Source organism: Rhinoderma darwinii, chromosome 7 (assembly GCF_050947455.1).
Source record: "Rhinoderma darwinii isolate aRhiDar2 chromosome 7, aRhiDar2.hap1, whole genome shotgun sequence".
NCBI classification, from domain to species: Eukaryota; Metazoa; Chordata; class Amphibia; order Anura; family Rhinodermatidae; genus Rhinoderma; species Rhinoderma darwinii.
Window position 1 is genome coordinate 102,676,739 of NC_134693.1, and position 143,159 is coordinate 102,819,897.

The following is a 143,159-nucleotide window of genomic DNA, read 5'->3' on the forward strand; positions in this document are numbered from 1 at the left end:
CTGCATTTAGCGACACTTAAACTGGATAGCTGGATTGTTGAAATAAGCACGTGGAGAAATATCTCAAATTTTAAACCTAACGCTATTATTATAGTAATGTAGTATTAATATTATAGTAATATAGTGTTATAGTAGTTCAAATAACTAATTGATTAACAATAATTTTGCATTGTATCAAATTTTAAAGTAATGCGGCCCGTCAACTTCCCATTTTTTCTATATGCGGCCCACTTACCCGGCCGAGTTTGAGACCCCTGGTGTAGAGTATAATTTGTAGGGGTAGGTTTGTCATTTATAGCAGCGGTTACCAAAGATAAATAGGAGGTTATAGGTATTGAAGCAGACCATGATTTGGGACTTGGCGTCACATGTAATGTTGTGCATGTACCGTTCATAGCCTAAAAAGAAAAAAATGTCTTCAAATGTCTCAGTGCCACCGAGGGTGCTATTTCGGTGTCACTGGCGATCAAAGGATAAAGTTCGGCATGTACATTGATATTTGCTGCAAACAGTGGCGGATTGAGTAGATGATAGACCCTGGGCTGTTACCCAAACTTGGGCCCCCCTTCTCCACCATTGCGCCATAACTATTGTTAACTGTAATGACGGGGGGTAGGGAAACGGACAAGTGAGCCCTAGTCTACCCGCCACTCTGTCCCTGCCTACTTGCAACGACCCGCCCTAGGCGACGGGGTACAACTGGGCGGCGGTCCCTGCGCTCAGTAAGTGCACGACAAACACGACAAACATACAAGGGAATACAAGCAAGGGAAAGGGGCAGTTGCCCACGGCAACACCGTGAGCAACAGAGTGGTGAACGAGCCGAGTCAAGCCAGGAGTGTGCGAGGTACCAAACGAAGAGCAGAAGAGTAGTCAGTAAGCCAGGGTCTGTATGGAGCAGGATCAAAATAGAAGGAGCTGTAGCTGGGCCAGGAAACCACACGAAAAGAATCACAAGCACCGAGGGACAGGAAGGGCAGGCTTAAATAGACCGAGGGCGGGAGCTAGCTGAGTCTGGCCAGGTTGCGATAGGCTCTCCCACTCCTAAGCCTGCCAGTCTAAATGGTGGAAGCAGGAGTCAGTCTCAGGGATGTAGATTCAGGTGCTGACTGATTAATTATGGGAGTTAACCCCGAAGCTGTGCCTGGCAGATCCTTTACATTAACACTACCTTTTTGTGCAAGCATTAATAAATGGGTGTTAGAATTCCCCTTGTCAAAGGGCTGTGTCCCTACATACTGACTGTCGCCAACCAATTGCTGACAGTATCACACTGTGCAGGGACACATTCTCTTGACAAGGGGAATGGTAACACCCATTTGTCTATCAGTCCTGGATTGCACAAAGACTTTTTGTGAAATACAAGGATTTCCTACAATAAACATGTCAGGAGCGGTGACAGATTCTCTATAAATCCAGTGACTCACAGGTGACGACTTCTCAGATTCTAGTTTTTTTTCCTCTTTTCTTCTCCATCTGGTCCAGACTTCATGACGACTTCTCCCGGCCATGACCCATTTCTGCAGAATTTGTAACTCAGATTTCTTCAGCTCCTCACTTTTCCAACATTTCCACACCTATAAACTAAGATAAAATTATCATGGTGCCACACACTGTGCCCCTAAATATAATAGCACCATACACTGCGCCCCTGAATAAAATAGTACCAAACACGGTGACCCTGAATATAATTGTGTCAAACACTGTAAAGTAAAGCACCACATACCCACAGCCCCCTGTAGATAATGCCACACACAGCCCTGTAGATAGCATCACACACAACCCCCCTATAGATAGCACCCCACAAAGCCCCTGTAGATAGAGCCATGCACACCCCCCTGTAGATAGCATCACACACACACACACCCTATAGATAGCGCCACACACATCCCCCTGTAGATAGCATCACACACCCCCCGTATAGATAGCCCAACACACATCCCCCTCTATATAGCATCACACACAGCCCTACCTATAGATAGCGCCACACAGCCCCCCCTGTAGAGAGCGCCAACGCCCCCTGTGGATAGTGCCACCCCCTGTAGATAGCACCACAAACAGGCCCTGTAGATACCACCACATATAGCCCCCTATAGATAGCGTCATACAGCCCCCCTGTCGATAGCGCCACACAGACCCGCTGTAGATAGCCCCACAAAGACGCCCTGTAGATAGCGCCACACAGCCCTCCCTCTCTTGTAAATAGTGCCACACAGCCCCCTTGTATATAGTGCCACACAACCCCCCTTGTATAGTGCCACATAGCCCCCCCTGTATACAGTGCCACACAGCCCCCTTGTATATACTGCCACACAACCTCCCATTGTATATAGTGCCATACAGCCCCGCCTCTTGTAAATAGTGCCACACAACCCCCTTGTATATAGTGCCACACAGACCCCCCTTGTATATAGTGCCACACAGCCCCCCTTGTATATAGTGCCACACAGCCACCACTTGTATATGGTGCCACACAACCCTCCTCTTGTATATAGTGCCACACAGCCCCCTCCCTTGTATATAGTGCCACACAGCTCCCTCCCTTGTATATAGTGCCACACAAACCCCCCATGTATATAGCACTACACAGCAATCCCCCCGTGTATATTGGCACATAGCTCCCCACCAAAAAAAAAATATTGTACTTGCCTTGCCCCATTCCCGCAACGGACGGAGAGCTGTACATCCCCCGGGTGGGACGCTTGCGCAGACCAGGGTGATGTAGTGACATCATCGCGCCCGCCTGTGCAGGGAGTCTTCCCAGCGTCTTATAGTATACAAGCTAATACAAGCCAACTAATACATGCCTAACGTGGCCTGCGGCCTTTTATCCTGAGGACGAAAATACAAGTGAATGTGGCTGTCTCTAGCACCGGGGCTAGATAAATGTTATGGGCCAGGCAGCCATGGACTCCCTGGGAGCCTTGGGCCCAGGGCAGGTGGCCGCCCGAACCGCCCTTATGATGATCCGCCACTGGCTGCAAAGGTGTTTTGTTTTTATTTGCTGGAGGGCTGACAATTCCAGCTCTGTAGCAGAAATCTATGCCAGCTCCTCGTAACTTGCCCCCCAATCAGACTACTCCCCCTCCCCCATTTGGACATTTAAATTAAAAAAATATGCTCACCTCACCAGAGAGTGAAACATAACATTTATTTATTAAGAGGTAAATGCCAATTTGGCGGAATGCCTGCAGGCATGCGCCATCATTTACCCTTCCATTCCCATTGGACATACTGTCAAATAAAGAATAAGTATAATCACCGCTCCTCTTCTCCCCTCAGGCTACCTCAGCATGCTGCGGCTCATACAAGGTCTTGACACCTGGAAGCATCAGGACTTTGTGTGTGATAAAGGACTGATGATGTTGAGTGCTGTGTTGCATATAATACCCTGATGCTGCTCGGCGTCAGGACCTTGTATGAGCTGCGCGGCATGCTGAGGAAGCCTGAGGTGAGTATACTTGTGACCCAGAGGGGAGAAGAGGAGCTGTGAGGTGAGTATACTTTTTTTTTATTTGACAGTATGTCCGATGGGAAAGGGGAATGGATGGTGCATGGCTGCAGGCATTTCGCCAAATTAGCATTTGCCTAAATGTTATATTTCACTATCTGGTTTTAATTAGGAAAAAAAAATATATAGGTGATACATTCCCTTTAAAGATTCTTCACAAAATTTCTTAATCTTACAGGGGACCTGGATAAAAAGGCTGTTCAAAGTTGATAAATACAAAATTATACATTTTGGGCCAAAAAAAAAAAATGCAAACCAAGTATACCCTGAATGGATCAGGATCTGGTAATCTACAATGGAGAAGGATTAAAGAGAATCTTTTACCTCCCCATACATGTGCAGCTGAGTGCAGCATGTAATGGGGAGGGCTGCACAAACCCTGGGGCACTTTAAAAAAAAATTCTACCCTCCTCCGTTATTTAGATATGGGTGCTGTTATATTTGGCGCCCGATATTTAAATAACTCCCTGAACAGTCAACGGGGCATGTACTGTCAAGGGGGCATGTTACTATGGCTGTGACACTGTCCAATCAGATAAGGACAGTGTTACATCAAAAGCAAGGAGAGAGAGAGTGTGCGCGCCCGCACGCACACTTGCTTACTCTTCAGCTTTGAAGATCAGTCTTCTGCTGAACTGGCAAGGGGGAGTGTCTCTTCTACGGACAGTGTTAGCGCTCCCCAGCTCTTTTAACACTGTCCGTAGGAGTGACACGCCCACTTGCCAGTTCGGTAGACAAAGTACAAGACTGATCTATCACAAGGGCTGAAGAGATGAGAGCGCGCATGCGCGCTCTTCTCTCCACAACCTCTTTACACAGTCCATAGCAGTGACACGCCCTCTTGCCAGTTCGCCAGAAGACTGATCTTCAAAGCTGAAGAGTGAGGGAGCGTGCGCGCGGGTGGATGTGGACCAAAAGGGGGATAACAGACGACACCATTTATTAGTGCGACACTGGCCTGTGCAGAAAGGATTGCTTCACAGCGTACCACACATCTATGGTTTATTTTATTGTTTTTAAACATTATAAACGGAAACACCAGTAATACTCAAACAAATCTACTACCAAGCAAAATCGATGCTTCAAAAGCCAAATGGCGCTCCCTCCCTTGTGAGCCCTAAAGTGTGTCCAAACAGCCGTTCACTTCCACATATATGGCATCGCCATACCCGGGATAGCTCTTTTAACAATTTTTGGGGTGTGTGTCTCCAGTGACACAAGCTGGGCACGACATATTTGCCACTGAAATTGCATATCTAGGGAAACATTTTCATTTTTACTTTGCACCATCCGCAGCGCATTCCTTTATGGAAAAGACTTGTGGGGTGAAAATAATCACTGCACCCCTTAATAAATGCCTTGAGGGTTGTGGTTTACAAAATGGGGTCACTTCTCAGGGGATTCTTTTATTATTCCACATCAGAACCCTGCAATTGTGAACCAATACTTTGTAAATCGCCAAATTAGGCCTCAATTTCGCATGGTACTCTTTTGCTTCTGAGCCCGGTCGAATGTCCAGGCAAAAGATTAGGGCCAGATGTAGGGTATTTAAAACCGGGAAACACAGCATAATAAGAGAGCTGCCTTGTTATGGTGGCACAAGCTGGGCCCTACATATTGGAATATCTTTAGAAAAGTTACCATTTTCACTCTGCAACACCGAGTGCACATTAATTTCTGCAAAACACCTGCGATGTTAACATGCTCACTACACCCCTAGGTGAATACCTTGAGGGTGTAGTTTGCAAAATGGGGTCACTTCTGGGGGTTTCCACTGTTTTGGTTCCACAGGGGCTTTGCAAATGCAACATAGCGATCAGAAACAAATCCAGCCAAATCTGCAAATCAGCCAAATGGCGCTCCTTCCCTTCTGAGACCTACTGTGTCCCCAAACAGCAGTTTATGACCAGATATGGGGTATTGCCGTACTCGGGAGAAACTGCTTTACAAATATTGGGGTGCTTTTTCTCTTTTATTTGTTGCAAAAATGAAAAATTTTGAGCTAAAGCTACGTCTTGTTGGACAAAAATGTAATTTTTATTTTCATTGCGCAATTCAAATAAAATCTATGAGACACCTGTGGGGTTGAAATGCTTACTACACCCCTAGATTAATTCCTCATGGGGTGTAGTATTCCAAATGGAGTCACTTATGGGTAGTTTCCACTCTACTGGTACCTTAGGGGCTTTGCAAAAGCCAAATGGCGCTCCTTCTCTTCTGAACCCTACCGTGTGCCAAAACAGCAGTTTGTGACCACATATGGGGTATTTCTGTACTCCAGAGAAGTTGCTTTACAAATGTTGGGGTTCTTTTTTTTTCTTTATTTGTTGAGAAAAGGAATAATTCTGAGCTAAAGCTACGTCTTATTGAAGAAAAGGGATTTTTTTTTATTTTCACTGCCCAATTCTAATAAAATCTAAGAAGCACCTGTGGGGTCAAAATGCTTACTACACCACTAGATAAATTCCTCAAGGGGTGTAGTTTTGTAAATGGAGTCTCTTTTGATTAGTTTCCACTATACTGGTACCTTAGGGGCTTTGTAAAAGCAAAATGGTGTCAAGAAACCAATCCAGCAAAATCTGTGCTCCAAAAGCTAAATGGCGCTCCTTCTCTTCTGATCCTTGCCATGTGCCCAAACAGCAAATTATGACCACATATGGGGTATTTCCGTACTCCAGAGAAGTTGCTTTACAAATGTTAGGGGGATTTTTCTTCTTTATTCCTTGTGGACATTGGATGTTTGTTTTTTTTCGCTAAAACTACATCTTATTGGAAAAAAATCAAATTTTCCCTTTTCATGTCCAAATTCTAATAAAATCTATGAAACACCTGTTGGGTCAAAATACTCACTACACCCCTAGATGAATTCCTTGTGAAGTGTAGTTTCCAAAATGGGGTCTTTTTGGGGTGTTTCGTTTGTTTTGGCATCACAAGACCTCTTCAAACCTGACATGGTGCCTAAAATATATTCTAATAAAAAGAAGTCCCCAAAATTCCCTCGGTGCTCCTTTGCTTCTGAGGCCTGTGTTTCAGTCCATTAGCACACTAGGGCTACACGTGGGGTATTTCTAAAAACTGCAGAAACTGGGCAATACATATTGAGTTGTGTTTCTCTGGTAAAACCTTCTGTGTCACAGAAAAGTATTGATTAACTATGAATTTCTGCAAAAACAAATTAGTAAATTTCACCTCTACTTTGCTTTAATTCTTGTGAAACGCCTAAAGGGTTAAGATACTTTCTAAATGCTGTTTTGAATACTTTGAGTTGTGCAGTTTTTAAAATGCGTTGACTTATGGGTGTTTGTATTGTATAGGCCCCTCAAAGCCACTTCACAACTGAACTGGTCCCTGTAAAAATAGCCTTGACATTTTCTTGAAAATGTGAGAAATTGCTGCCAAAGTTCTAAGGCTTGTAACGTCCTAGAAAAATAAAAGGATGTTCAAAACACGATGCCAATCTAAAGTAGACATATGGGAAATGTTAATTCGCATTTTTAGGTGTGGTATTACTATCTGTCTTACAAGCAGATACATTAAAATTTAGAAAAAAGCAAGTTTTTGCAATTTTTTTATTTTTTTGGTGCTTTTCACAATTAAATACTGAATGTATCGACCAAATTTTAGCACTAACTTAATTTACAATGTGTCACTATAAACAATCTCAGAATCGCTTGGTTAGGTAAAAGCATTCCAAAGTTATTACCACATAAATGCCTTAGGCCTTATTCACACGAGCTTGTCAGTTTTGCGCGCTTAAAAAATTCAACGTTTTGCGTATGCATTGCAGTTCCATGTGACATCCGTGAACGGTGTCCGTCTGTGTTGTTTATGCGCGTATGTCATCCGTATGTCACGCGTTTTTTACATCAGCAAAAAAAATTGAAGGAGGTGTTTTTCTTTTTCTCATCATTTCTTAAGCAACTGTTGCGTGAGTACAGACAGCACATGCATGACGTCCGTGTGCTGTCCATGATTTTCACACACCCATGGACTTCAATGGGTGCGTGATGCGCAAAATCCGCACAAGTATAGGACATGCAGTGAGTTTCATGCAGCGGGCACACGCTGTGTGAAAAACACTGAATGGGTCCATTGAATTGCATAGGTCCGTGTGACGTCCGTTGTTTTAGCGCGCGTAACGCGCTCGTGTGAATAAAGCCAAAGTGACACATGTCAGATTTGAAAAATAAAGCTCTGTCCTGCCTTATTCACACGAACGTGTTATACGTCCGTGATACACGCGTGATTTCCAATGGGTGCGTGCGTGCACGGCACACGGAAGCACTACCGGGTGACGCGCGTGATTCGCGCTACAGCTGGTAAAGAGGAGAAGGGAAACCCCCTCCTTCTTTACTCACATAAAAGGGAGTGTCATAATGATGCCGGCTGTTGAAAATCACGCAGCCACGCACCATATACACATATCACACTGAACTTTTGCATTTTTTGCATACGCAAAATGGACACGTTCGTGTGAATAAGGCCTCAGGAAGGTCAAAAATGGCTGCAGCAGGAAGGGGTTAATCACTGGGCTTTGTTTTGTCCCCCATATGTATTTTTGGGTTTGCTTTATCTGATTTGTCATGTTACTGTTTTTGCACAAAAATTTTACAAATATAAATACAAAGTTATAGTTGGAAAAGCAAACTAACAAAATGTAACAAACATTTATTTCTCAACTTTATTATATAAATGTTATGCAAGAAGATGTACATTGTGTCTTCAATATTTTTTTTCTATAAATGTATAAGGTTCTTTATAGTTTTAGATTAATTTTAACCTCTTAACAACTAGGCCTCTTTGGGCCTTAATGACAAAACCATCTTTTTTATTTTTCCATCCTCACATTCTACGGGGGAGTTTACACAGAGTTTTTTGGCATGTTTTTTTATGTGAAAACGCGTCGAAAATGTGCCAAAAAATAGCTGAAAACACCTCACATTGATTTCAATGGGAGGCGGAAGAGTTTTTTTCCCGCAAACCGTAAAAACCGCTCGCGTGAAAAAGGGGCGACATGCCCCATCTTCGGGCGTTTACGTCTCTGACCTCCAATTGACATCAATGGGAGGCAGATAAAGCGTTTTTCATTGAGTTTTTTGCTTGTGGAGCTCAATTGCCGCGGCCAAAAAACGTCGCAAACGGCGAGCAGGCAGGTCACTGGTCACTGGTAGGCACTGCAGGCAGGCAGGTCACTGCTTTTGAATACTTAATATTTCAAAGCATTATTGCCTGTCAGTGGCATGGCCTTATAGGAAGTTACCAATGGTAGACCAGGGGGCCTTTTTAGGCCCTCAACTGACATTGTAACCCATCAGCACCCCGCAATTGTATTACAGGGCGCTGATGGGCTAAAAGAGTGAGCCCCCTCCCTCTATCAAACAACTTGAATGCAGCAGTCGCTATTGACCTCTCAAACCAAGGTCTAGATAATTTTTCAGATTTTGTTTTTGTATATTGTGGCATAAGTAACCAGCATCTAGTCCTCAATAAAATAGATGGATTAATTTAGAAGACGTCTACAGTGATCTCATATTTCCAAAGAATGAGAATGATGTTTACCAATAGGGAACAGTCCAGGGAATATGCTAGGCAGCTGCCATTGTTTATAGAGGGGATGTAAGCAAATTCTTTCTTAACTCCTTAATGACCGGGCATGTTTGTACCTTAATGACCAAGCCAGATATGTCAAATCTGGTATGTCTGACTTTATCAGAGAATAACTCTGTGAAAGTTTTGAATATCCAAGTAATTCTGACATTGTTTTTTCGTCACATGTTGTACTTTATTTTAGTGGTAAAAGTAGACTGATACGATTTGCGGAAATTAATTTAAAAATAGAGAAATTGAAGAAATTTTGTAAAAATTATCATTTTTCCCTATTTTTAACTGCAATATGTCACATATGTACACACATACTGCACAATTTTTTTAATTAAATATATATTTCCATCTCTTTACTCTATTTTGGCAGCAATTTTGAAAAAAAAATTTTTTTTTGAGCAATTTGGAAGACTTACAAATTTAGTAATCATTTTATACATTTTGAAGTACATTTTGTTTTCCTGCACCAAGCCAGGTTTTCAGAGGCTCATAGGTGTCAGAATGGTGGAAACCCCCACAAGTGACCCCATTTTGAAAACTACACCCCTTAAGGTATTTATTAAGGGGTGTTGTAAGTATTTTGACCCCACAGTTTTTTTGTAAGAATTCATGCAAAGCAGGCGTAAAAAAATATAATTTCACTTTTTTCATAAAAGTATCACTTTGAAGACCGATTTCTGTGTAAAGTGACCATGAGAATGAAGAAACACACCCCAAAATATATCACCCTGTTTCTCCTGTTTTCAAAAATGCCCCCATTGTGACCCTAATGCATTGCTTGGACACACGACAGGGCCCGAAAGGGAGGGAGCACCCGGAGGCTTGAAAATGTTTTATTCCCCACTGTACATTTGGAGAGGCTTGGAGCTGCCAGAACGATAGAAACTCCCCATAAACTACCCCATTTCGAAAACTAGACCCCATAACGTAATTATTTAGGTGTATAGTAATTATTTTTACCCCACAGTTCTTTGCTAAATTTAATGCATATCGGGTAAAAAAAAAAATGTCACTTTTTTCATAAAAGTATTTGTTTGAAGACCGATTTCTTTGTAATGCGAATATGAAAATTAAGAAACACACCCAAAAATCTATCACCCTCTTTCTCCTGTTTTCAAAAATACCCACATTGTGGCCCTAATGCGTTGTTTGGACACACGGCAGGGCCCCAAAGGAAGGGAGCACCCGGAGACTTTCAGGACTCATATTTTGCTTGAAAATGTTTTAGGCCCCACTGTACATTTGGAGAAGCTTTGAGCTGCCAGAACGATAGAAACTGCCCATAAACGACCCCATTTCGAAAACTAGACCCCTTAAGGTATTTATCTAGGGGTATAGTTAGCATTTTGACCACACAGGTTTTTCGCTAAATATATTGGAATTAGTCTGTAAAAATTAAAATGTACTTTTTTTCTGAAACAACATAGAAATTTTTATTATTTACAAGGAATAACGAAGAAAATGCACCCCAACATTTGTAAAGCAATGTCTCCCGATTACGACAATACCCCATATGTGGTAATAAACTGCTGTTTGGACCCACAGCAGGGCTCAGAAGGGAAGGAGCGCCATTTGGATTTATGATTTTGCTGGAATGGTTTTCGGTGCCATGTCGCATTTGCAATGCACTGGAGGGACCAAAACAGTGGAAACCCCCCAAAAGTGACCCCATTTTGGAAAAACCTTCAAGGAATTTTTCTAGGGGTATAGTGAGCATTTACACCCCACGGGTCTTTTGCAGAGTTTATTAGAATTAGGGCGCGAAAATTAATATCAAAATTTTTTCCACTAAAATGTTGAATTTTCTCATTTTCACAAGGCATAAAGAAGGAAAAAAACAACCATTTTTTATAAAGCAATTTCTCCCAAGTACGGAAATACCCCACATGGGGTCATACGATTTTTTCATTAGAAATGAATTAACCCTTTCAGGACTGATCCAGTTTTTGCTTTCTTATTTTAGATTTTCCCTCCCCGCTTTTTCCCTCCCCATTTTTTTTTTAGAGCGAAGGTGACAAAAAAAAAAAAACAGCGATTTTGGCGGTTTCAATTATTACATTTTTTTAAGGTGTGCACTGTGCAAATTAAATAATGGTATATTGTAATAGTTCGGACTTTTACGGACGTAGCGATACCAATTTTGTTCATTTTTTTACATTACTTTAGAAGAAAAATGCGAAAAGGTGTTTTGTTTTTTTAACTTTAAAAAAAAAAATTCTCACTACTAATAACTATAATTCTTCTACACATTCTATTAATCAATCCCCTTAGGGGACTTGATCCAGCGATCATTGGATCACTGGTACAATACACTGCAATACTAATGTATTGCAGTATATTGTTATTCTTACAGGCTTCTGTAACAGAGCGATCGCTGTTCCTGTCCGTTAGTACCGAGGGGGCCTGCTGTAATACACAGCCGACACCCGCAGCGTATGGAGCAGGTTCAGAACGTGAGCCGGCTCCATACATCAACCGCCGCACCATGACGGGCAATTAAGTCATAGTGCGCAAAGGGGTTAATGCACAGCGGATGGTTCAAAGTGAAAATTGCAATTTTCCACCGATATGCCATTTTAGTGCATAATATGTTGTGCCCAGTGTGTGCCACAGAAGACAAATACCTCATAAAACGTTAAGCGGGTTCTCTCGGGTATGGCGACACCGTATGTGTGGGCGCAAACTGCTGCTTGGGCACACTGCAGGGCTCAGAAGGGAGGGAGCGCCATTTTGCTTTTGGAGCGCAGATTTTGCTTGGTAGTTTTTCTGTTTTGGGTTTCGCTGGTATTTCAGTTTATAATGTGGGGGGCATATGTAATCTGTGCGGGGTACATCAAGGTATATGTAATCTGTGCGGGGTACATCAAGGTATAATAAGAGGGTATAATAATGGGGTAAATAAATAATAATTCATAGATATGTGACTGGCGTCACACTGATAAATGGCGCCCGATCTTATCAGCTTTTGGAACATTTTGCATCGCCATATTCTGAAAGCCAGAACTTTATTTTTTCACCACCGGAGTCATGTGAGGGCTTATTTGTTGCGGGAGAATCTGTAGTTTTCATTGGTACCATTTTGGGGTACATGCGATTTTTTTTTTTTATCACTTTTTGTTCAATTTTTTTGCAATCCTGAGCAAAAAACAGGAATTCTGACACAATTTTTTAGGTTTTCTTTTTGCGGCGCTCACCGTACGCTATAAATTACATTTTTACTTTATTCTGCGGGTCGGTACGATTACGGCGATACCATATGTATATAGGTTTGGTCCTTTTTTTTAGCGTTTGCACAATAAAATGACTTATTTATAAACCCAAAAAATTTCTGTGTCACCATATTCTGAGAGACATCATTTTTTTATTTTTTAGTCAAAAAAGCGGTGTAAGGGCTTGTTGTTTGCGGGACGGATAGAAGTTTTTATTGGTACTATTTTTGGGTACATGCGACTTTTTGATCACTTTATTCTTTATTTAGGGAGCGGTGGTGACCAAAAAAATTGTGATTCTGTCGTCGTTTTTTATTGATTTTTTTTGGGGTGTTCATCGTGCGGGAAAAATAACATTATAGTGTTATAGTTGGGGTCGTTACGAACGCGGTGATACAAAATATGTGTACTTTTTTAACGTGTTCATTTTTTTTCTATAATAAAAGTCTTATTATAGGGAAAAAAGCATTTTGTGTTTATATAACTGATAACTTTTATTTTTACACTTTTTTTGAAACATTTTTATTACTTTTTTTTACTTTTTTTACTTTTCCCACTAGGGGACACTTAGACTTGCAGCTCTGATCGCTGCTGGAACACATTACACTACACACGTAGTGTAATGTACTCTAACTGTCATTGTGACGTGACTGTCACACTGACAGGAAGCAGAGGAGGAACGGCCGGAGGCTGTTCCTCCGAGGCTTCCGTACATGGCAACCCGGAGGTCATTATCTGACCTCCGATTGCCGTGACAAGCATCGGTAGCCCCCACGATCACTTCGTGGGGGCTGCCGATGTGCTTCAAACCACTTAAATGCGGCGACGGCAATCCGTCGCCGCACTTAAGGGGTTAACTGCCGAAAGCAGCGGCGATGGTTCGCTGTCCGGCGAGACTGATGTCTCAGCTGTCTAGGACAGCTGTCAGCGCGGGTCTGTCACTCTGTGTTTACACAGAGTGACAGTTTGAAATGCGGACGAAAATGCACGTCCTGGTGCGGGAACTAGCAGCCGACCAGGACGTGCATTTTCGTCCTTGGTCGTGAAAGGGTTAAATCAGGCTTTTTTACATTCATAGAAATCATAATATGCACATTCAATGAACCAAAGGCTTTTTTAACACAGCAAAGTTCATGACTTTAAAATTAGCAAACGCTGAACAAACCTGGAGAGTTTCTTAGAAGAAAATGACATTGAAATCAATAGGGCTTTATCATGTAGAGCCCTCCAAGAGGTGTCAAAGGCCCTTTACAGATCCCTTCTAATGTCTTCTTCTGACATTTTTATATGACATATTAGCAGATGATTTCAGGCAGAATTTTCCTCTAAAACTGGACTTTATGCTCCACAGCTGTTTTTCCTACTGTAACTGGGGTCACGAGGTTGCAACCATACATAGTCAGCCTACCTAACTACATACAGTAAACTATACACAGACACTTCCCTATTCTCTTCTTCACCTCTCTACATGTTTGTAAAGGCCCTTTTATACTGATGTGGGCCAGTCTGTTCCCCTGATCATCGGTAAAAGGGCCCAGCGATCAGACAACAAACCCCTCCAGTAAAAATCATCGCGGTCGGCACCACATCTCTCCATTTCAACAGGAGACGTTCTGCCGACAATTATGCAAATCATATGGGGACGAACGATGTGAAAGAGTGCCAATTGATGTGCCATATTGTCATACTATATCGATAATTTTACCGGCATATATCTGTCGGTGTAAAAGGACCTTAACCCCTTGGCGACATGTTATGTAACTGTATTTCACAAGCGCCACAACCCTTAAAAGGAACCTGTCACCAGTATTTCAACTATTGAACTTTACTTATCCCTCACTGGTCGCTGCTATCAAAAGTTCATTGCCATTATCCCCTCTCCTAAACTCCTCCTCCGACTGTAAATAACAGTCTGCAAACATTTCGCGCCTTTTATCGTAATAATCTGGTGTCCCTTTGTACGCACACACCAAAAGAGGACATCAATGCACAAGAGCGGGATTTTGTGTGCTGGGGGAAGTCGAGGAGCTGTCAATCAAAAGTAAGGAGGCGGGGTAAACTCAGAAAGACTTGAGGAATGAAGACATGACTCTTTTCAAACGAAGATTTGACTCTTTTCAAATGAAGATCTGACTCTTTTATGCTCATTAGCATACGGTGTGAGAACACAAAAAAACTGAATACAAAAGCTACAGAGCCGACTAAGAAGACAATTATAGGTTATATAGAAATGATTTTTCACCCGCTACCACCTGGTATTGCTGGTTTAATAGGTGAAATGCTGGTGACAGTTTCCCTCTAAGTCCACTCCATACTCATCCAGTGGGCACCTCACTACAACGGCTGGGATCAATCCCAAACTCCAATCCCAGACGTTGAATCACTTAAATGCCACGGTTATTAGTGATTGCAGCATCTAAGCCGAGAGAAAGAGGGGGGTGTCCCCCTCCGTCAATCCATCGCCCTCCCCGTGGCATGATTGTGGGGTGCCAATAATTGTCACAGCATCATTGGGGCCTAATGAAGGCCCGCAGGTCGGACCCGATTAAAATACTTCAGTATTGAAGTGAATGGTACCAGTGATCAAATCATCACTTGATGGGGGGCTAAAATCCTCTTGGGGGGGGGCTAAAAGACAAAATAAAGAGTTAAATAAAGTTTTTTAATATACAAAAAAATGAAATGTTTTAAAAAAAACACTATTCCCATTTTTTCCTTATAGTAATGTAAAAAAAAAACAGCATAATTGCTATCGCCACGTATGTCTAAGTCCGAACTATTCTAATATTACAGTTTTCAACCCACATTGTGCACGCTGTAAGAAAATAAAACGCCAGAAGTGTTGTTTTCTGGTCACCTTAGCTCCCCAAAAAAAGAAATAAAAAATTATCAAAAAGTCGCATCTAACCCAAAATGGTACCAAAGAAACCTACGGCTCGCCCCACAAAAAAACAAGTACTCACAAAGCTTTATTGACGGTAAAAAAAGGAAAAGTCATGGCTGTCAGAGTATGGCGACACAAAACAATTATTTTTCTTTGTAAAAGTAGTAAAAGTTAAATGCAATTTTTAAAATAAAAATAAAAAATAAAAAAAATATTGTGACATATAGTGGCAATATAAAATTTGGTATCTCGCTTTCTTTTGTACATCGCATTTATAATATCTTAGTATGTAACTTATCCAGACACATATATTCCTAATGACATTGCTGAATTTGATCTGTCAATGTCGCCTGTCATCTTCCTTGACCTCTTAATGACCAGCCTATTTTAGACCTTAACCCCTTCCCATGATTGGGCGTGACTGTACATCCGGAATGAAAGTGATTTCATGCATTCGGGCGTACAGTTACGCCCAAGCTTCCAACTGTCACCATGTCAACAGACATGGTGACAGCGTCCCGATCGCAACTGTCATAGACAGTTGCCGAGAAGGACTCGCGGCACAGAACCAATCACATTGGTCCCGTTCCGGCATGGGCTGTGATTGGCCAGTCAGTACTGACAGGCCAATCACAGCGCAGGAGCAGTGGTTTGCCGGCATCTCCGTCTCTGACAAGCTCATTCCTGTCAGAGAGCTTGTCAGAGTTGGAAGCAAGTACAAATACAGTGAAGATTGTGAAAAAAGAGCCCAAAAACCCCGCGATCTACCCCTTTTCTGCCCACTAACCAGTGATCACCCCCTTTGGTGCCCACTGGTTAAGAAAAAATAACTAAAAATAAAAAAATATATATATACTTTATATATATTATATCATTTCAGTCCCCCACAGTGTCCTTCTGCCGTGCTGTGATCTGTCACCTGTCGCCGTACCCAGTCGCCATCACCCTGCTGTGTGCTTAGATTGCCCACTGCCCGAGTTCCCTGTTAGGTAGCAATGCCACGTCTCATTTCGTTTTTCCCCTGGTAGGTAGGGTACCCTTACTAATTAAATACAGCAGGGTCGCTGGTCTGTTCTCATTCCACAGTTGAGAGTAGCAGTTTATTTTTTGATAAAAAAAGTTTTTAAAAAAAATTCAAAAAAAAAAAAGCTTTTTTTAAAAAAAGTTACAAAAAAAATGTGTTCATTAGTTAGGTAGCAAGAGTTCGTTAGTATGCCCAAAAGAGTCTTCTCAGCCGAGGAAACATATGAAATGCTGTGTTCCGATACGGACAGCGCAAGTGAAGGTGAAGCACAGTTCGTGCTTCCATCTTCCTCTGCATCCAGTGACTCTGAGTCTGCACCCTCTAGTCGGCGCAGAAGAGACGTAAGTCCTGCTCTGCCTGAGCTGACCTGGGAAGCTGCGGACAATTATACCCCCCCAGGTGCCTGAATATACAGCTCCCTCAGGCATTCAAATTGAAAACATCTAAATTTTATTATTATACTGCCCAGTGTATGAAACACCTGTGGGGTCAAACTGCTCACTATACCACTTGAAAAATTCCTTGAGGGGTGTAGTTTCCCAAATGGAGTCACTTTTGGGGGGTTTACACTGCACTGGTACCTTTACAAATGCGACATGGTGCAGAGAAATCAATCCAGCACTCCAAAAGCTAAATGGCATGCCTTCCCTTCCGAGTCCTGCCGCTTGCCAAAACAGCAGTTTATGACCACATGTTTGGTATTTCCGTACTCTGGAGAAGTTGCTTTACAAATGTTGGGGTGCTTTTCCTCATTTATTTATTGAAAAAATTTAAAATCTTGAGGTAAAGCTACATCTTATTGGAAAATAATGTCATTTTTCATTTTCACTGCCCAATTCTAATGAAATCTATGAAACACCTGTGGGGTCAAAATGCTCACTACACCTCTAGATGTATTCCTCAAGGGGTGTAGTTTCCTAAATAGAGTCACTTTTGGTGGGTTTCCACTGTACTGGTACCTTAGGTGCTTTACAAATGCAACATGGTGCAGAGAAATGAATCCAGCAAAACAAGCGCTCCAAAAGCTACTTTTGTGGGGTTTCCTTTGTTTCGGCACCACAAGACCTCTTCTAACCTGACATGGTGCCTGAAATATAATTTAAGAAAAGGAATGCCCAAAAATCCTCTAGGTACTCCTTTGCTTCTGGGGCTTTTGTTTCAGTCCAGTAGCGCACTAGGGCCACATGTGGGATATTTCTAAAAACTTCAGAATCAGGGCAATAAATATTCAGTTGTGTTTCTCTGGTAAAAACCTTCAGTATAATGCTGGGTTCACAAGACCATGTTACGTCCGTAATGGACGGAACGTATTTCGGCCGCAAGTCCCGGACCGAACACACTGCAGGGAGCCGGGCTCCTAGTATCATACTTACGTACGATGCTAGGAGTCCCTGCCTCGCTGCCGGATAACTGTGCCCGTACTGTAATCATGTTTTCAGTACGGGACTGTAGTTCCATGGAGAGGCAGGGACTTCTAGCATTGTACATAAATATGATACTAGGAGCCCGGCTCCCTGCAGTGTGTTCGGTCCGGGACTTGCGACCGAAATACGTTCCGTCCATTACGGACGTAATGTGCTCGTGTGAATCCAGCCCTACAGAAAAAATGGATTAAAATGGAATTTCTGCAAAAAAAAAATGAAATTTGCAAATTTCCCTTCCACTTTGCTTTAAAGAGGCTCTGTCACCAGATTTTGCAACCCCTATCTCCTATTGCAGCAGATTGGCGCTGCAATGTAGATAAGAGTAACGTTTTTTTTTGTTTTTTTTTAAACGAGCATTTTTGGTCAAGTTATGACCATTTTTATATTTATGCAAATGAGGCTTTCTAAAGTACAACTGGGCGTGTTTAAAGTTATGTAAAAGTGGGCGTGTATTGTGTATGTACATCTGGGGGTTTTTACTTCTTTTACTAGCTGGGCGTTGTGACTAGAAGTGTATGATGCTGACGAATCAGCATCATCCACTTCTCTTCGTTAACACCCAGCTTCTGGCAGTGCACAGACACACAGCGTGTTCTCGAGAGATCACGCTGTGACATCACTCACTTCCTGCCCCAGGTCCTGCATCGTGTCGGACGAGCGAGGACACATCGGCACCAGAGGCTACAGTTGATTCTGCAGCAGCATCAGCGTTTGCAGGTAAGTAGCTACATCGACTTACCTGCAAACGCCGATGCTGCTGTAGCCTCTGGTGCCGATGTGTCCTCGCTCGTCCGACACGATGCAGGACCTGGGGAAGTGACGTCACAGCGTGATCTCTCGAGAACACGCTGTGTGTCTGTGCACTGCCAGAAGCTGGGTGGTAACGAAGAGAAGTGGATGATGCCGATTCGTCAGCATCATACACTTCTAGTCACAACGCCCAGCTAGTAAAAGAAGTAAAAACGCCCAGATGTACATACACAATACACGCCCACTTGTACATAACTTTAAACACGCCCAGTTGTACTTTAGAAAGCCTCATTTGCATAAATCTAAAAATGGTCATAACTTGGCCCAAAATGGTCGTTTAAAAAAAAACAAAAAAAACGGTACTCTTATCTACATTGCAGCGCTGATCTGCTGCAATAGGAGATAGGGGTTGCAAAATCTGGTGACAGAGCCTCTTTAATTCCTGTGAAACGCATAAAGGGTTAAGAAACTTTCCAAATGCTGTTTTGAATGCTTTAAGGGGTGCAGTTTTTAAAATGGGGTGATTTGTGGGGGTTCCTAATATATAAGGCCCGCAAAGCCACTTCAGAACTGAACTGGTCCCTAAAAAAACAGGCTTTTGAAATTTTCTTGCAAATATGAGAAATTGCTGCTAAACTTATGAGGGTATGTGCACACGTAGTGACCAAAAACGTCTGAAAATACGGAGCTGTTTTCAAGGGAAAACAGCCCCTGATTTTCAGACGTTTTTTGAGCAACTCGCGTTTTTCGCGGCGTTTTCACTGCGTTTTCGCTGCGTTTTTACGTCCGTTTTTGGAGCTGTTTTCATTGGAGTCTATGAGAAAACGGCTCCAAAAACGGCTAAAGAAGTGTCCTGCACTTCTTTTGACGAGGCTGTATTTTTAAGCGTCGTCGTTTGACAGCTGTCAAACGACGACGCGTAAATGACAGGTTGTCTGCACAGTACGTCGTCAAAACCCATTCAAATGAATGGAAAGATGTTTGCCGACGTATTGTAGCCCTATTTTCAGACGTAAAACGAGGCATAATACGCCTCGTTTACGTCTGAAAATAGGTTGTGTGAACCCAGCCTGAGCCTTGTAACGTCCTAAAAAATAAAAGGATGTTCAAAAAACGATATATGCCAATCTAAAGTAGACATATGGGAAATGTTAGCTAGTAACTATTTTGTGTGGTATAACTATCTGTCTTACAAGTAGATACATTTGAATTTAGAAAATGCTAATTTTTTGCACATTTTCTCTAAATTTTAGTGTTTTTCACACAAAAATATTGAATATATCGCCAAATTTTTTCACTAACTTAAAGTACAATATGTCACGAGAAAACAATCTCAGAATCGCTTGGATAGGCAAAAGCATTCCGGAGTTATTACCACATAAAGTAACACACGTCAGATTTAAAAAATGAGGCTGTGTCATATGGTCCAAAAGTGGCTGCGTCCTTAAGGGGTTAATGACCAAGCCATTTTTTTACGTTTTTGCATCGTCTCATTCAAAGAGCTAGAACTTTTTAGAATTTTTGCGTCGACATTGCTGTATAAGGTCTTGTTTTTTGCGGGACAAGATGTAATTTTTAATAGCACCATTTTGGGGTACATAGATTTTATTGATTAACTTTTATTAACTTTTTTTGGGGGGAATAGAAAAAAAAACTGCAATTTCACTACACTTTTTTGCGTCCTAAATTTACGCCGTTTACCGTGTGGTATAAATAACACAATAACTTTATTCAGCTGGTTGTTGCGATTGCAACGATACTAAACTTATATAGATTTTGTATTTTACTACTTTTACACAGTGAAAACACTTTTTTTTTAAATTATTTGTTTTTGCGTCTCCAAATTTGAAGAGCCATAACTTTTTTATTTTTTTGCCAATGCAGTTGTATGAGGACTTTTTTTTGTGGGACGACTTGTAGTTTTTATCGGTACCATTTTGGAGTAGATGCGACTTTTTGATCACTTTTTATCAAATTTTTTTTAGGCTGGATTCAAAGAAAACAGCAATTTTTGCATGTTTGTTTATTTTATTTTTTACGACGTTCACTGTGCGGGTTAACTTACTTATGCAATACCTTTATAGTCGGGGTCGTTACTGATGCGGCGATACCAAATATGTGTAACTTTTTAATAATAAAGCAGTTTGTAAGGGGAAAAAGTGTTTTTTTTTTCCACTTTTTATTAAACTTTTTTTTTTACATTTTTACTAGTCCCACTAGGGGACTTTATTATGCAATCTTACGATCGCATTTATAATACACTGCAATACTTCTGTATTGCAGTGTATTATGCCTATCCATGTAAAACGGACAGGCATCTGCTAGGTCATGTCACAAGCATGACATAGCAGGCATACACTACAGGCACACCTGGGGGCCTTTATTAGGCCCCCGGCTGCCATCGGAGACACATACACTCGGCGATCTTATCGCCAGGTGTCAGTGGGATGAGAGGGAGCTCCCTCCCTCTCTCCAAAACAACTCAGATGCGGCGCTCGCTATTGAGCACCGCATCTAAGGGGTTAAACAGGTGAGATCGACATTAGTATCGATCTCACCTGTTTAACCCCTTAGATGCGGTGCTCCATAGCGAGCAGGGTCGCCCCCACCCCTCAGCTACCTCTGGCAGCTGAGAGCAGGGAGATTTAACGGCTCCCTGCTCTGTTTATTTATTTTGATGCAGCGCCGTAAAAAGGCTATTGCATCGGAATAAAGCCCATTAGTGGCCGTCGTAAAAACAATATGGGGCGGTCACGAACGGGTTAAACTATTTTACTATATGCCTGGAATTCATATTTTCGGAACTTCTAAAACTTTGTTTCAAAATGATTTTCTGCACTAATTTTGGGACGCTCCTCTCGCAATAGCATATAAAATGTTGCATGTTGTAACTTTAATCTAAAAATGTTAACTATCACCAAAATTTGCAAAAACACGTTTAATCACACAAGAGACCATAATTGTAATCCCAATTATTTGGTAGAGAAATTTGCTGAAGCAACTGCATAGTAAGCATAAAAGGAGAAGACGTCTTGGATATTCTATATACCGTATATGGCGGCGTATAAGACGACTGGGCGTATAAGACGACCCCCAACTTTTACCCTTAAAATATAGAATTTAAGATATACTCACCATTTCGTGCAGGAGCGCTTCACTATGGCCATCGGCGGCAGGACCCAGGACTCTCTGTCTCTTTGAACTCGCGCATGCGCAGATAGGCTGCTTCATCGCGCGAGATCTGAGAGGCAGGGAATGAGAGGAAAGGGCGGGCCAGAGGATCTTACAGAGATGTTCCCTGGCGGCTAATACCGGCTTCCCTCAGATCCGTGGCGGATTCCGTGCATCCCGGGAGCCTGTGTACCGGACTGCAGGCTCACAAGGTAACACACAACCTGTGTGTAGACAATATGTAGACTAGGGATGTCACGATACCAGAATTTGGACTTCGATACCGATACTTCGTTTAGTATTGCGATTTCGATACCAATTTAGATACTTTTGCCAACAGTAATAAAAAAAAATTCTTCCGTTTTCTGATGTGAGGCGCGACGTGTGATGAATTTTGAACGCGCCTCACATTAATAGTAATTAATCCCATCATGTTTCTCAGTCATATTGGGTTAATGTGCGAGGTACATGATGGGGTTAATTACTATTAATGTGAGGAACATGGAGGGTAAATTCATCGCACCTCGCGCCTCACATTAATAAGTGAATGAAAGCCATGTTTATTTCATTTTTTTACAGCGTACACATCATAAATGATGCAAAAACATTGTTGTCCGCGCCATTACTGAATGTGTGTATTTTATGTATTGAGACTTATTTTAATGTTTATTGTAAAAAAGGTGAAGGTGTATTTTTTTTAAAATTTAACAATACTTTGTTTTTACTTTATTTTTAAACTTTAATGTACTGACATATATCAGATATGTGCCAGTACATTAACCTGTGGACGGATAATACACAGGCAGTTGTTAGGACATACTTGGGTATGTCCTAACAACATGAAATATGGTAAGACAGCCCTGGGGTCCGTCAATAGACCCTGGGCTGTCTGCCCATATATGGTATGGCCCTCGATCGCGTCACAGGAATTCCCTGTGACGCGATCCAGGGGCATCCCCCCTTCTCACTTTCCCCTAAATGCTGCAGTCAGCTGTGATCGCAGCATTCAGGGGAATAACGGCGGAGATGAGCGGTTTCTCTGATCTCCGCCGTTATAGAGCGGGGCTGCGGCTGTGTAATACAGCCATTGCCCCGCTCCTGACAGGAAGTGCGCGCGCGGTCAGCATGAGGTGATGCGGCCGGCGCTGCACTAATGAGCGGCAGTTCAGGCACTGAAGACAGAACATGGGGGTGTTTTGTAGCGCGCCCGCCATGTTCTGTCTCCAGTGCCGCCGCTCATTAGTGCAGCGCTGGCCGCATTGCTTCATCCTGACCCCGCGAACTTATCATGACTCAGGAGCGGGGCTGTGGCTGAATTACACAGCCGCAGCCGCGCTCCCATACATTCATGTGTTACTATACTGAGCTGTGCGGCTGCGCAGCTCAGTATCGAAATACAGGAAATAGCGGTATCGAACCGTTTAGGGATGCACAGTATCGAAACAGTATCGAAGTTTCGATGCACCGTGCATCCCTAATGTAGACAATATCCGGCATATAAGACGACCCCACACTTTTGACATTTTTTTAAGGGTGTAAAAAGTCGTCTTGTACGCCGATATATACGGTACTAGTCCTCCTCAATGAATTAGAATATCATCAAAAAGTTAATTAATTTCAGTAATTCAATTCAAAAAGTGAAAGTCATATATTATATAGATACATCACACACATAGTGATCTATTTCCAGCATTTTTTTAATTTTAATGTTGATGATTATGCCAGTTAATGAAGTTAATGAAAACCCAAAAGTTTGTCTCAGAAAATTTGAATATGAACCCCTTAATGACGCAGCATAGTTTGGGCCTCAAAGAGGCTCTGTCACCAGATTATAAGTGCCCTGTCTCCTACATAATCTGATTGGCGCTGTAATGTAGATAACAGCAGTGGTTTTTATTTTGAAAAACTATCATTTTAGAGCAAGTTATGAGCTAGTTTAGATTTATGCTAATTCGTTTCTTAATAGACAACTGGGCGTGTTTTTACTTTTTACCAACTGGGCGTTGTACAGAGGAGTGCATGCACCGCTCCCACACAGACCAAAACGAAGCTCGTTCGCAGAGCCAAATCCGGCGCCATTTTCTTGTGGACCGGAAGCCGCTGCCGGACAGTAAGATGACGACTTCCGGCCGCGGCTTCCGGTCATATGTTCAAGGAAGCGAAGGCGCAAGGAATAGGAGCGGAGGTGGCGGCGGCAGGAGAAGGTAATTTATGTTCGTGTATGTGATGTGTGTATTATGTTCGTGTTATACTGTCTGCTGAGCACTGTATCTAATCCTCCTACACTGTGCAGTCGCTCAGAAAATGGCGGCATACAGTGTAGGAGGTTTGAAGATTCAAACCCCTCCTTCTCCTGGCACTAGCCAGAATAAGGGAGGGGGGATTGTGTGAGGACACTATAGAGAGTGTGTCTACCCCAAATTTGCAGCATAAAGCAATGAGGCTGCTTTACCACATTGACCATGCTGCAAATTTGGGAACTGCTCCCTCTAGTGCCCAGCACATGGAAATGTTATAAATTAGAATCTAATTTATAATGTTTCCTGACTTGTGAAAAAATAAAAAAAATAAAAATAATGTGTAATCACTTAAATATTAATTGTTTAACTAGAAAAAAATAAAAAATTCTAGCGACACATTCCCTTTAAAAGTGACCCCATTTTGGAAACAACACCCCTTGAGGAATTCATTGTAGTTTTCATGGGGTGCATGCATTCTTTTTTTAGGAGGCATGGTGACAAAAAAACAGCAATTCTACTATTGTTAGGAATAAGTCTTTATTCCTTTTTTTTAAAGCGTTCACCATGCGCTATAAATGACATATTCACTTTATTCTGCGTGACGATACGATTACGGCGATACCATATGTTTATAGTTTTTTATGTCTTATGACGTTTGTATACTTTTTATAAAAAGTAATTAACTTTTTGTGTTGCCATATTCTAAGAGTCATAACTTTTTTATTTTTACATCAAGAAAGCTGTGTGAGGGCTTGTTTTTTGCATAACTAACTGTAGTTTCGATCAGTTTCGCATATTTGGGTATATGCGACTTTTTGATCTCTTTTTATTCCATTTTTTGGGAGGTGAAGTGACCAAAAAATTCTGATTCTGGTATGATTTATTATTATTTTCTTTTACGGCGTTAACCACGCGGGATAAATAAGGAAATACTTTTGTAGTTCAGGCCATTACAGACGCGACGATACCAGTTATGTATAGTTAATTTATTTTATTTATTAAAGGGATCCTGTCATCAACATCTTACCTGTCAAACTCGCCTGACCCCTCAATGGCCGCAGCTGTCCAGAGTTCGTTCCTGTTCTCTTCTTTCCTGAAGTCCTCCTCTGTCGGTAAATGTAGTCATTTAAACTCTTCCCGCCTTTTATGGTAATTCGTTTTCCCTCTGGGATGCAGCTTCTTAACCCCGCCCACCGCCGGCACCTGTCCGGCCCTGACTGGCTAAGGAGCTGTCAATCAAAAAGAAGGAGGTGGAGTCCACTCTGAGACGCTGGAGGAATGAAAATCTGACTCTTTTCAGATGAAGATTTGACTCTTTTCTGCTCATTTGCATACGGCGTAGGACCACTGAAAAACGGAATACTAAAGGTACAGAACTTACTTAGAACATATTTATAGCTTAGATGACAATGATTTTTCACCCACTTTCACCAGGTATTGCTGGCTTTATAGCTAAAATGCTGGTGACAGGTTCCCTTTCAGGACTGATAAGGGAAAAAGTGGAATTTTTTATTTTATTACTTTTAAACTTTTATTTTTATACAACTTTTTATTTGTTATTATTTTTTTTTGTCCAACTAGGGGACTTGAAGGCAGGAGGCCCTAATCGCCATTCTAATACACTGCACTACATGCAGCAAACATAGCGGGTCCTGACTTTGTCAGGACCTACTAGGCTTCCATAGATGGCCGGAGCAATCATCGGCACCCGTGATCGCTATTGAACGCGGCTTCTAAGGGGTTAATCAGCGGGGATCACCGTGATCAATCCCTGCTGAAGGAGCTGCGTCAACTGCTGTACGTTCCTATATGTGCCGAGAGGGAGGCCGGAATGGCCGTTCCTCCCGTGACGTACTATTGTTATATCAAGTCCAGAGTCAGCGCAGCCGTCAACCAGGAAATTTTAGAGCACTTCATGCTTCCCTCTGCTGACGAGGTGCTGATTTCATTTTCCAGTAGGACTTAGTACCTGCCCACACTGCCAAAAGTACCAATACCTGGTTTAATAACCACAGTATCACTGTGCTTGATTGGCCAGCAAACTCGCCTGACCTAAACTCGGGCTTCCATAACACCTCCGCAGTGCCACAGGCTGATCGCCTCCATGCCACGCCGCATTGATGCAATAATTCATGCAAAAGGAGCCCCGACCATGTATTGAGGGCATATACTGTACATACTTTTCAGTAGGCCAACATTTCTGTATTAAAAATCATTATTGAAATTGGGCTTATATAATATTCAAATTTTCTGAGACAATAAATTTTGGGTTTTCATTAACTATTAGCCATAATCATCAACATTAAAAGAAAAAAATGCTGGAAATAGATCACTCTGTGTGTAATGAATCTATGTAATATATGAGTTTCACTTTTTGAATTGAATTACTAAAATTAACTTTTCGATAATATTCAAATTCATTGAGAAGGACTAGTATATGGGTGGTAAATATAAATTGTTTCTAAGCTTCTAGGCCATAAGGTCATTAAGGTCATGAACACTGCACGCGGCTATCTCCGGCGCTCCCATAGAGAATGAATAGAGCGGCAGTGCGCATAAGCGACCTGCTGCTCCGTTTAAACTAGGGGTTCGGGGTCCCCGTTTTCGTAAACAGTGGGGATCCGAGCTGTCAGACACCCACAGATCAGCAAGTTACCCCTTACCCTATGGATAGGGGGTAACTTGTTGTTACCAGAATAACCCTTTAAAACAAGGCCTGGCTGGTACTGGTTGGCAGTAGCTAGTGCAACTCTGTCCACTGCAGTAAAGAGACTTATCAGGACTTTATTTCTACTCATGCACTCATGTACCTTGTGGAAAATATTCCAAACCTATGATTTACAAACACAGAAAACTAAATGTATGCTATTGTTAGAGATATTTAAAAAACGCTCACAGGTTTGGACTGGCCCACCAAGGTTTTAAAGAATCATCTGGTGGGTCCAGGTTCTGACACAATAATGTGCCCCTAATAAAATCCTAAATGTCCAGCAGGAGACAACCCCATTAGGAGCTGACTTTAGAGCAAATCACTCGCCACTGCCACAATGGATTTATTGACGTAGGTGTGAGCTCAGCCTTAAAGTATTTTACAGTGTTTTTAGCATATGTCATTTTCTTTTTGCTTCCCTGTGTCCGCCTTGCTACTGCTGCTGCTAATCTATGCGACTAGGGGAAGGCTCTGAGCAGAATCAGTATCCTTCCCCCTCTGGCAGCTGACAATATAGTCCCTTCTTACTTTCCCTACAGATAGGTAATGTAAGATATAGAGTAGTCAAGATATATACTGTGTGACAACCACAGTGTGCACCCTTAGAAACCAATGAAAATAGTGTATAATGATGTATCGCTGGCATCATACACTGCAATACCTATAGGAGATCTAACATAGCAAACCTGGGGGTCACTGGTCGCGTCGCACCGATGGGATAACCAAGAGCATGCCCTTTGATAGCTTAGACGCCGCGGTTGCTATTGACTGTGACATCTAAGTGGCTAAACAGTTGGAATCTGAGTTATCTCCGAACCCAAGGTGTTAGCTCCATACTCGCCTCTCCCGCTATGACGTATAGTTACATCGTTTGATCCGCATTTGGTCTGCTGCTGCCAATCTGTTGTCTTACCCTGCCGTGGGATAGTATTCAGATAGGGTCAGTGAGTTAATCCTTGTCCACTGTCTATTAATCTGTTTACGGCTTGCATGATATTTATCTGCCATCCACTCTATTTATGCATCGTCTCCATCTTCTACTACCTTCAGTGTTCGGTTCCTTGCCTTCACTGGTGAGTTACTTGTGCCTTTTGTTTTCTGTCAGTATTTATGCGTGCTTTACCCATGTGATAGCGATTGTCTGGTGTTGTGGTCAGGGCCGGCCTTAGGATAGATGGCGCCTCATGCGAAATTATCTTTCGGCGAACCACCCCTATCATAAAAAATTTGCCCCATAAAAAAAGTATAATGTCCCCACAGTATAATCCCCTATATAGTGCCCCCACACAGTATAATTATTGTATTAATTTCAATTGGAGCTCAAAGGTGGAGACCACTTGAAGACTATCAGCCCCCCACTCACTGTAAAAAGACCATCAGCCCCGCACTCACAGTAAAATAAGCATTAGCCCGCCACTCACAGTAAAACGACCATCAGACCCCCACTCACTGTAAAGTGACCATCAGCCTGCCACTCACAGTAAAATGACCATCAGCCCCCCACTTACAGTAAAATGACCATCAGTCCCCCACTCACAGTAAAATGATCATCAGCCCGCCTTCTCTCACTAAAATGACCATCAGTCCACCACTCACAGATTCCCCCTGAAGATAGTGCCACACAGCCCCCTTGTAGGTAGTGCCCCACAGCCCCCTGACCCCTGTATGTAGTGCCACACAGCCCCCTTGTAGGTAGTGCCACACAGCCCCCTTGTAGGTAGTGCCACACAGCCCCCTGTAGATAGTGCCATACAGCCCCTTGTACGTAGTGCCACACAGCCCCTTGTAAGTAGTGCCACACAGCCCCCTGTAGGTAGTGCCACACAGCCCCCTTGTGGACAGTGACATCAGGGGCAACCCCTGAAGCGGAATCCGTTGAATTTGGCTTTGTAACTATCACTGCATATTAAAGGGCATATGCAGTTTAGCTTCTCAACATGCTTTTCCAATTTGCATGTTTGGAACTAACTATTCAATCTGGGTTTGGGCATATAGCTTCTGTCGCTCCTTCCTAAATTTCCCAAATCAAGGCAGTACTTCTTTACATCCCTCTTACCACTACTCCTTGGATGGTTGCTATTCTTCAGCATCTTGCTTGATATGGCCTGCAGATACTACTATATTAATTTCCTTCATGAAGAATGAGCCTGACAATGCTAATTCAATGGATTAGGCATCATCCCGAATTTTCCTTTTCAGTTCTTTTATTTTAACAAAGTTTAATTAAAATCCATCCATTACTTCTTTAAGCTTTATGGCTCCCTGCAGTTGCATTAATTTTTCCTTGTTAAAAACTAGGCATTGATGACATATGTGTATTCATATTTCCGACATAATCTATTTATTGCAAGTTTTATAGAGCACAATTATAAGTATAATACAGTGTCATTATACAAATGGATATTAAAAGAAGTCAACATTGTCTTCCTTCAGTTTCTGATCTGCAGCTTGCTCAACCAGCTAATACTTCAGTCCCTCAGCTGTAAAACCTCTTATACATAATTCACTGAATATTAGGGGATTGCATTTATAGTAATTTCCTTATATGTACTTATTATATCATTCTCGTTATCAAAATCTTTCCTGCTTATAACAGAGAAGGGCAGCAGAGTGGTATCTTAATTACCCACGGTTGCCCTCAGAATCTGTCAGCAGAATGTGGACCAGCCTGTATTCTGCCTTTGAAACATGCCCCCAGTGATCCAGCGCTGTTGCTCCAGCGGCACTCCCGGTGGTTGTTTACATGCACGTAGCATGTAACCGCTGTAGCCAATCAGCTACACCCAATCGGGACTCACTGGTAATAAATCGTATTTCTGGCATGATGTCAGAAATACAACATATGGCCACTGAAGCTTCTGATTGGCTGCAGCGGTCATATGCTACGCGCATGTAAATAACCACCGGTAGTGCCAACGGAGCGACAACGCTTTGTATCGCCAGGTGCAAGGATAGGTAAGTATTGCTTTTTGGTTTATTCATTTCATTTCCAGCCCCTAATTAAAAATTTCACATCCCGGATAACCCCTTAATTTCCAATGAATTGAGGGAACTGAGGGCAGCGGCGTCCATACACGATGTACTAGCAAACGCTGCAGTGTGATCTCGCCCCCACAACCAAGCAGCAGGATGTATCTCGAACTGTCCAAGCAGCACGTAGACATGCGGAAAAGTGCCGAAAAAGTGGCTCAGGGCCTGTTCACATCAGCGTTGCTTTCCGTTGAGGGGTTCCGTCTGAGCTTTCCGTCGAGGGAACCCCTCAACAGAAAGGCAAACGGAAACTTTAGCTAATGGTCTCAATGGTGACGTAAACTTTGCTAATGGTTTCCGTTTGTCACCGTTGTGAAAGGGTTCCGTTGTTTTGACGGAATCAATAGCGCAGTGAACCGCTGGGACCCCCAACAATGAGGAGAATGGGGGACCGAAAGTCCTCCAAAGTGCTCCATGATAATGGAGCGCTGGTGCACATGCTCGACCATTGCTCCATTCATTTCTATGGAGCTGCCGGAGACAGCGGTTCTGCTGGCTGAGCATGCGCACTCATGGAACACTTCGGGGGACTTTCAGTCCCTCGTTCTCCTTATCGCTGGGGATCCCACCAGTCGGACCCCCAGCGATCACACATGTATCCTGTGGATAGGGGATACATGTGTTTTGGGGAAAACCTAATTAATAAATCTGTTGAAACGACAGCACTGTGATTATTACAGAACCACCCGTTACAGATGTACATATGGATCTATGTATATGTATCATTAGGGTATGTGCACACAGCATTTTTTGGTAAGCAGAAAAAATTTGTCTCAAAATTTCCTTATGAATTTATAAGGAAGATTTTGAAATGCAAGCGTGTTCTTGGGCTTTTTTTTTATGCGGGACGAGTCTTATTTTGTAATAGAACCATTTTGTAATACATATAAATTATTGAATACCTTTTATTATTTTTTTGGGGGATAGGAAAAATAAGCAATTACAGCGTTGTTGTTTTTTAGACATTAGTTTTCCCTCCAACTTTTTAGTGTAAAAGGTGGAGGGAACTGGCAAGAACAGGAGGTATAAACCTCATAAGGCTGAATTCACACATAAGCGTTTTCAGTGATGTTTTTCACACATTTCTTTTGCCCAAATTAGTTGCAGCCAGATGTTACCTTAAAGTCTATAGTAAAGTATGAGGAAGTCTACATACTCCACGTTCTGCTTTGTAGCATTTTTGGGGTCAAAGTGCAGCATGCTTGACCTCAAAGATTAATGTGAAAATCGCCAATGAATAAACCACGTAAAACGCAGCAAAACGCTGTGTTATTTCAGCCTGACTGAGGAGTCATGTCACCTTGCTCTTTAGCCTCTGCTCACCTTAAAAACCTTAGTCCTTTAGAACCCTAAAAAGTATATCTTATCTAGGTTGGCCACACAGTTTAATACAATCTATTGCTCCCTGTTATCAACCAAGTAAGGGCCTGTTCACATCTGCATTCGGGATTCTGTTGGTCTGCTCTGACGGAGACAACCTTCGCCTGATGGAACGCATTGACTTTAATGAGTTCCGTCGGGTTTCGATCGGGGTGTCCGTGGTTTTGTCGGAGATAATAGAACAGCATGTTGCGCTATTGTTTCCGGTATTTTTGGCGAGATATATGCGACTAAAGGCCCTTAAGGGTATGTGCACACGGTAGCAGGCTTTTACGTCTGAAATGACAGACTGTTTTCAGGAGAAAACAGCTGCCTCGTTTCAGACGTAATTGCTCCTCCTCGCATTTTGCGAGGCTTCTCTGACAGCCGTAAATTTTGAGCTGCTCTTCATTGAGTTCAATGAAGAACAGCTCAAATTACGTCTGAAAGTGTCCTGCACTTTTGACGAGGCAGTATTTTTACGCGTCGTCGTTTGACAGCTGTCAAACGACGACGCGTAAATGACAGGTCGTCTGCACAGTACGTCGGCAAACCCATTCAAATGAATAGGCAGATGTTTGCCGACGTATTGTAGCCCTATTTTCAGATGTAAAACGAGGCATAAAAGGCCTCGTTTACGTCTGAAAATAGGTCGTGTGAACCCAGCCTAACAGAGCCTCAGACGCAGTTGCGAAGAAAAGGTTGACTATAGTGTGTTTGGCCTGCTCACGTCTGCGTTGCAAATCTTTTAGGGGCCTGGGTCACCGATCCGGCCAAATATACCGGAAATAAGAGCTCAGTATGCTGCGCTGTTATTTTCGGGAAAACCACGGACACCCCGACGGAACCCATTAAAGCGGTTTACCACTTTTTACAAACTATGTCGGATTTTAAATATAAAAAGATCTTGATATCTTCTAATTGCGAGTAGTGTCACGTGACTCCGCAACTATCGGAATTTAGCACTTCCGATGACGTCCTGACCAGTCTTCTATCTTCTTAACTTCCGGACAAACTCCTCTTCCTGGCTGATCCACGAACGGCGCATCATCAGAGACGTTCCTGTAGTGGGCAGTTCCTGACGACGACGCAGCAAACTTGCGCACGTGCGGTTCATTAAAGCTGTGTTTGAATAATGGATGCACTGTTCAATGAAAGGCGATGGAAGAGAGACCAGAGGTAAATAAACCTCAAGATGAAATAAGCGTTTTGCCACAGGAAAAATAAAACAATTAAAAAATGTTACAGGGGGGTTTAATTATGACAATAATAAGCAGAAGAGAGATAAGTAAGAGAAATTAGGGCCTGTTCACATCAGCGTTGGCTTTCCGTTGAGGGGTTCCATCTGAGGTTTCCATCGTGGAACCCCTCAACGGAAAGTCAAACGGAAACCTTAGCTTCCGTTTGCATCACCATTGATATCAATGGCGACAGAAACATTGCTAAGGGCCTGTTCACATCAGCGTTCGCTTTGAGTTCCGGGGTTCCGTCTGAGGTTTCTATCGGGTGAACCCCGCAACGGAAACTGAAACTGAAACCACAGCTTCCGTTTCAGTCACCGTTGATATCAATGGTAACGGAAACATTGCTAATGGTTTCCGTTCGTCACCATTCTGGCAGGTTTCCGGTTTTCCGACGGAATCAATAGCGGAGTCGACTGCGCTAGTCTTGACTTGCATTAGTCAATAAGTACCGTCGTGCACCGATGGTGTCCGTTTTCCGACTGAACCGGCGCTTCCGGTATTTTCGTCGTTCTGCTTTTCTGACGGAGCAGAGCAATGGAAATACCAATGCAGGTGTGAACCCAGTCTAGATGAATAAAAGGTATCACTCTGGGGAGACTGTAGTGTGTTTGAGGCTCAGTGGAATATCAGCCATATTAGTCAGGGAAGAGGATGACTAATGTTTCTGAACAGAATCTGACAGGAAGTCCAGAAAGAATATCCGCCCCCTCACGTCACATCTTCTCAGTTCTTGGACGTTGCATTTACTTAGATTCAGATTTGTGACTTGTATTTTAGGATTACATCATCATGATGACAGGACTGCGGCAGTGTAAGGGTTACGAATGTGGCAGACGAGCCTCCCTGTGTGTAAACACAGCCCTGTGTGTGCGTGCGCTTCTCTTCTACGGAATCCTCCTCCTCCCCCCTCCGTGATTCTGCCTATGGCCGGGCAGTGTGTGAGGACAGGCCCCTGGGAGGGTCTATAGAGCTACATTCCTCGGGTGCCCTGTCTGGGCTGTAATAAGGAGGGGGCACTCTCGCATGGCAGGCTGGGCTCAGCTGTACTGACACTCACAGGAGGCTGAGAATAGCAGCATGCAGCTGGCAGGAGCTGTGCCCGGCTCCCTCATAGCTCCGCTCTGCTGACACTGGAGGGAACAGCTCTCAGCACTGGTGCAATGAGGGGCAGCAGCAGCACCAACGGCGGCAGCAACAACGGGAGGGGGAGGAGAGGTAGGAGACGGACTACACAGGGTTAATGTGTGTGTACTAGAATGTGTACGTGCTGCTGTGCATGTAAACACACTTGTATGTGTGTCCGCCATACATATAACACACACGGAAGGATATCAAGTCTGTGCCCCAGTGTGTGACTGCCTTGTGTATCTTGTCTATGTCTATATTGATTCCTTTCTTTACTGCATCCCTCTTTGCTTTACTATTGTGCACTCCTTTTAATATGTGTGTATGTGTAATATATATATAACAAGGTGGGGGGGGGGGGGCACCTTTTATATATATAGCTGCTCTGTAGCCCATGTCATATGGCACATTGTTATTGTCAGTTTCGGTGTATTCCTGAGAATGTCACGTGACATAAAATACATTGCGCTATCTCTGTAGTACGGGTAACAACAGGTCTGGTCACGTGCACTGTTTTTCATATTCCACCATAAAGTAATGGCGTATCTCTTTGATAAATACTTTGGGACTCGTATAAGTGTTTATAAACGGCACACATAGTAACCTATGCCAAATGCACTAAAGCAGTGTGAGACCATTTTTATGTCACTGACCAAGATGGTTTGGCCATTACAGGACAATTGTAACATTGATGGGTCCACAGGACGTATGACCGGATAGGTCTTGTGCGAGACATTTACTTGGATAACTGAGACATTTTTATGCCCATGTCACTCTGCTAAAACAATTCCCCAGACAAAATATATTTTTTCTTTTTTTTACAGGACTCCCTTTTTATGATTCATAAACAAATGTCAGATCGTTCAAAAAGTGTCCTAGAAAATAGGGTGAATGTGTTGTCATTTTTTGCGTGGGGCACATTGGTACCAGTTCGCCAGTCTAACGTGGTGTTTTGTACCACACAATATGGTAAACACCAGCAGGCGCTGCCCATCCCTATAAATACTGCCTTTTGTTTACGGCTACACACCGTCTGATTGGTAATCCCAATAGACTCTATAAAGTTTGTCGAAAAAAAAACCAGTAATTACGCTCTATACCCTGTCCACAGCGGGTTCAGTGTATCAGTGTTAACCACTAAAAGACTGCATAAAGTTTGTAGAAAAAAAAATGTAGTAATGAGATATAATATATCCAGTGTGTTAATCTCAAAAGACTGGATACGTTTTTCATTATTGGCGGGGGTCTGTGTACTCGGACCCCTCTATATACAGTATTGTGACAAGATTTCCAGTCATGAGAATCTACAACTGTATCCTTTAGATATTAAACATGCGTGCGCCGCAGCCCCTTCCGTTAGGGAATCCTGTATAAATACAAGCTTACAGTCCTTCTAACGATCACCTCGAATTTCATCCTTTTATGTTGGACTCCCCCTTTAAGGCATCCTACATACAGCAGGGCCATGTGCACGGAGCCTGTACAGCCTGCAGGTTTACATTATGGCGTGTTTTCTGTGTGCTGCTGTATTATACATCTACATGGCGCCATATTGTAGAGAGCTTCTCTCAAAGTAAATGCTTGGGTAGGAGAAGACCTTTGGCGTTCGATAGATCATTACAATGATTTTTTTAACTTCTGATATTGGAGGTATACAAACATTCAGTAGGGTCCTATAGACCTCTATGGGTGCCGTATTACGGTTCCATTTATCTCGGATGTTGTACCGCACCATAACCTACTCGCGCCCACGTGGCCTAAGCGGAGTTTACACTCACCACAATTCTATTCAATTACATTTTAGCAAATCTAGACACAGAAATATTATGCTATAGTGGGAACAGTCTGATTTTAGTTTATTTTTCCCTGTAAAAAAACAATTTTCAATAAAGCAAAATATGGCACTGCTTTTCTTTTTTTTTTATCCTCTGAAACATTTTCTACTTGTAGCAATACTCGAGATTGTCCTAAAAAAACGTTTTAAGGCTGGGTTCACACGAGCACATTAACATCCGTAATGGACGGATGTATTTCGGCCGGAAGTCCCGGACCGAACTCAGTGCAGGGAGCCGGGCTCCTAGCATCATAGTTATGTACGATGCTAGGAGTCCCTGCCTCTCCGTGGAACTACTGTCCCGTACTGAAAACATGATTACAGTACGGGACAGCTGTCCTGCAGTGAGGCAGGTACTCCTAGCATCGTACAGAACTATGATGCTAGGAGCCCGGCTCACTGCACTGAGTTCGGTCCGGGACTTCCGGCCGAAATACGTCCGTCCATTACGGACGTTAATGTGCTCGTGTGAACCCAGCCTAAGGCTCTGTCGCTAATTTTGTTAGACCTGACTAGAGAAATAGCGCCGCATACAGCACTTCCTGTCCGTACAATGGACCCCATGACAAAACGTGTCCGGTCTCATTGTAAGTCAATTGCGTTTGGTGGGTGCTGGCGGCACTGCGTCGTGGTTTCTGTTATAAATGGAAACTACGAGCAACTTCCATTGAAAGGAGTGACTATTTTTGCCCATCGTTATTCGCCAGACTATTGCTTTGATAACCGCGATGTGTAATACAAAGTTACAGTTTATATTCTACATTATAATAAAGCTCTGCAGTTAATATTATGCTAGCAGCAATGTAGCTAAAGAAGTAGCAGAGGTTACGGTTGCACCTGTCCTTGGTATGAGGGGACCCGAAGGCCCCTCTGCCGCAGAGCCCATGTATATGCATCTCTTAGGGCCTGTTTAGATTCCTAGGAATTGTGCCACATGCTTACATAGAATACAGTTATTGTCTATTATAATGATGTAAATTGCAAGGGCAAATATATCTATATTATATCTGATTAATATACAGATAATGTTTCTATGATCTTTACAATTGGAAACCTTTGTTGCAGTTGAACTGGAGTGGAGGCCTGAATGCTGTACGATCACCACAGAAACCATTGTGAGTGGTGTATGGGTGTTTTTTAATTTTTTTATTTTCTTCTACATCTGTCATTGGCTAGACCATTGTCATTCTAATGTCCTCACCTCTATAATCTCTTTAGAGCAATGTGTGTGATATAAATAGCTGTCCTGGGATACCAAGCAACATGGCGTTCCTAATATACACAGTAGTAAGGTCTCTGTGATAATGTGTCTGTCTGGGATGAAGCCATACGTATGAAAAGCGGGAATAAAACGGACTGATTTGCCCTGAAAAATTACATTGTGTCAGTTATTACTACTCTAAATACTACCTTCAAGTACTGGTGTGTGTGTGTGTGTGTGTGTGTGTGTGTGTGTGTGTGTGTGTGTGTGTGTGTGTGTGTGTGTGTGTGTGTGTGTGTGCGCGCCCTAGCTCATGCACACGTTCCAAGTGCACAGACCCTGTATGGTGGCACACAATGTCCCTATAGGTCAGTATTATGGACCTGTTTCTACGTGTGGTGCTTCTGTTAGGCACAGAGAATACTGCCATAAGGGTATGTTCACGTGGGGCGGTTTAGCTTCAGATTTTTTGCAACTGATTTAATTAAGGAAAATCTGCAGCGTATTACAGTAGCAGCGAAGTGATTGAGATTTAAACAAATGTCATCCACACTCAGTGTGAAAACGTTCACAAATTGACAGGCAGTGTGGTTTTGTAATCCGCAGCATGACTATTTCTGCTGTGGAGTCATTGCCCTTTTGTTGCGGTTATTGGTAAAAGCCGCAAATGTTGCGATTTTTGCGGTGGAAAAGCTGCAATTCCGCCACAAAAATCACAAATCTGAAAGAAAACCACCTTCTGGGATAACGTTTCACAGGCTGTAGCGTTCACATGGGCTGAAGCATCATCACAGTAGGCCGAGCTGCACGGAGAACAGAAGGACGCGTAAGTATTGGCCACGTGGAGGTGCAGTATGGGCCCACAGTGGGTATGTAGTCCACTGACAGTCAATGACCGCTGTTTCCTCTGATAAAAGGAACGATTGCAGCAATCTTAGTAGAGTATTGCTTTACATGCGAAGATGAACCTATTCATTTCTGGAGGTTATCTAGTTTGCTCGGTCATCTTATCCACTAAAGACAGTAGAGTTCTCTACTTAAAATGGGTAAAATAGCAGATGAGAACATACAAACATATGTAGATTCACTGATCTATACGGTTTCCTATTTTGGCATGTGTGCTCGAGAAGAGAGAGAAGTTAAACTCCAGGTTCCTCTTTGAAGATATCTGTTAGCAAGAAGTTGATGTTCTGGACTCATTGATTTTTCTAAAATGCTTACAATTAAAATGCGTATTTATGTGCAATACATGGAGTTTTTGTAGTCAACTAATTTTGGTCACAATAGTCCACCACAAGCAATGAAGCAACAGCATGAGTATATTGGAAGAAATTGTCACACAAAAAGCACACCCAACTATAAGTAAAGGTATTATTTGTAAGCCGTAATGATAATGTGATAATAAGCGATCATCCTGCGGGGTACGGCAGATGATCACTTGTAATCACCAGGTTCATTTAGAGTCCGAGTGGGGAGGATTCTCCGATAGAAGCCGCAGTATGACATACATTTGCCCTATTAGGAGTCTGGCAATGGCTTATTCCCTTCTAACCTATTAAAACGCATGCGTCGCCGAGCCAATCCATGCGTGAATGAAAATGGGGGAGTCGGGAGGAACGGCTGTTCTGCTGACAGCTATCTAAAGTGTATGGGCAGCTTAAAGGGGTAGTCTTATGAATAAGATTGGATTTAGTTTAAGGGCTTGTCCACACGTAACTGAATTGCTGCAGAAAATTTCTGCAGCAATTCCACAGAAACTAGCAGAAATTCTGCTGCGGAAAAACCGCACCATTTCCTGCATTTTTTACTGCAGAAAATGGTGTGTATTTTGCTGCGTTTTTTTCAATGCTGGGAGATGGTGAGATCTCCTCTGAAAAACACAGCAATTCAGTCCACTTTCCGCAGCAGGAATTAACATGCGACGGTACGAAAAATACGCACCGCAGGTGAATGCTTGGAAATTTTACGCAGTGTGTGAATGAGATTTGTTAAATCTCACCCACTTTCCTGCTGCGTATTTTCCGTCCGCAATTCCGGACGGAAAATATGCAGCAATTCCATTACGTGCGGACAAGCCCTAATTAAAAATTATGAAAATCTGCAAATACAAGCAATTTACTAAAATTGCTCAGTCTCTAGTTATCCACCCACCTAGATTAGGCTGAATTCACACCTGCAATGGTGTGTTCCGTTATTCTGCTCCGTCAGAGGAGCAGAACAAGAGAATAATGGAACCAACAGTTCCATTGCACAACAGATACCGCCGGCTGCCGATGGAGCCCATTGACTTTAATGGGTTCTGTCCGCTCTCTGTCGGTGTCCATGATTTTACCGGACACAATAGCGCAGCATACTGCACTATTGTCTCCAGTGAACCCTGCCGGATCTGCGACGGAAGCCCCTACCAGAACCTCCGACGCAGATGTGAACATAGCCTTACATGACAGCCACTTTGTTTGATTCCTGTTGCTATTAAACTTGACCACCGATGTTCCCTTGCTTTGGTATATGATGATGTCCTTATCTGTTGTGTCTTCAAACAGCCATTGCAACTCCCACAGAGGTTGTCACCCAGATATTAGGGTACAGCCGCGTGCACGAAGCATGTACGGTGACACCTGGGTGTTTCTATGGAAGAATCTCTCCATAATACGGCATGGGTTTTTCTTTTTGTCAGAGTCCATATAGTTCTGTGGGAACTATAGTGATGGTTACATTGTTGGTCTTCCCACGTTTGTACAAACTTTTGATAAAACCGAGGAAAGTTACATCCTTTTGTAACTACTTGAAAGAAGAGGACATTGCAAGGATTTTATTTATTTTAGGGTTAATTCCACACCTTACAAGGATTTACTATTAGTCTTTACAGCTTTATAAGCTTGTCTTTCCCATTAAGGGTATGTGCACAGTTTTTGTTTTGTTTTGCCAAGCATAAATCTGCCTCAAAATGCCTTAGGGCTTGTCCACATCTAACGGAATTGCTGCAGAAAATTTCTGCAGCAATTCCGCAAAAACTAGCAGGATTTCCGCTGCGGAAAAACGCACCATTTCCTGTGTCTTTTTACTGCAGAAAATGGTGCCGATTTTGCAGCGTTTTCCTCAATGTTGGGAGATGGTGATATCCGAGTTGAAAAAGGGATGAATTTGGCAGTAAAGCGAGCAGCAATTTTATGGGAATTTTATGTTAAAAGAAGCAATATATGCTGCTCTGTACAGGAAGATGTGCATGGAACATTGGAGATTATTCACTGATCTCATCCCTGGATCGCTATCTACTAGCTGAAATTGTATCTTGACTTTATTGTATTAGTTTATGCGAGTATATGGAGTACACAGGATTCTTGTTTTTGCGGGATAGTGGGATGTTTGTTGACACAATAAAGAAGCGCAGGATTATCCTGTATAATTCTCTGCCTGGGCTGAATTTTCCAATCCAGAAGGGTTTTGTCATATGACTTTATTGTCGCGGGGCATGCGCGGTCTGTTCCCACCAGTGGCTGATAAATCCAAATCATTATTTTATTGCAGTTTGAAATGGGAAAGTGACCACAGTCCACAGGTCTGCCTCTCTGGTTACTTTGCATGTGGTCATCATTAAGAGAATTGTACAACAAACATCAGGGAAAGTGGAAAAAGTGCTAAGAATTGCTTAGTGCGTAGGACCTCTAAAAACAAGGGGTTTGATATAGTTGCACTTCTTCTTTTCCAGCCCTCCCTTTTCTGGAATCAGAACCTCACAAATACTATATGAGCAGTATAGTGGAAAGAGATCATCTTCACATTGCCACATGTCCCAAGCTGAAGCGCCATCGTAGCTGCACAGAGTTAATATTCCTGTTGATGCAAACAGAGAGGCGGAGTAGGAAGAGAAAAATGTGTTGCAAGGAAGAAGCTACAGATTTGGGGATGAGTCATTTACAGAACAGAGTTGTAGTTGACCTACGTGCAGTCTCTATGGCAACCGTTTCTGAGCCTATCCTCACTTTAAGTCCTTAAAGGAAAAGGTACATACCTTTTTGGTTTCTTTAACCTACCTAACCTGAATGTTAGCAATGTGCTGGGAACAATGAAGCTGGCCACAGAATGAACAAGAGAAGCAAAACCGATTCTCGGCAGAAAGGTCACGTTCACATGGCTTATATGTAAAACACAAAAATACGAGGCTGATTTCAAACCAGGTATTTTTGAAGCTCTTTTGCCATCGTGCATTGCAAATGTTAAAAATCTGCTTGAAAAACACCTCAAGAAGTGACATGTCGCTTCTTTTTTACAAGGTGTATTTTTACACTACACTTTTTTTTAAACAGCGGTGTTAAATTCTCGTATGAACCACACAGATTTTTATAATTCAAATCAATGGGAAGCTGTCTGCAGCCGTTTTCGAGCTGTATTTCGCGTCGTAATGCGACCTATTTACACTCTGAAGTATGCCGAAAAATAAGCAGTGTGAACATGCCCATAGATTCTTAGACATTGTATTTAACCACTGGGTCCAGCCACTTCATCTACATCTATTGCTAATACAAGACGCAGCACAAATAGTTATTTCTTGTACATGTTCCCACGCAGGCCATGACAATCACTGCTCAGAAACGTAAGTCAAGGAACAAGCTATAGGTGTCACCTGCAAAAAGATCTCAGGATGAGTAAGAAGGGAAGCTAAATTTGTGGACTGGGTGCCTCAACTCCAGGCAAAAGCTGGATTTTCAACTTTTGCCTTGAATGTTGCTCTAAAATATTAGGGAGTAGCATTACGAGCAATTCCCTATACATTTTTATTGTTGGAGTCCTCTAAACATAGACTGCAGTTGCCGCAGGTAGCTCAGATGTCTTTCGCACATACAAACTTTTTCCTAGCTGGATTGAATTAATTGGATATGTATATACCCTATAGCTTCCGTGTTCTGATCACTCTTTCTTGCCGAAGAAGGATTTTGGCTCATGACCATATATTGGGGGATCACTCCCAGAGCAGTACTCCAAAGTACATTCAAAGCTGGAGGTGTACTTTAATTTTGAATAAGTAAACAATCTGAAACCTTTTGTTCATAGTATTTGCAGATCCAATTTGGCACTAAAAAACGGATCAAAAGAGAGGAGGATAATATAATACAGACAGATATGGGGCAGCTGTAGGCTTGGTCGGAGAAGTAGCAAATTAAGTTTAATGTACATAAGGATAACTTTAATATTCGCAACCAATGATCGGCACAGGCAACCGAAACCACGGGAGTACCACAAAAGAAGCATAGATTCACATGACCAGAACATCGTTTTGTCTCAATACAAATCACTAGTCAAACCAGACATGGAATATTGTGTACAGTTTTTGACACCTGTGTATAAGAAAATGGCTGAACTGGAACAGGTGCAGTGGGGGGGGGGGGGCTACCTGAGGAATTAATGGAATGAGTGGATTGCAGTACCAAGAAAGGTTATTTCACTTGGAAAAAGATTGCTCAGGGGGAATTAATGACTATGTATAAGAATATCAATGGACAGAACCGAGATCTGGCTAAAGATCCTTTTTATACCCGTTCACACATCTGGGCCAAAATCCATGTAAAGTCTGTTTTGATTGCAGTATTTAAACGCACTAGGATTATAGATTGAAATAAATTTTGAGTGAGATTCATGATATCATTTACTTTGCCTTAAAAAATTGCAGTGCCACACAGCCCGTTAGCGTACACTTTTTTTTTTTTATCGCAAATAACCAATGTTTTGCGTGGGTTTTTTGGCTGTTTGGCTTGTACAGGTGAAACAAGTGCTTTCAACTTGTTCGAGAATACAGCCTTTTGAGAACTTTACTTGTCTACTAAGTTCTCCATCCACTCTACCACAAACAAACTTAGGCGTGTACAATTTTTGCGCGCAAAATAAAGAGCCACGGTTTATGCATATTGCGTGTAGTTTCCATAAATCAGTTTTTCTCATCAGTGTTTCTCCTCTGCAAGCAATTCCTGGTTTTACTTTTTTTTTCTTTCTCCCTGCATCTCCTTAGCAACTGATGCGTGAAACCTGGACAGCACACCTATGTTGTCCGTGTGTTGTCCGTTGTTTTCACGCACCCATTGACTTCAATGGGCGACCTAGGTCCACAAAAATGGACCAGAATAGGACATGTGGTGAGTTTTACGCAACAGACAATTTCTCAGTGAAAAATTAGACATGTGAATAGCCCCTTTTAGTTTGCATTGGTCCGTGTGCTGTCAGTTATTTCATCGGACAGGACACTGATGTTAAACACGCTCGTGTGAATTGGGCCTTACAGAGGTTGCCTGGGCATGGGGCAGTTTTTCATACTGCTGACCTATCCACTGGATAGGTCATCATAATATGATCGGTGATTAACTAGAGTTAGGGGAATTGCCCATTAATATGACAGATTTTAAAACTAGATTTTTTTTCGGCACTTAACATATAAGTGGGATAATACTTGGTGGGAGTCCAAGGGAATCTCAAGCCTAGCTGATCTTATATAATAAAGACCAATTTGGGTCTCCAGAATGGTTATTACGGCTTTATGGTATACATGACAAAGATTTCTTGAAAATTGCTTAAATTAAAAGTATTATTAATAAATATAAAATTGTTGAAGCTATTAGAGCAGACATGGGCAAACTACGGCCCGCGGGCCACATACGGCCCGTTAGGCTTTTTAATCCGGCCCGCCGAACTTGTCCAAGATATATCCGTCCTCAGCAGCTGCTAGTTCGCGCAGGAGGACGGATATATCCGTCCTGTGATCGCGCGGGTACTGACAGTTTACCCACGCGATCAGCGGCAGGAGCACGGCTGTTATACACAGCCTGGCTCCTGCTGCAACTGCCGGAATCGAAGCACGCGCCGATTCCGGCAGTTTAACCCATTAAATGCCGCTGTCAACAGTGACAGCGGCATTTAATGTGTTTGACAGAGGGGGGAACTCCCTCTGTCTCCCGATCGGCGCCCCCGCAAACAAATCGCGGGTCGCCGTCGGGTTTCCATGACAGCCGGGGGTCTAACAAAGACCCCCAGGTCTGTCTTCAGCATCTGCCTGTTAGGCGATGCCAGAGGCATGACCTAACAGGTTGCCTGTCAGTTTTACACTGACAGGCAATAATGCTTTGGTATACGAAGTATACCAAAGCATTATATATGCGATCGGCACATCGCATAGTGAAGTCCCCTGGTGGGACTAAAAAAAAAAAAGTAAAACCGTTAAATAAAGTTTGTGAAAAAAAAAATAAAAAAAATTACAGTCAAAGTCAAATAAAACTACTTTTTTGCCCCAAAAAGTGGTTTTATTTAATAAAACGGTCAAAACAAATCACACATACACATATATGGTATCCCCGCGATCGTAACAACTTGACCAATAAAATGAACACATTAATTAAACCGCCGGATGAACGGCGTCCAAAGAAAACGCAAAAAACAACGGCAAAATTCTCTCTTTTCTCCCATTCCCCCCATAAAAAATAAAATAAAAGTTCATCTATAAGTCCTATGTACCCCAAAATAGTACTAATAAAAACTACACATTGTCCCGCAAAAATCAAGCCCACGTACGGCCACATCGACGGAAAAATAAAAAAATTACGCCTCTTGGAACGCGGCGATGCAAAAACAAGTAATTTTTTTCTAAAAGGGTTTTTATTGTGCAAACGTAGAAAAAACATATAAAACCTTTACACATTTGGTATCCCTGTAATCGTGCCGACCCATAGAATAAAGTTAACATGTTATTTACGCTGCATAGTAAACGGCGTAAATTTATAACGTGAAAATTAATGCTGGAATAGCTGCTTATTTTCAATTCTCTCCTAAAATAAAGTTAATAAAAGTTAATCAATATGTTATAAGCATCTAAAAATGGTACAATTACAAAATACAACTCGTCCCGGAAAAAACAAGCCCTTATACGGCTATGTCGACGGAATAAAAAAAGAGTTACGACTCTTGGAATGCAACCGTGGAAAAACAAAAAATAATCCTTGGTCATTAACGTGCAAAATGGCCCGGTCATTAAGGGGTTAATGTGGCGCGTATTTCTCTTTATTTCACTTTAATTTTCACTTCGTTTCACGTCACCATTAAGCCCTTCGGTTTTCAAAGAGTACAATATCAGCCGTCACTTTGCCACGAAGCATGCAAACTATGCTAGCAAGCAGTCAACACAAGAACGGGCGGCTACTGCTCAGAGGTTGGCAGCTAATTTACAGAGTCAACAGAACTTTTTTCTTGATAAATCACAGTGCGTATGTTATTTTAATCTATTTACATTTCCTCCTCCCAGTATCTGCGAAATAGTATGTAAATGCCATATCTTGCATATTCCTTGAGACAAATTTATTAACTGATAAGGGCTATTTTTCACATTTGAAAGACAGTTAATAAATTGGGTTGTAGTGTTCTTACTGTGCTATGAGGTTTGCACACACTACATTTAATGCTTTAGTATATCCGGCCCAAACACTCCCTCCAAATGCTCCTGGCCCGGCCCCTCTGTCAAATTTTAGAACCCATTGTGGCCCGCGAGTCAAAAAGTTTGCCCACCCCTGTATTAGAGTATTGAGTCAGAGGGATATAAAGGGATCTATACAGGGCATAGAGTCCACAGCACCCTCAAGCAATCTATCCTCTATTTATAACAAATTAGTTTCTGGAAATATACTGGTAAATTTAAATACATGTTACAATGGGAAAAGGATTTGCAAAAAGGGTTTTTCCTGGATGAATGGCTGATTGCTATACAATACACTTGTCAAAATACTAAATGCATACGTCATCTTGTAACGGTTAAAAAATTCACCTCTGCATATATCTACATCCAAAGAAATTGGCTCAGTTTAATCCAAACAACAATGGGCTATGCTGGAGAGATAGTGGGTGATATGATGCATACCTGGTGGCAGTGATATGGAAAGAAAAAAGACACAGAGTGCTCCTCTGGGGTATTGCTGTAGTTGCTGGGTGGTCAACAGTAATGTGCTTAAAGGGAATATGTCGCTAGAAATATATATATTTTTTTTAGTTACAGTTAGTATATAAAGGATTACACATTGTTCTAATTTTTTTAATTTTTTCACAAGTCAGGAAATATTATAAATTAGATTCTAATTTATAACATTTCCATGTGCTGGTCACTAGAGGGAGCAATTCCCAAAATTGCAGCATTGGCATGTGGTAAAGCAACCTCATTGCTTTATGCTGCAAAATTGAAGACACACTCGCTCTAGTGTCCTCACACAATCCCCCCTCCTTTATCCTGGCTAGTGCCAGGAGAAAGGAGGGGATTGAATGTTCAAACCTCCTACACGGTGTGCCGCCATTTTTGGAGTGAATGCACAGTGTAGGAGGATTAGATACAGTGGTAATCACACAGTATAACACGAACATATACACAAACATAACTTACCTGCCGCCTCCGCTCCTAGTCCTTGCATCTGAACATATGGCCGGAAGCCGCGACCGGAAGTAGTCGTCTTACTGTCCGGCCGCGGCTTCCGGTCCACATGAAAATGGCGCCGGATGTCGCTCTGCCGAAGACCTTCCTTTTGGTCTGTGTGGGAGCGGCGCATGCGCCGTTCCCACACAGACGGCGTACGCTATAGTGAATGGAACGGCTCCCGTTCGCATTCTCTATGGGGATGTATGTGCCGTATTCCATCTCTGTATGTGTTGTTAATCGACACATACAGAGATGAAAAAAAAATGGCAGCTCCCATAGAGAAGTAAAAGAAAGAAAAAAGTACAACACAAAAACACAAATAAATAAAATTTCTTTTAATGACATACTAAAAGCAAGAACATATATAAAAAATAAAAAAAATTTGTGACACCTTCCCTTTAAAATGAGACTTACCACTCACCTTTTTGAGTTTTTGCGAGATGGTTGACACAACTCGATCCTCAGGGCTCTTTCTCAGGCTTGAAGAAGGACCTTCTTCAAGCCTGAGAGAGACCCTGGTCCAGGATCGAAGCGCGTACCTTTTATTCCGATTTTCTGACATAGCATGTATGTCTTTTAAAACGTGAAAATTTTTACTCCTATTTGACATCTTGTCCTGACTGGGAATTCAATTGAAATTCAATCCACAAGTGCAGGAGCACCTTCCATCAGGGGTGATCATTTTTTTATTTTTTTTTATTTTTCACAATTTGGACTTATTCTCTAAAGAAAATAGAATTTTATCAAAGTAAATATATATTTTCAATATGAAAAAGTTCTAGGTTTAAATTGGGAGGCAGGAAAGTATTTATTCCAGGAAAGATGGACGCCTTGGCAATATTGTCCAAACTTATAGGCTTCTACTCTTAGGCTATGTTCACACTGAGTATTTTGCCGAGTTTTTTGAAGGCAGAAACCGCGTTGCAAAAACGGCCTAAAATGCCTCCCATTGATTTCAATGGGAGACGTCAGTGTCTTTTTCCCGCGAGCAGTAAAACTGCCTCGCGGGAAAAAGCGACATGCCCTATCTTCGGGCGTTTACGCCTCTGACCTCCCATTAACTTCAATGGGAGGCAGAGAAAGCGTATTTCGCTGTGTTTTATGCCCGCGGCGCTCAATGGCCGCGGGCGAAAAACGGCGCGAAAAACAGCGTGCAGGGAGAGGAAAATCTGCCTCAAACTTCCAAACTGAATTTTGAGGCAGATATTCCCCTGCAAAATACTCCGTGTGAACATAGCCTTAGGTAGCTGGTTCTTTTTGTTTTTTGTTTGTTCTGCTCCTATTTATTTATTTATTTATTTTCTTTCTTTCTTACACTTTATGGATGTATAGAGTTTTGTTTATCAACTTAACTGTATTCCATAAAAACTTCTAATAAAGATGTTTGAATCACATATTTGTGAGGCATACACCAAATTTGTGTCCCTGTGGCTGATTAGTGATGTCACCATCGCTGATTTTATAATTCAGACCTTGCTCTTTTTAAAAAAATAAAATAAAATAAATTCTCTAGTACAAAACTGTACTGGTACTACTAAATAAAATAAAAAGGTTTTGCTGGTTACACATTCTACATACTCCACGTGTTAAAGCACAACTTACATTCACACAACACACCTATCTGATAAAGAGCACAATGGCCCGTAAAGTATTTACGGCTGAGGAGGCATATGCCATTATTGCTTCGGACAGAGAGTCCGGAAGTGACACAGAAACCCTCTTCTACCTCTCCTCTTCCTCCTCAGGTGAGGATGAGGAACCGCCAAGACATCGCCCCCGGACATCTACTACACCACCCCCTGAGAGCAGTGACCCCCATGTGGACCCCAATCCCCGAGAACTACAAGCCCCAGGTCCCTGGGTTTATGAGTACCACAGGGATTCAATTTGATACAGCAGGGTTACAGGAAATAGACTTTTTGAACGTTTATTTCACTGACTAATGTATTGACTTAATGGTGACCCAAACTAACCTATATGCCCAACTGTTTATCGCCCAGAATGCCTCATGTAGTTACACCAAGCCCAAACAGTGGACCCCTGTAATTGAGGTTCTGGGGTATTGTGCTCAGTATGGGGCTTCTGAAATAGCCATCTATAAGAACATACTGGAGCACAGATATACCGTACCCCACCCCCCATGTACCGCATGGCGATGGCCAGGACTCGTTTTGAGATAATTCTCAGATTTTTGCATTACTGTGATAATGTACAGTGCCCACCCCAAGGTGGCCCTCAGCTTTGACCACCTATTTAAAATTATACCCCTATTAGGCCATTTCAGTGCCAAATTTGCCCAGGTATACACCCCCGAGAAGTGCATTGCTGTTGACTAGTCCCTAGGACATTTTAAAGCGAGGCTTCGATTCGACCAGTACCTGCAAAATAAGGTCGCAAGGTATGGCGTGAAGATGCACAAGCTGTGCGAAAGTACATCAGGGTACACCTACAAATTTAAAATATATATGAAGGGATGGACACCACTATTCATCCCCCAGAATGCCCCCCTTGATGGGAGCTGTGTGGGATTTGGTGCAGCCACTGCTGGACACGGTCTACCACCTCTACCTGGATAATTACTATACCAGCATTTTTGAAAAGCCTCGCATCCAGAAGTACAGTGGCATACGGCACAGTTCGCAAGAACCAGAGAAGCCTCCCTAGGTCGCTGCTCGGGCAAAAGCTCACAAGAGGTGAGAGTAGGGCACAATGCAGTGACAACCTATTGTGTGTCAAGTATAAGGGCAAGAGGGATGTCCTTGTATTGACAACAATACATGGCCATGACCGCACCTCTGTCCCTGTATGAGGTACCAGTACACAGACCCTCAAACCCAATTGCATTCTTGACTACAATAAATACATGGGAGGGGTTGATCTCTCAGATCAAGTGCTGCAGCCGTACAATGCCATGCGGAAATCAAGGGTGTGGTACAAGAAGCTGGCCGTGCACATCATGCAAATATCATTGCATAATGCTTGCGTGCTATGCAAATCATCAGGCCAGCGGGGAACTTTCCTGGAATTTCAAGAGGTGGTAATTAAGTCCCTTATATTTGTAAATCTGGAAGGGGAGGACTCCGGTACTTCTGGAAGCGAGGTCACATGCATTGTGCCAGGGCAACATTCCCCAGTGAAGCTCCCCATACTGGCAAGAAGGGAAAGAGCCAAAAACGGTGCACGGTATGCTGAAAAAACTGCATAAGAAAGATACTATCTATCAGTGTGACACCGAGAAGCCAGGACTCCATGAAGGTGTGCTATAAAATATACCGTACGTCGCTGAAATTCTGATGTTGTTGAACCGCCTTTTGCATTTACCCTGATGTACTTCTCACAGCCACAGTAATATTATGCCGCATACCACTTTCCCTTCTTAGCATTGACGTGGGCTCAAGCGGTACCCGGATAGACCAGCTGAACACAGCTGCACATATTTTAGTCCTGTATTCCTGTGGCCGATCAGTGACTTTCATCCAAACTTTATCCAGTTTTCCAACTTTATCCAAATTTTATGCAAACTTATACAAAGTTATATAAACTTTTCAGTATACATTTTATACAAATTTTTATATGAAAAGCCATTCCAGCAAAATGCTCCAAAAGCTAACTGGTGCTCCTTTCGTTCTGAGCCCTGCCGTGTGCCCAGGCAGCAGATAATGGCCACGTGGGGTATTGCCATACCCGGGACACCCTGCGTAACAATTCATGGTGGGAGTATCTCTGATAACACAAACTGGGCACAACATATTGGGCCATGAAATTGCATAATTGTGAAAAATTTGTAGTTTTTCATTCTTTGCATCAAATTCTGTTATGTAGTTTCCGAAACGGGATCACTTCTTGGGGGTTTTCACTGTACTGGTACCTCAGGGGCTCTGCAAACACAACATGGTGCTCTAAAAATATTCCAGCAAAATCTATGCTCAAAAGCCAAATGGTGCTCTTTCCCTTCTGAGCCCTGCCATGTGCCCAAACAGCATTTTAGGACCACATATGGGGTATTTCCTTACTCTGTGGGGGCTCTTAATTCTTTATTCCATGTGGAAATTGTTTGTTTTTTTTTTAGCTAAAACATCTTTTTGGAAACCTTTTTTAAATTTTTCCTTTTCATGTCCGAATTCTAATAAAATCTATGAAACACCTGTGGGATCAAAATCACTACCCCCCCTAGATGAATTCCTTAAGGTTTGTAGTTTCCAAAATGGGGTGTTTCCTTTTGTTTTGGCCCCACAAGACCTCTTTAAACCTGACATGGTGCCTAAAATATAATCTAATAAAAAGGAGTCCCAAAATCCCCTAGGTGCTCCTGTGATTCAGTCCATTAGCACACTAGGGACACATGTGGGATATTTCTAAAAACTGCAGAATCTGGGCAATAAATATTGAGTTGTGTTTCTCTGGTAACCTTCTGTGCTACAGAAAAAAGGATCAAAATTTAATTTTTGCAAAAAAAATAAAAAATGTGTACATTTTCACCCTTGCATTGCTTTAATTCATGTGAAACGCCTAAAGGGTTAAGAAACGTTTTAAATGCTGTTTTTAATACTTTGAGGGGTGCAGTTTTTAAATTGGGGTGATTTATGGAGGTTTGTTTTGTATGGGCCGCTCAAAGCCACTTCACAACTGAACTGGCCCCTGTAAAAATAGCCTTTTGAAATTTTCTTGAAAATGTGAGAAATTTCTGCTAAAGTTCAAAGCCGTGACGTCATAGAAAAATAAAATGATGTTCAAAAAACTATGCCAATCTAAAGAAGACATATGGGAAATGTTAATTAGCTATTTTGTGTGGTTTAACTGTCTTAGGGCTTATTTAGACGAACGTGTAATACGTCCGTGCAACGCGCATGCTTTTCATGCGCCTCGCACGGACCTATGTTAGTCTATGGGGCCGTGCAGACTGTCCGTGAGTTTTACGCAGCGTGTGTCCGCTGTGTAAAACTCACGACATGTCCGATATTTGTGCGTTGTTCGCGCATCGCGCACCCATTGAAGTCAATGAGTGCGTGAAAATCACGCGCAGCACACGGAAGCACTTCCGTGTGACGCGCGTGATTCGCGCAAAAGCAGTAAAAAGTGTGAATGAAAACAGAAAAGCACCACGTGCTTTTCTGTTTACAAACATAGTGTCATAATGATGGCGGCTGCGTGAAAATCACACAGCCACGCATCATACGCGTCTGACACACGGAGCTGTTAAGTACCTTTTGCGCGCGCAAAACGCACACGCTCGTGTAAATCCGGCCTTACATGCATATGTTTACATTTAGGAAAATGCTAATTTTTCCCTACATTTTGGTGTTCTTAAATTAAATACTGAATGTATCGACCAAATTTTACTAGTAACAAAGTCCAAGGTGTTACGAGAAAACAATCTCAGAATCGCTTGGATAGGTAAAAGCATTCCGAAGTTATTACCACGTGAAATGATACATGTCAGATTTGAAAAATGAGGCTGCGCCTTGAACGTTCCAACGAGTCCACATCCTTAGGGTATGTTCACACACACTAATTACGGACGTAATTCGGGCGTTTTTGCACCGAATTACGTCCGAAAAATGCGCCTCAATAGCGTTGACAAACATCTGCCCATTGAAAGCAATGGGCTGACGTTTGTCTGTTCACACGAGGCGTATATTTACGCGCCGCTGTCAAATGACGGCGCGTAAATAGACGCCCGCATCAAAGAAGTGACCTGTCACTTCTTGGGGCGTAATTGGAGCTGTTATTCATTGACTCCAATGAAAAGCAGCGCCAATTACGTCAGTAATGGACGCGGCGTTCAAGCGCCTGCACATGCCGTTACGGCTGAAATTATGGGGATGTTTTCTCCTGAAAACATCCCCGTAATTTCAGCCATTACGGACGCTGTCGTGTGAACATACCCTTAAGGGGTTAAAACAGTACGCAACTGGACACATAAGGGTATGTGCACACACACTAATTACGTCCGTAATTGACGGACGTATTTCGGCCGCAAGTCCCGGACCGAACACAGTGCAGGGAGCCGGGCTCCTAGCATCATACTTATGTACGATGCTAGGAGTCCCTGCCTCGCTGCAGGACAACTGTCACGTACTGTAATCATGTTTTCAGTACGGGACAGTTGTCCTGCAGCGAGGCAGGGACTCCTAGCGTCGTACATCACTATGATGCTAGGAGCCCGGCTCCCTGCACTGTGTTCGGTCCGGGACTTGCGGCCGAAATACGTCCGTCAATTACGGACGTAATTAGTGTGTGTGCACATACCCTAAATGATTTAGACAGATCCTGTTTTTTGTACAATAGAAGTTAATGGCAACCGGATAGGCCAAAGGTACAAAAAAATTATTTTTCTAATTTTGGAAAAAAAAACAGGATGCAAAAACATCGTGTGAACGACAACCTGCATGACAACAAAATTTGGTTTTGATCGAGAATCATATACACACAAATTTAATTTGTACAAAGCCATTTATATTGATCTGTGGAATGTTTCCAGGTCAAAGATACCATCCGAATTAGAGCAGGTCATGAAATGCAAGTGTTTGCACTTGTAGTGAGTTGGTTTTAATACGTACACCTTTTATTAAATTAATGTATTTAGTGTTTTTAAGCAACTTTCCAAATCCCTTTTATTAAAATTTTTTTTTACTTTTTTAAGATACAGCTTCTATGTATCCTGTATACATAGAAGCTGTATCGTTCTGTCTCAGCTGATTCTGTTCGTTCAGCTGAGCTGAGAGCGGGTCTTTTGTGTCTCGCATTGAAGTTCATAACTTCGCTACATAGAAGCTGTATCCTAAAAAGTGAAACATTTTTTTAATATAAAAGTGATTTGGAAAGTTGTTTAAAAACATGAAATACATTGATGTAATAAAAAAATATGTATTTGCTTGCAAAGCCTTTAATTATACGTAGAACTTGTCTAGCAGAGTGGGATATTCCAGTGTATAATAGTCTGGACTTCCGCCAACACCAAATCCTTGTGACCTTTCCTCTAATTCCATGTAATAACCGCTCTGGAAAGATGACAAGAGCTCTTCACTAGCAGGTTCTAGCACTTTTGGAAAAAGACCGCTCACATGCTGGTAATCACGTTGCTTGTCCTGGTGACCTTCAAGCTACTGTTACCCATAATGTAGACAGGACAGGATTTTACGTCACAGTGGATGCTTTGAAAGGGCTAATGATGTGCACCAGTCTTTGTTTGCCTCAGCTTTCTTATGTCATATTAATACTGAAATCGGTTCCTGTCCTGAATGGGGCTCACAATCTAATATCCCTATCACAGAAATGCACAAACTCATGCATACATTAGTGCCCAAGTTAATAAGAAACCAATTTAGATTAATACCGTAATATTTACATTTTCTTGCACGCTTGTGCTGTATTCTTGAAACTCCCAAATTATTAGAAGCTTGTAATTTAGGCCTCCTTTACATTAAGTTTTTGCCTTCTATCAGAGGAATATGTTGGGAGGACTCCCGACGTATACCTCAGACGGAAGGCATTCAGTGGGATATGTCGCCCAAACACTCCCTAAAGTGCTGTGCCCAGGGGAGCTCCTGATGTCACTGTCCATGTATAGACAGTAATGTCAGGAGCTACAATGCCAGAGTCCCCAACCAGAGCATCACAATCGCTCTGGTTGGGCACTCCGGTCCCTTGAAAATCCTTGATGTCACTGTCCATATATGGGCAGTGACGTCAAGAGCCTTGCAATGCTATAGTCTCCGGCCTGAGTGCCACCAACACTCACTAGGGATTCTAGCCCTGGAGAAGTCCCTGGATTCACTGTTCATGTATGGACAGTCATGTCAGGAGCTACAATACCAGAGTCCCCGGCCAGATCATCGGAAGAAATACGGCCGGGGACTCTGGCCCTGGACAAACCCCTGACATCACTGTCCATGGACAGTGTCAGGAGCTTCCTCCGGGCTAAAGTCTGGCATTGGGAAGCTTCTGACATCCACTGTCCTATCTGGACAGTGATGTTGGGAACTTCCCGATGTATGGTATTGTGCAAAAGTTTTAGGCAGTTGTGGACAAATGCTGCAAAGTAAGAATGCTTTCAAAAATAGAAGTGTTTTTTTTTCATCAATTAACAAAATACAAAGTGAATGAAAAGAAGAGAAATCTAAATCAAAACCATATTTGGGGCGATCACCCTTCGCCTTCAAAACGGCATCCATTCTTCTAAGTCCACTTGCACAAAGTCCTTGGATTTTGTAGGATTTTAGTCCGGTGTATGATTAACCACTTATACCAAACAGGTGATAATGATGATAATGTTTATATGTAGGTTGAAACCGCCATTAACTGTAGCAGAAACCGCTGTGTAGGAGGCTTAAAACTGGGTGAAGAACAGCCAAACTCTGCTACAAAGGTGAGGTTGTGGAAGACTGTTTGATGTCACAGTTTCACCATGGCAAGACTGAGCACAGCAACAAAACATATGGGGGGTATACTGAATCCACAATGTCTCTCCCAGGCAAATATTAAAAAACAGACTGGGGTTTCAAGATGTGCTGTTCAAGCTCTTATGAAGAAGCACAAAGAAACCGGCAACGTTAAGGATCATAGACTCCAAGGAAAGAGTGAAGCAGATCAAAGACGCATCATGCTTACTTCCCTTCAAAATCTGAAGATGTCCAGCAGTGCAATCAGCTCAGAACTGGCAGAAACCAGTGGGACCCAGATACACCCATCTACTGTTTGGAGAAGTCTGACCAGAAGTGGACTTAATGAAAGAACTGCGGACAAAAAGCCATACCTTTCAACGTGGAAACAAGGCCAAGTGACTCAACTATGCACAAAAACATAGGAACTGGGGTGCTGAAAACTGTCAGCAGGTGCTCTGGACTGATGAGTCAAAATGTGAAATATTTGGCTGTAACCGAAGGCCGTTTGTTCGCCGAAGGGCTGGAGAGCGGTACAATAATGAGTGTCTGTGTAACGTCCGTGGCCACAGACTCCTCTCAACCTGCCGACTGCCTCCTTCCCAGAGATACCTGCACATGCGGCCATCCAGCAGTGACCACTAGGGTGCGCGCTCGAGCTCAGTCCCAGCCTTAAAGGGCCAGTGCGCACACAGGTTTAGTATTATCTAATCACCCTGGACTATAAGAAGGGCCCTGCCTGAGCATTGTGTTTACCTGAGTTAGTCTTGAAAATGGTCCCTTAGTGTTTTCCAGTTCCCAGTGTTCCCGTTCCTGCTACCTGTATCCCGTTCTACCTTGTTCCTGTACCTTAGAGAGTTGGAGTCGTGTTGTGACACCGATCACGTCTGCTGTGTTACACCACGCCTGGTGTCTGCTGCCAAGGTTCCATCCGAGCCTAACCATGGCTACGGTCTGAACTACCACAGGTTCCCTTACTCGGACTATAGACTTTACTTGGTACACTGTATGGCCAGCTGCTATCCCGCTACGGCGGTACAGCCCAGTACGTCCACATACCCACAGATCGTGAAAGTCTGCAGGCGGCCGTGAAGCATGGTGGAGGTTCCTTGCAAGTTTGGGGCTGCATTTCAGCAAATGGAGTTGGGGATTTAGTCAGGATTAATGATGTCCCCAATGCTGAGAAATACAGGCAGATACTTATCCATCATGCAATACCATCAGGGAGGCGTCTGTCCCCAAATTTATTCTGCAGATGACAATGACCCCAAATATACAGCCAATGTCATTAAGAACTATCGTCAGCATAAAGAAGAACAAGGAGCCATGGAAGTGATGATATGGCCCCCACAGAGCCCTGATCTCCACATCATCGAGTCTGTCTGGGATTACATGAAGAGACAGAAGGATTTGAGGAACCCTACATCCACAGAAGATCTGTGGTTCGTTCTCTAAGATGGAAAAACCTCCCGAGTTCCTTCAAAAACTGTGTACCTAGAAGAATTGATGCTGTTTTGAAGGCAAAGGATGGTCACACTAAATATTGATTTTTAATTTAGATTTCTCTTCTGTTCATACACAGTGTTAATTATTAAAACCAAAAAGGGCTGGCACTCACTAATCTAAATAAAATCAATATCTCTGGACTCCTATGTGTTCCACGTCCTCAACGTCGAATTGGTGCCCATAGGTAACGGGCAATTGGGCCAAATCAGACGTGATCAGTAGTTACCGTGGAAACAACGCAGCAATAACTTAATCGCATTCACTGTTAATTGATGGAAAAAAAACTAACACTTTGCAGCATTTTTCCGTAACTGTCAAACTTTTGCACGGTACTGTATATGTTTAACGCATACCTGTACCAAATGCCATACAGTGGCATTTGTCACCCATGGGCTCCCAGGATAAAAACTACTGCACGTTATACTTTTTTTATGGGATCCCTCAAAATTTAATCTCAGTCTACTACTCTATTCTATCCTATAAAAAAAAAAGTATACAGACTTCTACCAGCCCGACTGAGACCAAAAAGACACTCTGTTGGTCTCCGTCGGGCTAATTAAGGCTTAAAGAACATGTTTATCATGTACGTCGGGAGCTTTCCTGTTGTATATGATAAATGCAGGGCACAGACATAATGTGAAGAGGGCCTAAAATACATACCTGTGGCCTTTTTCATTTCCATGGAGCACTTGATCTGACATGTGAGGTTAAAGCTTACATAGCGCTGACTTGACTATGACCTGCTAGCACTGCTACCTCTCCAGAGCTGAACTATCGGGTTATTTGGTGTTAATCCAGCGCTGGAACAATTTTTGTTGAATTTCAGATTAGCAGGATTTCTGGGCCCCTGGGTACAGATTGCAGGTTTTTAACGGTATATGACAGTGAAGTAAAGGACTATGTCGAACAAAGCTAAAAATGTAGTAATATATTGAATTTGTCATGTAAATAACAATACCAAAGTGTCTTTTTTTTTTTTTCTTGAGGATTTCCATAATAAATGTTTGTGTTTTGGCTGAAGGATAATGTGCCTATAGAGTGGCCTATAAAAGTTCTATTGATTGTAAGCAATCTCTATTGTTTTTTACTACTTTTACCAGAAAATATCTTTTGGGTGCACTTTTTCTTTTTTACAGTAGTACAAAGCTTTAGAAGGCAAAGTAGTATCATAGTTGGGCTATATTCACACGACCGAGTGCTAAATCGGCCGTGAAAACTTCAATTTTTCACGGATCCCTCATAGACTTGAGTCTGGGGGAAACAGGCAAAAATAGGAGATGTCCTACATATTCCCGGGCCATTCACACGGTCCGTTAACAAAAAAACGGCCGTGTGAATAGCCCCATAGACATGCACTCATTTTTATGCAGCGGTGTGACAGCCGTTAAAAAAAATAACAACTATTTCAGACTTTCCCTGTCGTCTGAATAAGGCTTAAGGTCCTGATAATTGACATTGCATAGCTCAATAGTGTGCACATCTTGACCTGCTGGTAAAGAGCAAACGCTTGTTCATCAGCTGATGGGATATTTCACACGGCCCAAAAAAATGTTTGCTTATCGGCAGAAAATCTCCCCATGTAAATAGGGGATGTGCTGCCGACAAGATGCAAAATGTATGGAGACCTTTTACCCCATACGTAACCGATCATTGCTTCTTTATAATGGAGCAAACGAGCACCGATCGACATGCATAATCAATCGGCGCTCGTTTACTAGGCGATAATCTGCCCGTGTGAAAGCACCTTTACTAAAGCTGGTAGTAAACATTGCCTAAATGTTATGAACCAAAAAACTATCAAGGACAAAACAAGCACTCATCTGCGTAAGAGAAATTCAGATATTGATATATAAAAAATAAATATCTCTAAATATTGTGATATAAAATTAGTTTAATTCATAGAAAAAAGGGAAAAATAATGCAGACCAATTCCCACAAAATTCATATACAGTAATAGAATACAATTTAAAAACTACCTGGCCAGGGATAATTTTGGGTATATATCGATATAAGCATAAATATGCTAAATGAGATACAAAAAGATATATCGGCAAGATATATATAACAAGTTACAGCCTAGAAGGGACAGTAAATTCAAACCTGTCAGGACGGCAAAATTGTTAAGCACAATGTTAACAAATTTATTGTGTTATAAAAGCAGGTACTATCGTGAACATGATTTCCTGTCTCTGATGAAATCCCAGCTGGGATGAAACGCGTAAGACGTATGCACGGTGGTGAGAGACGTCATGACACCATTTTCCTCAGGCGTGGTTACCTGTAAACTCCATGCCTCAAACCACGCTTGAATTTGTCTGCATTATTTTTCCCTTTTTTCAATTAATTAAACTAATTTTATATCACAATATTTATAGATATATTTATTTTTTATATATCAATATCTGAATTTCTCTTACCCAGATGAGTGCTTGTTTTCTTCTGGATAGTTTTCTGGTTTAGTTACTAGGACGGCACCGTGTGGCCCTTCAACCACAATATTCTGGTAATTCTGGATATTCTTTTCTATTTTTTATTACCTAAATGTTGGTGAATCCTACTGGTAATTAAATGGGTAATGGGGTAGCAGACTTAAACATGCCTGATCCTTTGTTCCCCAGGTGGAAAATTGCCAGTGGTGTCTGGCAGCGGCTTATACCCCTTGCTGCATGGCAGTTGGCATGCATGCTCAGCCGATCCAAGCATGTTTATGATTGATTTGGAGGAGATAGTTGTCATCTTATGTGCATGGTCCACTTTATTCTACGTAGATTGTCACCAAGAGACGAGCTCCAGGTACCATGGCTAAAAGAATTCCTTTCTGGAATCCTTTCAATTGCACAAAATGCGTCGGTGAATAAGGAATTTGTAAAAACCACTAGACATTGTGATTAAATTTTTTATATTTTTTTTCCCCATATAAAAGGGGAGGACGGAGAGATGTCTCATTGACCCTCAGTTTTGTGGCACTGGCTGGCATAACATGCCTCACTATAGATACTTCCAGATTTTGCCAGCACTGTGTGCAGATCACTCACCAGCACTTCACTGGCACCAGCTTGAAACCACCACTAGGTGGTGGAAGAAGACACAAAATCACATACAGTGAAACCTCTTCGGGACAACTACCAAAAATTACTGTGAACATGGTCTTCATGGTGGTCAGAAGGTGGTCTTTCGGAGAGGGTTCACTGTAATTACATTGGTCGACACGGGCAGTAAATGTTATTTTTCAAAGATCTTTCTTTTAAAAATGCTAAAATATCAGTAATGAACTGCACCACATTCCTGTAAACATCTCTGTAATGGATTGCATTTTCTCCTCTACTTTTTTCCATTCGAGTTTGTAAGAAAAAACACAGCCACAGATTATATTGGGGGAGGGGGATGAAATAGGAGCTGATGGAGTATTTGGTCATTCATTTTCAAGACAAAACATTAGCATTCTCAAACCATAATGGCGGTCACTCATGGAGCAAATTGTGTAGTGTAACTCTGTCAGTAGTGGTTCCTTTAGTATCACTATAGGCTGCTGTACCGGATGCAACAAAAGGGATGAGAATCCTGCAGTGTACGGGGAAATACAGGATCCAGTTGTTATCGACCACATCTAAGTTCGTGAATTTTGGCTTCGTTCATATCTGCGTCAGGGCTCCGTTCTGGCGTTCCGTCTGAGCTTTCTGTCAGAATGGAGCCCTGACTGAATCAAACGTAAACCATAGGTTTCCGTTTGCATCACCATTGATTTCAATGGTGACGGATCCGGTGCAGATGGTTTCCATTTGTCTCCGTTGTGCAAGGGTTCCGTCGTTTTGACTGAAGCAATACCGTAGTCTATGATGGAAACCATTTGCACCGGATCCGTCACCATTGAAATCAATGGTGATGCAAACGAAAACCTGTGGCTTCCGTTTGTTTCAGTCAAGGCTCCGTTCTGACAGAAAGCTCCAACGGAATGTCAGAAGGGAGCCCTGACGCAGATGCCTTAGATAAATGCGTAAATGCTGAAACATTTCCTCAACGGAATTCTGTGTAGAAATTACGCAGCATTTACAGCAGAAGCAAAGTGTATGAGATTTAGAAAATCTCATGCCCACGCTGCAGAAAAAATCCCCAGCGAAAGCGTTCATAAATAGAAAAGCAACGCAATGCAGGTCAGTTGCGGGTTTTCCCTATTGAATTCAATGGGGATGTAAAAACCCGCAACAAATATCCAAGTGTTTTTTTTGTGGCGGAATTCCAGCGACTCCACCGCTAAAATCGCAACCAAAAAAACCCCTTCATACTTACCACCTGGGCGTTGTCATAGTAATGTAATCTTGTGTTCTTCTTCTAGGCCGGCCTCCTTGCACGACGTTTCATCCCATTTGACGGCTGCATCGGTCACGTGGGCTGCTGCTTCATCCGGGAGGCCGGAACGGAGGGACGCATAGCCATGACTACAGCAGAGTACGAACGTGTTGTGTGGTTTATTTTCTTCAGAGCTGCTTTCTGCAGCGGAAATTCTGTCTGAAAAACTGCACCACAACTTTGAGGTATGTTTAACCACTTGCGGACCTCCCATAGACTATAAACATCCGGTGGTCCACAATTCTGCAAGGTTGTTCCAGAACACCCTGCGGAGTTAACAGGTTTGCCACTACCCGGCGAGATCTAGCTTTGTGATACAGCCGTCTCTAGACGGCTGTATCACGAAGCTTCGACTGGAGACCACTCAGCGTGGTCTCCGGTCATGTGATCGTCGTGACCACCTGTCACAGCGATCACATTGCTCCTCCCAGCGGCGCGCCGACGATAAGAAGTTCCATGATACTACTGTCTATAGATCGCTGTATCACGGAGCTTCATCCAGAGACCACTCCTTGTAATCGCTGTGACAGCCTGTCACAACGATCACCAGTTACATCTTTTCCCTCTGTCAGGCTTCCAGATAGGGAGAAGAATAATGTAATGTAAAAAAACAAAAAACTCACACACTTTTTTTTTTTTTTTTCCCGTAAGATATCTGCTACACGACAACTTTAGCCATGAGTGACACAGGTCGCCCAGCCAAAGATCGCTATGTCCCGTAGCCTACATTGCATGCAATAAAAGTCAATGTGGATGTGTCGCACCACGCAAGTTGCCTCGACATAACAGATGCAAGAAATCCAATCTGTCTTGTCGCAGATACTTGCAGGTCGCAACACGACCACTTTGACTTTAATTACTTGCGGTGTAGACTATGGGACACCGCAAGTTTTGGACGGGCAACCTGTGTCGTGGCCAAAGTCGCCATATAACCCCAGCCTTAGGGCCTATTTACACAGAGTATTTTGCATGCAGAGGAAATCTGCCTCAAAATTCCTTTAGGAATTTTGGGGCAGATTTTGACCCGTCTGTGCTTATTTGCAGTGAAAACCAGATTTTTTTGGCGCTGATTTCGACGTGGTTTCCACTTCAAAATCAGTGCCAAAAACCTCTGCGTGAACAAGGCCTTTAGGGTATGTTCCCACAAATCGGATACGCTGCAGATTTTCTGCAACGGAAAATCTGCAGCAGAATCTCTAGAAAAATGCTAGTAAATCTGTCACAGAAATCTGCACCAAATAGTGTTTTTCCTGCTCATAAAAACGCTGCATTTTTGCTGCAGCGGTTTTACCTGCGGAATTAATGTGTAAAACATTGGTTATAGCAAAGTATATGTGCACTTGCGGATTTCCAGCGGTTTTACTGTGTTCCCGATGCGTAAACGCTGTAAAAACCTCAAAAAACATAAATCTGTTGCAGAATTTCTGCTCTATGGGTCAAACACGCAGCATCTCCGCATAAATTTACATGCTGCAGAATTGAAAAATGCACCGCAGGACTCCTTCCGCATGACTTTTGTGCATTTTTTTTCCTCAGCGTGGGCATGAGATATTCTAAATCTCATTCACTTTGCTGCTACTGTAAATGCATGTTGAGTTTCCACACAGAATTCCGTTGTGGAAATTCCGCAGCGTTTACACTACGTTGAAACCCAGCCTTCGATGGCAGCGTTAGATGTGGTGGATTCACTGCAGATTTTATCTGCAGGTTTGCGCAGGCAAAGTCTACAGCTGATTACAGTACAAGGCAAGTAGATGAGATTTTACAAATCCATCCACATGCTGCAGACCTTTTACACGGCAGATTTAAAAAAAAATCATATGTAGTTAAATTAATACCTTTGGGGGGGGTTTAATTTCCACAAACGTCATTTTGGGGGTGTCAAAGGGGTTTTCCAGTCCACAAAAATGTATTGTCTATGTATGGACTCCCGGCAACCCCGCCAATCAGCTGTTTTTTGAAGGGGCCGCGGAGCTCGTACGTTCCCCTTCATTTCTTTTACTGCTCACACTGTGAATCGCGGACACACTTGTATCTGTGGTTCACAGTATTACCGTATACACTTGAATGGGAGAAGGCTGTAATACTGTGAACCGCCGCTACGTGTGTATCTACGATTCACAGTGAGAGAAGTAAAAGAAATTAAGGGGAAGCCGCGCTCATACGAGTGCTGTGGCCCCTTCAAAACAGCTGATCGGATATTGATCCTGAGGATAAGCCATCAATTTTTGTGGACTGGAAACGTCACATCTGTAGTAGTCAGATGGTGTCAACAAACCAGCTTTGGAAAATTGCTCTCTAAAAGCCAGTTTGTAAGCTCCGGTTTGCGCCCAGCGTGTAAGAAATACACACATATTTGGTATAGTTGAAGTCTGCAGAATTTGCCAAATATGTATTCAGGTGTGTTTACCCAGTGGCATGCACCAGATGTCAAAAAACATCACCTAAAATCACATTCACATTTTTTCTTCCATTTTTTTTCCTTCCATATTTAAAAAAAAGTTAAATATATTTTTGTTTGCTTTTGAGGTGCGTTAAAAACATCTTTAAAACACGGTGGCTGAGTGGTGAGCATTATTGCCTTGCAGCGCTGGGGTCCTGGGTTCAAATCCAACCAAGGACAACATCTGCATGGAGTTTGGCATCAAAGAAGAAAAACGAAGCAGCACTCAAAGTGAAGTGGGTTTATTCACCAAACATCCAGTACAACGTTTCACTTTTTCAATGAAGGCATTTTCATGCAATGTGTGATAGGAATACACAACTATATATGAGGCAGAGCCTGAGAAATTAGTGTTGCATATCAAAAAGCAATTATAAAACAATATCAATTTTACAAAACATTACATAGTGTACTGTGACGTATAAAAAATTCATAATAATGTGAATAAGAGTCATAGCATGATATACTAGTTTTCAAAACCATACATAATCAACAACCTATAAAATACGGTCTTCAAAGTTAGTCATACACAGTGTTAATTATTAAAACCAAAAAGGGCTGGCACTCGCCAATCTAAATAAAATAAATATCTCAGGACTTCTATGTGTTCCACGTCCTCAACGTCGAATTGGTGCCCATAGGTTACTCGCCAATTGGGCCAAATCAGACGTGATCAGTAGTCACCGTGGAAACCACGCAGCAATACAGGGAGAATGCCCCAAGAGCCACCTAAGTAGGTAGGTACACCGTGCATGCGCATCACAAACCTATGTGTGCGTCAGCGCTATCTTAAAAAAGGTAATGCCAGTGTCACGGTGAATATAGTATGATTTAACTTGCAAGGATTTGACTTACAAAATACAAAGGATCGTCACATATAAAGGCTAAATAGCCTAACTTTAGGGAGCCTGTATCGTAATAGAAACAGGGGCAAATGCGGTCCGTCAACCATTACGGTGAACAAAGTTTACACAAAGTATCTGCTAATGCTAGAGATCTCAATGCCTTACGTCCCTAGGTTCGAGGTGTATCCCCCATTATACATAAGAGAACATCTCATCCTGGGTATCCACTCCGCCTCCAAGTGGATATATCATCCACAAGGGGGCATATGGTGAAGACCTCTCCGGGATCAAGTGGCAAAAGGAGACAACCATGTCATTCATATACTGTATAGCAGTCTGTATCACTCACATTAAAATAACTGAAAAATGTCACCGAGCCCACATAAAAATATACAAGACCCTAGAATCTTTCCGAAACTAACCGATCTGCATTCTAGATGTAAAATGATTGAGTTGATATAGGGCAAATGGGAAGAATCATTATTATATCAGCATTGCTACATCGTGATCCAGGGTATCCACCCAAGCACAAAGTATGGTAAAAAAAACAAAAAACTTTTATATTTATAAAATAGACTTCTTTTTATAGAAGAATATATAAAATATATATCTCAAAAAACATATGAGTCCAGGATTTCTTATTTTAGACGGGGAGAGTCTAATCACGATATCAAATTATCAATCTAATTGAGAGAAAAAATAATCAATACAGTTAAATAAAATGTTGTAATCAAACTGTCACTCATAGTATTCCATTAACCAATACTAGATATTAATAGAACAAGATCTATAGAGTCAAACTCAGGCAAGAGGATTAAATCTAGATGTCCGCGACAATCGCAGCTATATGAAAGAGAAAAAGGGAAGCGATCCATAGGACCCTCCAAAAGAGAAGAAACCAATCCTATTATTTCTATTTGTAAACATTAAGAGGATAGTCTATATTCAGACCTTTTGGGTGTAAAGTGTTCAATTTACTAATCCATTGTAGTTCTCGTTTTAAAACGAATTCCCTATTACCGCCCCGTTTTTTTTGGTTCGTATACTAGGCTTATGATCTCAAGCGGCACTCTGTCGTCATTTGGCCCACATTACACTGGCATTGTAACACATATATCACAAAGTCACTTTTACATGCATAAAAATAATTTATCTTTAAGGACTTGTGTGTGTGTGTGTGTGTGTGTGTGTGTGTGTGTGTGTGTGTATATATATATCTAGATCTCTCACCTCTCATCATTAATGAACAGTTTTCACAGGACAGGCAAGGGAAACATCCCCTGCATGTCATACAGGTCTGCCCCCTGCCCCTCTTGCCAACGTCTGTCTTTACCAATCTGTCTCTTAAATTACGAGATCTTCTGGATGAAAATAATGGGGGAGAACAAAATTCCACAATCTTATCGTAATAATTGACCAAAGATACGAGTGGTTTTTAATAATCCCTGCAATACTAGAACTATTCTTGTTAAAAGTGGACACCATCGGAAGTCTGTTTCTTTTAACCATTTTGTTTTTACACTGACCGAATTCCTCTCTGCTCAACCATTGTAGTCTATCCAAAATGTTTTATGATCCTTTTTGGGTAACCCCTATAAAGAATTTTTTTAGTAATTTGGTTCAATCTAATGTCTAGATCCATTGGGTCATCCACTACCCTCTTCACCCTTAGTAAGTGGCTAAAGGGTAAGGACTTAGCCATCATACCACTGGGATGATGGCTATCATCGCTCAGAAATGTATTACAATCTGTCACTTTCACCTATAAATCAGTCCTCAATTTGTTATTTTGTATAAAGACCATGGTGTCAAGGAATTATAAATTTTTGTCTGAAACTATTCTAGTGAATTTAATATCCGGGTCAATGTCATTAGTGGCTTAAAAAAACTGGTCTAAATCAGACATGTCAGCAGTCCAAATGAGGAAGACGTCGTCTATGTATCTCTACCACCTCAGCACAAAGCTGAAGTGGTGGGATACATAGACCGACGTCTCCTCAAGGTCCGCCATGACTATATTGGCGTATGTTGGGGCTACGTTTGACCCCATTGCGGTATCTCTTATTTGTAAAAGGAATTCCTCATTGAACATGAAGTAATTGCAGGTCAGCACGATCTCTAGTAACCCCAGTAAGAATCCTTTGCACTCAAGCGAAAAGACTGTCTGATCCAGTGCCTTGCTTACACTGTTTAAACCCCTTTCATGGTTAATCGACGTATGGAAACTAACCACATCGAATGAAACTAATTTAGCTCCTGTGGGAATAGAGACCTCGCTAATCTTAGACAAAAAAATCAGTGGTGTCTGTAATATGAGTTTGCTGATCTGGCAAAATTCCTAAGGAATTTATCCAAGAAAATCGCTATCGGACTTAATAGAGAATCCCTACCCGAGACTGCATGGAGTTTGTATGTTCTCTCAGTGTTTGCGTGGCTTTCCTCCAGGAACTCTTGTTTCCTCCCACACCCCAAAAACATACTGATTGTTTAGATTTAGATTGTGAGCTATCTACATCTGTACAGTGCTGCGGAATATGTTGGCGCTATATGGGTCCGTTCAGTAAATACTGCGGATTTCCCGCAACGGAATGCGTTGCGGAAAATCCGCAGCAAATACAGTAGCAGAAAAGTGGATGAGATAAAACAAATCTCATCTACACCCTGCGTAAATACTCAGCTGAAAAACGCGGTGCAGAATTGCGCAGCATATTTGTATTTGCGTAAACGCTGCTTTTTTGTTGCGGTTTTCCCCCATTGAATTCAATGAGGAGGTAAAACCCACAACAAATAGCTGTTGTGTTTTTTTGCGGCAGGTGCGCAGCCGTTCTGCTGCAAAAAAACACAGCTCAGACTTCTGGGTAAGTATGAGATTTTTTTTAATCTGTTTCCTCCCCCTAGCACAGCCTCCTGGGATGACGTTTCATCCCAAGTGACCGCTGCTGAAGTTTATCATGGGCTGCAGCTGTCTCCTGGGATGAAATGTCATCCCAGGAGGCTGGTCTGCTACGTGCTGCAGTTTTTCACAGCGGACATTCCGGGCGAAAAACTGCACCACAGTTTAGTGTGTTTTTTCGGCCGGAATTCCCTGCGGCGCACAGGACGAATACGTTGCCTGCTTTTAACGTTGCCCCATGTGAACTCAGCTTATAAGTAACAGAAATAAAAAACAAATACTGAATACTACCTAAGGCAAGGATCACAACGCAGCTTTAGGCTCCGTTTTCTGAGACAAAGCCAGAAGTGGATTCAAAGGGAAGAAAGGCGTAAATAAAATACTGATGTATTGAATGGGAGGAGGCTGAAAAATACTGAAAAACTGAGCCAAGAACTGCTTTAAAACTTTGTGTTTGATACTGGCCTAAGGTTACCGTGCCACATAGCATCAACCACATGCGGCTAAAATCACACCCACATTCCTTGGCTAAAGGCCTCTCTAGTTTTGCTGACAAATCGTGTGGCCACTGCAAATGAGCGTGGTTTCAGCAGCGTGCGGACGCCGCTATGTAGGACTGTACCCTTAGTTAGAACTGTTTCTGGGGAAGATGAGACCACCAATATGGCTGCCATCATAACTCCCACCAGCCTACTCCCGAAAATTCTACATAGGTTTGTATGGCGAAAAGGTGCCGACAGTTTGCAAAAAGTGTTCTAAATTGGCATTTTCGGCTGTCCAAAGTCTTGAGTGTTATCAGCCATTGTTTTACTTCTGTTTCTTCTGCATACACAAGCTTAACCATGGGCACAGGTGTGTCGCTGAGACACTGCGCTGAGTACAAAGAGGGTACAGAGAAAAAAGATAGGAGGGAACCTCCAGCTCACCTTAGGGCAGTGAATGAATTTAGTGCCCTTGTTGCGCCAGGATCCCCGTGTCGGCACACGTCAGTAGAGACACAAAAGACAGTAGATGTGATCCAGCGCAGGGAGAAATAAGTCCAATTTCCAGGTAAGTTAAAATGGAAACTCGTTCCAATTTTATTGATATGACGTAAAAAACACCAGGAGACTTGGCTCCTGCAGAGGAAAGGTGAATGAATGGAGAAAAGGTAGGTGTGTGGAGCCTACGCGTTTCAGACGATCTCCTCGTCCTTAATCATGGCTGAAGAATAATTCCTGGAAAATTGGACTTATTTCTCCCTGCGCTGGATCACATCTACTGTCTTTTGTGTACAAAGAGGGTACATCACATTTTGATGCAGAAATAGCTGCGGTTTTGTATTGCGGATTTTGTTTTTCTTGTTTTTTTACATAAACTAGTCCGATACAATCTTCAAGTGGAAACTAAAGATAAATTTAGATGCTGCGGCTTTTAAAATCCGCACTGCAGGGCAATTTAAGTGTGGGAAAAATCTGCAACGAGTAGACTAGATTTCTTGAATTCTCATTTACTTTGCTGGTACTGTATTACACTGCAAACTTGCTGTAGGAAAATACCTGCGGCAGATCCGCAAGGGAGACTCATCGTGTGCATTTGGCCTAAGTGTCCATTCACCAGTTGCTGGTGAGCAACTGCACCGGTTGGAGCCACATCCAAAAAACGCATTTGTTTTACTCCGATTTGGTTAGTTTTCTGATGTAATTGCATTATTATCGCAACCGCATTGAAAGACGCACCAAATCGTGGTAAAAATGCTTGCGTTTTTCTAACCTCTTAACGCCGAAGGACGGATATATCCGTCCTCTGCAGCCTCTAGTTCGCGCAGGAGGACGGATATATCCGTCCTGTGATGGCGCGGGTACTGAGACTGTACCCACGCGATCAGCGGCAGGAGCAAGGCTGTTCTACACAGCCTGGCTCCTGCTGCAACTGCCGGAATCGAAGCGCGCTCCGATTCTGGCAGTTTAACCCATTAAATGCCGCTGTCAATAGTGACAGCGGCATACAATGTGTTTGACAGAGGGAGGGAGCTCCCTCTGTCACCCCATCGGCGCCCCCGCAAACAAATCGCGGGTCGCCGTCGGGTTTCCATGACAGCCGGGGGTCTAACAAAGACCCCCAGGTCTGTCTTCCGCAACTGCCTGTTAGGCGATGCCAGAGGCATGACCTAACAGGTTGCCTGTCAGTTTTACACTGACAGGCAATAATGCTTTGGTATACTGAGTATACCAAAGCATTATATATTGCGATCGGCACATCGCATAGTAAAGTCCCCTGGTGGGACTAAAAAAAAATATGTCAGTTAAATAAAGTTTGTGAAAAAAATAAATTACAGTGAAAATCAAATAAAACTACTTTTTTTGCCCAAAAAGTGGTTTTATTTAGTAAAAGTGTCAAAACAAATAACACATACACATATATGGTATCCCCCGCGATTGTAACAACTTGACCAATAAAATGAACACATAAATTAATAAATAAATTTTCTCCCATTCCCCCCATAAAAAAATAAAAATTAATCTATAAGTCCTATGTACCCCAAAATAGTACTAATGAAAACTACACATTGGCCCGCAAAAATCAAGCCCACATACGGCCACATTGACGGAAAAATAAAAACGTTACAGCTCTTGGAATGCGGCGATGCAAAAACAAGTAATTTTTTTCTAAAAGGCTTTTTATTGTGCAAACGTAGGAAAACATATAAAACCTTTACATATTTGGTATCCCTGTAATCGTGCCGACCCATAGAATAAAGTTAACATGTTATTTACGCTGCATAGTAAACGGCGTAAATTTATAACGTGAAAATCAATGCTGGAATAGCTGCTTATTTTCAATACTCTCCTAAAATAAAGTTAATAAAAGTTAATCGATATATTATAAGCATCTAAAAATGGTGCAATTACAAAATACAACTCATCCCGCAAAAAACAAGCCCTTATATGGCGATGTCGACGGAATAAAAAAAAAAGTTACGACTCTTGGAATGCGACCGTGAGAAAACAAAAAATAATCCTTGGTCATTAACGTGCAAAATGGCCCGTCATTAAGGGGTTAATTGTTTTTCAATGTGGTTCTAACTGCCTCTCAACGGAAACATGTGAATAGACCCGTAAGGCCATTTTACACAAGCCAATTATCGGGGCAACGAGCGTTCGCAGAACGCTCGTTCCCGATCATTGCCACGTATAAACGGGGCAAAGATCTGCCGATGAACAAGGAAACGCTCGAACATTGGCTGATTGTATAGTTTCTGCAGCCTAAACTATTCTCCTTGTCGGCAGCACATCTCTCTGTGTAAACAGGGAGACGCACTGCCAACATCATAGAAGTGTATGGGAACGAGCGATTGGAGTAACGAGTGCTCGTCCCCATACATAGCTTCTTGTGAAAGGAGCAAACTAGCGCCAATCAACGAGCTGTCTCCTTGATCGGTGCTCATTTACACGGCCCATGTCGGGCCGTGTAAGAGGACCTTTAGCCTAGAATCTGACAGTTTATTTGCTTCATATGTGTAGTAATGAGTTCAGACACTACCAGGGATATTGCTAAACCATAGGCAAAGGTTGAGACAACTTACAAGGCTGACCGTTGTAATACAGGTTATAAGTTATCAGACAGATACAAAGACTGTAAATAAATAAAAATATAATCTTGTATTTGATGTGATGCAAGAACGTGCCATGCAAGGTGCACAGTGCAGAGATATTGAAGACTAATGGCCCCTTTATTTACTCCTGAGGATCTGATTGACTTTCCTAACATGAAACTCCTCTCCGCCAGACAGGGCCGGCCCTAGGATAGATGGCGCCCTGTGCAAAATGATCTTTCGGCGCCCCACCCCATCATTAAAAAAAAAATGCCCCATGAAAAAATTATAATGCCCCTTTAGTTCCCCCATACATTATAATAATAATATTTAATAATAAAATATATTACAACCCCTTCAAGGACACAGTATTTTGTCTTCTAATTGTGCCCACAGTATTATGCCATCTGTATTACCCCTACACAGTATAATGTCCGCTTAGTGGCCCCCACACAGAATAGTGCCTCCCTGTAGATTTTGCCATACAGCCTCCCTGTAGACAGTGCCATAATTCCCCACCTCCTTTTTGTAGATCGTGCCATACAGTCCCCCACCTTCCCCTTGTAGACAGTGCCCCCAAACAAAAACAAAAATTGTTCTCACCTAGGCCCCGTTCCCATGACGAACTGAGCTGCTCCATGACGGGACCCTGTCGCCTAGTACAGAATTTCCCAACCTCTTCGGACTCGAGGCAGCACTGGAAAAACAAAATTTCCTCAGGGCCCCCCAACCAAAAATTGTTTTGAGAAAGACAGAAAACAGCTAAGGGTATGTTCACACACGTTTTTTTGTAAGGCAAAAAAAAAAATCTGCCTCAAAATTCCTTCAGCAACTGACAGCGTTGGGTGACCTTTTTTTCGTTTTTTCTTAAGCTGTTGAAGCGAATGCAAAAGACGCTGGAGAAAAAAAGCTCCAAACGGGCGCCGCAGGTATTTTCTGCCTCCTATTAATTTCAATTGGAGGTCAGAGGTGGAAACCACTTGAAGACAATCAGCCCCCACTCACAGATTCCCCCTGTAGGTAGCGCCGCGCAGCCCCCTGGTGGGTAGCGCCGCGCAGCCCCCTGGTGGGTAGCGCCGCGCAGCCCCCTGGTGGGTAGCGCCGCGCAGCCCCCTGGTGGGTAGCGCAAGGACTACGAAATGACCCTGATAGCTGGCGGGCAATAGACATTCAAAAAAGGACAACTGTGCAGGAGCACACAAAATACCCAGCTTTCCCAGGTATCAAATAAATGTGTGGAAATAAACTAAGATATAACTTTTATTTAGTCTGAGTAAAGGATTAATCCTTTTAGCTAGATTAAATAAAAGTTATATCTTAGTTTATTTCCACACTTTTTTTTGATACCCGGGAAAGCTGGGTATTTTATGTGCTCCTGCACAGTTGTCCTTTGTAGGTAGTGCCACACAGCCCACCTGTAGATAGCAACCCCCCCCCCCCTTCTAGTAAAGATAACGCTACTGTAGCTCCCTGAAGGAGCGGAATCCCCGTGTGGCCGGGGGATTCCGCTCCTGGAGCGCTGCTTGATGCCTCTGTCCATATATGGACAGTGACATCAGGGAAAACTCCTGAATTGGAATCCCCGGTCACAGCATTGCAGACGCTATCACCGTTGATTCCACTCCAGGAGTAGCTCCTGTCGTCTGTGTCCGTGACGTCATTGGCTTCTCCTGGAGTGGAATCCCCAGTCATAGAGCCTGCAATGCTGTGACTGGGGATTCCTCTTCAGGAGTTTCCCCTGATGTCACTGTCCATATATGGACAGAAACATCAAGCAGCGCTCCAGGAGCGGAATCCCCGGCCACACGGGGATTCCACTCCTTCAGGGAGCTACAGTGGCGCTAGTAGACAGCAGAGCAGGGAGATACCTCCCTGCTCTGCTATAGTGCCCCCCCTGTAGATGGCAACCCCACCCCCCTTCCAGTATAGATAGCGCCACTGTAGCTCCCTGAAGGAGCGGAATCCCAGTGTGGCCGGTAGCGGTAGCGACGGCCGCTAAGTGAAGAAGCGCCCGGGTGGAATGGCGACTGAAGTTAGTGTGTGTATCCCCACTGCTAGTTGCAACGGCGCAGGGATGCACACACCACTGGCGCCCCTCTTGCCGTGTGGCGGCTGGCGCCCTGTGCGACCGCACTAGTCGAACATAGCCAAGGCCGGCCATGCCGCCAGATAAGGAACATCATTGTTGCCTAGCTTTTACCAGAGCCATGTGCCAGTCAGCAATGCCTGCTATAAATGTTGATACGAGTGGCATTCACTGATCATTTAGGATGATTCTAATGAACGCAGCACGACCAATGAAGATCAAATATAAACCACGATTCTTATTTAACGCTGATAATTTTCTTGATTTTACACTGGACAGTAATAGTAAATTACTGATTGTACACATTGAGGGTCTAATAAGGGGATACAATCCAAAAAATGTATCTCGGGACAATTGATGTAAGAGCCATTAACTCACATAAGTCAATGGAGCCTGATTTTATTTTATTTTATTTTATCATTTGGATATAATTATTCAGGCTCAATTGCCTAACCTTAGCTCTGTATTCGTGCCATATATTAAATGTAAATAAATTTCTTCTTTTTCAGTTAGTCAGCAAAGCTGATTCTTTATTTACTCTGCTCCAGTGCTGCAAGGTGCTAGTCTTTCCAGTCTTTAGGCTACGTTCACACATAGCAGATTTTTTGCAGCTTTTCCATCCGAATGTGTCAGAAAATCCGCAGAAAAATACAATAACAAAGTGAATAAAATTTTAACAAATCTCATCTTCCCGCTTTGGGAATTTTTACGTGCGAAATTGACCTGCGGTGTTGATTTTTAAATCTGCATAATGTCCGTTTCTGCTGAGGAAAGAGCAAGGATTTGTTGCAGATTTTCTCCATTGACTCAATGGGAAAATAAAAATCTGAAAACAAGTCCCTTGTGTTGCGAGTTTTGCTGCAGATTACCTGTGGATCCGTAGCGGAATCCGCAATTCTGGAAAAAAATAAACGCGATTTTCAAAGTTTAAATATCGTACTTTAAAAAATAGCGTACTCCCCTCTTCTGGTGCTCCCATAGCAATCGTCCCTGGTCCCCCAGCTGGTCTCTGTACACCCGGCCTCCAATGCAAGGTGTCGCGTTGACACAGGCCCTGTAGACATGTTCGCCTTTTAATATCAGACAAGAAAACTTTGAGGGAATTATTTATCTGTTCTATGGCTACATGCACACGACCGTTGTTTTTGCCAGTGTACTGTTTTTTTAATGGAGAGCACACTAACCCATTCATTTCTAAGACCCCCATGCACACTACCATGTTTTTCACGGATCGGTGTAGGGCCGTGGAACCGGGCTGCTAAACTCTGAGCAGGTCCTATTCCTGCCTGTGTTTGTTGCTTGGCCTTGCCTATTCAAGTCTATGGCAGCGTGAAAACCATCATCTGCACACGGATGCTGTCCGTATTTTGCGTAACTGTTGTTTACGCTCTGCAAGATACAAACTGTTATGTGCATGTACCCTTACACAGATTTTCAAAGTAAGTACATCAGTCCCATCAGGTCTAATGCCCTGTTCACACAGTTTTTTTGACACGGAAACCATCTCGGAAAACTAGCCAAAAAAATTCCAAATAGGGTTAACAAGAGCAATGGGTTGCTGTGTACCAGGGGATAGCAGGTGAATGGTGGGAAAGGGTTAAACAGGTACCAGGGGATGTACAGGTACCAAGGGATATGCAGGTAAAAGGGTTGAAGGAGGGTTACGTGTAGCTGCTGCTACACGTGGATACTTAGCGGTTCATGTGGTCCAAAGTTGGCGAGTTTGTCTCTGTTGAGGGAGGCAGGAAAAGAGGGTGCGTGTGGGACAGTTGACCCTCTTATACCTTGTCCGTGCACATCTGTGTGACATCACATGCTCATGCAAGTGGGGGGGCATGTGCTCATTACCTGGCGAAGGGTGGGCGAGGGCAGGCAGTGGGAACTTCCTGCTTACTGGATTTGTTCACTGCTTATGGCTTCCACCACCAGGATGTCTCATTACCTGGAGAGGGGGGGGGAGGGAGAGGGCAGGTAGTGGGACTGCATTGAATGTTTCCCCTGTCTTCTCCCCCCTCCCTTGGAGGATGGGAATATGCACCTTTCTGGAGGGACAAATATATATCTACACTCACATGTACATAGATATAAATCTATAAAACACTTCCCTTTACAATCCCCCTCTTGTCAGGAACACGACAATGAAATTTGTGGAAGTGTTTCCGTTTTAAACAGACGACATGCTTCCGTATTTCCGTTAAAAAAATGGAAGGTAGTGCAATTTATTTGAACTTGTCACATTTCCCAATCTGTGAACTTTGGCACGCCCTGCCGTTGCTAGGGCAACGGATCCGCCAAAAACTGACGGCACACGGAAGGCGTTTTTTTGATGGGCCCATTGACTTCTATGAATCACCGACCAAAGTAGGACATGCTCTACTTTTGATGGAACGGAACAACGGATCCGTCCAAATAACGGAAGTGTACATGGGCCCATTGAAATGAATGGGTCAGGGTGCTATCAGTGAAAAAAATGGATAGCACCCTGAAGGAAAAAAACTGAAGTGGATATGAGGCCTAAAAGGGGTATTTCTACCATAGACATTTATGGCATATCCACTAGCAGTGAATGAATGTAGAGGTCTCAATACCTATACCAGACTGTGAAGACTACTAGTATATCCAGAAAATGAAACACACATAGCACAAGTCATGTACCATGACAATATAAAATAAACTTTATTGAAATATACATAACACATTGGCCATCAAAATATAAAAACAATATAGCACACAGTTAAAAAGGAGAGTATGGAGGATATGCGTGAATAATCCAATATATATGCTACCATACTAAAAACATCCTGTGATGTGGTAACAAATGCAGATATCTATAGAAAAGATAATCATATAGATCAAGTATTTGGACAACAGAAGCACATAAATATATTTAGCACCTAACAGAACAGCACACAATTGTGCATGCATATAAGAGTATACAGCTAGAGCTCCAAGTTGCACCCAAAACAAAGACCATGCTTTATAAATAAAGGATATTGCACAAACCCATGGACTGCATGATAGGAAGCACGCAGGAACACTGACCGCCCCCGCCACACGTTTCACCGTCAGCTTTCTCAAGGGGTACTGACTGATGGGATAGTGGTTGTTTTAAATATAAAATGCAGAGGGAGGGGACTACACGAATAGCCAAACACTAAGCAGTGTTCACAGCATATGGAGATCTGCAATCACAGATCAAATTACACCTACCATGCTGCAGGCACCATTAGGCTATGTTCACACAGGGCACTTTGCAGGAGGAACATCCGCCTCAAAATTCTGTTTGGAAGTCCGAGGCAGATATTCCTCTCCCTGCACGCCGATTTACGCTGCAATTCTCGCGCCGCTCTTCGCCCGCGGCCATTGAGCGCCGCGGGCAAAAAACAGCGCGAGACACGCTTTCTCTGCCTCCCATTGAAGTCAATGGGAGGTCAGAGGCGGAAGCGCCCGAGGATAGGGCATGTCGCTTCCACTTCCCGCGAAGTTTTAAAAGGGGTATTTCTACCATAGACATTTATGGCATATCCACTAGCAGTGAATAAATGTAGAGGTGTCCATGCTCTGCTGTTTCTGTAACTACCAAAGGATTCAATGGAGGGAGATGTGCACATAAAATCACATGAGCGCCGCGTTCTGGAGATAGGTGCGGCTCACAGAGCTAGGACTCTAATCAGATATTTATAGCGTATCCTGTAGATACAGCACAAATTTCTAAGGTGGGAATACCCCTTTAACCTTTCAGGCCAGGGCTTCATGGTGATTTATAACGTGATCCCAGCTAACGGTTGCGCTACCTCAATCCCTGGATATGGCTTTTGCATGATCTCAATTGCATGAACTGATTTATTGATTCTTAGGGTATGTTCACACGGCATAGCAAAATACGTCTGAAAATACAGAGCTGTTTTCAGGCGAAAACAGCTCCTGATTTTCAGACGTTTTTGTAGCAACTCGCATTTTTCGCAGCATATTTTACAGATGTTATTGGAGCTGTTTTTCAATGGAGTCAATGAAAAACGGCTCCAAAAACGTCGCAAGAAGTGACATGCACTTCTTTTTCTCGGGCATCTTTTTACGCGCCGTATTTTGACAGCGACGCGTAAAATTGCACCTCGTGGAAACAGAACACTGTAAAACCCATTGCAAGCAATGGCCAGATGTTTGTAGGCGTATTAGGGGCGTTTTTTTAAGGCGTAATTCGAGGCGTAAAATGCCCGAATTACGTCTGAAAACAGTGCGTGTGAACATACCCTAACTCCAAAAGAAATGAATGCCAAACTGGGCCGGCAAGAGGAGTTGTGCGACCTGTTCAGCCACACTGGTTACAACCGCTGTCCCTACTGAAAGGAGCGCTACAGATGGCCTGATACCTGTAACTCGTGACCACCATGAATCTTATTACACAGCAGTTTTTATTTACATATTGCATAGTACTGTTTTTTTTATGGTGCTGTTATTTGGTCACTGCATGAGGGTGTTATTTGAGCACTGTATGGTGGTATTTAGTATGGTGGCATTGTTATTTAGGAAACTTTTTGGAAATAGTTATTTTACCCGAATGCAGGTCACGTGACCGAACGGTGGGCCGTAACGGAGCAGCTAACTTTAAAATAATGCGTATGGTAAGAGAATAATAGTCACTACCTTTAAAAATAAGTTTACAAACGTTGGGGGGGGGGGGGGGATTTTGCCAGAGTGCTTCTTCAACCCCATAACAGCATGCCAAATACGCGAATAGATGAATAGATATCAAAACCTACATACGAACCAAAAAGGACATAGCGCCCACAGATATGATATCTTTATTACATATATTAATAAATAAGAATAGTATCAAAAGCACAGTTAAAAATGTGTGAGGGAGCAATAGGGATAAGATGGAAGCAAATTGTCCAGAGACACAGAAAAACAGTACATCTTAAAGAGGCTCTGTCACCACATTATAAGTGCCCCGTCTCCTACATAATGTGATCGGCGCTGTAATGTAGGTGACAGCAGTGGTTTTTATTTAGAAAAACTATCTATTTTTACCACGTTAGGAGCGATTTTAGCTTTATGCTAATTACTTTCTTAATGCCCAAGTGCGCGTGTTTTTACTTTAGACCAAGTGGGCGTTGTACAGAGGAGTGTATGACGCTGACCAATCAGCATCATACACTTCTCTGCATTCATTTAGTCAGCGCATAGGTATCCTGCTAGATCAGTATGTGCTGTCTTATACGGACACATTAACGATACTGAATTGTTTAGACAGTGAATAGACATTCCTTCCAGCCAGGACGTGATGTCTATTCACAATCCCGACACTTCACTAACGTTTCTGTGGTACTTACAGCAGAGCAAAGCGTAATCTCGCGAGATCACGCTGCAAATGACAGGTTACAACGAGATTACGCTTGCTCTGCTGTAAGTACCACAGAAACGTTCGTGAAGTGCCGGGATTGTGAATAGACATCCCGTCCTGGCTGGAAGGAATGTCTATTCACTGTCTAAACACTTCAGTAACGTTAATATGTCAGTATAAGACAGCACATAGCGAACAACGCAGTGTTACTATGCGCTGACTAAATGAATGGGGAGAAGTGCATACCTCCCAACTTTTGAATTTGGAAGAGAGGGACATTTTTAAGCCACGCCCAATATCCCGCATAAACCCATTAAATCACGGCCAGATCCTTGTGCAAATAACAAGCGCACATTCTCACTGCGGATCTCTAGACTGTCTGGATATCACAGATATTTATATTTCAGGTTATATCGTCTTTGTTACTTTTCCTAACTTGGGTATAACATTTGCTCATCACGGCAGCAGCTGCAGGACAAACCAAAAGGCTGAGAACAATGAAAGTCAAGAGGGAGACCCTGTGGTTGATGACTTTTGTTACCGGTCAATGGCACCGGACACAGCCCCCCCCATGGATGGTGCCGGACACAGCCCCCCCCCTGCTGGATGGCGCCGGACATAAACCCCCCGCCCCCCCGCTGGATGCCACCGGACGCGAAACCCCCCCGCTGGATGGCGCCGGACACAGCCCCCCCCCCCCCGCTGGATGGCGCCGGACACAGCCCCCCCCCTGCTGGATGGCGCCGGACACACAACCCCCCCCCCCTGCTGCATGGTGCCAGACACAGCCCACCCCCCGGTGGATGGCGCCAGACACAGCCCACCCCCCCCCCCCCCCCGGTGGATGGCGCCAGACACAGCCCACCCCCCCCGGTGGATGGCGCCAGACACAGCCCACCCCCCCCGGTGGATGGCGCCAGACACAGCCCCCCCCCGGTGGATGGCGCCAGACACAGCCCCCCCCCCCGGTGGATGGCGCCAGACACAGCCCACCCCCCCCGGTGGATGGCGCCAGACTCTGCCCCCCCCCCCCCCCGGTGGATGGCGCCAGACTCTGCCCCCCCGGTGGATGGCGCCAGACTCTGCCCCCCCCCCCCGGTGGATGGCGCCAGACTCTGCCCCCCCCCCCCGGTGGATGGCGCTAGACTCTGCCCCCCCCCCGGTGGATGGTGCCAGACTCTGCCCCCCCCCCCCGGTGGATGGCGCCAGACTCTGCCCCCCCCCCCCCCCCCGGTGGATGGCGCCAGACTCTGCCGCCCCCCTGGTGGATGGCGCCAGACTCTGCCCCCCCCTCGGTGGATGGCGCCAGACTCTGCCCCCCCCTGGTGGATGGCGCCAGACTCTGCCCCCACCCCCGTAGATGGCGCCAGACACAGCCCCCTTATACTTTGTGCCACAATGCCGCCAGAGCGGAGAGCAGTAGAGGTAGCCTACTGCTGCCACTCCGCTCTGCTGTCACTCACCGTCAGAAGAAGGAAGGAGTCTTACAGCGGCGTTCTCACTGGTGTCAATGCCGGCCGGGGAGTGGACCAGTCCAGTCACCTGACCGGTGAGGTCAGATGACAGGTCAGGTGACTGGACTGGTCCACTCCCGTGCCGGCATCGATCCCAGTGAGAATCCGCCGCAAGACTCCTACCGCCTTCTGATCGTTGCTGCAGTCGTCTGGCATGCAGGGCGCCTGTCAGCAGCGATCAGCTGTTTTGATACAGCTGCTTTGATACAGCTGCAGCGCCCAGCGGGACATTTTGCAGACCACCTGGGACAGCGGGACCCCGTTAAGAAACCGGGACTGCCCTGCCGAATCTGGGACCGTTGGGAGGTATGGAAGTGTATGACGCTGATTGGTCAGGATCTAAAGTAAAAACACGCCCACTTGGGCATTAAGAAAGTAGTATAAAACTAAAACACGTTAACAGGCTAAGTGCATGCCGGAAGATATAGGTGGTCATGCATCAAAGACCTACAGGACCCCATGGCTTTCAGTGTTGGCAAAAGGGTAATATAACAAAAATGGGAACAGATAAAAAAAAATACCATCCCTAGAGAATCTACCTACATATGTTAGACCAAATAAAGCATGCACCCAGTCTGTAATGCCAAGTCATTAGTGTACCAGAAAAAAAAATAGGTATATAGAGTAGATGATTGCCCAAGCGCACTAATGTTGCCTGAGCCATGCACAAGTGACGAGAGAAATGGCAAATACCCATATGTAAAAAATAGGAATGAAGACTGATAACATACCATCGGCCATGGTGGAAAAGTCCCCAAAAGGATAGAGAATGCACAAAGAAGCACGCCCTGACGACGCGAGTGTCACCTAAGGCTACGTTAGGAGGCTTATGTACAGGGAAGTATGGAGCGGGCTCTATAATACGACCAACACGTCACTGCAGTTTGCAGAATTTAATAATCACTTGGAATACACTTGTTTAACCACTTTGATACCGTGAAAAATATCGACCACCGTATCTAAACCGTTCGAAAGAGGGGTCAGCCCTCGGGGGTTGCTGATGGTTGTCCTGGGAGCCTAATGAAGGCCCACAGTTCTGCCATCTTTGAACTCCTATTAAGCCCTGCCGGATGCTGTGCTTAATGGAAGTCTGTCAAAATTGAGATCTACTGCAATCCAACTGGTTCAACTTATATAAGGGACTTCGCTCCAAGTTGTATGAGGCCATAATACGGTGCCCATACAAGTGCATGTTTGGTTGTTTTTTTTACAATGAATGATTGCAATAAAGTTGCAGCTCTTTGCTCGACCATAGCCCTGCTGATGTGTTCTATAGAGACCGCAGAATACTGAGACAACCAGATGGCGCTTATTATATATTTTTCTAAATAAAACCCACTGCTGTGATCCACATTACAGCGCCGATCACATTATGTAGGAGACAGGGCACTTATAATGTGGTGACAGTGAGTGGCGCGCCTCTACACGGCTGTGTGGTAATTGGTCCCTCCCCTGGGCGGAGCGTTCTGGTCACTGTTCAGGATACGCGGGAGCTGCGCTGGTGCCGTGGATTATGTGATGTGTGCGGTGCGGCCGCTGTGTGACGAGGTCGTGTGCGGTGCCGGTGACTGCAGAGTGCGGTGCGTGCAGCAGGCCAGTGCCCGACGCAGTGATGGCGGACTCTCCCCGGGAGCTCACCCAGAACCCTCTCAAAAAAATTTGGGTTCCGTATAACAATGGGCGTCCTGTACAGCACAGCGCCCAGAGGAAAGGTAACCGCGTCCACGGATGTCTGTTCCCTGCAAGCATAAGAGGCGATAGTGCTGCGCACTTGTAACCTGGCCGATACTTCAGCCTAAATGACCGGTACTGCAGTCATGTGATACAGCATTATGGGACATGCGGGTAACTTATAATATCGTGCTCCCGTGATACGGACATTGTGGTCCGCTGACACACATACGGATTACATTGGGATCTGGTTTTATATATATATATATATATATATATATATTATTACATTTTTTTATTTTGTTGTTGTTGAACTGACCTCTGCATGGCACATCACTGCGAAATGACCCGGTAGAATGTATAACCCTTTCTGAGCCCATACTGAGGTGGCATAGTATGGCATATCTCTGGTGAGGTGTTTTGTTTTTTTACATACAGTCCACACAGGATTGGCATTATAACTTCCTTACTTTATCAGAATTTTTATGGCCCAATTTCCAGTCATAGAAATGGCAGAATAACTTGTGCCCACCCTGAGATGCAATGAGACTCGGATGAATGGTATTGTAATGCCCACAAAGATAAGTGGGTACAGGTATCCTACAGAGCTATGTAGATCTTATCAGTGCCCACGTAGAGGTGGTATGTCTCACTGATAGGTGGTATGACTTGGTGATAGGAGAGGTTGTTGTTCACTGTTAACTCACTCACTGCCTGCTTGAATTAACTGATCAGTACCTGTATGGTTTCTTGGATTCCGGTTTGGGTGAGATCATGGGGTTACCTCCTGATTTGGGGATTTTTTGGTGAAGACGCTCTCTGTTATCAGTAGCTTTCATTGGTTCTGTCCCATGTAGAGGTGTCTGTATGAGCACTGTCTGTATAGGTGTCTGATGACGCAGTATCGTAGGATTTTGGGGGGGGGGGGTTGGCACATTGTCACACAGACATTGCAGTAGGAAAGCTCCAGCTGCATCTTGTTGGAACTGCAGTCACATCTTAAACATTTTCGTTCTCAATATGAAATTGGGTCTATAAATAAAATTAACTTTGCCAGTTTATCCATTGATCAGCGGCAGAACTTCTTCCATCTGAAGATCTGATTGCTCCGCTGGTTCTGTCACGTTCTGCTCTGCAGTAGGTGAGGTGCTGACTTGTACCAGCGTCCTGCTCAGTGCACCATTCATGTCAATGGTGCTAAGGATAAACTGGTCGTCGTCTCTAGTATCGGGGTGGTGGTAATAATCACTAGGATTAACGTGATGTTAATGGCAATGACCCGTGGGACGGTCGTTGCTCTGGGCATGTCTGCTGTTGTGAAACTACAATTCCTAGCATGCCCTGACAGCCTTCGGCTGGCATAATAAAGCCTTTGGCTGTCAGGGCATGCTGGAAGTTGTAGTTTCACAAGAGCTGGAGTGCTGAAGATTGCTGACCCCTGCTCTAAAGTCTAGGCTATGCCAGTCGGTTATGTGCAATCTTCAAATTCAAGATATGTTATGAAATAATGTTGTAATGAGACTCCCTCGCCTATTTTTTAAATTTTTTTTTTGCTCTTTACTCCTTGCTACTCTATTTAACCTGTTGCTTTTGGTTTTCTTGAGTGAATCTTCATCTTTGTAGCCACTTTGAAAATATTCGGTGCCTCTCTATATAGATATTCCCAAATATCTGCAGACCCGAGGGAGGATACATTAATACAGTGTAAAGTCTGGTGTAGACATGGGACTGAAGTGCTGCAGATTTTCATTCCAGATGGGAAAATCTTCCGCGGATTACAGTGGATGAGATTTTACAAACATCCACTTGCTGCAGATTTTTTTCCGCGTGAAAATATACATGCTGTTCATATTTTAAAATCCGCAGCATATCCATTTCTGTTGCAGATTTCACTCTTTTCAATGTAGCCGGGGTAAAATCGGCGATGAATCCTTATGTTACGTTTTGCTGTGGAGAAATCTGCTGTGTGCGGAGCTGGCTTTAAAGGAGTTTTCTCATAATGATCATTTATAACCTAACCACAGGAAAGGCAATAAGTGTCTGATCGGTGGGGGACTGACAGCTGGGGACCCCCACTGATCACGAGACTAGGGGTCCTGGAAAATGTAAATAGAAAGGGACTGCGCGTGCCCGGCCACCGCTTAATTCACTTTCTATGGGGTTGCCGGAGATAGTGATCAGCTGTTTAGCCCGCTTGGATGATCTTCGCGCATGTCTATGAAAGGGTCTTTGGTGATTATATATCCCACCACCATGTAATGGCTTTGGCTTTAAAATCCTGTCCTTTATGACGCTACCTCTGTTTTTCCCATGTGTATTCAATCGTATTGAATTCAATTTTATAACCGTCCATTATATATATTTTTTTCTTCTTTTGCGATCTTCAAATACCATCTAATTTTGACCACCTCTTATTGTTTGTTACTTTGCAGTGTGTATGACCAATTGCCCTACTCTTATTGTTATGGTGGGTCTCCCTGCCCGAGGCAAGACTTATATCTCCAAGAAGTTGACTCGCTATTTAAACTGGATTGGAGTTCCAACCAAAGGTACGCATTACCGATGTGAGCATTAATGTGCCAGACTCTTACTTATGCAATGGCTGCTGCATTGAAACATGTTCTATATAAATTCCAGTAAACCTGAAGTACCAGTTCATAAAATATGTAGGCGATCCAGTGAAGTGAACGTATGTGCTTGACTTCCCATTTGTCAGATTTCAAAGGGGTTCTTCCTATATTGGACATTTATGGCCTAACCACAAAATATACCATAAATTTCTGATAGATGCAGGGGACCTGTCTCTAGAATGGGGCCCCCTGATCCCTGACCTACCTTCTCTCGCTGCTCTCTGGCCACTTACTGTAAAGGTGGTCAGAAGTATGGAAACAGCCGAGCACAGCGAGCTACGCTGTTTCCATAGCTCCTGAGTTCCTGTGGACATTTTATAAATGTCCAAGATGGGAATACCCCTTTTAGATATTCAGAATTTGTACTCCATTTCTTAGGCCGGGTTCCCACGTAGCATAAACACTGCAGAATTTCTGCAACTAAGTTCTGTGCGGAAATCCCGCAGCATTTACAGTAGCAGCAAAGTGAATACGATTTTGAAAAGGTCATGCCCGTGCTGCAGAAAAAGAACACTGGGAAAACATTCATAAATTGACCTGTGGTGCGGATTTGAAATCTGCGACATGTCAATTTATGCAGTGTTTTCATTTTTTTCCTCATTGAATTCAATGGGAATGTAAAGGCCGCAACAAATAGCCAATTCAGCAGTTCTGCAGCAAAAATCGCAACTCCAGAGGAAAAAAAAAAAAAGCTTATACTTAAAACTCGGGTGTTGTCACAATGCCGCTTTCTTCTGTTCTTCCAGGCCGGCCTCCTGGGAAGGCGTTCCATCCCATGTGACTGCTGTAGCCAATCACAGGCTGCTGCGGACTCATGGGCTGCAGCATTCTCTCAGGTGGCTGGACTGCACAACAACGGAGGAACGTGTTGCCATCACTACGACCAAGGTAAGTATGGAAAGGTGTGTTGTTTTTTCTTCTAGCGCTGAATTCTGCCTGAAAATTCTGCCCGAATATGTGGTGCGATTTTTCGATGGAATGGGCTGTGTGTTCTAGGCCGGGTACACTGCGTAATTTTACACAGCGTATCTGACCCGTGGGAACCCGACCGAAGGGTAAAGTTCAGACTTCTTTTAAGCCTGTGCCAGCGAGAATATCACCCGCTTTCCCTGCCCACACGAGAGATGTATTAAATTCAGCCCCAAGTTCTCCATTTCAATAAATTTGTTTTTTGAAGGAGCTGACAATGACTAACACAGGCCCTGAGTTTTTCTTTCTAACTTTTATATTACTTAGTAATTCTATTGCGGTTAGAATACATGCTCCTTGCAGTGCGTGTGTAGTAGCGGTTTTCTGTCTCTACTGTCCTGTTTTATTTGGCATGGGGAGACCACATTCAGCGAGTGAACTCTCCGCCCCGGAGGTTATAGACCTCTATAGAGCGCAGCTGGCCAGTGCGTGTCTAATCCCATTGTCGGGAATCTATAGTGTCTGCCCTTATGTGGTTCAATAGCACAACAGGCTACTTCAGAGAAAGTAGTTTACATGTCTTTTGCTAAACACTAGGGGGATTTACGAAGACTGGCATTTCATATGCCAGTCTTAATCGAAAACAAGCTGGAGTAAGATGAGACACATTTATGAAGAAGAAACAAAAAGATTTTCGAGAAGCCCAGTAGGCGGGCAGGTATATCTATAATCAATAGGATTAACAATTTGCCATAAGGCAACTAAATACGCTCCTTTTTTTTTTTATTTTTTACCCCCACTCTAGTATGCTTTTTAACCCATTAATAAAACATAACTTTTGTTGCATTTTTAGGACACAGACAAATTGAAAAATTCAGTGCCTATAGCTGAGTATTAAAGTTCTAGATCCCTAAAGAGAATAATACAACAAGCCGTGCATTCACTGCTGCACCTATATTTGTGTTGATCACCACTAGATACCTCTTCAGATCGCATCCGGTAGCTGAATAAAGCGATAGATGTAGATTTAAAAACAATATTTTGGACTTCTGAGCCGTTTGCAACATATCTACGCAAAAAAGTGTAATATAAGGGTTGTTAAATTCTCCCCTATGTTTTCATAGTAGTCCATCATGGACGGCAATATTCCCTGGCTATATCTTTATTTATTTTTATTTTTTTAATGTGCCGTCTCCCAATAAATAGGATTGAAAGATTATTTATCAGACAGGCAGTTAGTGACGTAGCCCTGATAATGCTAGGATTTTACTTCATTTTCTCATGGTTGACTGTTTGTGAACAGACACTGATACTTGTATTTTGGGGACAGCCAGAGGATGTCTACAAGAAATGGGGGCAGTATTTGGGGGTCCCATATACGGTGCAACATGCATTTTAATGATATGTGAAGGCTACATATGGCTGGACAGTGCTAGGACTTTGCCAGTGTGTCCTATAATCCCAGGCCAAGAGATCACTTTGATGGCCATTCAGTGTACATCTGCGTATTGCTTCGTTTGGGGGGGGGGGGGTGTATCTTGGTGACAGTTCGATCTTTATATTTCAAATTTGTTGTGTTGAGTAATTCCTTATTTCTGTTTTTTTTTTTCCCCCTTTCTTACAGAGTTTAATGTCGGGCAGTATCGCAGGGATCTTGTCAAGTCTTTCAGGTCCTTTGAGTTTTTTCTTCCAGATAATGAAGAAGGCCAGAAAATACGGAAGTGAGTATTTTATTACAAATGGGTTCCTTTTTAAAGCATCAAACATCATAAAGCATCAAACAAGGAGAACATTGTTTGCCAACGTAATCAGGAAGAAAACAATAAAATTGTATTTGCATGCAATCTAATTTATAGTCAAAAGCTCAGATATAGATATATTGTGTGTGTATATGTAGTTTTAAGTAGTCAGCCGTTAACGCTTACATGCCGTGCATATGAGACTGTTGTACGGCTGTGCGCTCACAAGCACTGTGATCGTTCCGTCACATGATGAATGGGTAATACCGTTATTGATGATTAACAGTGCAGCGTAAGAATGATGGAAGTACTCGTGCGAGGCAGATATGGTATAGAATTAGAACACCTTATAATCCAGTACGTTCAGACCCAGAGATGTGAGATATATGTCCAATTTCTAGACTATTGGAAGTTAAAGGGAACCTGTCGCCAGCATTTCACCTATTAAACCAGCACTACCTGGTGGTAGTGGGTGAAAAATCATTTCTGTATAACCTAGAATTGTTTTCTTGGTCGGCTCTGTAGCTTTAGTATTCCGTTTCTTAGTGTTCCCACACCGTATGCTAATGAGCATAAGCGTCAAATCTTCATTCCTCAAGTATTTCCGAGTTTTCCCCGCCTCCTTACTTTTGATTGACAGCTCCTCACCTTCCCCCAGCACACAAAAGCCAGCACTTGTGCATTGATGTCCTTTTCTGGTGTGTGCGTACAAAGGGACACCGGATTATTACGATAAAAGGCGCAAAATGTTTGCAGACCGTTATTTACAGTCGCAGGAGGAGTTTAGGAGAGGGGATAACGGCAATGAACTTTTGATAGCAGCGGCCAGTGAGGGATAAGTAACGTTCAATAGGTGAAATGCTGGTGGCAGGTTCCCTTTAAGAGGGTTATTCAGCGAAAAGAAGAAAGGTCCATAACCCAATAAGGCCTCATTATTTAGTATCCCATAGGTATTACATCTGAAAAATGTGCACATTTCATAACTCTCCTAACTCCTGCTGCCTAACTTCCGCCCAACTTCCTACTTTGAGGTGGGACTTGTCACCACGAGGGGCTGGCACTTGTACTTATACAGCTATACCTTTTCTAGACACAGTGCTTTGCCTCCTTATCCTGTTCGTGTCGGGACATCAAGAGGCTGTTCTCTTCAGCCCCTTTCGGTTACTTGATGTAGATGGCACGACTGGTAGGAAGTGGCAGCCCACAGTGACGTGGCGCGGTGTCGAAACGTCACAGCACAGGAAGAAACTCCAGTGCCATGAGACTGAGGACTGTAGCAGTGCAATGGGGCGTGCATGTTAGTTAGAAAGTGCACTGTTTTGCTAAGATGAATGCATTGGACCGTATTTTATATTTTTTCTCTCCGGATAACCTTTAAGAATTTGTCACATTAGTATTATCTGCAAAAGTGATGGTAAAAAAAATGATGCTAGTCTGACTGAGGTCAGGGTACAGCTTTCCTTCAACTGATTAAACAAGTAAGATAGCATTGCTTTGTATTAAGTTGCTGGACCTTGAGCCAGAGAATGTCAGAAATGTTCTTCAGAATACTCCGAGCCCCTGTGATGTGACCCAGATTACAGACAAAGTTGCCTCTGTCCTGAATGGGAGGACCTCTGTGTGCTGAGGCACTTACCCTTATCTGCCCCAGTCTATTGGTAAAACATGAATTCAATGTATGTATAATATTACACACGTTTTGTATATTTGGTCATATCTAGAGATGTAGGTATATTCTATCATTTTATTTTTTACAGACAATGTGCCTTACTGGCTTTAAATGATGTCAAGAAATATCTGTCAGAGGAAGGGGGCCATGTAGCTGTAAGTATTTAAGTATACAATGGCGATTACTACGGGGCATGTGGGGGTGAAGGAGAGGGAGCGATATGCCGAATTAGCATTTAATCTATTATGCACTGCAAAGCAAGTGCTTTACCTCTGGAGGACCACTGATATCTATCCATTAAATGGATGTTCCCACAATAGTGAGTGATGGCATGTCGCTATCAGTGGGAGTCACGACTGCCGGGACACCAACACTAGCTTAGCGCTTTGGCTCCTTCACTGTGTTTCCTGCACTACCACACCGCAGGGAACTGCAAAACAGCCCCCATTTACACTGTGTCTGTGAGTGCCATTTGGATAGACACATCTGACCCTTCATTCTCCAGATCAGCAAGGGTCCCTGAGGTCCGACCTCCACTGATCATAGTCTTCTGGAATTTCCGAGGGATAGGCTATAACATTTTGTGACCCCCCCCTTTTAATATAAACTTTCCCCAAGGTGCATTCTATCCCGCTGTACAGTGTTTCTACGCAGCTGATGGGATGTCAATGGTTTAGTTTGCACTCCATGTAAAAGTATTGCTATAGACCGAAGTAGATCCAACAGTTCCATCAATTATACTGTAAAATCCAACATAACAGCTGGTAACTTTCCTTGGCTTTTTTTCACTTCAGGTTTTTGATGCAACAAACACAACTCGGGAGCGAAGGGAAACCATTCTTAAGTTTGCTGATCAGCATGGCTTCAAAGTAAGAACTTTTAGTAAAAATGTGTTTCGTAAACTTTCCAACGCACAAAAGCGGGAAACCACAACCTTATATAAAATATAATTGGCGTATTCTGTTGTAAGTGAATGGGGGTGAGGTGTAATACTTTGCACAGCAATTACGAATGTGATGGCACTGTGCAGTACGCAGCAATGAAGGGGAAGTGATGCTTGCTGGAGAACCCCATCGTTTAGATATGAATGGCCTATCCTGAGGATAGGCCGTCCATTTTAGGTCACCGGTAAATCTTCCTGTGATTTTACTTAGAGGCTCTGTCACCAGATTCTGAAATCCCTATCTCCTATTGCATGTGATCGGCTCTGCAATGTAGATAACAGTAAAGTGTTTGTTTTTTTTTTGTTTTTTTTTATAAAAACGTTCATTTTTGGCCAAGTTATGAGCTATTTTATATATATGAAAATGAGGTATGAAATGGACACCTGGGCGTGTTTTTTTCGTTATGTCCAACTGGGCGTGTATTGTGTTTTTAACTAGGCGTGTTTAAGTGTATGACGCTGACCAATCAGTGACCAGTCAGCATCATACACTCCTCTCCATTGATTTACACAGCAGTGATGTGCAGCCACATAAACAGAGATTAACGTTAATCAAGTGTCCTGATAATGAATACACATGACAATCCAGCCTGGACGTCATGTGTATTCATTATCAGGACACTTCTGAATCTTTTCTGTGAGATTTGCAGCAAGGGAAACGAAATCTCGTTTACCTCCGTTATCTCGCGAGATTTCGTTTCCCTTGCTAGAAATCTCAAAGAAAAGATTCAGAAGTGTCAGGATTCTGAATACACATGACGTCCAGGCTGGAGGTCATGTGTATTCATTATCAGGACACTTGATTAACGTTAATCTCTGTGTATCTGGCTGCACATCACTGCTGTGTAAATCAATGGAGAGGAGTGTATGATGCTGACTGGTCACTGATTGGTCAGCGTCATACACGTAAACACGCCCAGTTAAAAACGCAATACACGCCCAGTTGGACATAACGAAAAAAAAACGCCCAGGTGTCCATTTCATACCTCATTTTCATATATATATATATATATAATATATATAAAATAGCTCATAACTTGGCCAAACATGAACGTTTAAAAAAAAACAAAACGTTACAGTTGTCTACATTGCAGCGCCGATCACATGCAATAGCAGATAGGGATTTGAGAATCTGGTGACAGAGCCTCTTTAACTCTACTAGTGTAACAGTTGATGGTCTTTTAAAGGACCCTGTAAGCTCAATAAAGAAGCTGCAGGATCACCTCTGAATACCAAATTACAGGTCTCCTCTTCACCCAAGATCTCAATGGCTAGCTTGTTGAACGTGTGTTAAATGTGCACTAAGTATTCGTCCATAGAATCCCCTAAAAACTCAGTTGAAATCAATTATACGAAATATGAAGTATTCTGCCATTAATCTTGTAGCACTGACCGATGGTAATATAATTTTAAAAAAAAACCTGAAATAGCCATGTCTTATAACAAGGTCTTCCTTTATTTCATGCACTTCTCTGAAGACTTTCTTTGTGGAATCTGTGTGTGTGGATCCGGAGGTTATAGCTGAAAATATTGTGGTAAGCAGAGCCGACTAGCTGGGTTTTTATATTAGAATTTTGGGAGTCATGGATTAATGGGTGGTTTAAGAAAGTTATGTGTAAATGAACCTTAAAGGAGATGTCCCATCTTGGCTGCACCCATGACCGTGGGTCCAGCTTCTCTGATAGTAGATCTGTGCAGCCGTTGTAGTATTTCGGTGTGTGATCGTTCAGATGAGTCCACCAGGGCGAGGAAAGGCACTTTTATCTATAATATTCATATTCTCTACTATGCCATACTAGTTGTTCAGAGGTACAAACGCTTAAAGGCTTCGTATCATAACTACTTGTCCTGCAGTCCTGTTCTGTGCATCATACAAATAGCCAGGTTTGATGTGAGTGAATGTTTTATACATAGAGCAGGGTTACAGATGGCTTGAGTTGGGTACCCAGCCTGGCTACCCTCTTGCTTACCTGTGGATGCTGGACTTGTCGTCCTCCTCAACTGTTATCAGAAACCATGGGAATGTAGTTTGTATGGAGGCCTCATGCACACGAATGTGTTTTTGCAGCCGCAATTCACCCACATATCTGCGAGTGAATTGTGGTCCCATTCATTTCTATGGGCCCATGCACACGACCGTGCGTTGCCCGGGAGCCTGAACCGCAAAAAGATAGGATATTTCCTATATGGGGCGTATTTTGCGGTCCAGGCTCGTTTAAATGAATATACGTGGCCGTGTGCACGGCCCGCGGATGACACTCCGCGGTCGTCCGAGCCGAAAATCACGGGCCATGCACACCACTACCGTCGTGTGCATGAGGCCTTATAAAAAAGGGAAAAGTTTCTAGCTTTTTATAACATTCGCTGTTTTGTTGTCACTGGAGAAACCTCTGCGTTGATAAGCAGTCTCCTTCTCTTATTCCTTCCCATCTTAGCAAGTGAAGTTGGGCAGCCCAGACTATTTGAACTGCAGCAATGATGAGGCCACTGAGGATTTCATGAAGAGAATCGAATGCTACAAGAATTCCTATGAGACACTGGATGACAACTATGACAAGTACGTCTTTTCTACAGCGACTTGCTATGTTTCCAAGCTTGCACGCTTTACAAACAGCAATATTAACCCGTTAGTGACCGGCCCATAGTGTTTTTACGTCGGGCACGAACGGGCTTTATTCCGATGCAATAGACTTTTTTTTACGTCGGTGCATCGGAATAAGTAAACAGAGCAGGGAGCTGTCAAATCTCCCTGCTCTCAGCTGCCTGAGGGCTGGGGGCGTCCCTGCTCTGCCGGGTGAGATCGATATTAGTATCGAACTCGCCCGTTTAACCCCTCAGATGCGGTGCTCAATAGCGAGCACCGTTTTTGGAGAGGGGGAGGGAGCTCCCTCTCATCCCACCGGCACCCGGCGATAAGATCGCCGAGTGTCTGTCTCCGATGGCAGCCGGGGGCCTAATAAAGGCCCCCAGGTCTGCCTGTAGAAAATGCCTGCTAGATCATGCCGGAGGCATCACCTAGCAGATGCCTGTCCGTTTTACACGGACAGGCATAATACACTGCAATACAGAAGTATTGCAGTGTATTATAAATGCGATTGGATAATCACATAGTGAAGTCCTCTTGTGGGACTAGTAAAAAAGTTTAATAAACAGTGAAAAAAAAATAATGGAAAACCCACTTTTCCCCCTTACAAACTGCTTTATTATTAACAAACAAAATAAAGTAAAAAAGTTACACATATTTGGTATCGCCGTGTCCGTAACGACGCAGAGTATAAACGTATTACATCATTTAACCCGCACGGTGAACGTCGTAAAAAATAAAATAAAAAAGCATGCAAAAATTGCTGTTTTCTTTAAATCCAGCCTTAAAAAAAAAAGTGATCAAAAAGTCGCATCTACTCCAAAATGGTACCAATAAAAACGACAAGTCTTCCCGCAAAAAAAAAAGCCCTCATACAACTGCATCGGCGGAACAATAAAAAAGTTACGGCTCTTCAAATATGGAGATACAAAAACAAATAATTTTGAAAAAAAAGCATTTTTACTGTGTAAGTAGTAAAACATACAAAATCTATACAAATTTTGTATCGTTGCAATCGCAACAACCCGCTGAATAAAGTTATTGTGTTATTTATACCACACGGTAAACGCTGTAAATTTAGGACCCATAAAAGTGAGGCGCAATTGCTGGGTTTTTTCCTATTCCCCAACCCAAAAAAAAGTTAATAAAAGTTAATCAATAAATTCTATGTCCCCCAAAATGGTGCTATTAAAAATTACAACTTGTCCCGCAAAAAACAAGACCTTCTACAGCTATGGCGACGCAAAAATAAAAAGGTTATAGCTCTTAGAATGAGACGATGGAAAAACTTAAAAAAATGGCTTGGTCATTAAGGGGTTGATGCAATAAGAAATATGCATAGAATCATGATACATTTCTTTTCCAAATGACTTATTTTATTTCAGGTGATTTGTAATTTGTCCACTATTCTATTGCTTAGTTCACATACACATTGTATTGTCTGCAAAAGTATGTGTATGGCACCATTTGTGCGTAACGTCGAGGTGCACGTGTACTCCAGTCTGCAAAAACATACAAACCGTTGCATATGTCTGCTTTTAGTACACTGTAGTATGTATTTTTTTTTTTTTTTGCGAATGGGTTTTTTGGGAAGTCAAACGTTATTGGCCTTTCCTTTCCTTTTTCCCACCCCTAGATTTTATTAGTGAACTGCATACATTCCAATTCCCTAATATGTTTTTTAGGTGAGTTAAAGTAAGTGGGAGATATCTGATAACCTGCAGAATGCAGGCTGTTGTGATCAGTTTGATAGGTTACATCAGCTGGTGTCTACAATGCATTGAGTAGAGGAAGCTATACAGGAAAAATCCTACAGGTTGTTAAAGTTTGGCTGTTTGTAAAGGGACTAGCCAGTTAATATAGGTTTTTTTTGTTGTGTGTTTTTTTTTTATATATATATATTATTTTTTTCTCTCTAATTGTAGGGAGCTGTCCTACATTAAAATCATGGACGTCGGCCGTAGATATTTAGTTAACCTTGTAATGGATCATATCCAGAGCCGGATTGTTTACTACCTCATGAATATTCATGTGACCCCTCGATCCATCTATTTGTGCCGACATGGGGAGAGCGATCTTAATATCAAGGGGTGTATTGGAGGAGACTCTGGCTTGTCTAACCGAGGGAAGGAGGTAATGTGCAGAATTATTTTTGTTCTACTAGATGAAATAAAGATTGTGTTGCCACACAACTTTTTTCTAAATGGCAGCCGTTTCTGTTGTATGTTTAACTGACATTATCGTTTTTTTGTTTTGTTTTTTTTTGTCTCGGGATAGACATTAGTGCCAAATCACTAGACTATGCCATCAATGTGGTGTTGGGCCAACCTGCACCAATCACTAGTACAAAGTGTCAGTGATGCTAGGAAAGCGCTGTGCCACTTTCTCTCCTGTTAGCTCCACTCCGCTTTCTCATAGTGAATGTCGATGTGGCTGCCCAGAAAAAGAGCAATGAGTTGGCACTCCAACATAAGTGGCACAGCGCTTCGCTGTCACCCTTTCATTTCAGAGAGCATCGGGGATTACTGAAGTTAAAGCCTCTTTATTAGACACCAGACTTATTAGAAGCAGGACGTGTTTGTTTTTTTGTAATTTTTTTAATTTATTTTTTTTACGTTTTTTTTTTTTTTGAGGAAAAAAACTAGTCCGATTGTTTTAACTTGTGTGTCTGACAGCAGATAGATCAGGGTTGGGTGTTTCAGTTTTTACAGAATTCTTGCAGGATCTGCTATGTAGTACACACAAGTGCCGTATCTTTGCAGAAGCCGGCTGTTATCATACAGTCCTTGGAAAACCTTGCTCTGTTCTATGATCCAGACCAAAGGGAGACTGATACACGCGAAACTGGGAGGGATGTGAATGTGTGTACACCACGTATGCGCTTTCTCCTCCTTAATTCTCTGACGCCCTAAGGAGATAGTACAGTTTGTTTTGCAACGTGGAACTCGGGCTGTCAGCCAAGGTGTTTGGATTAACCCTCTCCATTCTAGCAGTGTACACTGTACATGATTTCTTTGTTTTTATGGATTAAATTCTACGTTTTCTGTTCAATAACAAAATCAAAAATTTGGAAAACACTAAAATCATTCTTGACCATCTGTGTATTTACAAAGCTCTATCCAAACACCATGTGAAAAGCTTTACTGCAGTAACAGATTCTGGCCTTAGGCCTCATGCACACGACCGTATTTTTTCCCACCCGTAAATACTGGCGTAAATACGGGTCCGGTGTCACACGTATTCCACCCGTTTTGCACCAGTATTTACGAACCCGTGCCCGTAAATATGGGTCCGGTGTCACCCGTATTCCACCCGTATTTACGGGCACGTTTTTGGCGGCAAAATAGCACTGCACTAATCGGCAGCCCCTTATCTCTATCAGTGCAGGATAGAGAGAAGGGACAGCCTTTTCTGTAATAAAAGTTAAAGAAATTCATACTTACCCGGCCGTTGTCTTGGTGACGCGTCCCTCTCTTCACATCCAGCCCGACATCCCTGGATGACGCGGCAGTCCATGTGACCGCTGCAGCCTGTGATTGACCTGTGATTGGCTGCAGCGGTCACATGGCCTGAAACGTCATCCAGGACGTCGGGCCGGATGTCGAGAGGGACGCGTCACCAAGGCAACGGGCGGGAGACCGGACTGGAGGAAGCAGGAAGTTGTCGGTAAGTATGAACGTCTTTTATTTTTATTTTTTACAGGTTTATACTGATCGGTAGTCACTGTCCAGGGTGCTGAAAGAGTTACTGCCGATCAGTTAACTCTTTCAGCTCCCTGGACAGTGACTATTTACTGACGTCGCTTAGCAACGCTGCCGTAATGACGGGTGCACACATGTAGCCACCCGTCATTACGAGAGCTCCATAGACTTCTATGGACTGTCCGTGCCGTTATTACGGCCTGAAATAGGACATGTTCTATCTTTTTCAACGGCACGGGCACCTTCCCGTGAGAAAACGGGAAGGCACCCGTCGCCAATAGAAGTCTATGAGCCCGTTATTACGGGTCGTAATTACGTCCCGTAATAACGGGAGTTTTTACGGTCGTGTGCATGAGGCCTCCACCTGAACATTATTGCCTCTGGTTTTCCAGACATGCCGGATGATATTGTCGCGAATCCGCAATGAATTTGCAGCAAAATCTGCACGTGCTACACGCTATGAATATCCTAGTCTCTTCCGCACTGGTATTAAAAATCCACCGCATGCCCTGAAGTCTGTCCGAGTTCCTTCCACTACATGTGGGTGTAGTTTTGAAAAACAAATCCACTTGAATTGCACTACAAAGTGCTGCAGATTTGTGGTATGGAATCCGCACCGCAAATCCACCGCGTCTGGCCTCACCCCTAGGCCAGGATCACACACACAGATTTGATGCAGTTTTTAGCTCCGATCTTTGAGACAGCCAAAAGTGGTTCCAAACGGAAATAAAAGTATAAATAAAAAAACTGATTCATCTGCTTTCTTTGGTGTCCACTTCTGTGTTTTGGTTCAAACTGAGCCAAAACCGCATCAAAACGGTGTGTGTGATACTGGCCTTAGAGTGTCACTCAAGTAGGAAAGCTGATTCATTGAGTGTGGAACTAATAGGATTCAAAGTCCAAGCCATCACCAAGTAACCTTGTGGGGAGGAAGGAGGGTAGTGGCAGGATGCCGCGTCCTGATGTTACGCCGCGTCCTGATGTTACGCCGCGTCCTGATGTTACGCCGCCTCCTGATGTTACGCCGCCTCCTGATGTTAGGCCGCCTCCTGATGTTAGGCCGCCTCCTGATGTTAGGCCGCCTCCTGATGTTAGGCCGCCTCCTGATGTTCTGCCACTATGCGCTAGCCATTAAACTACGTCTCAAATCAAGCCAAAGTATGAAAACATGAAGGCATATACTTAAAGTAAATGTCTTTTATAACACCATGTTTTTAGGTCCAAGATTCTGTGCTGATTAAAGGGGTTATCCAGGGACCAAAAATTGCTTTGCAATAATATATTTATGTGACACGAAGTAACTTACTAATATACTTTAATTAAAAGTTCATTACTGAATGGTGCAGTTCACACCTCATGAATTATTCTGGGCAGTGCTGGAGCTTTTCTAATAATGATGACGCTCCGACACGGCCAAACGTGACTGAGCTCTTGCTTCATGTGCTGTTCATGAATATGACCACAAGGGGCTGTCACATTGCCTGTTGCACAGTCTGCTGCGCTATTTCATACAAGCGCATCCTGCATAAAACTACATGGGAGCCTATGGGCATTTGATGTTACTGTATGCCTATACAGTGGCATATACCTTTGACGTACACTATTAAGGTAGTTCGAATAGACTCCTAGAATTAAATGATTAATTCCACCATATAAAAGGCAGTGTACTGCAGTCCTCCCCATTCAATTGCTGTCATTTCCTGCACAGCAGGTGGCCTGGGCGCCGCAAAGACGGAAAAAAACGGTAAAGAGGGATTCTGTGCTGTGGCCCCTTTATTCTCTTGTTTAGTGGGGTTCCCAGAGGACGGTCCTCCACCAATTATAAAGTGGCGGCATATTCTAACTATATGCCATCACTTTATAAGATAAAATACCCCTTTAAAATATACCATTCTGCCTGCCTTTTAGCCATCACTAGAGGGAGCTTGCTGCATACATTAACCCTTTAACATGTACGTGGTAGCCGTTCCTAGGATTTATGGAGTGGGCTCACGGGCTCGAGTGTACTCCATACTCCGCAGCTGACGGTCGGCTGTGTAATACAGCCAACACCCCACTGCAACGGGCGGAATCAAAGATCACTTTGATTCTGCACGTTAATGCCGCAGTCAATTGCGACCACGGCATTGAAATTGTTCAAATCAGGGGGCAGCCCCCTACGATTCTCCATCACCCCCACCACCCACGTCATGATCGGGGGTGCTGATAGTTGTCAAGGCAGCCAGGGGGCCTAATGAAGTCCCCCAGTTCTGCTATCCTTGTACTCCTTTGAAGCCCTGCCAGAGAGTAAAGCAGTATATCATGCAAGCAATCCAACAAAAGTTAAAAAAAACAGTTTTAACATTTTATTTTATTTTTAAATGTTTCAAAAAATATATATATTAAAGGTTACAAAATGTAAGGGGTTAAACATAATACAACACTATACAGTAAATTACAAAGCTCCCTCTAGTGGTGGCTTTAAGCATCTAGAACGCAGCCAGTTGCGTTCCCACCAGACACAGGACAGTGAAAAGTAGGAGGGGGCGATGGCTGATTACCTGGAACAGGAGAATTCTTTATTTTTCAGTTTTAATTGCAATGTGAGAAGGCATAGGATCCAACGAAAGAAGGAGATTAAAGAGTACCTCCGGTCTCAATGAAATCATATAGAGGATGGGAATAATAGCATATTTTTAGTTTTTGCAGATGACACCAAGCTATGTAGTAATGTTCAGTCTATGGAAGATGATTTGAACACGAAGTGTTTGGGCGTCCACTTGGCAAATGAAGTTTAATGTAGATAAATGTAAAGTTCTGCATCTGGGTACCAACAACCTGCATGCATCATATGTCCTAGGGGGATCTACACTGGGGGATTCACTTGTTGAGAAGGATCTGGGTGTACTTGCAAATCATAAACTAAATCCACGTGTGGAACAGCTATACTAATTACTTTCTACGAGTATAAAATATGAGAACTCTGAGAGGAGTTGTTTGTCTTCCTTTTCCATTGATGATCAGTCATTCCAGATATCAGGGCGATTGTCCTTCGACCTACAGTAGATTTTAGATCCAAAACCATATAAGACCTCTATTACCGTTGGAATAAGGACGAAGTTATTCTTAGTGTTGCGCATTGAGATTCCGGCGCTTGCGCAGTAGTCTTTGCTTCATGGGGTCGCACGGGAATAACAGACTTCCAGCTAAGCCGTGTGACATGCGCAGTGGCGCTCTAGGAACACCATGTAATTAACTATCGCATGGTCTGATACTATCAGCATACCACTATGGATTAACTTCATCTCCAATTGGTGAGTGGCCGGGAGACCCTAACTTTAACACATGTTGATTAACCCCTTAATGACCGGGCCTGAAAAGACCTTAATGACCAGCTCAATTTTTCTGGTTTTGCCCCTCTGCGTTTCAGCAGCCATAACTTTTTTTATTTTTTCATTGACGTGGCTGTATGAGGCCTTGTTTTATGCGAGAGAAATCGTATTATTTTTTTCTCCCAGTTTGGGGGTAAAAAATTTTTTTTTTTTTACGGCGTGAATATAGGAAAAAGCGATTCTCGGAATAGTTTTTTTTGTTTATTTTTTATCCCGTTCACGTTTCACGCTAAATAACCCATTAGATTAATTCTTCAGGTTATTACGGTCGTGTAGATACCTAATATGCGTAGGTTTTTTGTTTTTATTTAGTGTAGGGGCAATAAAATGTATTTAATGCAAAATAGACTCTTTTTGGGAGTTTTTTTATTTATTTGTTTTTGTTACTTTTTTTTTTTTTTTTTAATCCCATCAAGGGATAACTTTATTTGTAACTTTATTTTTTACTTGTAATGTATTAGCATACTTCTGTACGCTAATACATTACACTGTGTCACTATGACACAGGCTGCTGATCGGGCAGCACATAGTGTGCCCGAACAGCAGGCACATGGAACAGACAGCCCTGGGGTCCTTTGTAGGTCCCCAGGGCTGACTGCAGAGGGATTCCCCATTGTTTGATCGCATCACTGGAATCCCGGTGATGCGATCAAAGAGGGGAATTCCCTTTGTTCTTGCCGCGGTCACGGACCGCGGTAATCAAAGGGTTAAACAGCTGGGGTCCGAATGTGTGCCGACCCCAGCTGTGTTCAGGAGGCTGCTCTAAGATCAGGAGCTGTTAGTAACAGCTCCTGCTTAGAGGATGAGCGCTCACACGAGTGCTCATCAGCTTCATCTGCAGCGACGCCAAAAGACGTCTCTGTAGACTAAGCACCTGCACTGCCTGACGTCAAAAGACAGTGGGCGGTCGGGAAGGTGTTAAACAATATTCAAGTATAATAGGTTTATTGTGATGTCTGATCCTGTTTTTATCACGATATACTTGTCACAGACACATTCTCACGGTTATAAATTATTTACAATGTACTATGCATGATATTTTAGAGAAGGAAGCCGTTGTGTTACTGATGTTGGTAAACCCAGTCGAGCATGATGATTGCCATTTGAGCAGTGATGAAACAGACTCCTTTACGGAAGTGCAGGTACTTTGGGTGTGCACACCGGACAGATATTCTGCTGAAACATCTCAACCTGTTGCAACCGTGTGGTTTCCAAAGATGTCCTCATTGTGGTATTGCTCAAAGAACAATGATTGACACATTCCTGCCTTAAGCATCCAATATTTGTTCTACAGGCATGAAAAGTGCTACTTTGCCTCTCAGAGGTCCAGTCATTGTGACTCCTTAAATATACAGGGATCAATCATGGGGTACATCCACAGACCGTTTATAATGCGTTTTGTCCAATGGGGTATATACTTGGCATCCGGAGCATTTCAGATCTCCTATATTGCCTTTTCGTCTCTCGGTAAAGGCTACTAGGTGCATGATCTAGCATTCTGAGGTTGACTAAAGACACAACCGATGTGTCTGTTGCCTAAGTGGGAGGGGTAGTGCAGGAGTTTCAAAATGCTTCACCTTTCTGGTCCGGTTTGTCCGGTTGCGTTCACTAGGCATTTATGACTTGGTGCATATTAGGGATCTGACCATAGTCCAGTGAGGTTAATACTAGCACAGGAAGAGACACACATGCGGAGATAAAGCTGTAACTTCTCAAACTTAATGAATTTTTTTTAAATTGATGTTTTTGACACCTCTAAAGGTCACGATGCACTTAAGACACACGTTCAGTTGTTTTCCCGATTCCACCACTAAATATTCTCGGCCGAGCGTGTATATTTTTTTTTTTTAGTGGGAGGGGAATTGGCCTCTGCTATACCCCTCTGGCAGTGTCTTCTATTCCAATCCAACATGTTGATCCCTTCCCCTGCTGTCAGGGTAGAGTTGGGATACCCCCATACACATTAAATAGATGGTGGAAATTTATAGAATGTGTAAGGCCACCTTAAGAAATGGAATAGCAATTTAGCAAATGTAGATGTCTTCTAGGTCAAACAGTTACTGAAATTCCCTTTTCCCATGTAAATACGTAATATAGATTCACCTGATTCAAGTTTAACATCGTAAATTAGCTTCTGTGAACTGAAAAAGAAAAGGAATTATTAGGTTTCCACATTAAAACAGTGACTTCTAGTGACAACAAAGATACATGTGAATTGCTTTTGTTCATGGAACATAATATAAAATGCCATCCCTGGAGACATTGTTGACTTGCTTAGGCCCCATGCACATGACCGCGCCCCTGTAACCGCAGTCAGTGGTTTGCGGATTGTGCTCCTCTATAAAAAATGGGAGCACGGTCCGTAAAAAGCAAAAAATAACTGTCCTATCTTTTGCGGGTTATGTACGGGAAGGTGTTTGTGAATGTACGGGAAGGTGTTTGTCGGCCATAGAAATTAATGGCTCCTTAATTGCGGACGAAATCTACGGTCGTGTGCACGGGGCCTTAATCAAACACACAAGGATGCTTCTCCGGCCTTACGTTCTTACTTCTTTGATCCCTAGTTTGCAAAGTACCTGGCTCAGTACATCCATGAACAAAACATCCATGACCTTAAAGTGTGGACAAGTCAGATGAAGAGGACTATTCAGACGGCAGAAGCTCTGGCCGTTCCATACGAGCAGTGGAAAACCCTGAATGAGATTGACGCTGTAAGTGCCTTGTTCCATTAAGTACAACATTGTGAAATAGAGCTTAGAATTCAGCGTCCGGATTATGGCTGCCGTACCCAGATCCCTGTGGTCTGAGTGAACAGAACTTTGATTACCAAAGAAATGTTATTGGATCTAAGTTGGGTTTGCTTGGACAGTTTGGGCTCCAGATATTTCAGCTGTTCTATACGGACACTAAAATGCGGCTGCGTTACAGCCTTCTGAATGCAGCCTAACAAATCACTCTTTCCTCACTTATATTAACAGGGCTGCACTAAAAGCTGAACAAACAAACAAACCGCTTACCCTGATAAAGATATGACCTTATTAGATATAACTTGTATAATGGTTATAAAAATTATATGAAAGAAAAGAATGGTATTTATTTCATGCCGTTCTTTTACCTCTTTTTTTTTTTTTAACAATTTAGCCACTGAATTTTATTTTAATGTGCAGTTTGGCATCTATTTTTTTTTTTTGTGCCGTGCCTCTTTTATATCTCCTAGAAACGTATGAATAAACTAGGTTGTCCAATCATTGCTCAGTCCAGACTGTAGGGACACGCCACTTAGACAACTGGCAGTTACAATTCCTCTTGTCAATTTTATTTATACATTTCTAGAAGGAGCAGCAGAGGATCGGCACAGCGCAGTGTTCTAAGAAAAGATGCTGCAGAATTGTGATTTCATAAGGAATACAAGTGTTTACTAAAACAGACATGTCAGGAGAGGTAACAGGTCCTCTCAAATAGTTTCAGATAATAAAGCTTATTCTATGTTTTTTAATGAAGTTCTCCAATTTTACAATATGCTTTTTGTATCCCTTCCCCAAGATTTTCAAGATTTCTGCTTGCAATCATTCAGTAGGAACCTTCATTGCAGATAACCTCTTTTTAAAAGGCTGGAATCACACGTGTCATTTTTTTGGCAGTTTTTCAGCCATAGCCGTGAGCGGATCCAAAAGGAAGGGGAGGTACAAGGGTAGATTCAAACGCTGCAGAATATCATTGTGCATTCCTATACACATTGCAATACATGTAGATAGGGTTTTAAAAACCCCATGCGCACGTAGTGAGAACTATTAGGCTATGTTCACACGGAGTATTTTGGGGGAGGAATATCTGCCTCAAAGTTCCAAACGGAATTTTGAGGCAGATATTCCTCCCCCAAAATACTCCGTGTGAACAGCAATTATCGCGCCGTTTTTCGCCCGCGGCCATTGAGCGCCGCGGGCATAAAACACGCTTTCTCCTGCCTCCCATTGAAGTCAATGGGAGGTCGGAGGCGGAAGCGCCCGAAGATAGGGCATGTCGCTTCTTTTTCCCGCAAGGCAGTTTTACTGCTCGCGGGAAAAAGACGCCGACGCCTCCCATTGAAATCAATGGGAGGCGTTCTCGGGCCGTTTCTGCCGAGTTTTGCGACGCGGTTTTCGCGTCAAAAAACTCGGCAAAAGACCCCGTGTGAACATAGCCTTAGGGCGCTTCGGCAGCATGTAAATTCTGTTGCAGATTTCAACTTTTGCGCTGCATACGGTGAAGCCCACATTAAAGCAAATATGTAACGAAATCCACGCATTACATGCAGATTTTAAAGTCCAACGGGAAAAAGTCTGCAGCGTTTGGACTCCACCTAAAGGAAAGACTTCTCTGTTTCCTTCCTGTTGGATCTACTTTTGGCTTTAATACAAAAAACTGCCTAAAACAATAATTTTGTGTTATTCCAGCCTAAAGCTAGATAGGTCTTAGAAGGTTGCCTCTGAAGACTACAAGCACCAGTTAAATATCAGCACATTGAAGTTTACTTTTTGTCCGTTATTTACCCAGCAATATGTGTGCCACGTGTGCCCTTTTGTATACTTTTTTTCAATTATTTTTTACAGAAAGGTTTGACAGATCCCATTAGAGGGAAGGGGGGTACCACTCACAAAGGAACGGTTTACTTCTTTACTCTACTTGGACCCGGTCCTGTTTTTTGCAGAGACCAGGAATACGGCTGTGGAAATCATAGTGTCTGCCACTTCGAACCATTTGCCTTGTGTTTTTGTTTTCTACTGCTGAAATACCGGGCTTTATGTGCCATTGGCGTTCAGTTTTAACATAGATTTGTGATTCTAATGGGCTGTTATGTTCCCGCTAGGGCGTGTGTGAAGAGATGCGTTATGAAGAAATTCAGGAAGCCTTTCCTCTGGAGTTTGCACTGCGAGACCAAGATAAATACAGATACCGTTATCCAAAAGGAGAGGTTAGTTAATCTGAAGGGTTGAACATGTGTAAAACTGGTACAATATATGAGTGTAATGGTGTCTATAGTGACACACACTACATTAGCATATGTTACACTACATGTATTAAGCCAGTTGTTGTGAGTGAGTATGTAGGGATGTGTATGGTGTGCATTACAAAACATGCTGAAGGCTTCGTCTAATGCTCGTTGCGTCCAGTTTAGCAAAACAAGCATTTCATTAAGTATAATCCATTTCCTAAAATGCTGCAGATCTTCTCACCAAATACCAATTGCCTTTTCTTCGTTTACAAAGGTTACCCACAGGCAAATGATTGGGTAAAAGAGCGATTGTACAAATGCTCATTTACGATCATTTCCCTGTATAAACAGGGCAGCGATCTGATCGCGGTAACGGTCATCCTTCCTCTTCCGACCATTGCTCGGTTTTGAATGGAGCAAACGAGCACCGATCGTCAAGCTGTATTGTCGGTTGGAGCTTGTTAACAGTGGTAAACACAGGCAAATATTCGGCCATGTAACGCCACCTTTAGACGCGATCATAAGCGTGTCTCCTTATAGTGGCCGTCCATGCACTGTGCTGTCATCCGTCTACTGTTTCCTCCAACCATCTACCTGTGCTGCATGGAGTAATACTCCTACCTGGCCAGCCGACTTGATGTCTATTTGCATGCACGCTAGTGGGTTGGCAATGTACATCTATATCTTCACTATCTAGAGTTTTCACATGGATGGATCTTGTAAGTTAATACCAGACAGTCACGTTTTTGTTGGATGTAATTTGTCTTGTGTTTTTTTTTTTAATGTGATTTCTACTCGTTTCATAGTTCATAATTGCTTGGAAAGCTTCTTTAGCGTCTAAAACATGCTCGAGTCCATTAGGACACAGTAACAGCTGCTTGTTATTTTATCATCGGACAATTACTCCCCTTAACTGACCTGGCTAATGGCTGTAACAAGGCGAGTACCTGTTGTAAGAATAACGTGTGCACCATTAATGGGCAGCTGTTATCTTGTGGCCCTGCAGAGTGTTGACTGTTGTTGAAATAGTAGCACATTGGGCTTCAATGTCAAATATTGAAGCATTGCGTTAGGTGTACAGCTGGCCATACATCTGAAATAAGTCTACTCGTTCAGGCAGTTATTTCTCCTGTCTCCACCTGAAATATGCAGGCTTAAAGAGAAGAGATGGTGTCTGGCAGTGGCTTATCTTATGCAGCAGCAAATACTGGGACATGTCGAAATACACAATCCCTCTTTCCCTGACATTTGCCATCAGGGGAGTGTCCGGAGGCCCCTATACACACAAGATCCTCATCCGATCCTGCCAAAATCAGAAAGTTGGTCAAACTTTTATCTTATGTGCATGGCCAACTTAAGTGCAGTTTTGCTCGGCCTGGTTTCCTGACCGGTGATGTACGACAATAGAGCATGTCAATAGTCGCTCGTGTAGCTCAATTTACATGTAGCAATAGTCGGAATGTATGGGGAAGATTGATACGTTAATACGATCGATTGTCCTTATACATTTTACATCTGGTCAGCAGCACATCCACTGTTTACATTGGGAGACGTCCTGCGACAAACAAATGTATTTTGGCTGCATAAAAGATGCGATCAGCTGACGAATGAGCTTTGCTTGTTCATCGGCTCTTTACTGCCCTATATACACAGGGCAGTGATTGGGAACGAGCACACGTTTGCCCAATCGTTGACCAGTGTAAAAGGGCCTTAACCACTTGCGGACCGCCCATAGACTATAAACGTCCAGGCGGTCCGCAATTAACTCTGCAGGGCCGTTCTAGAACGTCCTGCAGTTAGCAGATTTTCCGCTCCCTGGCTTGGTCTCCGGTCATGTGATCGTTGTGACAACCTGTCACAATGATCACATTGCTCCTAACAGCAGCGCTTACACGCCAACTGTGAGGAGCTCTGTGATTCAGCCGTCCAAAGACGGTAAGGAGCTCAGCTATGTGAATGCTGTGACAGCGATCACGTGTGCTGACGGTAAGGAGCTCCATGATACAGCTATCTAGAGACAGCTGTATCACCGAACTTCAGAGTGGCCTCTGGTCAGGTGATCGCTGTGACACCGTATCACAGCGATCACCAGTTGCATCTTCTCCCTCTCTGACAGAGAGGGAGAAGAATAATGTAATGAGAAAAAAAAACACACTTTTTTTTATTATTTTTTTTCAATAAAAATTCTCTCTAAATAAATTTGTCTATCTGCTACACAGCAACTTTGGTCCAGCCCGACACAGGTCGACCAGCCAAAGATCGCTATGTCTTGTAGCCTACATTGCATGTAATAAGTCAATGTGGTTCTGTCGCAACGCGCAAGTTTCCACGACATGACCGTTGCAAGAAATCCAAACTGTCGTGTTGCAGTTACTTCCAGGTCGCAACGAGACCACATTGACTTTCATTACTTGCGATGTAGGCTACGGGTCATGGCGATCATTGGTCGGATGACCTGTGTCGTGGCCAAAGTCACCATGTAACTCACACGGAGTATTTTGCAGACAGAAAAAATATGCCTGAAAATTCGCAGATTTTGACCTGCCTGCACTTTTTTGCTGTGTTTTTCGCCCGAGGCTCTTTTTCTGCCTCCCAGCCGCCCGGGAAAAAAACAACCTTTTCGGCCGTATATTGGCGCAGTTTCCACATCAAAATCGGTGGCAAAAAACTCTGTGTGAGCTGGGCCTTAGGGTGACATTAGATGTGGCGAATTCACTGCAAATTTTACCAGCGGATATGCGCAGGCAACATCTGCAGCGGATTACTAGGCAAGTAGATGAGATTTAACAAATCTGCATGCTGCAGACATTTTACACGTCAGATTTTCAAATCTTTGATATGTCGTTAAATTAATACCTTGGGGTCTGCTTTCCATAAAATAATAATTTTTGGGGCGTCAAAGGGGTTTTCCTGTCCACAAAAAATGATATCCTATCCTCATGATAAATCATCAATATCTGATCCGTGGTGCCCCATCTCCCCGCAGCTGTTTTGAAGGGGCCGCGATGCTCGTATGAGCGCTGCAGTATACACTTGAATGAGAGAAGGCTGTAATAATGTGAACCGCCTTTACAAGTGTATCTGCGATTCACAGTGTGAGCAGTAAAGAAAATGGTAGTAAAGCTGTGCTCTTACGAGCATCGCAGCCCCTTCAAAACATCCGATCGACCGGGGTACCAGGTGTCGGACCCTGACCGATCAGATATTGATGGCCTATCCTGAGGATAGGTTGTCCGTTTTTGTGGACTGGAAACGTCACAACATCTGTAATTGTCGTATGTTGTCAGCGAACCAACTTTGGATATTTTTTTTCTCTAAAAGCCAGTTTGCGCACCATTCATTGTAAGCACCACCTTGCGCCCAGCGTGTAAGAAATACACACATATTTGGTATCGTTGAAGTCGGCAGAAGTTGCCAAATATGTATTCAGGTGTGTTTACCTGTATGACACAGGGAATAAGGGCCGGGATGTGGTTTAAAAACCAAACAAACACAAAAAACATGACAGGTCGTCTTTAACCCCTTCCCGCACCTTGGCGTAACTGTACGTCCAGATAAGCAGTAACTTCGCGCACCTGGGCGTACAGTTACGTCCGCGCTTTAAAAGTTAACCGCCGCGCGGCGCTACACCGCAGCGGCGGTTAACTGTGCAGGGTGTCAGCCCTGCTCTCCCCGTTGCCGATCAGCGGCCTGTTGCCGCTGAAATCGGCAATTAACCCCTTCGATGCGGTGGTCGATTGCGATCACCACATCGAAGAGGTTTACAGCGGATCGGCAGCCCCCCACATGTATTTGCGGGGGCTGGCGATCCTTATCATGGCAACCAGAGGCCAGACAATGACCTCCGGGTTGCCATGTACGGAAGCCTCGGAGGATCAGCCTCCGGCCGGTCCTCCGATGCTTCCTGTCAGTGTGACAGTTACGTCACAATGACAGTTAGAACACATTACACTACGTGTGTAGTGTAATGTGTTCCAGCAGCGATCAGAGCTGCAAGTCTTCGTGTCCCCTAGTGGGACAAGTAAAAAAAGTTAAAAAAAGATAATAAAAATGTTTTGAAAAAGTGTAAAAATCAAAGTTAGAAGTGACATAAACAAAGAATGCTTTTTTTCCTATAATAAGTCTTTTATTATAGGAAAAAAATGAACACGTTAAAAAAAGTACACATATTTGGTATCGCCGCGTTCGTAACGACCCCAACTATAAAACTGTAATATTATTTTTCCCGCACGGTGAACACCGCGAAAAAAATAAACGAAAAACAGTGCCCGAATCACAATTTTTTGGTTACCAACCCTCCCAAAATATACAATAAAAAGTGATCAAAAAGTCGCATGTACGCCAAAATGGTACCAATACAAACTACATCCCGTCCCGCAAAAAACAAGCCCTTACACCGCTTTTTTGACTGAAAAATAAAAACGTTATGGCTCTCAGAATAAGGTGACACAAAAATTAATTTATTTTATAAATAAGTGATTTTATTGCACAAACGCTGCAAAACATAAAAAAATTATATACATCTGGTATCGCCGTAATCGTACCGACCCGCAGAATAAAGTATAATGGTCATTTATAGCCCAGGGTGAAGGCCATAAAAAAACCAAATAAAAAACATTGTCAGAATTGATGGTTTTTGGTCACCTTGCTTGCCAAAAAATGGAATAAAACGTGATCAAAAAAATTTCTGGTACCCCAAAATGGTACCAATGAAAACTACAGATTGTCCCGCAAAGAATAAACCCTCACACGGCTCCGGTGGAGAAAAAATAAAACCGTTCTGGCTCTCAGAATATGGTGATGCAAAATGTGTAGTGTCCAAAAGCGGATAAGATCGGGCACCATTTATAAGTGCGACACCGGCCACATATCTGCGGATTATTATTTATTTACTGCATTATTATACCCTCTTATTATACCATGATGTACCCCGCACAGATAACATGTACCCTGATGTACTCCGCACAGATAACATGTACCCTGATGTACCCCGCACAGATTACATATGCCCCCACATTATAAACTGAAACACCAGTAAAACCCCAAACAGAACAACTACCAAGCAAAATCTGTGCCCCAAAAGCCAAATGGCGTCCCTCCCTTCTGAGCCCTGCAGCGTGCCTAAACACCAATTTACGTCCACAGATATGGCATCGCCATACCCGGGAGAACCCGGTTAATATTTTGAGTTATTTGTCTTCAGTGGCACAAACTGGGCATAACATATAATGCACTAAAATGGCATATGAGTGGAAAATTGTAATTTTCACTCCGCACCATGCGCTGCGCATTAACCCCTGCGCGCACCATGACATAGCATGTCGTAGTGTGGGGGGTGATGTATGGAGCGTCTCACATAAAGAATTTAGAACGGCAAAATCGCTGTTTTTTTGGTCACCTTGGCTCTACCTAAAAATGTAATAAAAAGTGCTCAAAAAGTTGTATGTACCAAAAAGTTGCACCAATAAAAACGACCGCTCGTCCCTCAATAAATAAGCCCTCATACCGCTCTATTGACTGAAAAATAAAAAAGTTGTGGCTCTTGGAACGCGGGGAGGAAAAAACTAAGAAGGAAAAGAAAAAAATGGATCACTCCAGAAAGGGTTAATTACTTTCTAATGAAAAACCATTTATGACCACACGTGGGGTATTGCCGTACTCGGGAGAAATTGCTTTACAAATGTTGGGGTGCTTTTACCCCCTTTATCCTTTGTGAAATTGAAAAAAATGCAACATTTTAGTGGAAGAAATGTCGATATTCATTTTCACGGCCTAATTCTAATAAATCCTGCAAAAGACTTGTGGGGTCTAAATGCCCACTATATCCCTAGATAGATTCTTTAAGTGGTGTAATTTCCACTTTTGGGGGGTTTCCCCTGTTTTGGCCTCTCAGGGGCTTTGCAAATGCGACATGGCACCCAAAAACCATTTCAGCTAAATTTGAGCTCCAAAAGCCAAATAGCGCTCCTTCCCTTCTAAGCCTTGCTGTGGGTCCAAACAGAAGTTTATTACTACATATGGCATATTTCCGTAATCGGGAGAAATTGTTTTACAAATGTTGGGGTGCTTTTTCTCCTTTATTCCTTGTAAAAATTAAAAATGGCTACCTTTTTTCAGAAAAAGATTTTTACCTTTACAGAATAATTTCAATGAATTCAGAAAAACAACCGTGGTGTCAAAATGCTAACTTTACCCCATGAAAAATTCCTTGAGGGGTGTAGTTTCCAAAATGGGGTCACTTTCCGGGGGTTTCCACTATTTTGTTCCCTCCAGTGCATTTCAAACGCGACATGGCACTGAAAACTATTGCAGCAAAATCAGAATTTCAAAATCCAAATGGTGCTCCTTTCCTTCTGAGTCCTGCTGTGGGTCCAAACAGCAGTTTATTACCACATATGGGGTATTGCTATAATCAGGAGAAATTGCTTTACATATGTTGGGGTGTTTTTTCTCTTTTATACCTTGAAAAAATTAAAAATTTCTACGTTTTTTCAGAAAAAAGTAGATTTTCATCTTCACAAACTAATTCAAATAAATTTAGCAAAAAAACTGTGGGTTCAAAATGCTAACTATACCCCTAGATAAATTCCCTGAGGGGTGTAGTTTCCAAAATGAGGTCACTTTTGGGGGTCTTTATTGTTTTGGCCCCACAAGACCTCTTCAAACCTGACATGGTACCTAAAATATATGCTAAAAAAAGAAGGCCCCAAAATCCACTAGGTGCTCCTTTGCTTCTGAGGCCTGTGTTTCAGTCCATGACCGAACTAGGGCCACATGTGGGGTATTTCTAAAAACTGCAGAATCTGGGCAATAAATAATAAGTTAAATTTTTTGGGAAAAACCTTCTGTGGTACAGAAAAAAATGTATTACAAATGGATTTTGTATAAAAAAAAATGAAATTTGTAACTTTCACCTCTACTTTGCTTTAATTCCTGTGAAACGCCTAAAGGGTTAATACACTTTCTGAATGCTGTTTTGAATACTTTGAGGGGTGCAGTTTTCAAAATGGGGTGAGTTATGGGGACTTTCTAATATATAAGACTCTCAAAGCCACTTCAGAACTGAACTTGTCCTTGTAAAAATCGCCTTTTGAAATTTTCTTGAAAATATGAGAAATTGCTGCTAAAGTTCTAAGCCTTGTAACGTCCTAGAAAAATAAAATAATGTTCAAAAAACGATGCCAAACTAAAGTAGACATGTGGGGGATGGTAACTAGTAACTATTTTGTGTGGTATTACTATCGGTTTTACAAGCAGATACATTTAAATTTAGAAAAATGCTAATTTTTGCAATTTTCCGCTAAATTTTGGTGTTTTTCACAATTAAATACTGAATCTATCGGGCAAATTTTGCCAGTAACATAAAGTCCAATGTGTCACGAGAAAACAATCTCAGAATCGCTTGGATAGGTAAAAGCATTCCGGAGTTATTACCACATAAAGAGACACATGTCAGATTTTAAAAATCGGCTTCGTCCTGAAGGCCAAAACAGGCTCAGTCCTGAAGGGGTTAAGAGTGGAACGCTGATCAGGCAGCTATGGGGCAGATCCACTTTATCCAAGTTGAAGGGTTGTAGTAAATTTGTTTTTTATCAAAGGGGTTTCACATTTTGTCTTCATTCCCAAAGTAAAGTAGTCACCCCTAGGTCATGAACATTCTAAGGTCGCCCATACACGAATATAATTTAGCATTCCATTCTCCGCTGTATTTCCAATAATAGTAGAGCTGTATTCTGGGGGATGAAGTAGTTCACGCAGTTTTGACCATCTCCCATGTAGCCGCTGTGATTTGGCTCTACAAATGTATGAAGAATAATCTGCATTCTGGTTTTCTTGAGGCTGCTTCTATATTTATTCCTTAAAACAAACAGATACTTATCTGCTAAGTCCATACATGTATAGGTAAATATGTAACAAAATGATCTGATTTTCAGTCATACGAGGACTTGGTGCAACGTCTTGAACCAGTCATCATGGAGCTGGAACGGCAGGAGAACGTGCTGGTTATCTGCCATCAAGCAGTCATGCGCTGCCTGCTGGCCTATTTCTTGGACAAGACTGCAGGTGAGGGCAGGACACTTCATAATAAGAAATATATATATATATCTTCCATTACACTTCTGCTTTTATATAGGTTCTCTACTATAACCTACAGACTTGCAGTTTACTAGATATACGTGTGGTTCTGTCGCTGAAACATAGCCTAATTTATTCAGATAAACACGTGACCGCTGCGATAAGTAACTGCAGAGGCCAGAACTGGTAAACTATGTGAGTGTACCCTTTTTTTTTTTTTTGCCACTGACCAACAGAAAAATCTTCTCTTTGTAGAGATTGGTTCATACTTTCACATTTAACCTATATTCATTTTTAAATAACATGTAGTAAATTGGAGTGAATACTTTTGTATTTAATTTAACACCCCAAAATCCCCGTTGGAGACGTCAACTTTGCAGTAAGGCTGAGTTCACACTTTGTGATTTTTATGTTGCAGTTTATGGGTTTTGTTGTTTTTTATTTTTATTAACCCCTTAATGACCGCCGATAAGCCTTTTTACGGCGGTCATTAGTGGGCTTTATTCTAGAGCGCCGCCATTCTACGTCGCTGCTGTAGAATAAAGGAAACAGAGCAGGGAGCCGTGAAATCTCCCTGCTCTCAGCTGCTAGAGGCAGCTGAGGGCTGGGGGCGTCCCTGCTCTGCCGGGTGAGATCGATATTAGTATCGATCTCACCCGTTTAACCCTTCAGATGCGGTGCACAATAGCGAGCACCGCATCTGAATGGTTTTGGAGAGCGGGAGGGAGCTCCCTCTCATCTCACTGACACCCGGCGATAAAATCGCCGGGGGTCTAATAAAGACCCCCAGGTCTGCCTGGAGCGAATGCCTGCTAGATCATGCCGCAGGCATGACCTAGCAGATGCCTGTCCGTTTTAAACGGACAGGCAGTAATACACTGCAATACAAAAGTATTGCAGTGTATTATAATAGCGATCGGAGGATAGTGAAGTCCCCTAGTGGGACAAGTAAAAAAGTTTTAATAAAGTTAATAAAAAAAAAAAAAGTGAAACAAAAAAAATGAAAAACCCACTTTTTCCCCTTACAAAATGCTTTACTATTAAAAAAAACTACAATAAAGCAAAAAAGTTACACCTATTTGGTATCGCCGCGTCCGTAACGACCCCGACTATATGGGTATGTGCACACACACTAATTACGTCCGTAATTGACGGACGTATTTCGGCCGCAAGTCCAGGACCGAACACAGTGCAGGGAGCCGGGCTCCTAGCATCATACTTATGTACGATGCTAGGAGTCCCTGCCTCTCTGCAGGACAACTGTCCCGTACTGTAATCATGTTTTCAGCACGGGACAGTAGTTCCACGGAGTAGCAGGGACTCCTAGCATCGTACATAAGTAGGATGCTAGGAGCCCGGCTCCCTGCAGTGTGCTCGGTCCGGTACTTGCGGCCGAAATACGTCCGTCACTTACGGACGTAATTAGTGTGTGTGCACATACCCTAAAGCTGTTACATTATTTAACCCGCACTGTGAACGCCGTAAAAAATAAAATAAAAAACAATGGAAAAATTGCTGTTTTCTGTTAATCCTGACTTTAAAAAAATGTGATAAAAAGTGATCAAAAAGTCGCATCTACTCTCAAATGGTACCAATAAAAACTGCAAGTCGTCCCGCAAAAAAACAAGACCTTATACAGCTATGCCGACGCAAAAATAAAAAAGTTATAGCTCTTCGAATGTGACAATGTAAAAAATGGCTTGGACATTAGGGCCCAGAATGCAAGCAGGGGGAAGGGGTTATGTACTGTTTTTTGCTGTATTATGATGGATCCATCAACAGATCCTCTTCATTTCTTTGGGGCTCGTTCCGATACTAAAGAGCTAGATGTTTTTAAAAACTGGGACTGTGCAGGGAGGAAACAAAGGAGGGATGGCACCAAGATACCCACAAAGGATTTACAAACTTCCACGGTTGAGAAGAGGCCTATTAGACAAATAATAATTGATATAAATAAGAAAAATACGAATAATCGTGGTGAATGTCACTGTGGAGATTTTTTTTAAATATATATATATATATATATATATATATATATATATATATATATATATATATAGCTCTTAACTGATGTTAGTCTCTTTCTCTTACAGAACAACTGCCTTACCTCAAGTGCCCCCTACACACTGTCCTGAAGCTTACGCCTATAGCTTATGGTAAGACTCTTGCTGCCATATCTTTTTCTAGTTGCCTCTTCCTTGACTCTGTGCTCAACTGGATCCATGTTTGCTGTTAAAATATTCTGAATGGACCTTATGGTTTGTGGAGAACCCGGCACGTGAGTCAATAGGCAACATATCTTGATCCTGTATTAAAGAGTACCTCCAATTATACAGACATTATTTTCTGACAGCAGCACGGACTGTCTATAGTCTGCGCTGCCGGCGGCTCATAACTCTGCAATAGGAGACTGAGCGTCCTGCACTGTCTCCCGTATCCAGAATGTCCGCCAGCGCTGTAGAATGTAATGGGATCCTTTTGCGCTGTAGATGAGAGCTGTGGAGACTAGCCGGACACTGCCTGCTAATGCAGAGTTATGAGCCGCCGGCAGCACGGATTATAGACAGTCCATGCTGCTGTTAGGAGCAAAATCGCTCATACAAGTTATTTGGAAAAATTCTCATTCTGCACACTCCTGCACTATAATCATTTTTCTAAATAATGTCTGTATAATTGGCGGTACTCTTTATGGCTAAGGGTTTAGAAGACTAAGGCCTTTTAACGAGGCCAAGTAGCTGAATATCTTCCTTATCTGGAAATTTACACAAAGCATCTTCTAGCTCGTTGCTCTGGTATCTTCTGTTTCCCTCACATTGAGAAAGTGGCACTTCAAATATGAGGGCCTCTATTAGAAGTACATAAGGGGTTAAAGCCGTTAAGCTCCCCATCTCTGAGTTTGGGGGCGCTGGGGCGCAGCTTCCACAGTCCTTCTAATAGGTTGTTTATCGAGACACTGACATGGTTCTCCTACTGAAGCAGCGTCTGAACGTCCTTTTCATGACTGTAGCGCTAAGAGGATGTCACGGTTCTCCTGTCAATCCTGGTGACTGTGTATTTCTAAGCAGCATGGTATAGAAGTATAATATACCATGAACTCTAATTGGTCTGTTGGTTTAATTGGAATCATTAACATTATTGTTTTTTTTTTACAATTGCTAATATGTTGGCATCTTCTATCAGGTTGTAAAGTGGAAATGATCAGTCTAAACGTGGATGCCGTAAACACGCACCGGGATAAGCCCGAGGTAAGTAACTTGTGGTCAATGAATGTCTCTATACGTCCCAGTCATAAAGAAGATATTAACATAATTTAAAAGCTATGTAAACCTTTGAAAACGTGTTTTTTTTTTTTTTTGTTTTTTTTTTAACAAACTATTAGTATTTTGTGCAACTTTGTTATTTGTTTTTATTAAAAATAATTTTTACTGTTCCGATACAGCTTCTGGATACATAGAAGCTGTATCTTGCTCTGTTAGGCCTCATTCACACGGCAGGTTTTCCCGGCCGGCTTCCGGCCGTTCATAAGCCGGCCGGCACCCGGCTGCATTAGGAATAATAGACCCCTAATGGGGCTATTCACACGACCGATTTTTTGACGGCCGGGAAAACCGGGCGTCAAAAAATAGGACATGCTCTATCTTCGGCCGGGTACCCGGCCGCCCGGCTCCCATAGAAGTCTATGGGGCCGGGTAATACACGGCCATCACCGGGATGTGTCCCGAGTGATGGCCGGGTTTTCCGGCGCTTGCGCTCTATCTCCTCCTCCTCACAGCGCAGAGTGCATGTGAGGAGGAGGAGTTGATGCCATTCGGACGAATGGCATCGCTGTACACTGTGTGGCAGGGCCGGGGTGTACAGCAGGTGGAAGGGAGCGCTGCGCTGGCTCCCCTCCCCTGCTTGTTTTAAAAGCTCCCTGGCCCGGCGACACCTTCGATGGCGCCGCTAGCAGCGGCTGCTACTACTGTAGCGACGCCACTATAGCAGAGCGGGGAGGTATCTCCCCGCTCTGCTATGTGCTAGCCGCACTTTAGCTCCTTGAAGGAGCGGAATCCCCGTGTTTTCTGGGATTCCGCTCCTGGACAGAGCGCTTGATGTCTCTGTCCATATCTGGGCAGTGACATCAGGGGAAACTCCTGAAGCGGAATCCCCGAACACATGGGGATTTCCCTTCAGGAGTTGCCGCTGATGTCACTGTCCAGATCTGCCCGGCACGGATGCAAAACTTAATGCAAACCGGCCGGGCAAAATGGCCGATTTTACCGGCCGACACTCGGGCTCGGGAACGACCCGGTCGTGTGAATCCCGCCTTATCTGAATTTGTCAGGTCAGTGGGACTGGCTTCTTCGGTGACAGCGGGTCCTGCGTGTCTGATCTGCATGATCCACCTGTTACCGATCACATCTTAGTTGTCAGAGTCATTCAGGACATTCAGTCACCGAAGCAGTCAGTCCCGCTGACCTGACAGATTCGGGTTTCGGCACAGGATACGGCTTCTATGTATCAAGTAAAAATATTTTTTAATTAAAACATTACAAAGTTGCACAAAAAACTCTACACAGTTTCAGTAAAAAATAAAAAGTTTTCAAAGGTGTACATAACCTTTTAATTCTAGACACTGGGAACCAGAGTGTAAAGATTTACAACATCCACAGTTTTGTAAAAAAAAAAACACTTGCTAACTTTATATGTGTCTCTGATATATCATCCTTAAGGAATGTTACCCCATTTTTCTACCTTAATTCTGATATATTGGTAGTTTTGTGCGTAAAATGTTCTTTTAGGTCCCATGCATCTCGATTGGGTTCCACTAGATCAATCCAAAGCTTTCATTTTGTCTTTCCTCAGCCATTCAGATCTAGGCTTGCTGTTAGATTATTATGTTCGGTTCTGTTCATTATTGCATCGTGGTTTTAATTCATAATGGAAACCATGAAGTATAGCCGGATACCATAGGCATCTGACGGAACACATTGACTTAGAATGGTCTGTTGGGCTCCGCCGAGTTCTTCGTCGTTTTTCTCTTCAAATTTGACGGAATCTTCAACAGAGGCTCCAATTCAGTTATGAACATAGCCTTACTGCATCAACCAAGCTTTCTCTTTACAAAGAGATGGAGTAGGAAATGACAATGTAGGGGACTATCCCTGGGAAACCTTATTGGAACCCCTGCCAAAAGAGTCACTTTAAATAACATGCCGTGTAAGGCAGGGGTTACATATAGATAGCAGTGGTCTTGCTCTTCTCCCATGAATTCCATTTTTCCAATCTTTTTCTTGTTGTGGAGTTATGAGCAGTGAGCTCACGCCCAGTCAAATATTAGTCAGATCTAAAAGCCAGCACCAAAAAGTTAGGAGCCAATTACTACATGTTTTATGGCTGGGTCCACACAACTCTGTTGAGAAGAGATTGCTGAACGTTTATTGGCAGAGAGAGATGCAGGAAGCTACAGAGACATGTGCAGGAGGAGCATATGGCGCTGTCATTGCTAACTCTGCCCGGCAGGAGCGGTCTGTGATTGCTTCTGCAGGGAGAGAAGGAGCAGGACCCTGTCAGAGACCAATACATGGAGCTGGATGCGGACACCAGCTGGAAGCATCTGGCTGCTGAATAAAGGGCCAGAGGCAGAACCTGTAGTGTGCAGACGTGGTGACCGTGACCCCGTCATGGGCTTTACACAGATGCACAGGTTCCCTTTAAATTACTTCTAACTGCTTTTTTTTTTTTTAGTTTTTGTTTATATTAAAATATGATATAAATTACTATTAATTTAAAATTCTGCATCATCATTGTCTGATATTCTGCTCCTTAGAACGTAGATATATCCCGGCCATCTGAGGCAGCCCTGATAACTGTGCCTGACCACCGTGGACCCACCAATCATGGTGCCTGTATTCATTTTTATTATTGCTGCCATAAGTAATCTCCTGCTGCCTGAACTGATCCCAATCCTTGTTCATTTCACTCATTTAAGTTTAATTTTAAGCAATTTTATGGATAATTGTATAATTCTAAGAAAATTCTCCCAGCCTTACAATCCTAGTTGTGGAGTGTCTGACTTTTAATTAACCTCAGAATAAAATCTGTATCTACTGAACGTGCCGTCATGTGTACATGTGAAATATCATCACGCTATTAATTGGAAGTTGCTGTACTCTGACTGCTGAAGTACATGTGCTCTATAAGTAGGAGTGGAATATAAGGGACAGTGATTTGGGGCCCCACCATTTATATGCAGTTAGGAGCAGCGGGAGGAAAGCAAACCAGTCTTGTGTAGCATTGTAATTCATCGTTACTACAGTCAAGAGTTATACAGCTTGATCAATATACGGTAAAAGAAGATGTGATAGAAGAAAAACAATCAATTCCAGAGCTAAAAGAAACAGATAAGATAGCCCTGCAAAGTAATGTTCACCTTAAGAGTCCATTCACACGTTGAGATGCGGTTAGAACTGCATTGGAAAACGGCATGTGTTTTTACCGTGATTTGGCGCGTTTTTTCGATTCAGTTGTGTTAGGAGAAAGCAACCGCATTAAAAAACACACTAAATCGTGGTAAAAGCACATGTGATTCTAACTGCACCACAACTGCAATGTGTAAATGGCCCCTTAATGAGGAGATCCAGTACAGAGCACAGATCATTGTAGGTTACCGGAGTATCTGCTGTCTACACGTCACCAGTTACCCCAGATGTACGGATGGACCCAGCGACATAGATGGTAGTTACATAGTGACAAGTTGGCATCTGTCAATAAAAACCTAGTCTATGTATATAGCAATAAACACTATGGACTGGCAGTGTATATACCAGAGAACACTGCTATATGGTTCATGATGAAACCCTCGGTTTGTATGTGGCTAGATGGATAGAGGTGTGTGTATATGTATGGGATTTTTATTTTTTAAATAAAAATGTCTATCAGTGTGATTGGTGCAACTCTATAATTAGGTTTTATTAAAACGTCTTTTTACTTTTTGAGCTATAGCTGCTCTGTATTCTGTATACATGGTAGCTGTATCATTCCCTAAATCCTGTTCCCGTCAGGCCAGCGTTATTGTTACCTGTTATCCATCACATCTAAGTTCATAACTTATGATATAATAGATTACAGGTGGATCCTGCATGTCCGAGACACACAGGACCCGCTGAGTCTGGACCTGTCAGGGCTTGGCGAACGATACAGCTGCTCTGTATAGAGACTACAGAGCAGCTATAGCTCAAAAAGTAAAAACTACTATTAATACAAACTAATTAGAAAGTTGCACCAATCACGCTGAAAAAAAAACCCTTTCAAAGGTGTACATAGCCTTTAATGCATGAGTGTATGGAGAGTGGACTGATAAATTGTTCCTAATCATTCTGGAAGATCAGATTTGGCTTTGAATCGTGTAAAACGTGTTTGTTAGTAAAGTTTTTCCCATCTAATGTTTGTTTCCGCTCTCTTTCAGAATGTTGAAGTAGATCGCACCAGTGAAGATGCTTTGCAGACTGTACCGAATCATCTTTAGCCACGGGTGTAACCCCATATCCTCCATCTCTCTATCGCAATGCAGTACCCGCTGGCAGCTGATGGGGTTAAGACGAACAGCCTTGTCTTTTTAACTGTAGAACTGCACAGTCTTTAGTGTTCAGGTGGTAAAACATTATTTTCAAAGTCACAAGTACTGTGAATTATATGTTCAATTTTAACACTCCTCCTTTTTTATATTGGGAACATACTCATGTTATTTTTGTAGCTTTTGTGTTTTTGGCCATTTCAATGCATTTTTCTTAAGTTATGGCAGCTGTGCTATCTTACTACATTCAGGTTATATACGAAAAGCACAAACAACCTATGAATTATTACTGTTAGTTCACCTGTGGATCACCAGTGCTGTGGGGCTTTTCTGCCCCCAGAGGGCAGACGGTAGAAAACACTTTATATAACCTGCAGCTACACAGATTATAGTTTAAAGGAGTTCTCTGGTTTTAGCAAATAAATGTTATTTGTATCCTTTAAAAGTTTTATATAGTTTTCCAATCCACTTTCTGTATTAATTCCTCCGTTTTCAAGATCTTCTTATTGTTATTCAGTAGGAACAGTCATTGTTTTCTTCCAGCGGATACAATTCTGTCCATGGTCATGTGATGGACACCAGGGTTGCCCACCATTTGTAAATTCCTAGACAGTCCATATTTTTCCAGTGTCCGTGAAAAAAAAAATTGATGCGTCCAGGATATTTTTGAAGTTGATGGAGTTTGTGCCAATTATTGGGATTGTAATTATTATTGGTTTAGAGGTCACGGTACATGCTGCTAATGTGTTCAGATCACTATTCTAAGTTATAGACCTATTTTACGTATAATCTGTATGATCTATTGTGGTTTTTTTAAATTGTCCGTAAAAAGAATGTTTACTGTCCGTGATTTTTGTGTGGAAAAACCCCACTTATCAGGTTGGCAACTTTGATGGACATAGAGGTGCCCGGCTCGTTACAGTATGTGTATCAAAGCTGTGTACTGTAACGATCCCAGCACCTGTGTGTCCGTCACATGACCATGGACAGAATTTTATCCACTGCAAGTAAACAATGAAGGTTCCTACTGAATAACCACAAGCCAAGATCTTGAAAACCAGGAATTAATACAACGTTTTTATTGGAAAACTATATAAAAAAAAATTAATTCTGAAAAAGAATAACATTAATTTGCTTTAACCGGAAAACTCCTTTAACAGCTCAGTCTTGTTACTCTGTGATGTAAAGTGTGTTTAGCGCTGGTAGTGTTTACAGGAAAATCGCATTTACCTAGTCCGCTTATCACATCTGTTTGAGACCGCACCGAAATCAAGTCATACAAGAGGTGGTGGGCATCATGTGATGGGCAGTTTGGATGACATCACTTATTTATGCCACATTATATTGTTAAATGGTAACTTCGTAGACCAAGGAAACCAGTAACACGGTACTGAGATTTTTTTGTGTTTCCAGTATTGGTTGAAATTGGACTGGTGGTGTCTGGAGTCACCGGCAAGGTATTGTCCCAGCGTGCCACAAGTCTTCCGTAGGAGCAGGGTTGCTTGGAATAATCACGTGGTTTGGTTATAGACTGATCTTACGAACTGTAAATTTCCACTTTTTCTTTGAAGTTTTATATAGTGGGGGGGGGGGGGGGGGGGGGGGAAATCTTCTGGGACGCTGATATTTTCCCAATTCATCTCGCTCTGTAAAGCGTCAGGCATTGAGATGTATTTCAAAAAGGAGAGTGGTGATGGTCTTGGGAAAGGGATTCCCACTATTCTTAGCCTTTATCCACCAGGCAAATATTCAAGTGTAAAACAAAGAAAGAAACATCTGGGAACCTAAGAGGTAGATAACTTGGGCTTTACATGGAATGGCCTGTAATTTCGAAGTGTCCATAAAGGGCATTCGTGTTCTGGGTTCTGCACTTGCCCATTATAAAGTTATTCCATACTTTTGCGAGATTTCTCCCCTGAAACAATCCACACACAAACTCCGTCCATGCGGTTGTGCACTGATCAAACGGATTCATATGCAGATGTTTTTAATCTGAACAAGGCTTCTTCTGTAAACATTTGTCTGTAACCTTTTATATTTTTATGGTTTATGTGTGAAATGAGACGGCTTAACACTTCAGCTGCTGGGTGATGAGGGCATTGGGGCTAGCAAGCAATGTGCAATATGTATAGTATCGTTCTCTAAGATTTACCACCGTCCTTGCATAAAGGAGGTTAAAACAGGGATTTGTTTTTTTACTTTTTATGTTTCTAACTGCACCAAAATTCAACGCAAAGACAAGAACTTTCTTCATCCGGAATCTTTATGTACAGTACAGAAGATTTTAATCTAAGATAGAGTTGTACATATATTGTTATAGGAGAACGAACACATCTATATTTAAGACCATTTGGTATGTTTTAGAAATGTCATAATTGTTCTAAGTTTATATCCACCTCTGCAACCATTTTTTTTTTTATTGTTTTCGTGCATCTGAAATGAAACCACTTTGAGAAAAGTCTTAAAAAAACTAAATGTAAAGTTTTGTGTCTACATCTCCAATGTAGAATGTTTCCATGATCAGACTACGAACAAACCCTGTGTAGTCTGATCCTGCAATCACACTTCCTTCTGTCTGTCCCCTAATTCTTACTAAGATATATCTGGTACTTTGAAGGGGTTATCCGGGTTTAAAACTTTTTTTTAGGGTACCGGCTCCAGCCCTCATGCTCAGCGGCATTCCTGTTGATTTTTTGTTTACATGTACATAGCATGTGACTGCTGATGACAATGAGAGGGCTCAGTGGGAGCTTAGCGATAGTGAATTGTATTTCTGGCATAATGCCAGGAATACAACACCTGACCACTGAGCCTCGCACATAGCATGTGCCCGCTGATGGCAATGTGCGAGGCTTAGTGGTCAGGTGTTGTATTCCTGGCATTTTGCCAGAAATACAATTCACCATCGCTAAGCTCCCACTGAGCCCTCTGATTGGCTACAGCGGTCACATGTTACGTGTATGCAAACATACACTGGGAGTGCCTCTGGGGGAAAGGATAGGTAAGTACTGCATTTTATTGCTTGTTTTTCTTATTTGGGGAATATGGATTGTAATGACTATAGGATCAGACAAGTCTTTTTGTTCAGGGTGCTAGCCATTTTTCTGACGGCTAGCACCCTGACCCATTCATTTCAATGGGGCCATGCACACTTCAGTTGTTTTTTTTGTTTGTTACGGTCCTGTTGCTCCGTTCCGACAAAAGTAGAGCATGTCCTACTTTGGTCCGAGATTCCGTGACCGTGAGGCCCGTGCAAGTACATTACAGATATATTACACTAATCGACAGCCACTTGGCTCTATCAATCACTGATAGAGAGAAGAGGCTGCTGATTAAAAATAAAATAAAAAGCAGTTCATATGTACCCCGGTCGTTGAATTGGTGACGACTCCCTCTTCCTCAAGTCCGACCTTCCTGTATGACGCGGCAGCCTGTGATTGGCTGCAGAGGCCGCTGCATCCTGTGATTGCCTGCAGAGGCTGTCACGTGGGATGAAGCGTTATCCCTGTAGGCCGGCCTTCTGACGTCATCCAGACTTTGCGTGACCGCCACTACAGCCTGTGATTGGCTGCAGCGGCGACATGGATGAAACGTCATCCCAGGAGGCTGGACAGGAGGAAAGTAAGTATGAACTGATTTTTTTTATTTCATAAATTGTATTTTGCGAGCGCCGAGCATGGTCATTCTGCAGCGCTAATCATTTTCCAGGGTGCTGAAATTTACTGCCGATCAGTGCAGCCCATTAACTCTTTCAGCACCCTGTACAGTGACTAGCGCTGAACAACCCTGCTGTTTCAGCACCCTGGACCGTACCATGCTCGGCGCTTGGAAACGGAAACACGGAGTGCACGCGGAAATCACACGGCAGCTAAAACGGGTTCACGGACCCGTCAAAAACGGCTGTGAAAACGGTGATGGAAGTGTGCACGAGGCCTTACTTGTAGTGTTTTTTTTACCATGGAGTTGTAGAACCAAAATAGGTGTTTTAAAATTAGGACTATTTGAACATTTCTTAACTTTGCATTTAGATGCTTAGGAGCAATGACAAAAAATTGGTTGTGAAGGTGTACAATTCTGGCTTGTATGATTAGGGGTTGAATTTTCAGATGACCCGCGAGTAGAACATATTTTCCTTTGTCCCCATGTCTGTACTTCCTATTTTGTTCTGGGAGCCCAGTATTAGTTTCGCTGCAATACCAGAAAATGCCATGGACAGCTGTGCTGCGGTTTCTGGAAGAAAGCAGCCATGTTTTTTGAATTCTGGAGAAGCTTTTTAAAGCGGATTATGATTAGTGGGCCTCGTTGCATCAAATCAGAACCCAGATTACCGATTTCTCCCACTGGCAAGAAAAGACAGATTGGTTTTCGTGAGGTCCAGGAAATGTTGTCATGGGGACGCTGGCATAGAAATGAGAGGGCCATCTGTGAGAAGAACTTCTCATAGGAATAAGATATTTAAATGCTCTGCCAACAGAGAGGCTTTAAAGATATGAAAATCTATTGAAGAATTTTAGTAAAAAATTAATAATAATGTGTATATATATTAGGCCTAGATCACAAAGACTTCTTTTGCAGGCAGAAAAAAAATCTGCTTTGAGGCAGATTTTGACATACTTGCAGTTTTTCACCATGTTATTCGCCCGAGGCAAACGCAGTGAAAAACGCTCAAACTATTACCACAGGTGTTTTCTGCCTCCCATTGATTTCAATGGGAGGTCACAAGCAAAACCACGGCAAGAAATTACATGCCGCTTTTTTTTTTCCCTGCGAACGGCTAAAGTTGCCCGGGGAAAAAAAGCCCCTGCCTCCCATTGAAACCAATAGGGGCGATTTCGGACGTTTTTTGGTGCGGATTCCAAAGCAGTTTCCGTAGTTAAAAAAAATCCACGTCAACTGTGCCTTATAGTGTTTAGTGCAACCTTGTCATTTATTTTTTTACTTTTTAAGATACAGCTTCTGTGCTGTATCTTGCACTAAAACCCCAATATGTCAGGTCAGTGGGACTGATGGCTCCGGTGACAGCAGGTTCTCTGTGTCTGACACACAGGGTCCACCTGTTATGATCGATAACTGATGTGATCGATATCGAAGTTCACAACTTAGGTGATCCATAACCGGTAGACCATGCAGGACCCGCTGTCGTCACCGAAGCAGTCAGTCCCGCTGACCTGACGCATTCGAGTTTCATTGTAAAATACTTTTTATCTCAAAGTAAAACATTTAAAAAATTAAAAAAAACTAATTACAATGTTGCACTAAACACTAGAATACATTGTTTTAGTAAAAAAAAAAAGTATTGGGGCAGATTCAGACGAACGTGTTTTGCGTCCGTGCCGGCCACGTGGTTTTCACGCGGCTCGCGCGGATCTAGAGAAGTCTATGGGGCAGTGCAGACAGTCCGTGAGTTTTGCGCAGCGTTAGTCCGCTGCGTAAAACTCGCGACATGTTCTATGTGTCAGCGTTTTTCGCGCATCACGCACCCTTCGAAGTCAATGGGTGAGTGAAAATCACGCATGCCCCAAGGAAGCACTTCCGTGGGACAAGCGTTATTCGTGCAATAACAGTAAAAGAATGAATGTAAACAGAAAAGCACCACGTGCTTTTCTGTTTACAAACATCCAAACTGTCATAAAGATGGCGGCTGCGCGAAAAGCACGCAGCCGCGCATCCATATGAACAGGGCACACGGAGCTGTCAAGTGCCTTTTGCGCACGCAAAACGCAGCGTTTTTTGCGTCACGTTCGTCTGAATCAGCCCTTAAACAAACTACCAGGAAATATTTATCAACGGCTATGAAAACTTTAAGATCAGTTTAGCTTATCAAATATTTAAACTAGCATTTGGGGGGGAGATAATGTACGGTATATGGGCAAGTTTAGTGAAATATATACAGATCAGTCCCCATATGTGTTTTCACCCCTTAAATTTAATTCCAGCAGTGTAAAAACACGGCCTGAAATATCATAGCAATCTCAAAAAATGTCATCCAGAGCCACCAGTTTTTACATTTTATTTTTCGGAGTTCGCTATGAGACACCAGGCCCACAAACTATTTTTGTGTGTGTGTGTGTGTAGCACACAGTTCTTAGTTAATAAAACATTCCTCCCTTAGGGTACGTTCACACGGAGAGTTTTCAGCTGTTTTTCGGGCCGTAAACGTCCCAAAAAGCAGTTGAAAATTCGGAAGCAGAACGCCTCCAGGCATCTGCCCATTTGTTTCAATGGAAAAAACGGCGTTCTGTTCCGACGGAAGGTTTTGTGACAAGCCAATCAGCTGTCAGATCGCATAACTTAGAACTTCTATATGCTAAGAGCTGCCTAATAAAAGTTTCTGAGCAGTCCTTTTAATTAGGATTCTCCTAAATTATTTCTGGGTAAGTTTGATATGAATAAGATCACCCTCCCACAGTGTGAGAGATATATAGATAGATGGATATATATAGATAGAGATATATATATATATATATATATATATATATATATATAAAAAATTATTAAAGTGTTTTGGTGACCGATGCCCTTTAAAACATAAACCTATGCTTATCTCCTACAGATAGCGGAGACTGCAATTTTGTCGTCTTAACCAATATTTGTTGCATTTACAGAGAAATACGACCACTTAGGAACTAAGTAAATAGTGGTTAAGCCCTCAAAATGACTTCCGACGTGATGTGTAGAAGGCGGGAGCGCTGTAAAGTTTTTACTGTATTGTAGTTTATCATCCGGTTACCTGCCTCCCCATGTGCGAAATTACTAAAGGATTATCTTGACTCTGTACAGAACAAAACAAATCTCTGGGAATGTAGCGCTGGTTCACGCGTTATCTGCTTTGTGTAAATGTAATTACAATGCTGCTTAGAACTTGAATGAAACGGTTAAATAAAATCAATCTACTACTGTGTCTGTTCAGTTTTATTGGGAAAATCTGAATTGCTTCTATAATGGGATGATCTCATTTGTAGTTTTGTTTTAGAGGTTGGGGCAGAGTAAAAGGTTGCAAGCATTTTCTTTAACCCATAAAACACGGAGGTAAATAGACTGCAGTGTCTAACGGGAGGATCAAAAGAGGTCAACCTCTGACATCATAAAGAAAATCATGGTGACATCATCAACCAGGATCTCTTTTGATTGGACAGCGTAGATTCCTAACGAGGACCCCTGGGCTGTCAATCCTGCATATGCATTAGCATATATAATCTAGTCCACGCCATAATTATTTGGATATTTACAAAGTTGTTATATGAGCTGCCTAATGCCAATACGCTGTGATAAAGTTAAATAATGAATATGAGACGCAACATATTCAGCTTTAATATGAGGGGGATTTATATCCAAGTCAAGTAAATAGTGTAGTAATTACAATTATTTTCATAAATCGCACCGCAGTTAAACATATTGATATATAGGCAAGGCATTTTACACTTACAAAATGATAGGCTCTCAGTGGTAAGTCCATGGACAACCATATATTTACATGAATGTGATCTTCTGGAGGGCATAAGGTCATGAGAAAAAAAAGCAAAAGTGACAAAGCCGCTAAGGGTTTGTTCACACGCAGTGACCAAAAAACGTCTGAAATTACGGAGCTGTTTTCACGCGAAAACAGCTCCTGATTTTCAGACGTCGTTTTAACAACTCGCCTTTTTTGCGGTGTAAATTACGTCCGTTATTGGAGCTGTTTTTCAATGGAGTCAAAGAAAAACGCCTCCAAAACCGTCCCAAGAAGTGACATGCACTTCTTTTTAGCGGGCATCTTTTTACGTGCTGTATTTTGATAGCGACGCGTAAAATTGCACCTCGTGGGAACAGAACACCGTAAAACCCATTTCAAGCAATGGGCAGATGTTTGTAGGCGTAATAGAGCCGGTTTTTTCAGGCGTAATTCGAGGCGTAAAACACCCGAATTACGTCTGAAAACACTGCGAGTGAACATACCCTAAGAATCAAAATATTACACCCTTATTTTACTGATCCAAGAACATTAAAGAAGCCCTCTGGTGTCTGTCCCCCTGTTTAATATGTGGTGACGTAGTATGAGGCTGGGTTCACACGACCTATTTTCAGACGTAAACGAGGCGTATTATGCCTCGTTTTACGTCTGAAAATAGGGCTGCAATACGTCGGCAAACATCTGCCCATTCATTTGAATGGGTTTGCCGACGTACTGTGCAGACAACCTGTCATTTACGCGTCGTCGTTTGACAGCTGTCAAACGACGACGCGTAAATGGACTGCCTCGGCAAAGAAGTGCAGGGCACTTCTATACATTATATGCAGGGCACTTCTTTGCCACGTAATTTGAGCTGTTCTTCATTGAACTCAATGAAGCACAGCTCAAGATTTACGAGCGTCTCAGACGCCTCGTAAATTACGAGGAGGAGCATTTACGTGTGAAACGAGGCAGCTGTAAACAGTGTCTTTTCACACGTAAATGCCTCATCGTGTGAACATACCCTGATATTGTAGAACAACACACCTGGTGCTGTATTTTCTGGGTAGGTCCTCTGTTCCGAACAATCTTGGGGTCACATGCACTTTACTCTGACTCTAAGGCCAGATTCAGACGAGCGTGTGCCTTTTGCGCACGCAAAAAACGCTGCGTTTTGCGTGCGCAAAAGGCACTTGACAGCTCTGTGTGCCCTGTTCAAATGGATGCGCGTTTGCGTGCTTTTCGCGCAGCCGCCATCTTTATGACACTCCGTTTGTGTGTTTGTAAACAGAAAAGCACGTGGTGCTTTTCTATTTACATTCATTCTTTTACTGTAATTGCGCGAATAACGCTTGTCCCACGGAAGTGCTTCCGTGGGGCATGCGTGATTTGCACGCACCCATTGACTTCAATGAGTACGTGATGCGCGAAAAGCGCAGAGATATAGAACGTGTCGCGCTTTTTATGCACCGGACAAACGCTGCGCAAAAAACATGGACTGTCTGTACTGCCCCATAGACTTCTATTGGTCTGGTCTTTGCGTGGCGCGTGAAAACAACTCACGTTCACAAATCACGTTCGTGTGAATCCGCCCTAAGGGTATGTTCCCACACACACACACGATACCCTGCAGATTTTCTGCAACAGAAAATTTGCAGCAGAATCTCTAGAAAAACGCTGGTAAGTGTCACAGAAATCCGCACCAAATAGAGCGTTTTTCCTGCTCATTACTGCGGAAACTCGTTTTTTTTCCGCAGCGGTTTACCTGTGGATTTAGTGTTAAACATTGGTTATGGCAAAGTATATGTGCACCTGCGGATTGCCAGTGGGTTTTACCGCGATATTTCTTTACTATCTCGTGCGGACTTTCTCCTCCCCATTGAAGTCTATGGGCCAAACATGCAGCATGTCTGCACAGAACATGCTGCGGAATTGGGAAACGCACTGCAGAACATTTTCCGCACGACTTTTGTGCATTTTTTTTCCGCAGCGTGGGCATTTTCGAAATCTCATTTACTTTGCTGCTACTGTAAATGCTGCGGAATTTCCACACAGAATTCTGTTGCTGAAATTCTGCAGAGTTTACGCTACGTGGGAACCCAGCCTAAATCCTACAGCGTTTGCTGTAGAAAACGGTCCTCAATTTTGTCAATTCAAGTTAGGGTATGTGCACACACACTAATTACGTCCGTAATTGACGGACGTATTTCGGCCGCAAGTACCGGACCGAACACAGTGCAGGGAGCTGGGCTCCTAGCATCATACTTATGTACGATGCTAGGAGTCCCTGCCTCGCTGCAGGACAACTGTCCCGTACTGTAATCATGGTTTCAGTACGGGACAGTAGTTCCACGGGGAGGCAGGGACTCCTAGAGTCGTACATAAGTATGATGCTAGGAGCCCGGCTCCCTGCACTGTGTTCGGTCCGGGACTTGCGGCCGAAATACGTCCGTCAAATACGGACGTAATTAGTGTGTGTGTGTGCACATACCCTTAGACTCACATAGACTTTCATTGGGACGCTGACTTCCAGTTTCTACAGAAGCCGCTGTAGGATTCAGAACGAATGAAGATCACTTTACACAGCAGCAGCCTGGAACGGAGTACCTACCAGTGAAGTTAATATACAACATTTCACTACATGTTACTACATATTAAAATGGGGAAAATAGGCCAGATTTATTCCTTAAAGAGGCTCTGTCACCAGATTTTGCAACCCCTATCTGCTATTGCAGCAGATAGGCGCTGCAATGTAGATTACAGTAACGTTTTTATTTTTAAAAAACGAGCATTTTTGGCCAAGTTATGACCATTTTTGTAGTTATGCAAATGAGGCTTGCAAAAGTCCAAGTGGGTGTGTTTAAAAGTAAAAGTCCAAGTGGGCGTGTATTGTGTGCGTACATCGGGGCGGTTTTAATACTTTTACTAGCTGGGCGTTCTGATGAGAAGTATCATCCACGTCTCTTCAGAACGCCCAGCTTCTGCCAGATCACGCTGTGACGTCACTCACAGGTCCTGCATCGTGTCAGACGAGCGAGGACACATCGGCACCAGAGGCTACAGTTGATTCTGCAGCAGCATCAGCGTTTGCAGGTAAGTAGCTACATCGACTTACCTGCTAACGCCGATGCTGCTGCAGAATCAACTGAAGCCTCTGGTGCCGATGTGGCCGTCACGATGCAGGACCTGTGAGTGACGTCACAGATCTGCACTGTCAGAAGCTGGGCGTTCTGAAGAGAAGTGGATGATACTTCTCATCAGAGCGCCCAGCTAGTAAAAGTATTAAAAACGCCCTGATGTACGCACATAATACACGCCCACTTGGACTTTTACTTTTAAACACACCCACTTGGACTTTTGCAAGCCTCATTTGCATAACTACAAAAATGGTCATAACTTGGCCAAAAATGCTTGTTTTTAAAAAATAAAAACGTTACTGTAATCTACATTGCAGCGCCGATCTGCTGCAATAGCAGATAGGGGTTGCAAAATCTGGTGACAGAGCCTCTTTAAACGCAATATACACACTTGCAACTTTTTTTTGTTTTTAATTGTTCCATGTAAAAAAAAAAAAAAATTGCAGACAGTCTTGATTTTAATATTTCCTAACCAATGTATAATCGCAAAAAGCAGGAAACTGATGGAAAGGAGATGACTGCAGGATCAGGGCAGGGTCTGTTTGTAGTCTGTCACCATGGAGACACCTGTCTGCTGGGAGTTGCAGACACAAAATAGCAGGATACTTTTATTTAAGACTATTTGTAAAGGGTTTTTTTCAGATGCATTGGAACAATTACAAAAGTTAGTTGTGAAGGTGGATGTACCCCTTTAACATGCAAAAAGGAAAAGAACCCTTTTTAAGATTTTCTGTACCACACTGACCATTGCCGGGGCATAAGGGTAAGTTCACATGTATGTCAATTGTATTTGTGTAATCCCTGCTTTTTTGTTGCAGGTTTTCTCCCATTGAATTCAATGAGGAGGTAAAACCCGCAACAAATAGCAGATGTAGCATTTTTTTGTGGCGGCAAAAAAAACCTCAGAAGAAAAAAAAAAAATCTGACCCAGAATTCTGTGCTTCTTAGTCCAGGCCGGCCTCCTGGGATGACGGTTCATCCCATGTGACCGCTACAGCCAATCACAGGCTCCAGTGGTCACATAGGATAAAATGTCCTCCCAGGAGGCAGTTCTATTTGTTGTTTTTTTTCTTTGCAGTTTTCCGCAGCGGAGATGGAGTTCAATGGTGAGGGAAACGGAAGCTAAGGTTTCAGTTTGCCTTTCCGACGGAATCCTTCAGCGGAAAGGAACGTTGATGTCAACACAGCCTAAGGCCCCTTGCACACAACTGTAAAAATCCTCTGTAATTGCGGACCCATTCAGTTCTATTGGCTGCAGACACCTTTCCGTATCGCAACGGATAGGTGTCCGTGCCCTGGAAGTGCATACCACAAAAGATAGAACATGTCCTATCTTTTGCTTTTTACGGGCCGTGCTCCCATACTTTGTATGGGAGCATGGGCCGAAAATCCAGGCGGCTGTCGCCGGCCGTGCCCGCAATCTTGAATAGGAGTTATGGGGTGAGGGGGGGCGAATAATCTTTCATTACCATGTTGATATCTCCAAACATCATAGAAACCTTCACCAGAGCAGACTAATATATCTAAATACCTTATATCAGTAGTGGAGTCCAATTCTGGATCTAGTATTGTGTTAAAATCTCCACCAATAACTGTGAGGTCTCTGCTTAACCCCTTCCCGACATTTGTCGTATGGATAGGTCATGGAAAGCTAGTGCTTCCCGTATTTTGCCGTATCCATACGCCAAATGCTTGGCACCGGCTCAGAAGCTGAGCAGGTGCCATCATCGCCGGATGTCAGCAGTATCTTACAGCTGACATCCGGCTGTAATGGAGGGGACCGAAATTAGCTTCGATCCCCGCCATTAACCCCTTAAATGCAGCGCTCAAACGTGATCGCTACATTTAAGGTGTTTGCAGCTCATCGGAACCCCAGCAATGAAATTGCCGGGGTTCTGGTGGCTGCAATGGCAACCGGAGGCCTAATACTGGCCTCCCGGTCTGCTTAGCATGGAAGCTGTTCAGGACACACCGGCGTCATCAGCGGTGGAATTCAGCTGTATGTTACAGCTGACAACTACCTGTAACCTCAGGAACCGGAGCTAGCTCCGATCCCTACCATTAGCCCCTTCGATCACTGCATCTTAGTGGTTGCTAGCAGATTGCCAGCCCTGACATGCAATCAGAGCTGCCGACTGCTGCTATGGCAAAAGGAGACACAATGGCCTCCTGCTCTGCCACCTACGGAAGCCGATTAGGCCCCGACGGGAGGCGAAGCCTAATCGGCTTGCTGCCAGTGAATAACACAGATCTAATACATTGCACTACGTAGGTAGTGCCATGTATTAGAAAAAAAATAAAATCAGACAGTTGGACCTTCAAGTCCCCTAGTGGGATTTGAAAAAAAGTGAAAAAAATAGAAGTTTGAAAACATAATAAAAGTTTCAAGTAATAAAATAAACACAATCGCCCTGTTCCCTTATCAAGTCCTTTAATATTGAAAAAAATAAACCATACGTATTTGGAATCGCCGCGACCGTAACGGCTTGAGCTTTGAAAATATTATATTATTTATTGCACGCGGTGAACAGCGTAAAAAAAAAAACCCGTAAAAATCTATACCAGAATTTCTGTTTTTTTGTTCACTTTGCCCTACAAATATTGGAATAAAAAGTGATCAAAAAGTCGCACGTATCCAAAAATGGTACCAATAAAAACTATAGCTCGTCTCGCAAAAAACAAGTCCTCATACAGCTCCGTAGACGAAAAAGTTATGGTTCTCACAACATGGCGACAGAAAAAATACATTCTTTTTTACAAAAGTAATTTTATTGTGCAAAACGTTGTAAAACATGAAAAAGTGCTATAAATTAGGTATCGCCGGAATCGGACTGACCCGCAGAATAAAGGTAACATGTAATTTAGAACGCATGGTGAACGCTGTATACATATTTTATTTTATTTTTTTAAAAAACTGCCAGAATTGCGTTTTTTTGGTTACCTGGCCTCCCAAAAGATAGGATAAAAAATGATCAAAAAGTCGCATGTACCCCAAAATGGTACCAATAAAAACGTCAGCTCGTCCCGCAAAAAAGCAGCCCTCATACCACTACGTCTATGAAAAAATTTAGGAAATAAAAAAATATGCAGTTGTGCCACCTTGAGGGGAACATTTCTTCTGTTTCAAGAGGCGATTTATCAAGGCCCTAAAATTAGGGAACCAGGAAGGGGAGGGCCCATACATATCTGCTGGAAGTGAGGGTGGCCGTATTATACTAGGACAAGACTTCCCAGCAAAATTCCCCAAACTGCAAAGGTGTGGAGTGTGGACCAAAAGACTGATAAGGAAGGACATTTATCAGTGCGACACTGGCCTGTGCAGAAAGGATTGTGTCACAGCGTAACATCTATGGATTATTCTTTTTGTTTTTTGACCCCATTTTTATACCACCTGACTATGCCCCTGATGTACTCTGCCCAGCTCACATGTACCCCCACATTATAAACGGAAACACCAGCAATACTCAAACAAATTTACTACCAAGCAAAATCCGCCCTCCAAAAGCCAAATGGAACTCCCTCCCCTCTGAACCCTACAGCGTGCCCAAACAGCAGTTTACTCCAACATATACCGCATCGCCATACCCGGGAGAACCCTTTTAACAATTTTTGGGGTGTGTGTCTCCAGTGACACAAGCTGGGCACTAAATATTTGCCACTGAAATGGCATATCTGGGGAAAAATATGAATTTTTAATTTGCACCATCCGCAGCGCATTCATTTATGGAAAAGACCTGTGGGGTGAAAATGCTCCCTACACCCCTTAATAAATGCCTTGAGGGGTGTAGTTTCCAAAATGGGGTCACTTCTCAGGGGTTTCTTTTTATTATTTCACATTTGAGCCCTGCAATTGTGAACCAATACTTTGTAAATCGACAAATTAGGCCTCAATTTTACATGGTACTCCTGAGCCCTGTCAAATGTCCAGGCAAAAGATTAGGGTCACATGTAGAGTGTTTCTAAAACCAGGAAACACAGTATAATAATTAGAGAGTTGTCTAGTTATAGTGGCACAAGCTGCGCACCACATATTGGCATATCTATGGAAAAAATCCCATTTTCACTCTGCAACATCGAATGCACACTAATTTCTACAAATCACCTGCGATCCACAATTACTCACTACACCCCTGGGTAAATGCAATGAGGGGTGTAGTTTTCAAAATGGGGTCACTTCTGGGGGGTTTCCACTGTTTTGGTCCCACAGGCACCCAGAAACCAATCCTGCAAAATTTGTACTCCAAAAGCCAAATGGCGCTCCTTCCCTTCTGAGCTCTGCCGTGTGCCCATATAGCAGTTTATTACCACATATGGGGTATTGGGGCGTGGCTTAGCGGCATATGTGAGCAGACGCAGGAACTGGAGCTCCCGCTGCCGATATCCTGAAACACATCCTGTGGCTAAATTCCTCTAACAAAGACATACCTGTGCAGAGAGGGGAGAAGGAGGAGAACCTGGTGACACTATTCTGTAGAATCTGGAGGCTGTAATGACCCGTTCAAGGAAGTCTAAGGCGGCAGAGGAAGGTGAGCTGGGATTACAAGATGGCGCCGACATGTGCGTGATGGCAGAGAGCAGAGACTTGAGAGGGGCGGCGGCATCCCGACTGGAGCGCTTTGCCAGAAAGACACCCGTGAAGGCAGATGCTGGAGGAGAGATGACAGGAGGAGGGAAAAAGCAGGCAGGCTGCTCCGGGTCCAGATATGAACCGCTGCGGGCACAGGTGGACTCAGAGGAGGAGAATGGAGAAGATGTTGCAGGCAGCTCAGGAGGAGGGCTGGATCGAGGCCCGCACAATTCAAATAAGCCTGGGCCTACGTTGGCAGATGTTTTTTCGGCGGTAAGCCTATGTAATGCCACGCTAGCTAAACTCACTTGCCAGGTGGGCGGAATAAAGGAGGATATTTCCATAATACGGCACGATCTGCAGAAGGTGTCGGAGCGTACAACAGCGGTGGAAGGTAGAGTCAGTGATGTGGAAGACAGAATGCTGCCCATGAGGAGAGATGTAAATGCGGTAGCTGTGGATGTTACTTATCTGTTATCTAAAACGGATGACCTGGAGAACCGTTTACGTCGCAATAACGTACGGATGGTGGGAATACCCGAAAAAGTGGAAGGGTCCAATCCGGATTCCTATTTCGAAAAATGGTTACTGGAGGTGTTTGGCAAGGAGTCGTTGACACCATTGTTTGCGGTGGAAAGAGCCCATAGAGTACCAACTCGCCCGGGTCCACCTGGACGGCCGCCAAGACCTGTGCTGGTAAAGCTGCTTCATTATAAGGACAGAGATTTAATTCTTCGCCAGGCCCGGGAAAAGCAGGATATACGGGTGATTGGTGTGAAAGTGTCATTTTACCCGGATTTTTCAGTAGAGGTCCAGAAAAGAAGGATGCAATTTCTGGATATCAAACGACGACTGAGGGATCTGCGTGTTCAATACTCCATGTTGTACCAGGCGAAACTTCGAGTTGCGGCGCTGGGATCTGTACAATTTTTTGAGAACTCAAAAGATGCGTTAAGATGGCTGGACAGTCACGAGGATCGCCTTCGTCAGAATCGAGAGGAAGCTGCTGCGTGATTATCAGGTGGATGGTTGAAGAGGGGACTCTGCTTACTATGAAAAAGGAGGATGCGCCGCACAGGGGAATAAGGCATTGTTTTTTCTGCATTTTATTTACTGTTCTAATTTGGGGCTGCAGCCTCTAGGTTTATAATGCTGAAGGAAAGACAGAGATGTCAGGTTAATTGAAGATGTTGGAGTCACTAAAATGCTATATGTCTATGGTAGTAAGGTGGCGGGAGGTTTGTGGTTCTCAGGTTTATATTGTGGGAAAAGATGTGTTTCTGCAGTGTAAATGGGAAGCTGAACAGTCACATTGGTGGAGATTTCTTCACCAGCCCGGGCCCTCTTTGGAGGGTAAGTTTCTGGAATGTTGGGCGGGCTAGGGAGGGGGGTGGAGGGAGGAGAATGTTTTGGAGGGAAAGGGAGTTGGAAATGCAGTACGCTCTGATTGGCACTGGATTCAAGGGTAATGGCCTCTGTCAGATAAAAAAAATGGATAGATGGGGGGTAGGGTAAATCTTTTGTCCTGGAATGTGAGAGGTATGGGAGAGGCAACAAAACGGCGAGCTATATTTGACTTTCTGAAAGGGCAGTCTGCTGGAGTGATGGGACTACAGGAAACGCATCTTACCGCTGATACTGTGCAACAGACACATAGGGTGTGGATTAGACACAGCTTTCACTCCTATCATTCCACATATTCAAGGGGGGTTAGTCTCCTGGTTCATAGGGATGTACCTTTTTGCTGTTTGGCTTCCTTTAAAGATGGAGAGGGCAGATATGTAGGGGTACATTGTAAGTTGTTTAATTGGGAATGTATAATTGTGGTACTGTATGTGCCTCCCCCATACTCGGTCGTTCCAATAAGAGAAGTGTTGGAAAGGCTGGCTAGTTGGCCGATGGTCCCGACTATACTTATGGGAGACTTCAACAATGTAATGGATATAAGACGTGATAAATTTCCAAAAGGGGGGGGGGGGTAGGTGAGGCTGTTCTGACGCGGTTTGGGAAGTACATGATAGAGGTGGGGTACACGGATATTTGGCGGGCAAAGTGGCCCTCTACTACGCAATATTCTTGTGTGTCATCTACTTATGGATCGTTGTCTAGAATAGATTTGATGTTTAGTAACGGGTTAGGGATTGAGTGTGTGGAAGGGGTGGAATATCTGCCAAGGTCACTGTCTGATCACTCCCCAATGATATTGAAAGTTCAAACTAGTCCGCAGATAGGGGGGCTAAGACTGCATTGGAGGCTAAATCCGTTCTGGATACGACTAGTGGGGGAGGAGATAATAACTGCGAGCTTGCAGGAGTACTTTGAGTTTAATAAAGGTACGGTACCTATAGATATCTTATGGGATGCTATGAAGGCGAATATCAGGGGGGTGTATATCCGGGAAATCACGACCATTAAAAATAGATCACGACAGGTGGGAAAACATCTACTGGAAAGGGTGACATTATCCGAGGAGACTCATGTAGCTAATAATACAGCAGAAACTAAGGCCCAGTGGAAGGTAGCCCTAAAATTACTAAAGGAACATCAACTGGAACAGGCAGCTAATAAAAGGTTGTTTTTGCAGCAAAAATATTATGAGGAGGGGGAAATGACGGGCAGATTGTTGGCAAATATGGCTAGGCCTCAGCGGGAGGTTGCGTTCATCCACCAATTGCAGGATAAAGAGGGGACACTGGTTGGAGAAACAGGGGACATACTGGATGTGTTGAAGTCCTTCTATACCGAGCTGTATCGTACGAGGGTAGATTATCCGGAAGATCTATTGACAGACTATCTAGAGGAAATGGAGTGGGTTACCTTAGGGGAAGAGGAGAGAGAGTGGCTGGAAGAGCCAATTACATTGGAGGAATTGCAGGAAGCAGTGAGTTCTATGGCAAATGAAAAGGCTCCAGGCATGGATGGTATACCTACAGAGATGTACAAAACATATGGGGGGGAGCTTCTGCCAGAGTTATTAGAGGTGTTCCAAGATAGTTTTGCCAGGGGACGACTGCCACAGACTATGTATGAAGCGGCAATAGTAGTCATTCCTAAAGAGGGGAAAGATCGAACACAGCCGGATTCTTATAGACCAATATCCCTGCTGTCCGCAGATGTAAAAATTTTGGCAAAGGTTCTGGCTAATAGGCTGACAAGAGTGGTGACTAAGATAGTGGGCCCGGATCAGTCGGGATTTATGCCATCAAGATCTACAGCAGTTAATCTAAGAAGATTATTCTTGAATTTGCAGACAGAGGCTGCAGATACACAGGGTAGAGCAGTGTTGTCCTTAGACGCGGCTAAGGCATTTGATAGTGTGGAGTGGGGGTATCTGTGGGCTGTTTTGGAGCGGTTCGGATTTGGGAATAATTTTATAACATGGGTAAAATTGCTGTATAAGGAACCGGTGGCTAGGATTCGAGCCAATGGGCGGATGTCAGATTCCTTTAGACTAGAGAGGGGGACGCGTCAGGGATGTCCACTTTCCCCGCTATTATTCGCTCTAGCGATCGAACCTCTGGCAAATGTGGTAAGGCAACATCCGGGTATAGAAGGGTTTCGATGTGGGGAGCTGGAGGAACGCATAGCATTATATGCGGATGATATTTTACTATTCCTGGGAGAGATAGTTCGGTCACTGCCGTTGATAATGACCATATTGGAACGGTTTGGCAAATTTTCAGGGCTTCAAATTAATTGGAGTAAGTCGACATTGCTGCCACTCAAACCATTGGAGGTGCCACTGGTGGTGGGGGGAATTGCTGTACCTTGTGTTAGGGAATTTAAATATCTGGGGATTAAGGTCTCGGGGAGGGTGCAGGATTTTGTTGCGCTGAATGTGAAACCATTATTGGACAAACTAAAAGATAAGACCAGAATATGGCTTGGACTACCACTTTCAGCGCTAGGAAGAGCAAACCTGATTAAAATGATTCTGATGCCTCAGGTTCTTTATGTGGTGCATAATGCCCCAGTGTGGTTGCCTAAATACTGGTTCAGGAGAATACATAATCTGTTTAGGGACTTAGTGTGGAAAAGGGGGATCCCCAGGATTAAATTGGAAAAATTACAATTACCAACGGAAAAGGGAGGATTAGCTATTCCAAATGCGTGGATATATTACTTAGCAGCCCAAGCACAACATTTTAAAGGTTGGAAGAATAGGGAAGAGTGGGACTCTAGTGGGAAACTGGTGCATCATTTGAGTCGGGGCGAGGATATACTAGAGGCAATGGAGTCTCATAAACTGAGGAGGGAGGCGAAAGGGAAACCGACTTTGCTATTGATACATAGGGTCTGGTGGGAATGCAAAAAAATACTGGGCGTTACTGGGTGCTCCAATTATATGCCTCTATGTGATAATCCATACTTATGGGAATTCCATATCTTGGACGGCTTTCAGGAGTGGGAACAAGCTGGGGTCAGATATGTATACCAGGTATATGAGGGGGGAAGTCTCAAATTGTTCTCACAGTTACAGGAGGAGTTCGGACTCCCACATCGGATGTTTTATCAATACCTCCAGTTGCGGCATGCGGCGCAGGCCCAGGGTAGATTGGTGGACTTGGGCTGCTCTACTATGGGAGTGATGGAACAGGTATTGGGAGCAAAAGACACTAAAGGGATTATTTCTGTGATCTATGGTACATTACTTTCCAAATTCCTTGGAGATCCGATGGGGGTGATCAGATGCAAATGGGAAGAGGATGTGGGGAATATAACTGATGATGAGTGGGAGGAGATACTGGAATCGCCCAAAATGCTCTCCATTAATGTAGCACACAGGAGGTCACAACTTTTTCTCCTACATAGAGTGTACAGGACGCCTAAGGTGTTAATGCAAATGAGACTCAGACCAACGCAGGAGTGTCCCAGGTGTTCATTTGAGGGGGCAGACATAAAGCATATGTTCTGGAGTTGTCCGAAGCTGAATGATTACTGGAAGGAGGTTGGAGGCATGGTAGAGAGGGTATTTGGGAGAGTTTTTCCGTTAGAACCTAAGATCTATGTGTTGGGCTGCATGGGGGAGGAGGGAGGAGATGGAGCTGAATTACTGGCCATAAAAAAGGTTTTGTATCATGCTAGGAAACTAATAGCAAAATATTGGTTGAATGCGGATCCCCCGGAGGTGTCTGAGCTAGTGGAATACGTTAATCACACGGTGGCATTGGAACATCGGATATACCTAAAACGTGGGGCAATACACAAATACGATAAGCAATGGGGAAAATGGGAACACAATTATGGCACTGCAGGGAGGTAGAATACACCTTAAGGTGGAATGATCAGGAGGCAAGTATGGATATATCAGTAGGAGGCAGGAGAGAGAATGGTTATATGAGTCAGGGAAAGGAGGAGGTACTGCGGGGGGGGGGGGGGAGTTGGGATGGAGGGAAGTGGGAGTTATGATACATATAACTGTATATGTTGTACAAAACTGAAAATGTATTGACGGTTGGAACCAAGTTAATGTACATGAGATGTATGATATATGTTGTATTATCAATAAAAACTGGTTTGATTTAAAAAAACATATGGGGTATTGCCGTACTCTGGAGAAATTGCTTTACAAATGTTGGGGTTCTTTTTGTCCTTTATTTGTTGACAAAATGAAAAATTGTATTGAAGAAAAAGGATTGTTTTTATTTTCACTGCCCAATTCTAATAAAATCTATGAAACACCTGTGGGGTCAAAATGCTCACTACACCCCTAGATGAATTCCTCAAGGGGTGTAGTTTACTAAATGGAGTCACTTTTTGGGCGGTTTCATTGTTTTGGTTCCTCAGGTGATTTGTAAATGTGACATGGCCTCCGCAAACCATTCCTGCTAAATGTGATCTCCAAAAGCCAAATAGAGCTCTTTCCCTTCTAAGCCCTGCCATGTTTCCAAACAGCCGTTTATGACCAAATGTGGGGTATTGTTTTACTCAGGATAAATTGTGTTACAAATAGAAGAAACCTCACAGGAACTCTCGAAAGATTTAAAAGAGGCCCATCTTTTGAATAATTTTTTTGGGGATAAAGTACTTGATCGGGAAAATAGATCATGGAGGAGTAATCGGAAGATAGTAGGATTGCCTGAAAAAGTGGAGGGGGCGGATACTGTGAGGTTTGTTACAGAATGGTTTAAAGAGGTGGTGGGGGAAGAACACCTGTTAGATATGTTCCTGGTGGAATGAGCCCATCGAGTCCCCTTTAATCCCAGGCAACCAGGGCTTCCCCCACTGACACTACTTGTAAAACTCCTGTCTGCTAAGGATAAAGAGATTATAATTCAAAAAGTAAAGTTTTGTGTTTTTTTCAGCTCTCTTCTCCCCCTATTGATCATCTGTCCCTCCCTGGAAATTTTGAGTCATAATGACGGGTATGTATGAGTTGAATCTCTTCTCCTGGAATGTTAGGGGATTAGTTGATAAAAGTAAAAGATTGACGGTATTCAGGCTGATTCAAAATAATCTTCCAGCAGTGCTCTGCCTCCAAGAGACTCACTTAACACAGAAGACAATACATTATATAGCAAACGGATGTGTGCGGTTGAATTATCATTCATGCTATAATAGATATGCTAGAGGTGTTTCTGTACTTATTCATAAAAAAATTCCCTTTGAGTTTATTTCAGCCTTTGTTGATAGGGAAAGTAGATATATTTTTCTGTACAGTTCACTAGAAAATAAGAGATGGGTGATAGTGGCGGTTTATATACCACCTCCCTTTAATTCGGAGGTGTTGTACAAACTTCTAGATTTCCTGGTTGATAAAGAAGACGCAATATTACTGATCTTTGGTGACTTCAATAATAATATAGAGGCGAGATTGGATGGAAAAATAGGGAAGTTCTCCACAGGCAATAGGAAGTTCCAGGAAGAATTTGGGTGGTGGAATATTTGGAAGGAGAGACATACTTGGGTGATGGAATATTCATACTATTCCAAAACACATGTAGTATTTTCATGACTAGATTATTGTTTTGGAAATAGCCGTGCACTGGAAATTATTAAAAAGATTGCGTATAAAAAGGGGATCTCAGATCATGCACTTTTAGTAGTAGAACGTGTAATAGGTAATAACACAGGAGGGGGGGATATTTTTATTCAATCCATTTTGGATTCAAGTAATTTATTCACTTGGTACTATTAAAACTGGGTTAGCAGAGTTTCTAACATTTATTAGGCACACAGCATCACAATTGATTGTATGGGATGCTATGAAGGCATATTTGAGGGGGGCACTGATCAGAGAAATTAGCCACTATAAGAAGAAAAATAAACAAGAGGAACAAGAAAACTATGGAAATTATTTGGTTTTTAAAGAACAGCAGGATCAACTCTGTATGCATTATTGGGTTGCTATAGAAATGGGAAGCCCAGGAAATAAAGTTGGCTGGGATTATTAAATCCCAAAGAAAAAGTATATGTATCTCAGCTATAAAGAATGACAAGGAGGAAATTGCGGTGGGAACAGAACAGGTGGGATTGACCTCTCTCTCTCTTATTTTAAGAATATCTATCTCCCAAGGGGGAAGAGGTCTAGAGAAGAGAATGCTGAGGGGTTTTTTATGCGATCAGGGCAGCCTTTCTAGACTGAGAAAAAAAAAAAGAATGGTTGGAATCTCCAATTTCCTTGGAGGAATTGGAAAAGGCTTTGGCTGCATCATCAGATGGAAAGGCCCCTGGTTTGGATTCACTCCCATTTGAGATTTATAAAAAATATCAGGAAATCTTGTTGCCTGAACTATTAGGGTATGTTCAAACGCTTAACCAAAAAACTTCTGAAAATACGGAGCTGTTTTTCACAGCGTTTTTAACGGCAGTTTTTGGAGCTGTTTTTCAATATAGTCAATGAAAAACGGCTCAGGAAGTGACATGCACTTCTTTTTTGCGGGCGTTTTTTTACACGGCTGTTTTTCAAAACGGCTGCGTAAAAAAATGGCCCGTCGGAACAGAATGCAGTTTTTCCCATTGAAATCAATGGGCAGATGTTTGGAGGCGTACCTTTAGTTATATATGAGGAAGCATTTGAGGTCGGTTTTTTACCTGAGTCTATGAGGGAAGCGATGATAATACCTTATTTTTCGGACTATAAGACGCACCTGACCATAAGACGCACCTAGGTTTTAGACAACAGAAAATAGGAAAAAAATTACTTGTTAAAAAATAATATATTCTGTTTCACCACATTCTGAGAGCCAACATTTTTTGCTTATTTTTTGTGGGACGAGCTGTAGTTTTATGGGCACCATTTTTTGGCACATATGATTTTTTTTGATCACTTTTTTCTTTATTTCATATTTTAAGCACTAAGGTGACCAAAAAACTATTTTGTTGTTTTACATTTTTAAACTCACCGTGCTAGTTAAATAATGGTATAGTGGAATAGATCGGACTTTTACGGACACATCGATACCAAATTATTTTATTTTTTACATTGTGCTTGGGGAAAAATGGGAAAAGGTTTTTTTTTTAGATTTTAATATTATTTTTTTTTACACTCCTGAAAATGTATCTAAAATTTTTTTTTTTACACATTTTATTAGTTCCCCTAGGGGACTTGAACCAGCGGCTACTTGGTGAGTCAATGAAATAGCATAACTATGCTGTTTCCCTAACTCCCATAGTAGTGAATGGCAGTTACGGAGGCAGCGTTGCATGCGAGCTACGCTGTTTCCGTAACTACTGCTCAGTTCTATGGGAGTTACAGAAACAGTATAGCTCAGCGAGTTACGCTGTTTCAGTAACTCCACATGTAATCAAGTGACCGGGAGAGCACAGAAAGATAGAACGGGGTTTAGGGGGCCCGTTCTAGAGATAGGTGCGGGTCCTGCATCTATCTGACATTTATGACATATCCTGTGGATATGTCATAAATGTCCTTCATAGAAAAACCCCTATAAATGCCGCGGTCGCTATTGACCACGGCATTTAACTAGTTAAAGGGGTTTGCCATAAAACACATTTATCCCCTATCCACAGGATAGGGGCTACATGTGAGATCGCTGTGGGTCCGACCGCTGTGACCCCCAACCATAAGGAGAACAGGGGACCAAAAGTCACCCAAAGCGCTACATGAGAAGCCTGGTCTTCCGGATTCTGTGTCCGGCTTATCTGTTCCGCAGCTCCATAGAGATCAATGGAGAGCTGCTCACGCATTCGCAGAAGAATCCCATTGATGTCTATGAAGCTGCCGGACACAGAATGCGGAAGTCACAGCTTCTCATGCAGCGCTCTTGGTATCTTTCGGTCCCCGTTCTCCTCATGGATCACACATGTATCCCCTATCCTGTGGATAGGGGATGCATGTGTTGTATGGCCCAAGTCCTTTAAACTGCCAGGAACAGCGAAATTGCTGTTCCTGGCCGTTAGAGCAGCGTGTCAGAAGCTGACACCTGCAGTGTATGGAGACGGGCTCAGTGCGTGAGCCCGCTCCATACATCACCCCCCTCCAGCTCCATGATGTGCCGGCACGTCATAGGTCGGGAAGGGGTAAAATAATGAAGTGGTCACAGCGCCGGGCGATGCCGGG

At 42.9% G+C, this 143,159-nt stretch overlaps 1 protein-coding gene across 3 annotated transcripts; it reads left to right on the top strand.

Annotated features, from left to right (window-relative positions):
• The first annotated feature begins 33,080 nt into the window (after window positions 1–33,080).
• Window positions 33,081–118,611, top strand: PFKFB4 (6-phosphofructo-2-kinase/fructose-2,6-biphosphatase 4). 3 transcript variants are annotated; one of them, XM_075833739.1, is made up of 15 exons: window positions 33,081–33,372; window positions 82,790–82,906; window positions 85,521–85,617; window positions 87,393–87,459; window positions 88,099–88,173; window positions 89,726–89,782; window positions 90,683–90,804; window positions 92,757–92,964; window positions 100,468–100,614; window positions 102,750–102,854; window positions 110,810–110,939; window positions 113,045–113,107; window positions 114,132–114,196; window positions 116,761–116,833; window positions 118,399–118,611. In XM_075833739.1, exons 1-15 carry the CDS (start codon window positions 33,318–33,320, stop codon window positions 118,404–118,406), a joined length of 1,389 nt encoding a protein of 462 aa, XP_075689854.1. In that variant the 5' UTR covers window positions 33,081–33,317; the 3' UTR covers window positions 118,407–118,611. The 3 variants fall into 3 exon arrangements, with proteins under 3 accessions (XP_075689854.1, XP_075689852.1, XP_075689853.1); XM_075833737.1 differs by lacking the exon at window positions 33,081–33,372 and adding an exon at window positions 80,165–80,398; XM_075833738.1 differs by lacking the exons at window positions 33,081–33,372; window positions 116,761–116,833 and adding an exon at window positions 80,167–80,398.
• The last annotated feature ends 24,548 nt before the right edge of the window (window positions 118,612–143,159 follow it).

Bases quoted from the DNA above. Each gene is read 5' to 3' on its own strand.
- PFKFB4 (XM_075833737.1), top strand. From the start codon at position 80,299: ATGGCGGACTCTCCCCGGGAGCTCACCCAGAACCCTCTCAAAAAAATT. The intron at 90,805-92,756 runs GTACGTCTTTTC...CTCTAATTGTAG, and splicing joins CTGGATGACAACTATGACAA to GGAGCTGTCCTACATTAAAA. The intron at 92,965-100,467 runs GTAATGTGCAGA...TTTGATCCCTAG, and splicing joins TGTCTAACCGAGGGAAGGAG to TTTGCAAAGTACCTGGCTCA.